The sequence below is a fragment of the Chiloscyllium punctatum genome, chromosome 26, assembly GCF_047496795.1.
Source record: "Chiloscyllium punctatum isolate Juve2018m chromosome 26, sChiPun1.3, whole genome shotgun sequence".
Lineage (NCBI taxonomy): Eukaryota > Metazoa > Chordata > Chondrichthyes > Orectolobiformes > Hemiscylliidae > Chiloscyllium > Chiloscyllium punctatum.
In genome coordinates this window covers 19,973,008-20,117,186 of record NC_092764.1, presented here as the reverse complement: position 1 = coordinate 20,117,186, position 144,179 = coordinate 19,973,008, and the positions used below count along the sequence as shown (strand labels likewise).

The 144,179-nt window shown below is 40.7% G+C and overlaps 3 protein-coding genes across 5 annotated transcripts in view; 1 reads left to right on the top strand and 2 right to left on the bottom strand.

The window, feature by feature from the left end:
• Positions 1–2,803: 2,803 nt before the first annotated feature.
• Positions 2,804–5,311, bottom strand: LOC140496316 (forkhead box protein C2-like). The gene has a single exon (XM_072595917.1). The coding sequence runs from the start codon at positions 5,081–5,083 to the stop codon at positions 3,674–3,676; it is 1,410 nt and encodes a 469-aa protein (XP_072452018.1). The 5' UTR covers positions 5,084–5,311; the 3' UTR covers positions 2,804–3,673.
• Positions 5,312–43,198: 37,887 nt separating this feature from the next.
• On the top strand, positions 43,199–108,963 carry mthfsd (methenyltetrahydrofolate synthetase domain containing). 3 transcript variants are annotated; one of them, XM_072595915.1, is made up of 8 exons: positions 43,199–43,455; positions 48,326–48,429; positions 61,605–61,718; positions 72,453–72,566; positions 80,341–80,431; positions 85,303–85,415; positions 102,549–102,674; positions 104,321–108,963. In XM_072595915.1, exons 1-8 carry the CDS (start codon positions 43,428–43,430, stop codon positions 104,864–104,866), a joined length of 1,236 nt encoding a protein of 411 aa, XP_072452016.1. In that variant the 5' UTR covers positions 43,199–43,427; the 3' UTR covers positions 104,867–108,963. The 3 variants fall into 3 exon arrangements, with proteins under 3 accessions (XP_072452016.1, XP_072452017.1, XP_072452015.1); XM_072595914.1 differs by lacking the exon at positions 61,605–61,718 and adding an exon at positions 61,749–61,862 and having other exon boundaries at positions 43,201–43,455; XM_072595916.1 differs by lacking the exons at positions 61,605–61,718; positions 72,453–72,566 and adding an exon at positions 61,749–61,862 and having other exon boundaries at positions 43,200–43,455.
• Positions 108,964–143,213: 34,250 nt separating this feature from the next.
• foxf1 (forkhead box F1) overlaps positions 143,214–144,179 on the bottom strand; it is a 5,799-nt gene continuing 4,833 nt past the window's right edge. The window contains exon 2 of the mRNA XM_072595913.1: positions 143,214–144,179. This exon is cut by the window's right edge and continues 880 nt beyond it. The gene's annotated coding sequence lies outside the window, so the exon portion shown is untranslated.

The following is a 144,179-nucleotide window of genomic DNA, read 5'->3' as shown; positions in this document are numbered from 1 at the left end:
ATAAATATAAGTATTGTATTTATAAACAAATGCAGGGTGCGACTCTCAATGATGACTTATTTTTGTTTAAAAGAAAAACAACTTTACTCTTGAATGTCCCAGTCTGGTTTTGGTTTATTGCGAACCTGAGGATTTAGAGGGTATCCCATTACATTACCATGTGTTCTCCCCCCCCCCCCCCCCCCCCGAAACACACCCCCAACCCACTTTGAAAGAATACGGTCCAATATATACAATTACAGTGCCTCTTGTATTCTGCTGTTGTCTCGGTCATGAACTACACCGGCCCTTTCGGCAGGTGACCGGCCAATCAACGTCAGCAATCTGTAGAAAACCCGAACTGTGACAGGGCTTTTCTTGAACCTTGTTTGTCCCGTGCCTGCGGGAATAACCTTCAATCAATGGCCCTATTATCACTGCCATTTACTTCACTGACTCACACCACACCAGTCAGTTCACTTCTTTGCAAACTAGACCAAGTCATTATTCCGATTCTTCAAGGCTGGAACTGGTTAACAAATCGGCTTTTTAAAAATCTAAATACAAAAGGTAGCTTACATGAATGTGTTTGAATTACAGGTAGATGTGAATTGTGTCAATTTTACAGGGCGGTATCCAATGTCTAATTTTATCAGTAAACCGTTTGGCTTACGGTTTGTATATTAGATTTGAAAAAAGGAAGTCGGCTCCTGTCCCTACATCATATTTGGCCACGAACGATCCTGTGACAGAGTTTTTATTTTTTAAACACGAAGGGACGTTTACTGTTTAATCAAGGAAATAATGTAAGGAGTAAATTCAATCCTGGAAAACAGGCAGCAGATGCGGGGCCAAATATTCTGTTCACGATTTACTGTAGGATTATAGGCAGTCGTTTGTTCCATTCAGGGGATTTATATGACAGGACCACCTTTAGATGGTACGTAGACAGTGTACTAATTCAGCTTCTGTACTCATTGTTACTTGGAACAGAACCTACGCGACTTATAGGCCTATAACACTCCGAAGTTTGATCTATCTGTACTTCAAATCCCTATTCCACTTGTACTGAGCACTGAGTCAAAGTTCACCCTGCAGTGATTTTTCTCTTTTAAAAAATCGCTCCTTTTAAACTTTTCCAGGTTGCTTAATATATTCAACGTAGTCACGCTGGGTTCAATGTGGTAGCGTGCGAAATTTGAAAAAATTATATTAAAAATAATAACGCCAGTACAAAATTGATCTCAGATTGTCGAAAAAATGCACGCGATTTCCATGCCTGGTTCTTGGCATGAAACCGCATACACAGTTTTTTTTTAACAGAAACAGAGGAATCATTTATTCCAAATTTGCACTGGACATTTTAGTTTATTTGAATCATGCAAATCAATGGGATCCCAAAGCGCCAGACAGACTTCCGTTCTGATTACCCAACGCCAGATGTTTGCGCATTCTATTCGCAGCTGACTTTCAACTAGATATTGTTAATGACAGGTGCAACTATATACCGAGGCCAAGAGGCTGTGCTTGAGAAGATAGAACGACCCGATTTGAGACAGAGCCCGCATGTATGCTTAGAAACGCGTGCATACCTTTATTCACACAGCTTGCCTCTTGGTCAATTATAATACAACTCGGGCTCGCTTGGTGCACTTTCCAATAACTTTTATCACGTCCCAACCTGCCAAGGCTTAACTTACAATGGAGTCTGCCGGATGAATATTTGGCCACGGGCCTTGATATTTGTTACATGACAGCAGTTCAATACACCACAGACCAGTAACTGTCATTATGAAACGCCACGATAAATAAATATTGAATCAGAGACTATGTTCAGAAAATACTGTGCGTGTAATTGACACTAAACTTCACAGAACAATCAGAATTCTGTAAATTTCGCTTGTCAAAATAAGTTTCATTCTTTTCACCTAAATCCAATACTTCAGGTGGAGTTACTGCTCCGGGGGAACGGTTTGAGGCCTATTCAGGAAGCATATCTGTAAAATAAAATTATACCGGCCTGGCTTCAGCTTTGTTGTGAGTTTCTGTCAACCGTAATTGGGTTTTAGCATTTAAACGGAGATGAGCTTTTCTGCTTCAAGCCCCGTTCTTTCAGTCAACTGAAACCGGTGTTTGGTTGGTTTTGAACATCTGATGAATGAATTTAAAATTGATGGCTAAGTCTGTCAGTGAATGGACTTGCGCCGTCTCAAATTTCTAAGTTCTAAGTCTTTTGGAACGTAAATATACTGCAGCAGTTTTAACATTACAAATCAAATGCTTTGAGATCAATAAATGTTGAAAGAGGGGACAGCACATCCGAGGCAGGAGCAACGAGGAATCGGCATGTTTATTAAAGTTGCAAAGGGTTATTTTATCGAAGCAAAATAAAACTAATTATGTGGATCAAATGGTAACCAAAAGTGCATTTCACAGGGGCATGACATTGTCCTGTAAATTATGGGCTCAGACATTACATAGAGTTCACATGGTCACCTCAGATCCTTGACATGTCTATTATAAACTTGTTCTCAATTACTTTCATGGATCTTACTAAACCTAAAAACAAAATCGCGTTCAATCCTGGGCACCTATTTGACAGCCTCGAAACTTTATGTAGTTTTCAGTAAAAGAGTGGTGTGGTGTGGTCAACTCTATGAACCGTGCAATCTGTTACTGCTCTGGCAAGCAAATCGGCAGGCAATATCACAGACTGAGTAGAAGTCAGCACGGATATAATCAGAATCCTGCATAAACCAGACAAAAGGCCAATGACAAGCCAGTATGCAATAAACCAAAAAAAAGTCCACTACGCCACATTAACTTAAGGCAAAAAAAATCGATACTGATTTATTTTGGGTTTTTTTTCAGATAAATACAGAAATTAAGATCAACTGAACTCAGAAAGGAAATGATCTTAAAAGGATCAATTACAGACCGGAGGAGTCAGGGCCTGGATCGGCAATACAGAATTGTCATTTTAAAAAAAAAAGAGATTTCGTGTTTTAGAAAAATATTATGCATCCAATAAATTAGTTCTTTGGTTTTAAACGGAGCAAATATATCGATGATAAGAACGTAATAAAAATTACACTGTACAAGGCACATGGCTATAAAACTGAGGTTGAATAACAGTTACGCTTTGGCACTTAACAATGGCTGGGGAACATTTTTAAAAAATCCAGTGAACTGAACTTTAAAATATATTAAATGGCTCTGTAACGTAGCCTCCATAGAAAATCGTACAATTTACATCAAATATAACGTCGCATCAACACCGGACAAAACGTCAGGAGAGAGAAAAAAAATCTTTTGCTGTCGAAAATGGAACGTGACTGGATTAAACAAACAACTGCAGAAACAGAACATACAAAGGCATCACTAGAATCTTGGTCCATTAAGCAGTTTAGACCCTACATTTGGCAGTTGTCACTTTCCTAAACTTTAGTTATTCAAGTAGGTATCCCTAATGTTAAGAATGTTAAACAAAATGCGTGTCTTAAGTTTTCAAACTCCTTGTACACACTTTCTAACAACAACTGGTCAACAAGTTTGGCCACACAATGTAGACTGGACTGTCACAGTCAGTAATTTTATGTGCAGTCTCAAGTTGTTTTTTTTTGCAGTTTTGTTTTCATCTCCCAATATACATTTTAAAAAAAACAATGAGAAGATAGAGAGGTTGGTTGTTAAATCAATACTTATTGCAGTCGTAGGCGTATGGTCCTGAATGCCGGTATACTGACGGTGTTGATCGGTAAGGCATTTGACAGCTCGTATTCCCGCTCACCTGATGGTCATTGAGAGCTGAGCTCTCAATGCCGAGTCGGTGGGAGTTAAACATCTCCCGCACATTGGGGAAAGTCTGCTGCTGGCTGCCGAACGTGTGGCCCGGGAGGTGGTTGAGCTCTGCGCCGTGGTTGAGGTACCAGGAAGCGGCTTGTCCCGCCGGCGCCCCCGCCTGCTGAGGGTGACTCGGGCTGAGGACACCTTCCGGCGCTGTGCTCAGATTCATGGCGTTCAGGGAGGAGCCGCCGGAATGGTCTGTGATAGCATCCTCCAGGCTGGTGGGTACCAACATGTGGCTGCTCCTGTCCCCCGCGTACAGGCTCATGGTTCTCATACTGCAATGGTAACTTCCACTCGAGTCCATGTTATGGGTGCAGCCTGGGCTGTACACGGCTTGCTGCGTTGGAGGGTAGTTCACGGGCAGCGAGGAGCCCATTCCAGTCCTCCCAGAGCTCACAGCCACGGGGCTGAGGTCCCCTGGAGGAGATGTCCTCAGTGTCATGATATTTTCCACGCTGAAGCCGGACAGGCTGCTGTTAGTGGTGTTGTGATCCGGGATGGAGTTCTCTGTCGACGCGGACGGCGTGGAGGCCACACTCCTTGGGCTGTCCTGGATCAAGCTGCCGTTGTCCGGGCTCTCCAAGCTCTCCACCTTGGTGATGACAGGCATGCCGGGCGAGCCCGCTTCGTTCTTGACCACCACCTTCTTCTCGGGGCAGGTGTCGGTCTGCGAGGCGACGTGCTGGCCCCCTTTCGCCGCTTCCTTCTGCTGCCGGTCGCGTTCCTCCTTGTCCCTGACCGCGTCCTTCTTCTTGAACCTCCGCCTCCTCCGCAAGAAGCTGCCGTTCTCGAACATGTTGTACGAGTCCGGGTCCAGCGTCCAGTAGCTGCCCTTGCCCGGCTTTTTGTCATCGCGGGGCACTTTGACGAAGCACTCGTTCAGCGACAAGTTGTGGCGGATGCTGTTCTGCCAGCCCTGTTTATTCTCGCGGTAGAATGGAAACCGGTCCATGATAAACTGATAGATCCCATTGAGAGTGATTTTCTTATCAGGCGCGTTTTGGATGGCCATGGTGATCAGGGCGATGTAGCTGTAAGGAGGCTTGACCAGGTCTTTAGGTGCCGGCTGTTGGTGATGGTGAAAAGGTCCATACGATCTCGCCATGCCTGTTGCATACTGCTCGTGGCCCGGGTACATACTCATCGGGGTGGGCATAGTGCCATAAGTGCCGGCAGCTCGGTAATAGTTTTGATCGCTGAGGTAAGGCACGACTCCAAGAGCATTGGGGTCTGACACTGGGTAACGCGCCTGCATCGCCGGGGAAGTGAGACTGATTTTTTTGGGGGGTTTTGCTTTTCGGCACAGAATGCAGCCGTGCACCGAATATTTGAGAAATTATCTTTATTGGTTGAAGGGTTGGATCCGTTTTCTCTCTCTCCCTCTCTTTCTCTTATTTTTTTGGGAAAAAAAATAAAGTCCCCTTGATTAAGAGCGCGCCCGGAGACAGTCCTAAAAGCTTTTGGGGGAAGTTTCAACAACTTTCAGAAGAGAGAGGCTTTTACGGCAGGCATGCTCCGCCCCTTCCCCAAACTTTTGGCCAATCAGAACGCGAGCTGTGGGGCGTTATTGCATATCGACACACGTAGGTGGCGTATTGTAAAAGTGAAACAGGTTTCACTGATGTTGGGGTGGGGAGGGGAGGGGGCTACCAAGATTCAGTATTGTCAATAGTTTTCTGTATTATACAGTGCTGGTAAATCAATCATATAAAGACTCCTGAGTTTTTATTTTGCGACAAAGCGCGTTTCAGCTATTGCTCTGGATCTCACGTAACCTGCACGTGAAATTGCCCTCCTTGTAGCGAAAATTTAAGAAAACACGTTTTCTCGCATGAAACACAGCCCATTGTGTGTGTTTGTCTGTTGTGTGTGTGTGTTTTATTCTTCGTAAAAAAATGTCATTTCTGGCAGATTATCGAATATTTTTTCACCGCTAAATAACTAATTTCGGGTGAGAGTTTAATTAACTCCAACTCCCCGCCCCACCCCTGACACCTTCCTCTTGCCCATTTAACGGTCCTGTTCGGAATTAACCCGGCTGCGTTAGTTCACGAAGGAAATCTTCTGACAAGGTGCTGCTACTGAACTTGCCTCCTCACGTAGCGAAGTCAAAAGGTTTCCTTTTGTTCTGCTTTTAGTGTAGTAAGACGCAATTCATTCTGAGATTTACGGAATTAAATACACGATTGAGAAAACATCCAAACTGAATTAAAACAATAGTCAGGAAGGGGAAAAGTACATTTTGTGTGAAAGTTATCTTCAAATACCCTTTCGTGGTATTGAGAGCAGCGTGTGATTGCAGTGTAACTGGTATTTCAACCCCAAATGCATACACCTCACTAAATGAGTGAAAACTATATTCTGTTGTGTTTAAAATTAAATCATTAACATAAGAAATTTTGCTCGAATGATATATTGCATTACGAACAAGGCAAATAGATTCTACTTTATAACGAACTGGGCAATTCTTAATGTAGTGGAAATAAGGTGTCTTCTCGACTAATTAGTTTGTTTTATTAAAAATCTCCAGACTGTTGCTAAACACGTTTCATATTTACTCTCGGGTCCACGCGGACTGTGCGTGGAATTCGATTATATCCTTTATCCAAAAACTTCTGAAAGGGAAACTAACTTGGTTTCCCTTCGAGTGCGTTCAAAATCAAACCAAAAGGGAATACCCGCTAGGAATGATCAACCCCCGTTTATTTTCATGTATTTGATGCTGATTTTTCTGTGTCTGCCACATTGATTATTTTATTTAACACTTCAAACCGACATAAATCAGATTATGCATCGGGGGTAATAATTACACCGATAAGTGACAAACGTCATGTGGTTCCCCTGAAGTCTGGCGGACTTTGATAACAGTTTTTTTACACAGTCTGTCGGGTTATTTTTATTGCTGTTATCTACAACTTCCCCCTCCCACTCTCCACCACCACCACCCCCCCCCCCCCCCCCCCAACCCATGAGACACAAAACTGATTTTCAGGATTGTTTGCTGTAATACTTTTCAGCAAGTTTCAAAAATAATTTGTTTTTAAAGAGTGACTACGGTCGGCGACTGTCACTTGCAATGAAGTAAAAACAGACAAGCATATTCATTCTAAATGAATTACGTTTTGAAACAATGTTTGGAATAAAATTATATGTGTACGGGCAATCGGCTTGGCACCAGATAGTCAGCAAGTGCTCTTTCAGATTGCTAGTTACTATCTGGTTACTAGTTCATTTCAAAAGTTATTTCATACACACGACACGTCTCCAATTCTTCTGCCTGTGCCGGTTCCATCGGTATCGCCGTTCACATTGGTTACAGATGTTAGAGGCTGTGTCGCCGAGGCAATTGCAGCCTGCTGGACCGTCGATGTATTAAAGATTGTTTAAAATCAGGCGTAGGCCATGCGAGTGAGAGACGAGAATGATTACGGGAGATGGAGATGTTATGGATTCATCTTTATTCAGTGTGGGATGATAGTCTAAAGTTCCCCAGTCGTACCGATTACAACCAGTTACCTTGAAAGAGATGTGCACATTTATTTTATAATAAACAGGCGTGGTATTTTATCTTGCCTGTTCAAATCGTGAGAATGAACCGTACATAACTGGGACACAGTAAGACACAAAGTGGAATCTTGTTTATCCAGTGCATGGATGTGGATGTGATTTTATTTTTTGTTTCTGTCGTGGTCAAGCATCGTGATTTTCCTTATTCTTTGATTGAGGTTTCTGCAGAGAATCGCTTAAACCATTTCAAAATCCCAGCCACAGTAGTAGACGGAGATCTCTTTAAATTTTTTTTTGAACTGTCACAGCAGTCTGACACATTGAAATGGACGAACAAATATTATGTCTCCGCGTTTTATTGTGTCTGTGTTAATCCTAATGTCAATACCAACTGAAAGCAGCATGGTTCAGTGGCAGCAAAAACAACTTGTTGCAAACGCCAGGGCAAGAAAAAGCCTTCAGTAGCAGAGAACTATGTGCGGATAAGGTCAGAATTTCCCTCGACTTGGACCCTGGCTCCTTCTACAATGCCTCTTCCCTTTGCCAAGCTAAGAATAGCTGTGATACATTTTCCCCTCATAAAATAGTTTTTTTAAAAAAGTATTAACGTTACTACATATTTATAGATAACGTTATTTCCCCATTGCGGCTTATAACAGTTATAAATGTTTCTTTGACAAATCCAATTCGCGTGCCTATTGTGTAGAAAAAAAACCTAAACGCTTGATTATTTAAAAAACGTAGTATTCTTCACTAGGATTCCTTACTTTCAATGAAAAAAAGTCTTCACTGTTAGGGGAAAAGCGGCGCTGATAGCCAAAATTTGAACGAAACGCAGTAGCAATAACGTTATGAATCTGTACAGTATTCTTCGGGTGATTGAACTGATTTTTTTTCAAGAATGCATTATTTCATGAGTTTGTCACAAAACTTAAATCTTTCATCTAACATGGTGCGAGCCCATGCATTTAGATCAGCATTATGACTGATGTTTGTCCGCGTCTGTGCAAATGGGGCGAACGTTTTAACGATAATCCAATGGTTACCCACACTTGTTTGAAACAATCTTTTCATTCTCTATTTACTCCTGCCCTCTACTGACGTTATTTATGTTTGCAGGATTTCCCGAAGTTAAATTTGTCAATTTTTTTCTACCTTTACCTGAGCTGGCCAATATGAAGATAATCACTACTTTTTCCCCTACTTTGTGAATAGTCTTCGTTGTTTACTCTCAACATCGAATTTCACTCCAAGCCTTTAGATTCGGACAGTACAAAAGTATATCCATTTCCCAGTAGCCCTTAAGATCTGAATTTGACTGGACGAATGGATTGCCTGAAGAGTACATATTTTAAACATCCCGGTATAAAGGTTATTATATAGATTTACAATACATTGCAAAAATCCACGCGGAAAATTTACGTGCTCGAGAGATAATGTAGAGAATGTTGCAACGCAGTTTTATAGATACTAATGATATTACTGAATTATAATTAAACACAATTGATCCGTTTATCGAATAAAGAAAATGATAGTTTTATTCCAATTGCAGGTTACAATAAAAACGTGGTCTGGCCAGCTCATTGGTTTGGTTTCAATAATGTCAGCTCCGACCGACTGAACAAGACCGGGTCAGCCTCTTGGCATTTTTAAAAGTGGACTTCCACAAAGACTCGCTCGATTTGTCTGGGACTTCGTTGCCAATATCACTTATTCAAAGACTAGCAGTTCACATTGAGTACTGAAGCTTAAAACGAGAGCGGTATCCCAAAGACATATCAACGGATTGCTAAAATATTACACGAAAAAACATGCAAACTCCTGTCTCTGTCCGATTCAGTATAATGAATGCTTTAAATCATTATTTCTATTGCCCCCGTTTTGCATTTCCGGAAAGTTGTCTTCTCTAAGAATCGAAATGCTGAACGCTTGCATTTTACTGTAAGGTTAAGTTTGACCAAGTACTTAATTTGGTCCATTTTGGCACGGAATTTCCCTCGCACAAGCCGAGGTACAAAGTGAACCAGATCGATGCGGACGCGAAAGAAGCTCTTAGTATTGAGGAAGATCACAGGAAACAACTGCATCCAGTCTCTCGCCGTTAGATTTCTTCTCGTTTCAGTTTCCCATCACATAAATGTATCTCCTTAGTTTTCTGAACATCGGCGACAAAGCCTTTTTATATTTGCAGGTTATTGTTCCATTAAAAAAAACATAAACGCAGATAGTCGCAGGATTCAATAACTTAAATGGGCGGTCGGCGCTGAGAATATATCTTTGTGCATCTCTGGTAGCGATAAAATGAAACGCAATGAAGGAAAACATATTAAGTGTTATCCTATTTACCTTCAATGTTTCGTTCCTGACAACGTGGTAGCAATTTCAAACAAACTAATATGACAAGACCCTTCGGAAATCACAACAAAAATAATCAGATTGAATGAATGATGCACTTTACTGTATGAGGAGAACGCTAGCAACAAAATCAGACTTTTCCCCCTGCAGCTAGTTTTGCATCGCCACAAGGCTAAATGGACTGAGACTACACACAGGTTCGGCAGCAGGGCAGCGAATTGGGATGAAGAGGGAAGAAAATAAGAGGGAGAGAAGGAGAACGATCGATGCAGCCAGCAAGGGTCGTCTGGAAACTCAGCAAGCGGTGCATTTTAAATGTTACTGCATACTCTATAACATAACATGGAAACAAAATGAAACATTTTTCCGGAGCGTTTGGAGCATTCGTTACTTTTGCTAGAAATTTTAGCATTAAACTCCCCTTTCGGAGAAGCAAAGCTTTTTTAAAAATCGGTTATTTAACCTGGGCTTGTTTGTATAATTATCGCAGTTTAAAGCTGGCCAGTTCTGTGTCTATTATATTAAGACATCACTCAACATGTAGGTACGTATTTTAATATTTTCCTAACAAGATCTACCAGTTAGTTTATAAGAGACGGTCCTACTTCATACTTTGAAAGGAAATGAGAACATCCATCGTTCGATTTCACAATAATAATTCCTAATTGCAGAATCTGTTGTGAAGAGAATTTATGACTGCACAGCAGGAAGGAGAGCAAAGATTTACTGCACGAAGGTGGAAAGGATTTCTGAAATAGCCTAATCATTAATAAGAAAAGGATGGAGCCCCTGATTAGGAGACAGTGATTGGAGGTGGGGGTGGGGGGAGGAAGATGGAGTTCTACCGGAAGTTTCCCACTTGCTCAAAGTCGCCTTTCACCTTCAGCTATACAGTTATTATTCTGTGCATTTTCGTCTCTACTGACATTGGAAGGGGAGAGCTTGCGATCTGGAATTTGCTTGTAACATTTTATTGCTCTTGATTCCCCGTCCACAGGATTGCTTTTCAAAACAACAGAGTTGTCAACAACTTCTGATGTGGTCGGAAAGGTATGAATGATATTCAATAATTCCAAAAGATTAATTTTTGCAATGCCTTTTCGTCCAGAGATCCTGTCTGACTGTTGTCATCCAGAGTTCACGCCAGACAATTAAACAGTGCGAACAGTATTACCCCATGACAATAGTGGCAACACTTCCAAAATGTTTAATTGAAACCCTGTGGTCGTCGAAGACACACTATAGATTTGAGTCATTAATCCCTGTGCAAAATACATTTGACTATATAAAACAGTGTTTAAACATTAATCAGTAAATTGCTGGTTACAGAATATGTTGGAATATTCCAAGGATTTCAGTTACTACAGAAATGTAAATCCTCTCTTTATGAATTCAAGTCCAACTAGGCACAACATTCTCTGAACAATCAAATTTAGAATCATTCAATCAATTTCTCTCTAACAAATTACGTTGACCTACAATAATGACTTTAAACACAGATTATTTATAATAAAGCTATATACCACATTATAACTTCTGTCTCTTTCTCGAATTTATTTCTGTGAAATTATACAAAGAATGGCTAGTAAAAAAATTCTATTGTTAAAATATTTTCTTCAGTTATTTGAATAACCATAATGTTAATGTCAACTAAGCAACAGAATGAGTTTGCATTTATAGATTGGTTTCAGTGAAACCCTTGGTACCTCTCAGACCCAACTGTCCCTTTACAGCCAATGAAACACCAATTTGCGAACAGGAAGATCTCACAAACAGCAATGTGATGAAGACCATATGGTCTGTTTATTTAGAAATATTGATTGACAAGAAATATTATCAATGGGTAGCAGACAGATGAGGGAAAAACTACTTTTTACCTCTTTGCTAAGTGGAGGGCAGACCCAACGAGTAACGGATTTCAGCAGATTACTGAAGCTCCTCAAATTTTGGAAATAAAGTACAACCCAACTTGTCAGTCCAATAAGAAAAATGTATAGAATGCAAGTAACAAAAGAGTAGTTTTGCTTTTTTTTTAGTCATAGAGATGTACAGCACAGAAACAGACCCATCAGTCCAAAATAAAATTCCCCATTAAAATATTGAAAACCAGAAAACTAATCAATTGAAGTGCAGCTATTAAATGCTCCAGTGTAGTAGATAAAGTATTGTAAAATTAATTTGAAGTATTCTACCTCATTCAACCGATTACTATGCTATAATGACTGTTATAAAATAAAGCAATTTGTCAAAGTGGAATGTTATTTGTTGAGTATGTGCTGTTTGTTAAATGGACATTCTAACCTAATGTGGGTCAATGTGACTTGAACATCACATAACCAATTATGAAATTGGGCTATGAAATGCAATATATTTTCATTATGTCTCCCATGATAGGCTATCTGGGATGTTGTGGGTGACAAAAAAAAATTAATGTGTTGAATTTATGTGTTTGACTTGGTGAGTTTCTGCTGCATGAAGAGATGCAGGAAATCAATATTATGAGAAAGATTAGATATTTATGCACTTAATACAAAGGAGATTGAATTCTGCTTCCCAACACGGAAATTGATTTTCCTCTAGCATAGGATTTCTTACTTTTCTTGAAGGGAAATAGAAGGGAAAGAATTTTACAGGGATGAAAATTCATATTAACAAATAGAATCAGTTATCCTGATACATTGTTGAAGTTTTGTTTACATTTTCTCAGATAAGCAGGAGTATTTTGGGTTACATTTACATGATATATTTTTCAAGCTCCCATCCATCATCTTATTCAAAGACTAAGAAGTGCTTATAGCTTCTCTTTTACAGAGCTTCAAGGCTCCAGTTTTTCAGTTTCCACATAGTGATGTCAGCAATTTCCATGGAAAACACTGCAGCTGTCAGTAGCATGCCTGGATCATAAGTGTTTTCCACTCATCACAGTTTCCAATTATAATATACTGTGTATATTTTTTAATAATTATTTACTTTGTCAAATAGCCTCTTTAGAGATTATGACTGTTCCAATATATGTCTAAATTTCAACAAACAAGTAACAAGAAGAAGAACAGCTGATTCCAGTCAGCCCAAACTGCAATGTCTTCTTACAAAACCGCTGTCCATATCTATGCCATTGCATTGTGTGGAAATTTTGAACTATTTCTATAGTGTACATTGTTAGTGCTTAGCATTGCCATAACTATAAATCAACTCTGGTTGGCAAACATTAGAAACACAAAAGTTTAGCAGTGAATTTTCTTCTGATTTTATTAAAATAGGGAGCCTGGAAGAGATTTAGTATCAATTAAGAAGGCTAATAGTTAAAAAAAAAAGTCTGTCATGGACAACAAAGTGGACAATTCTGATTTCTATACACTGGAGTTGGAGACTTTCTGACTCTTTTGCAAAGCAATTTTTAGTACAAATGGTTTTAGAAAGTTATGGGGTAATTTGTGTATCAGTTCTCAATCTAGAAAAACTTTGACCACTAAATAAATTAAGTGCATGCACTCCATACTGTAAACCAAAGCTAGGCTGTAAATCTGGATTTGAAACTACTCAAGCAATTTCTTGGACTACCTGGAAACTTTCACAATATGAAATGGATTTTTTGAAGATATACGAGGAAAAAGCAAGTGTTCTCAAAACATTTCTTAACATAAAAATTAGACTTGGAACATTGCATAACATATGGCCTATACAGCACATATTGTCACAGGCATATATTGTTGAGCAGACGGGGTTAGAAAGCACATTATCAAGGGTTTACATTGAAGAGTTGTACATTGAAGCCAGATGATGAGTCTCAGGTTGTTAGCTATAGGAAATTGCATCAAAGTTTCTTCATTTTGGCACAAACCTCAATCAGAAGATAAGGATCAGTCGTGATTTAGAAACTACATTCAAACGTGAGTAATGTATCACACACTTTCCAGCAGAGACATTTTTATTGTATCTTCGAAATAAACCATTTTTGTGGAGACAGGCACATTGGAGGAATATACAGCATCAAGCATTAGCAGAATAGTTATTCTTGTTTTCACATTATTCATAGAAAATATTGACCAATAATTCCACAGCTGTAATTTTGAATGGATTTTGTACTTTACTCATTACATACCAAAACAATGGCATCTGTCATGTGAAGAAGTGTTTGCATTACATTTGCATTGCATAGCCATTATCCTATGAATATCTGGTTGCACACTTGCAGGTCTTTGCACAGGTTGCTTTGATTTGAATATTTCATTCCATTTAGCTAGGACTACATCTCAGAAAGGGAACCATTTCATACAACAAGCTGTATGTGTTGATTCAATTGATTTTCAAATCTGATTTCAAGAATGTTCATCCTATCATAATAGTGTCAAAGGAAAAGAAAGTCTCCAGTAAACAAATAGCACATTCCATTATTTTTCTTCATATGAGAAGGATGGAATAGCATGGGGGCAGCTCTATCAAGCTGAATAAAAATATTTTCTCCTCAGTTGATTTTCCTCAACTGCTCCAGACTGCTTATTTCAGACAAACAGACCTAGCCGCCATCAAAGCAAAATACTTTGACTGTTGAATATTTGAAATAAAAACTGAAAATGCTCAAAATATTCAACAAATCTCGCAAATCTGTGGACAAAGAAAGGAAATTACCACTTCATGTCAACTCATTTTTCATCAGAATTGCAATTGTGGCCTGCAGTCAAGAGTAGGATACAGTCAGGAGGCTTTGGTCATGTTTTGAATTTGAATCCAAGTTTTTGAAAATGTAATACTCAAGCATTATAATGATTCAGATAACTTTGACAACTTGAATGTAAGAGTTAGGTATTGCCTCACAAGAAGATAGTGAGTCATTCTAACCACCAATATTATCATATCTCATTGTGACAATCTGCTCACGATCTACTTTGATAGAGGACATGCCCATTTTCCTTGTCACTTCACCATTTAAATATTTTCATACAGCCATGCTATTTAAGCTTTTGCAGCTGGGACCCATCCCATCAAATACAGAAATATGTCTCATCATAAAGCAATTGAGCATAATTCAGAACCAATATAAAGAGAATTATTGTCAAGACTGGGGTAGGTAGATAGTTTTCTTCAAATTAAGGACAAGAAGGAATTCAAGGATAATGCAGGAAAATGTTGGAGTAACAGATCACTATGATCTCATTGAATGATGAGATGGTCATGAAAGGCTGCATGGTCCACTCTGACTCCTATTCCTTATGTTTTTAGTGTAAACAATAACAAATGTCTAAAAAAAACACTGTTGAAGAATTTTTAAAAAGCTTCCAAAGAACTGGATATATTTGAGTCATTGCAACTATCCTTTCATTTGGTTTTTAATTCCATTATTTATACATTGTGCGATTTGCTGAAAATAATTATCCGGACCGCAGATTCCAAAATTCTAAGCACAAATCTGATCACAAATTGAGAGTCTCACTTAGTTTTCAAAATGGTTGGTTATAAGAAGTAAAGCTCTAGTGGAATAAACATAATTGTTTGAATTTAGAATTAGTCCCTTGTTTGGGATAGAGTATTGTATGTTTCACTATACACTTAATCTGGAATATGCATGTGAAAGTGATTGCAATTGTGGAACCAATGGCATTCTCTGATGATAACTTTCCCCATCATCTTGAAGTAATTTCTCTGCTACTTGGTCCGCTGAGTGGGCTGCCAGTATCAAGAACCTAACCACCACCCATCACGTAGATGGCCAATTATGAAACCGACTCCCAAAAGATTGTTGAGTCAACCTCATTGCTATTTGGTCCCAATTCTGGGTTTTTGAAGCACATGGTAAATCCAGCACCATTTTCAGACAGACATGCAAATCACAGAGCATTGTGTTTATTACACAGTTACTTACATTTAAAACTTAGTTTTTACATTATTTTCTTGATCTAAATTTTTCACTTTATCTGAGAGAAACTTAATTTTGATACAATGCCTTTAAATCCTTAACAGTTATCAGCTGTCATCTTACCCTGTTTAAAACATTGGATCTTGCTTTAATTGAATGTAAGTTGCTTTCAGAATTGATAAACCAATTGTCTTCTTCAGCCATCTTATTGCTTGGAACCTGTCATCCATCAAACCAGACAACTGTGATAACGTTGAGTCCTCCTGAATATTTTATCCTGGGTGCGTTAGTTCTAGCTGATAGCATTTCTTTTGTTGCAGTAGGGAGTTCAAATAATTACAGATTACATAATTTCAAATTTTATTCGATTTGGCTCTTGAGAATCAAGGTTAAGTTTTATTATAATAGCAAAGTAATTGAACGCATAATCTTAGTGCTATGATGCAGCATTTAGTTAACAATAGACTGTTAATTGATGCTCAGTTTGTGTTCTGCCAGGCCCACTCAACCCTGATCTCACTGCAGCCTTGATCCAAAAATGGAGTTGAACTCAAGAGGGGAAGTGAAGGTTACTGGTGAAGACAGCATTGAATGAGTGCAGCATCAAGAGGTCCTAGCAAATTCTGGGTTGGTGGGAGTCAGGGAGAAAACGTAACATTTAATGATGATATTGAGGGGTAAGTGCTGGGTGGGACATCATGAGAACTAGAATGCCTTCTTCGACATTGCCATGGGCTCTTTATTATCTAAATGACAGGTCATGCCAGTAGTTGGGAATCATACTTAGAAGATGATTGTGGTTCTTGGAAATCAATCATTTCAGCTGAATGATATGAGTGCAGGTGTTCCTTAGGGTATTGTCCTTGACTCAACCATCTTTAACTGCTTCATCAATGACCTCTTCATCAATCATCTCTTTCATAAGCTCAGAAGTGTGCATTTTAGTTGAAACATCATTCTTGACTCCTGTAATATTGAAGTGATTAACATTCATGTTATACAAGTGCTGTGCAATGACTATTGCCAACAAAATGGTATCCAACCATTAGTCCTTGACTCTCAATGGCTGAATTACCCCACTACCAACATCCTGGGGGTTATCACTGAATGAACTGGACTCGCCATTTAAATACTATGGCTACAAGAGCTGGGAATGAATAATGTATCTCCTGACTTTACAAAGCCTACAAGGTACAAATCAGGAGAGTGATGTAATATTTTCCATTTGTGTAGATGAGTGCAGTTCCAACACAATTCAGAAAGCTCAATAACATATAATACAGCTAACTTATTGGCACCCTGTATAGCACAGTCAGAGTAGTGTGCATCATTTGCAACATGCACTATATAATGACTCATCAATGCTTCTTAGACATCACCCTCCAAATCCACATGTTCTACCATGCAGAAGGGGAAGCAGATACCTGGGAATACCACCACCAGCACATTTGTCTCAAAGTTACACACAAGCTGATTCCAAACTCTTGCTGTTCCTTTCCTTGAATGCTAGATCTTAGAATGCCCTTCCCAACAGTCACGTAGGATGTCCCTACACATAGATTGCAGTAATTGCAGAATGCAGCACACTCAAAGGGAAAGGTCTGAGGAAGGGTCACTTGACCCAAAATGTTAACTTTGGTTTCCCTGCACAGATGGTGCCAGACCTGCTGAGCTTTTCCAGTAATTTCTGCTTTTGTTTATAAGCAAATAATATATTGTATTGAAATGCATTATTTCTAGAGTTGGAAATGCCATCTTTTGGAATAGGCGTTAAGCCAAAAGGCATGACCTATCTGTCATTTAGATAATAAAGAGCCCATGGCAATGTCGAAGAAGGCATTCTAGTTCTCACGGTGTCATGCCCAGCACTTAGCCCTCAATATCATCATAAAATGGACTATTTGGTGATGATGGTACTTCTGTTCATGGAACCTTGTGGTTAGCAAACCGACTGTTGTGCTTCCCATTGTACAGTAGTGATGGTACTTCAAGAAAGTATTTAATTGGTGATGAAGCACTTTGCAGCATCCTGAGATGATTAAAGGCATTGATTTTTCTTTCTATTTATGAATTAAGGTCAGAGCAGGAAAACAACACAGTCAAAATATCATACCTCACAGCTTTGAATGTAATTATTTTTGAGTAAATTAATAGGTCATTTAAGTGATACAGAGTGGCAAGTCCACAATCCTTGTACTATTGTGATCTACTTCATGAGGTATTTGTACAGAGATAAAGTTGTATGCTAGGTGTTCTTTTGTTAGATGTAAATAGGTCTGCCAAAAAGCAGACAAAGTTTTGCACATAATAGTTATGACAAATGTTTAATGTTTTGATTTTCATTAACTTTAAGAAACAAAACTAAGAATTGAAAACAAAGATGCTTGAAAATGTATTGATGTTTCATGAAGTTGCTTATTTTAATTAAATAAAAGTACTGAGCTGAAGATGAACAGGTAATTATTTTACATATAAGTTAACACAGCAAACACAACAGGGAAGGATACTCTAAATCTTGAAAAATATTCAAGCAGTTAGTTTATTTACTTCTTTTAAAAAAAATCTCTTGAGAGGAACTGGGTAGCACAGTGAGTTAGCACAACTGTCCTTTCGCCTGGTTTTGAATGCAGCCCAAGTTAATGGAATGAAAGGTTCTTCTCTGTAAAAGCTGTAAGAGGCTTCAGTGAAGTGAATATGAACAGTCTCAGTCCGTTTCTTAGCCCAGAGTCCTAAGCACAAAACTGACCACAAATTGGCAATCTCACTTAGGCCATGAGGACAATCAGAGTAGGAAATGGAAAGTATGTGCTTGGCAGCAAAGGGAATGGTTCAGGGGTGAGGATTAGGTACCTTATTGGAATTGAGTACAAAACCTATACTGTGCTACATCCAATGTGATTCACTGGCAATGATCAAGTTTATCTTTGCAGATATGTCTGCTGTAAATGTAATTCTATCTTTTGTTAAAGTTAAACTAAAAATAACTCTATCATACACTAGGGCAGAAACATGTTTGGAACTCATTGTAATAAATAGTTGTACATTTTCTGTAGGTAAAGTTATAGAAATTTGAAGGTTCAACACAATCACACTAGTAAGAACGCAACATCAAATAGCTCAGTAATTCTTTTTTCCTCAGTTGTTTCAGCATCACAAGGGCCAAGTGATGCAAATGATAATGCATAATGCCTCACTTTATTACAATCCTTCCACTTAATTTTGGAGAAAGTGAGGACTGCAGATGCTGGAGACCAGAGTTGAAAAATGTGATGCTGGAAAAACACAGCAGGCCAGGCAGCATCCGAGGAGCAGGAAAATCGACATTTCGGGCATAAGCCCTTCTTCAGGAATTTCTGAACCAGAGCTTATGCCCGAAACGTCGATTCTCCTACTCCTCGGATGCTGCCTGGCCTGCTGTGTTTCCCCAGCATCACATTTTACCACTTCATTTTGTTTGGCTCATGCATTACTTTACTTTGTTACTTTGCTGCTGAAAATTGAAGTGCAAGAGTGATAAACAAAAAAATGTTTGACAATTGGTACCATTTTTCATGAAACATAAATATTGCTTTCGGCTCAAATTTTCCCATCAGACGATTTATAAACAGAGCACTTGTACAAAGCCCATATTGGCTGTTTGCATTTTATTCAAAACGGACACTGGTTTCTCAAACAAAACTGGGAATGTTGATTAGCAATATGTAGAATGAAAGCAGAAACTAAAGAATTTTAATAAAACAGCATAAATGTCTGATTGTACAGGTGCATATAGTATTCTAACTGCTAATTCCCCACTCTTACATGGGCACTGAGAATGCTCAATAATTTTGAACACTTTTACAAGTTCAAAAATATTCCTATTGTGGATACTTCCATATTCAGAAGTTATATTAAAAGTCTGCATTAATATAATTTAAAATACAATATGATTAGTATCAATAATTCTACCCGCAATACAATTATCCATCCTTTAAAAGACAGAAAAACAGTCACTTCTAATATAGCATATAAAGACATAACTGTTAATTTTCTTTGGAATATGTTGTGATCGGGGTAATTCTGCCTCTCGGGCAATTTAGAGAGAAAACAATTGATCTGAAAGTTGTCTGAGTCAGTATGACAAGACTTCGTAAAGGTCAGGTAAACCCTGACCTTCCTGGGACTTAGGACTCTTGAATTTATCCCATTAAACTCTTATCTTTTTGTAACTTCCCTAAAAAAACGAGTAGAAAGATATTTAAATTTTAGTTCATAATGTATTCTCTTCAAAGCCTCCTGTAGACTATCGGGTTTGTAAAATTGTAGAATCATAGTATGATACAGCACAGGAAGAGTCCATCAGGTCCATCATGCCTTTCAAAGGAAGGTCTGCTCAGTCTCATTCTTTGTTCTCCCTACTGCTATATAAACCTTCCCCCTTCATATATTCCTCTGACTGACTCTGCTTCAAATATTCTTTCAGGCAGTAGATTCCATTTGGAACACCCTGAGCAAGGCCTGGACTCATCTCAGAGTCTGCCTTTGTTTTTGTGTGCTGGGAGCCCCTGAGCGAAGGTTAAACCCCTTGACTTACTGAGGCCTACTGATAAATATGACGAGCTTCCTGGCTGTGTGCCTGTGTTGAACAGCTTGGCAAGCAGCAGTAACATTGGTCTGGGATCTCTGTCTAAAGGGGCAAAGTACAAATAGACAAGGCAAGACAGAACATGAATGCTGTGAGTGAGTAAATGAAGAGCCTGAAGGTGCAGCTTGGTCCAGTCCATGAGCTAGGTGCATGCCCCTGAACACACAGTGCCCTTGCTGCAGCATTACAAATGATAATCCAAGGTGCACCACTGAAGTGCAGAAGTGGTTTAATTCCAAGTGTTCTTAGAGGCTGGAATATGTTGAATGACAATGTCCATGGAGTGAGCTAGAAGTGGCCAGGCAATATCAGGATCAGGGTGAGGAGCTGAATGATGGGCAGCACATGCCTGTCTTGGCTCTTGGTGCCTTATTGCAGGCTATTTTCATCTTGGAATGAGAGAGAAGCAGGCATTATTGGAGATGAGAGTAGGTAGCACAGCTATTACTGTAAGTGCAGGTGGGGAAGTGTCCCAGTGAGGATCAGGAAGTGCAGACTCAGTAGTGTCGGGCGTTGAGGTGGGCAACAATTGATGGAGAAGATATTGCAAGCAATAGTGAGAATTGTGGAGCATGAGCCTTGGTGGGAGGTGGGTGCAGTAGCAGAGACAGAGTAAGTAAGTGGTATCTGAATGAAGATGGTGGAACTTCTCCTTCACCCGATATTGCTGAGCATTCCTTCAGATAGCTGAGACTGCTCAAAGCACGGCGTTGACCTTGGACCTGGCTGGCATGGTCTGGTACCATGACCTCTACTGCTTGTGTTGGAGGGGGGGAGGAGGAAGCCCAACATTAGCATTACAATGTCCAGGAGAGCTTCAAGGTGCCTGCCCACAAAGTGGGGCATGGATTTCCCCTGTCTATCATTTCCAGGGGAAATGTCAGCAACTGTGCAGGGCAGCTATGGCCTGGCAGTGCTTATCCAGGTGCACAACAGACTGAAAGATGGTGCAGATGCCAGGGTGTCAATGGTTTCTGGGATATCCATTGAGTAGGAAGTTGTTCAGGGAATGGCATGAGGTAAGATGAGTGATAATCGGATGGGAAGGACACTTTTGGAGCATGGTGGGTAAGTAATGAGGCAAATTTGATATGAAAGGATGAGAGAACTCATTTGGCCTCATGGTGATTAGCCTTCCAAAAAATTCAATACAACTGTAGGCTGAGCCAAAACTTCTACAATTTAGCCCAATAACTTTAGACAACAAACGTAAATTTAGGAAGTACAGATAGCTATGATATGGCCATTTCGATATATAGTAATCTTGATTAATTTCTTGTATTTCTGGGGTTCTCATTTCTTGTATATCCAGTACAATGCTTTTGTCTAATAGCACATGCAGATGGCTCAGCACTGTGGCTCATTGGTTAGCACTGCTGCCTCATAGCACCAGGGACCTGGGTTCGATTCCAGCCTCAGGCAACTGTCTGTGTGGAGTTTGCACATTCTTCCCATGTCTGCATGGGGTTCCTCCGGGTGCTCCAGTTTCCTCTCACAATCCAAAGATGTGCAGGTTAGGTGAATTGGCCATAGTGTTCAGGAATATGTAGGTTAGATATATTAGTCAGGGGTAAATGTAGAGTAGTAGGGGAATGGGTGGGTTACTCATCGGAGGATCAGTGTGGACTTGTTGGGCCAAATAGCCTACTTCTGCACTGTAGCCATTCTAGGATGATCCATGAGATGGTTCCACAGTCAGAGAAAATTGCATTGACTTTCAATGGCATCATCACTGTCAACATCCTCATGATTACCACCGACCAGAAACTGAATGGAGTAGCCATAGAATACTATGGTTACAATAGCAGGGCAGAGTCTGTAATACTGAAGAACCTCAGATGACCAACTAGGATTAAGGAGTCTATTTGTTTGGCACCCCACCAATCACATTCAGCATTCACTCCCTTCACCACAATAGTTGTGATGTATACCACTTACAAGATGTACTACAGTCACTCAGCAAGACTTCTCCGATGACACCTTCCAAACTTCTACTGCTGACCTCTATCACATAGGGACACTAGAGTAGCAAATCTAAGGAGGCACCATATAGCCTGTAGCAGTACAAGATGCTGGTTCACCACCACCTTCTTAAGGGCAATTAGGGATGAGCAGTAAATGCTTGCCTAGTCAGTGATTCCCACATTCCATGAATGTGAACAAATAGTCAGTTTTGACCTTTCCCTGGTCCCCTTTAAAAGTTATGAAGCTTACACATAGTCTTTTATGACATTTCTGTGGACAACATCTGCCATATAATATTTTAATCCACTGAACAAATCTCTGCTAAAGATCAGATTTGTTCAAAGACCTAAATGAAAAGCTCCATTCAATCTAATCAAATGTCGGTTCAGCATGCAGAAGACCACCAGCACTGAGCAATGAACCTTCACTTTAATATTTTTAAGATCAAGTACCTTATGGATGTTATTAAAGGCATGTTGATGTTATATAAAATGCAGTTGGCTCCAGTGTACATATTTCAAAATTATTTTCTGTCATCCTGATGCCAATGTCTTGGCTAAAATTTTGCAACCTACCCAGAGTTGGCTGGTCTTTCATGCAGTCCACAACAGCTTTTTTATGCACTTCATTTTTTTTTTAAGTCTCCGATGACACAAGGTTTGACCACATGACAGAAGGATGAATATTGATTTGAAAGGAGTAATTTAAAGTATTTATCAAAAAATGAGATGTAGCATCAATTGGGATAAACTCTGTATAGCCAAATATCTGCTATCAAACATATTAAATAGTATTATTCAGTTCTAATACTGCAACATTCTCTCATTTGCCATCTGTCAGCAAGGCAGAGTATATACAAATACAAATATTCTCTGTATTTTATGAGTTGAGTATCAATTATAGGTAAACCTACAGCTTTTTAAATATGGAATTCTAAACTATTCAACTGTGTTCAAATTATTCCAATTGCTGATCCAAGTACAATATAAAAACACATAAACCTTTTCAAAGTGTAACATATTTCCCCAGTTATCAGATTGCTGATCTGTTCCTTTCCCATATATTTATATACTTATAAGGATTTAGTTTCTAAAAACATTTAACCTGTATGATTCATAATGAAAGTAGCAGATAAATTTAGTTTTAATTAATTATCTTGTGGATCTCCCAGTATATTGCACTCTTATTTAAAACAAAAGAACAGTGGCATTGAACAGGCATGTAGATAAAAGGAGAAACAATATCCTGCACTTATTATATGAGTTACAATAATTGTGAGTGTAATATAAACAGTCAATTAAATAAATGTTTTCTAGTGCATCTGAGTCAGAAATATGTAGAGTCACTTATTAATTACTAATCTAGGCTAACACATCTGTACAGTACTTGGGGAGTGCTGCATTGTTAGTAGTGAACACTGAAGATCTGATGACGAGTAGTGGGATTCACCACAGTTTCATCACTAATATTCATTTATCAATCATCATGACTAAAAACAAATCACATTTACCTACATTTACCCAATTTCTATCAGTGGGAAATTGCTTATAAGCATTGCATTTCTAAGAGGAAATTCCAATCAGAACTCTTTTAGAAATGCAGAACTGCACTTCCATTCTACCAGGTTTTTTTTCTCTCATGCATAACTCTAGGGAGAAGGTGGGTGGTGGTGGGAGGAGGGGACTGTGGGTTTAGCATGTCAGATAAGTAGGATGCCAAATCGAAAGGAGGAAGGGGGTAGAGTGCAAGGGTGCAAAGTGGTAAAGGGAAGTCAGGTCAGCGATGCAGTGTTTTGGGTAGTTTGGGTGAATGGATAAATTTGGACCTGGTGGAGGATGAGGAAGCTGGGTGTTCTAGTCTGGCAATGGGAATACAGAGGAGTTGGGATGGGGGTAATGAATCCAATAGCAGTTAGTGTCAGGGTGGGTGTTTCCAGTCCAGGTTTGATGAGGGAGGGTATCGAGTCTGGTCTAATGGTCTATGGTAGGGGCAGGGGAGAGGGGGTGGGGAGGGTGATGGGTATTTGAGGGTGAACTGGGGATCTGGTCAGGCCTGCTCTGATGGTGGGGGGTAGGGCAAGGTAAGCAGATCAGGGGTAAGGGGTTTGGGGCCAAGTTTGGGGGGAAGGGAAGGTCAGAACAAGATGTGATAGGTATCAGATCAGAGTCGTAAGGGGTCTGGGTGAGATTGGTTAGACATGAAGCAAGAAGGACATCTGTCAAATAGTCACTCAGGAGTTCACCTAAGTTCGTCTAACTTTTCTTGAGTAATGATTTTATTTAATTAATCATAACTAACTAAATTCTCTAAGTTAAATTAAGACTTTTGAAGTGTTCCCAGCAAAGAGGAATTGCCCAACAGAGTCTTCAATTCCCCAGGCAATTCTTTAGGAATGTGTTCTAATGGGGATTCTGCAGGGTTCCCAATTGGAACTTCGGCCTACCCTGGGTAACAGCTATCTGGCCTTTGGATAATCTAGGTCATTATGTTTCATCTGCCTCTTTTCCTCATCACCTACCCCTACCTTCACCAGATTCCAGAATGAAATCTGGCTTGATAGATCATATTTTGTTTGTTTTTTTTCTTTAATTTAAAAACGGTGGTCTTTCACTGAAACATAAATATACAAAACAAAACCAAACTATCTGAGCATAACACAATTTAAAGACTTCAAACACTGCAAAACAAATTCCCATCTACTCCATAACACTATCACTTTGCAGTTAACCAAAAGCCAGAGAAAATTCCCGAACAAAACTGTTTCTTTTTACTTTTGGTTGTGTGAGCTGTTAAATCCTCATTATTTGACTTGCACAACTGTGAGCTCTTCACACTGAAGTAATGTATTTTCTTAACTGAGGCCAAACAAGCTCCTTTTCCAAGGATAAGATATTCTTACATCTGACTTCAGCAGGTGTCCATCATACTGAATTCAGAAGCTGTTACATTTAAAGAAACTTGCTTATCTAAGCTTCTGCTAAACGAATGGTTTAATGACTTTTCCTTCTGCTGTTCTGAAACCTCACAACATAAACATTCTAAAATAATTTTCCAGAAAGTCTTCAGTCATCTGTTCCCTGACATTATCTTGTTTAAAATCATGCTTCAGAAAAGGCTGACGTAGTTAATTAATAAACCCGTTGAATTGAAAACAAATTCATGTACCACTATATTAAAATTTAAACTCTTTAAGATTATAAAATCATACACCTTTCATCATCCAATTTCCACATTTCTTTTAGGCAGCCACTGTGCAGTTCTACTGTTTACCTGCACTGTCCTGGATAACAGTTATCCTTCAGTCATTATCACCAACATAACTTAACTATTATTTGTCTTATTGCTGTTGTGCAGTCTTGTTGTGAGCAAACTGACTGTTGCATTTGGCAGTGAAGCACTTCAGTACATCCTGAAACTGCATATGATCTTGTTTATAATTTTATATTTTTTACCATTTATCTCTCACAACACACAAAACAGTATTAAATCTATTGTTAGCTCCAAGACAAGGTGGTGATGTAGTAATGATGTCACTGAACTAATAATCCAAATACCCATGCTGAACTTTTGAAGACATGGATTTGAATCTCATAGCAGATGGTGAAATCAGAATTAAATTAAAAGAAAATCTTGCCTAATGGCAGCCAGGTAACCACTGTTGATTGTCATAAAAACCCATTTGGTTCACTAATGTCTTTTAGGGAAGGGATGCTATCATCCTTTCTTGGTCTGGTCTACATGGGTCTCCAGACCCACAGCAATGGGGTCAACTCTGAAGTTCCCCCTGCACAATTCGGGATGGATAATAAATGCTGACCTAGACAACAATGCCCAATATTGTGAATGAATAAAAAAAAATCCAGTTCCATTCAAAGATCCCACTTTGAATTATGCCATTGCACTTCCAAGTGAGGTAAATCTGCAAAAATTAAGCTCTTTAAAAATTTCTTTCACTGAAATATATTGATTTAAATCAGAAAAAAATGCTGCTTCTTTCTTGCATGTGACTAATAATCACATTCAATTGAATATGAAAGTGAAGCATAGCAAAGTTCAAGATGTTCAGAGACCTGCAATTCAGTTTTATGATCTTTATGTATGATGTGAAGTTGTTAGAAAGTCATGAAACTTAATGTGAAAACTTTTATTTTTAAAGGCACGTTGTGGGCTGCATCAAGAATTAAGATACCAGCTGTGTTTTTTAACATTTCTTTTGATGGATTGTAACTGGGGAGCAAAAACTTTGCTTAATTTGATTGGCAAATAACCGAGAACATACTAAAAATGGAAAATCACAAGGAACACAGGGACATAAATGCTATAACCGATGAATAAAAAGAAAACTGACAGTTGCTTCAATAGATTCTAGAATAGCCAAAGTTAGTTAATGTCACACCATGTTTCAGGAAAGACAGAAAGAAAATAGGAAAGAACAAAAGATTGATAGCAAATGTCAGAAAAATGCGATTGTCTTACAACAGAAAAAAATTATAAGGCAAATCTATAAGCTTTTTTTGATAGCATAGACAAAGAGGAACTAGTAAATGCAATATATTTGGAGCTCCAAAAGGCATTTGATAAAACATTACACAAGGTTCATATGCAAGGTAAAGATTCATTAGCAGAGATAGGAAGTGAAGAAAAGGAATAAGTACAATATTTTCAGGTAGTCTACTGAATGAAGTGCTACAGTAATCTATGCTGCTTCTTTCTTGCATGTGACTAATAATCACATTCAATTGAATATGAAAGTGAAGTGTAGTAAAGTTCAAGATGTTCAGAGACCTGCAATACAGTTTTATGATCTTTATATATGATGCAAAGTTGTTAGAAAGTCATGAAACTTTATGTGAAAACTTTTATTTTTAAAGGCACGTTGTGGGCTGCATCAAGAAATGTTTTATCTTTCTGTTGTCTACATTAATGACTTAGTTAAAGAGACACAAAATAATATATTTAAGTTTGACCATAATATAAAGCTAAGTTGGCATGTAAACTATGAAGTGAAGACAAAGTCGTCAAAAAGAGATACATTGTCTGCGCGGGAGACAGATGACAGATAAAATACAATAACATGGAAAAGAATAAAGTAACTCACTTTGGCAGCAACAACTGACAGCAAAATATTGTTTTACAAATATGCAGTGAAGCAGACTTCTCAGTTCTATTTTGAAAACTAAGGAGACATGCATTTTGCAATGCATTGTCACTATTTGCATGCTGAAATGATCGTAACAGTGCAAGCCTTTTCGTCTTTTACAGGTTGTTTTATATTTAAACATGTTATAAATTATGATTAGTTATTTATCAACATTGTCATCATATCTTAACACCAGCCAGAGTCATGATTTTTCGATAAATCAATTATCTATCTGATACATAATTATAGAACATGAGGAGGCACAGTCTTAAGAATCAGGAGCATATCATTTGAGGCTGAGATAAGGAAAAATAGCTTCACTTGAATGCTTGTGAATCTTTTGATTTCTCTACCCCAGGGCTTGTAGATGCTCCATCTTTGATTAAATTTAACAGTGAGATAAACAGAATCATGACCTCTCAAGCATTAAATGGATATGGGAAGCAGGTGCGAAACTGGAGTTGAAACAAAAGCTCAGCTATGATCATACTGAATGACATACCATAAGATGTAGCAGCATATATAGGCCATTTACCCCCACACATCTGTGCGCTATTCAATGAGATCACTGCTGATCTTATAATTAGATCACCTTCCTGCCTTAACTCCGTAACACTTGATTTCTTTTAAAAATCTGCTTGTTCCAGCCTGGAAAAAAATTAACAATCCAGCCTTACAACCCTCTGAAAGAATCAATAAATTTACTACCCTCTAAGAGAAGGAAAACTTTCTCATCTCTGTCTTAACTGTATGCCCTTTATTCTGAGATTACGCCCTCTGGTCTTAGACTTTCCCACAAAGGGAAACAACCTCTCTGCACCTACCTTGTCCAGCCTGAAAGAAGTTGTGTTTCAGTAAGATCTCTTATTCTTCTGAACTCTAATAGGTACAAGCTCAACTCACTGAATGTATCCTCATATACAGGATTAATGTAATGAGTAGGCATTGGACTGCCTCCAGTGCTCATATATCTTTCCTTAGATAAGGGAACCAAAGCCATTACTGGCATTCCAGGTGTCATCTAACTAGTTCTGAAAAAGGGTCATGGAACTTGAAATGCTAACTGTTTTCTCTTCACCGATGCTGCCAGACCTGCTGAGTTTCTTTTGCAATTTCTGTTTTTGTGGTCTGGCTCGTGCCATGTATACTTTCAGTAACACTTCCTTACTTTTATACTCCATTCCCTTTGAAATAAATGCAAACAGTCCACTTGCCTTCCCTCTTACCTGCTGGGTTTGCATGCTAGCTTCTTTCATGCACAAGGACCCCAAATCCCTCTTTGATGCAACTCTTTACAGTGTTTTCTCTTTTATATAAGATTTAGCTCCTCTATTCTTCCTTCCAAAGTGCACAAGTTCATATTTTCCTGCTGACAAGTCTATCGGACAAACTTTTTCCCACTCACTCAACATGTCTGTATCTCTCTGCATACTCTTTGTGTCATACTCACTATTTGCTTCCCCACCTGCTTTTATTTCATCTGCAAACTTGGTGACAGCACATTGTTGAAAAGATAGATTCAGGTCTGAGGAGTTTTAGACTAGATTACTTACAGTGTGGAAACAGGCCCTTCGGCCCAACAAGTCCACACCGACCCAACGAAGCGCAACCCACCCATTCCCCTACGTTTACCCCTTTACCTAACACTACGGGCAATTTAGCATGGCCAATTCACCTAACCTGCACGTTTTTGGACTGTGGGAGGAAACCGGAGCACCCGGAGGAAACCCAAGCAGACACAGGGAGAACGTGCAAACTCCATACAGTCAGTCACCTGAGTCGGGAATTGAACCCGGGTCCCTGGCGCTGTGAGGCAGCAGTGCTAACCACTGTGCCACTGTGCCACCGTGCCGCCCTATTCTGGGACAACCACATGTGATGCCACATACAAGAAAAAGGGCTTCTCAAACCTCAACACGAACTTCCTCATTCCCTATCCAAAATTTAATACATGTATGCAACCCAGATTAAATACATCTCCATATTCAGACCAATATGACAACATTTGACAAGCTTCTGCTTTAATGATGAACATAAGCATGTTCATTTCAATAGACATGAAGTACACTAACTGTCTATTGAATAGTCTATCCCTGCTCCTGTTTCTTATGCTATCACACTATTCCGTCAAGATGTAAGAGTTCTTACTTAAAAATATGTGACAATGTCTTATTGCAAAATATGTTCTTTCATATATAAAATTGATGTAAGTACTATTCGCTGTCTAAAAACAGCATTGGGAAGCATTAACATGAATGTCAAATCAATTTAATAAATAAACAATGCTTTTACAAGCGATCACATTTATTTCTTCATTTTAGAAATCAGATAATCCTTACTAAATCTCGTCATTATAAACAACTTGACATTGACTTTATCAACTTTCTTTGTGTGTCATTTGAAAGTCTGCCATAGATAGATGCTGAATGTTCAACATCAATTATGGTAACCAGCAGCCAAGTATAACACACAGCTATTTGAAACAATTTAGATACCCTCGGACTCATTAGTAGTCTTGCTTCCAAATTTAGTTTTGACATGGAACAGACGTTTTTCATTTAGAACTGCAACATACTGGAACCAAAAAAGGTTTAGGTCCATGACTTTCCTAGTTACATAATACTTTTTGAAAGCAGGCTTTTAGGTCCATCATTAGATTATGTCGCAATCGAATTTAGAGAAGCAGCAAGGGGACGCCTGCTACGATGATAAAGCTGAAGATCCCATGACATAATCAGCAGCATCCTGCTTCTGTATCAAAAAGTCAGGTGAATCCCACTCATGATTGGACAACCAACAACATTAAAGATGCAGTCTAACAGATTAAATATCAACTTGAAAACCCTTCCACCATGCAACAATGGCAGGTTCTTAGATTAGATTAGATTACAGTGTGGAAACAGGCCCTTCGGCCCAACAAGTCCACACCGACCCAACGAAGCGCAACCCACCCATACCCCTACATTTACCCCTTACCTAACACTACAGGCAATTTAGCATGGCCAATTCACCTGACCTGCACATCTTTGGACTGTGGGAGGAAACCGGAGCACCCGGAGGAAACCCACGCAGACACGGGGAGAATGTGCAAACTCCACACAGTCAGTCGCCTGAGGCAGGAATTGAACCGGGGTCTCTGGCGCTGTGAGGCAGCAGTGCTTACCACTGTGGCACCGTGCCACCCTTAGATTAGATTAGATTAGATTAGATTAAGGTTGTTAAGGTTCAGGTCAGTTAGCATTAAAACATCTCTAAAGTTTGTTTAATGTCTTAAGCCATTTGAAAACAGTTTCTCTGCATTTTTTTTTACATTTGTTGCTCAGGGTCCATTGAGACAGCTTCGGGAAACCTGTGCAACACAAGTCAATGTTTGGCCATCATTGTCTTTTATGTCATTGCAGCCCATTTCTTTGCCTTACATGCTTTGGTATGTCAATAATGTGGCAGAGACAATGGGTCAAACAGTTTGAATGCTGATTTCTGAGGTCCAGGATCTCCTCAAACACCCACAGCACCGTGAGGTCATTCAAAGTGCATACCCTCACTGGTGGATTACGCAAGAAAAGTGCCAGCAGTTTGAGACACCACAATGAGTATTCCACATGTTAATTCTTCAGATGCAGGATGCATTGACCCTCCTTTTATTTGTTCCTCCCACAATGTCTCAAGAAAGAAACCATAACCAAGAGTGGTAATTGGAAGACAATGGTCCCTTTTTGCCCACTGAGAATCCAACAATCGAAAATGGAACTAGAATCATAGCACAGTGAGGAATATTCCTGTGGTGTTGACATAACCATCAAGGATATTGAAAGTATTCTTTCACTATCCAGACTGGTCATGTAGGTATTTGCCAAAGATATTTTCCAATCAATATCAGAATTTGCTGGATAAACTTAGCAAGTCTGGCAGAATCTGTGGAGAGAAGGCAGAGAGAAGGTAATGTTTTAATAGCTTTGCAGAACACTTACATTATATCTGCAAAAATTACGCTGATCTCCTGTTGCCTGCCATTTCAACACACCACAGTGTTCCCTGGCTAGCATCTCTATCTTCAGCTTGCTGTAGTGCTCCAGCAAAGCTCAGTGCAAGGTAGAAGAATAGCACCTCATTTACCACTTAGGAACCCTGCAAACTTCTGGACTCAATATTGAGTTTCATAATCTTCAGGCCTGAGCACCTAGTCCCATGTCCTTACCCCAACTTCCCACATCAGGCCTTGTCATCACATGGAATGCTACCATAAACAGCTCATGGTCTGTCCCCAGTAGCAGCTACTCATTCCCTCATGCTGACCTTTACCCATTCCTCTGTTTGCCTAACTGTCTTTCACTCTCTCTCTCTCTTGACTCCATCTCCACCTATCACTTACTCTGACCTCCCTCCCCACTCCCCCTTTCTGGCATATACACCAACCTATTCCTTGCTACAATCGGTTCTGAAGAAGGATCACTGGACCCAAAACACTAACTCTGCCTTCTCTCCACAGATGCTACCAGACCTGCTGAGTTTGTCCAGCAATTTCTGATTTTGATTCTAATTTCCCAGCATCTGATATTAATATTTTCTGAACAACTTGTGCAGAAATATTACTTCAGATCTCTGCAGCAGATGGGTCATGAATCCAGTCCGCCCTGCTCACAGGTAGGGGCATCATCCCAGCAGTACAAGAGCCCTTAAGTATTTGCCAGACAAAATTTCCAGAATTATAAACACCTGCTGTGCCCCTCACAAATTTGCCATCAAGGAAGAGCTGCCAGTCTGATATGACGAAAGAGGAGTTATTGGTTAACAAAAAGTTTGAACATCATAGAGTACAACAGCTGCATGGCATACACCTTGTATGAGTTGCGAATGACAGCAAAGGTCAGAAACTTGCAGAAATCTTCTCTTTGCACTTTAGTGAAACTTCGCTATCACAACTTAACCTCTTTCAATTTTATCTTCTGTCTCTGACCTTGGTTTTGCAACACCAGTAGTAACAGATATTCAGCTTTTAAAAACATTTGCACCACATACTAGGGGACCTAGAGAGGGTTTCAACATGTGGAATGCTTGCACCTTTGCCAAATATTCATTGCATGAATAACTTATTTAGGTTGACATTCTTATACAAGTAAAAAAAAACCTTTAAGAGCACATCATTTTTTTTATATCAGTGTGAGAACTTGGTCCTTGGCTTTGCCCACGTTGTGCAAATTGCAGCGGGTAGCAATTAAATTTGGTAAATAATACCATATTCAATTGCTTTGTTTAATTGTTTCCATCTTTCCTTCAATCTTTAAATGTGTTTCCAACTATTATCTTTGCAAGAATTAACTTCATTAGACATGGTATGAGTAGGTAAGTAAAATCACCCTTTAATGTTGCCTTTTATATTATTGTATCATTGTTTTTTCTCATTTGGTAATCTCACTCAATGCTGAACATTTGCATCATGGCCACTCCAGGATCAACCAGTTTAATCATTCCTCATTCATACTGATCAACAACAGCTTGAAGTAAAGCTCTGAAATCATCTATCTTACTTCTGTGGTACAAATGTATTACATTTTTTGGTTTTGGAATGCTATTCTTGCGTGACTCATCAACTGTATCCACACAAACAAGAGAATGGGTCTGCTTCTCAGATGTTTGAAAAGTGGGTTCTGCTGTTCACTGTCTGGTGACATTTACTCTATTTACAAAATATTTGCCTCGAAATGTAGATTAGATTACTTACAGTGTGGAAACAGGCCCTTCGGCCCAACAAGTCCACACCGACCCGCCAAAGCGCAACCCATCCATACCCCTACACTTACCCCTTTTAACCTAACACTACGGACAATTTAGCATGGCCAATTCACCTGACCTGCACATCTTTGGACTGTGGGAGGAAACCTGAGCACCCGGAGGAAACCCACGCAGACATGGGGAGAATGTGCAAACTCCACACAGTCAGTTGCCTGAGTCGGGAATTGAACCCGGGTCTCTGGCACTGTGAGGCAGCAGTGCTAACCACTGTGCCACCGTGCCGCCCACAGCTTTATAGAACAGCTTTAATCAGAAATTCTAATTAAAACACTCGTAAGGGTAGATATTCAGCAAGGTTGAAATTCCACCTGCCAGCACCTGTTAATGTTAGTATAAGCAGGATAAGTACCCAACCTATATAACAGCAAAGTGGTGCAGATGCTGGATATCTGCAATAAAAAACAAAAAGTGCTGGGAAAACTTAGCAGGTCTGGGAGTGTCAGTGGAGAGAGAAGAAAAGTTAACAGTTTTAGTCTAATATGGCCCTTCTTAATAAAACTCTTCTTTGGAAGAAGAATCTGGACTTGAAACATTTACTGTCTTTTCCCTCTCAACAGATGCTGCCAAACCTGCTAAATTTCCCCAGCACACTGTTTGATTTAAGTACCCTATTTATACTGGGCTGGATTTTTATTAGTCCTGAAGTAACAGGCGGTGAGAGAAGGGGAACAGGAGGAAGTAGGGTGCCCATTGTCTTCCTGTTGACATTCTGTCCATGGAGGGAAAGGTGGAGGATAGACCTCCCGCGAAGAAGAAATCTGAGCCACTTAAGTGGCCAAATAGGAGCCACTTCCCATTACTTATAGCATTGTACCAATGGCAGGTGAACACTCTACTATGTGGGAAAACTGACTGGTGTACCCAGTGGCATTTCTGTGGTCTTGAGTGGGGGCACTTCCTATTTGTTTCTCTAACAACTCAGAAGGATCCCACAGCAATGCCTATCCTTGTGCCAAACCCTCTCCTGTCCCGTCACTGGTGGTGGATTGACATTATGATTGAAAATGTTTATTTTTCATGAGATGTCAATCGCCAGTAACAAGTTGCTACCTTAAAGTATAATCTGGGATGTTTTAACAGTGAACATTTTATACTGTCAATTCCACTCTTTGATAATAGAGTTTGCAATTGTCAACATTCAAATACGGTTTGAGAAGAAATTGAGGATAATATCAACTCTTCTGGAAATGGCTACAATTTTGGGCAGATTTGGAATTGTTGCACCCAAAATGGAAAGTCTGAGATGGATCTTAAGGTCCTTAGCTGCAGATGCATTGTAAGGCCAAGAGAGCTTACAAAATGAAGCAGACAGCTGTCCTGACCACCCCCACCCCGTGGACCCCACCCCATTCCCATTTACAGGGGCAGAGCAGGTTTTAAATAACTAACTGACCTTTACTAACTGGCCATTAAGGGTCTCATTTCACCTCTACTTCTCTTTATGCGTGCAGGGGAAGGCAGACCTGGGTAATCTGCCATGGTGGGTTTGGGCATTGCATAGAGTATTTGTAGCTTCCACAGCTATGTTTTTCTTAGTTCCTGTAACACAAGAATTAGTGTGAGATACCTGGTTTTAAAAAATTCAGCAGACATTGTTCACAGTTCCTGGTTTATGCATATATCATAGTCAATGGCATTTCAGTATCTGTTACAAACAGTTGCAGGCTTCCATTCAGTGTGTCATGCTCAAGTGGCCCAGTTAGAATGGAATCTGATTTGTTCATTTCATCAAGTCACATGCCATGACACGGTGAACATATTTCTTGAAGGTATACTAGCTGTGAGATATAACCCAACAGTGGGATGCCTGCAACTTTCAATATACAGGCTACTCTTGGCAGGATGGAGGGTTGACCACTTCAGGGGATGCCCTATCTGCACCGAAGGCAGCCACACCCTCCCTCCGACATCCTTATGTAAGATTGCAACCTCCGCCCCACCCCACTCCCTCCCCCTGCTTCTAGCTTTCCCTTCAAATATCTCAAACTTGCTCCCCAATGTTCACCCTTCTCTCTCGCCCTGGCCCCTCCAGGTTGTCCCTTCAGTCTGGGCTCCATCAGTCTTCTTCTCCTGGAACCTTGAAGCAGTCACCTCTTGATCTCGACATTGCTGTGGCTACTGGGCTACTGGCAAATCAGATCAGCGAGTCCCAGATGCAAGTGCAAGTGTTACCCTGAAACAATTAAGGCTGCTTCCAGTGTAATATCACTGCTGGTTAGCTGGGGTCCAGATGGACGGGTTGATGCTTGACTTATCAATCAGTGGTTGGGGGACACTGTAAAATACAGTGCTCTTTCTCATTATCATCATCAATCATCAGGATTTCTCAGTAACAAAATGACCATGAGACTATTAAAAAGAAACTCCTGAAAAAGTTATTACAATGAGATCTTAAACAGACCGTTGGCATTTTGTTGAGAATATTGATTGAAATGTTATGGCAGATGTGGAAGATGAAAAGAGACCCATTGTATTAAAGGGTCACTGGACCTGAAATATTAGCTCTGATTTCTCTCCACAGATGCTGCCACACCTATTCAGCTTTTTCCAGCCATTTCTGTTTTTGTATTTGCCGTTGGACCTCCACATGCTTTTTGGTGGAGTTGGGTCCCATTCTCCTGTCCATTCCCCATATGTTTCCACACTTGACCTTTTCATATTTTTACCCACTCTCTTCTTAAATGTTGCTATTGATTGTTGTCATGATGATCATCTGCCAAAACATTTTTCCTTCCTCTTTTGGAAGGGTCACTCGATGAATTCCATGCTGAATCTATGTCCAATAGTCTGAACAATGAAATGGTGAAGTGAATTGTCACAAGCAACGGCTGGTTGAAAATGAGGGAGTCATAGAACATGGAAAAAAAGTCCTTTCAGTCCAACCAGTCCACGCTGACCATAATCCAAAACTAAACTAGTCCTACCTCCCTGTGCTTGGCCCAAACCCTCCAAGCCTTTCTGATTCATGTAATTAGCAAAATGTCTTTTAAATGTTGTAACTGTACCCACATCCATCACTTCCTCTGAAATTTCATTCCACACATGAACTATTTTCCATGTAAAAAAAGTTGCTTTCATGTCCTTTTTAAACCTTTCTCCTGTCACCTTAAACATATGGAGCAGCATGGTGGTTAGCATAGAACATAGAACAATACAGGACAGAACAGGCCCTTCGGCCCTCGATGTTGCGCCGACCTGTGAACTATTCTCCGCTTGTCGCCCTACACTATCCCAAAATCATCCATGTGCTTATCTAAGGATTGTTTAAATCTCCCTAATGTGGCTGAGTTGACTACATTAGCAGGTAGGGCATTCCACGCCCTTACCACTCTCTGCGTAAAGAACTTACCTCTGACATCTGTCTTAAATCTATCACCCCTCAATTTGTAGTTATGCCCTCTCGTACAAGCTGATGTCATCATCCTAGAAAAAAGTCTTTCTCTGTCTACCCTATCTAATCCTCTGATCATCTTGTATGCCTCTGTCAAATCACCCCCTAGCCTGCTTCTTTCCAATGAGAAAAGACCCAAGTCTATCAGCCCTTCCTCATAAGACATTCCCTGCAGACCAGGCAACATCCTGGTAAATCTCCTCTGCACCTTTTCCAATGCTTCCACATCCTTTCTGTAATGGGGTGACCAGAACTGTACACAACATTCCAAGTGTGGCCGCACCAGCGTTTTGTATAGTTGCAGCATGATATTGCAATTCCGGAACTCAATCCCTCTACTAATGAAACCTAACACACTGTATGCCTTCTTAACAGCACAATCCACCTGGGTGGCAATTTTCAGGGATCTATGCCCCCTGCAACATTCTTCCAAACTGTCCACTACTCCACCAACTTTAATGTTGTCTGCAAATTTACTAATCCATCCATCTATGCCTGCATCTAAGTCATTTATAAAAATGACAAACAGCAATGGTCCCAAAACAGATCCTTGTGACACACCACTCGTAACTGGACTCCAGACTGAATATTTTCCATCAACCAGCACTCGCTGCCTTCTTCCAGAAAGCCAGTTTCTAATCCAAACTGCTAAATTACCCTCAATTCCATGCCTCTGCATTTTCTCCATCACCCTACCATGTGGAACCTTATCAAAGGCTTTAATGAAGTCCAAGTATACCATGTCAACTGCCCTACATCTTGGCCACCTTCTCAAAAAACTTAATGAGGTTTGTGAGACACAACCTGCCCTTGACGAAACCATGCTGACTATCTGAAATCAAATTGTTACTTGCTAATTATAAATCTTGTCTCTCATAATCCTTTCCAAAACCTTTCCTACAACAGAAGTAAGGCTCACTGGTCTATAATTACCTTGGTTATCTTTGCTGCCCTTCTTGAACAAGGGCACAACATTTGCAATCCTCCAGTCCTCAGGTACTAAACCCGGAGACAATGACAACTCAAATATCAAAGCCAAAGGCTCTGCTATCTCCTCCCTAGCTATCCAGAGAATCCTCGTATAAATCCCACCGCCAGGGACCTGGGTTCAATTCCCACCTCAGGCAACTATCCTCCAGATGCTCTGGTTTCCTCCCTCAGTCCAAAGATGTGCAGTTTAGGTGAATTGGCCATGCTAACTTGTCTGTAGTGTTAGATGCATTAGTCAGAGGGGAATGGGTCTGGGTTGGTTGCTCTTTGGAGGGTCTCTTTCCACACTGTATGGAATTTAATATGTCCCCTACCATAGGGAAAACAGACCATCCATTCACCTTATCCATGCCTCTCATGATTTTAAAAGCCTCTATCAGGTCACCCCTCAACCTTCTACCTTCCAGTGAAAAAAGTCCCAGCCTTTCAGCCTCTCCCCATAACTCAAGACTTTCCATTCCCACCAACATCCTAGTAAATCTTTTCTGAATCCTCTCCAGCTTGCTAATATCCTTCCTAGAACAGCACACCCACAACTGGAATCAGTACACCAGAAACTCACCAATGTCCTGTACATACTCAACATGACTTTCCAAAAGTCAGGTGGCGAAGAGTAGTCAGAGTGTGTGGGGGAAGGATTGGATAATGTCAGCATGTTCAACTGTATGATTACCTTCGTATTAGAGCAGGATTAGGAATGGGCAATGAATACTGGCCTAGTCAGGGAGTGCTACATCCTACAAACAAATAAAAAAAAATCTGGCCAGTTGCTACGTAATGTATTGACTGAAGTGCAGCAATGAACTGTGACATCCCATGATATGTGTATTGTAATTAGTTCCTAGTTTTCAAAGAATAATGCAACAAAATAAGTCTCACTTCAAAAACAAAACCCCCCCAGGAATCATTACATCTTGTTAAATGTGGTGTAACTAAATTTTTAAATAGTTTACTAACTTCACAATTACTATTGAAAATCCTCACCAGACATGAGAAAGGAATGCCAAATTCCTCTGTAATGATAAAATAATCGACATGTTTTTGAAGACATGTATTTTTAAAGACAAGTTTCTTTGCTTTTATTTTGGCTTCAATATTAGCCCAACTGTGATAATTTCTTTTACCACATAAAAATTTAAATGTGAAGGATATTTAGGCCCAGGTATTCTGAGAAGCATAATTACAGATTGTCACTCTGTTCCTGTTCTCTTCCATTAGTACCGAGCTATATTTTCGTAGCGTAGAATTCCAATTGCGACACCTTCATAAATGTAAAGCATATCCAAATTCTAGCAGATCCCTCATACTGCAGGATAATGGGTGAAGTCAAACTGTTCCCCCAAACCATGCAGCATTGTAGTAAAACTTAGAACTGTGGATGCTGGAGATCTGAAACAAACAAACAAAAATTCCGGGAGAAATTCAGCACGTCTGTCAGATATCACCATTATAAATTACTGGTTCTGTTGAAGAGACACTGGACTTGAAACATTAACTCTGTCTTCTCTCCACATATTTTGCCAGACGCGGAGCAATTATCACAGTATCTGCTGCTTCTGGAATTCCGAGTGGTCCCATCACAACTCCATTTTGCTCTATTCCAATGACTATATAGCTACTGGAATATCTGGGCCTCAGTATTTGCAAATTGTTGGCTTGCTCTGTATGTGAATGCTGCAGGCTAATGGAGCATGCAATTTGAACATGGATGGTCCAAAGATTACTAAGAAGGGATTCTTTATTCCACTGGCATAATTTCCTTTCATGTTTGCAATGATTTAAGATTAAACAAGGTTTACATGGAATGATGTCTATGATTTACATTGGGTTGACGAATCCTTCATCTATCTGCACTTCCTTTACAATGGCCCTCCCCTCCCAAGAGGGGATCTTGCTCATTACTCCTGCTGTCCTCCCTCATAGTCACCATCTGCTGCTAGAGGTTCCATGACACACTTCCCTACCGAAAACTTGCTGTGTCAGCAACCATGCATATTAGATTACATTACTTACAGTGTGGAAACAGGCCTTTTGACCCAACAAGTCCACACTGCCCCGCCGAAGCGCAACCCACCCATACATGTACCCCTCACCTAACACTACGGGCAATTTAGCATGGCCAATTCACCTAATCTGCACATCGTTGGACTGTGGGAGGAAACCGGAGCACCCGGAGGAAACCCACGCAGACACGGGGAGAATGTGCAAACTCCACACAGTCAGTCACCCGAGGCGGGAATTGAACCCGGGTCTCTGGCGCTGTGAGGCAGCAGTGCTAACCACTGTGCCACCGTGCATTATCCAGTACCTGTCCAAGAAGCAGATGCGCAATTAGGTTCAATTGTGCCACGATGGCTAGGATGTTTGAGTCCATATTAACAACAATGTTCTCTTCTTCCATTAGCAATCTGGGCAAGTGGTAAGGGTTGGGACGTTATCTAGCATTTGCTTGTTGTCATCTTATCTGTACTGGTACCTTGAATAAATCTAGGCACTGTGGTGTGTCACCCCATGTTGAGGTCCATGTTGGTCAGTTTTCCAGGTGTCATTATGGTACTTGTTGCTTCAGTTGTTGCCTCTCAGTGTGTTTCCCCTTGCACTGTTTTCAAGGGCAGCAGTAAGCCTCATACTGGATGCACCCCCTGGACTCACAGTGCACAGTTCACCCCAGAATTCCACATCGCCACCAGACTCTTTCACTCAAGCTGTCACACACTGACACTTCATTGTGTGAGCTGTGTACTTCCACATCATCCGACAGACTCTGACATCAAGCAATTCCCCTTCCTCTAAACCACTTTGAGGCTGCCTGCAGCTATTGGTTCAATAACATAAATGTAAGCACCTATGACGAGCTGCTTGATGACTCGGTATGCTTCAGGGTCCTTTATCTTATTTTGACCTCTGATATTCTGATTTTGAAAGAATATATATTGATTAGAACGTCAGTCTTGTCAGCCTTGTGATCATTCAATGATTTTTTTCTCAGCACTTCTGATTCAATCCTGTTGGCGGGAGGTCCAGTAGTTTTAGCATCTATTGAGAAAGGAAGCATTTGTATTGCACTGAATCTCTCTGCTTGATGACATGGTGGCTGTAACTGTTGAGGGTAATCTTGACAGAAGTGCCCAGCTCTGTCACAATACCAACATGACTTTGGAACCTCCCTTGAGTGGAATTCGCTGCAAAGTATACAGTGAAGATAGGGATCTGTATGATAATCTATTTCATCTTCTGGATTAGTGGTGCTGGAAGAGCACAGCAGTTCAGGCAGCATCCAAAGAGCTTCGAAATCGACGTTTCGGGCAAAAGCCCTTCATCAGGAATCGATTTCGAAGCTCTTTGGATGCTGCCTGAACTGCTGTGCTCTTCTAGCACCACTAATCCAGAATCTGGTTTCCAGCATCTGTAGTCATTGTTTTTACCTCTCTAATCTATCTCATCTGCCTCTTCAACCTCAGGCCTACATCGCCATCCATATTGACAGTCATCTTTATGGTGGCAGCATTGTTCCTGGTCTTATGCGTTCATATGTATCGTATGTATCTTTCCCCATGGTCTGGATGATATGATCTTATGCTTCAAAGAAAGATAATTGAAGTCTGTCACTATTAAGTATTCTTAACTCCATCTGGATGTTCCTATCCTCACAGCTTCTACTGAATGGCCCTTCAGAATTATGTCCCTGGTCAATTTGAAGGAGGGATCTAGGACAATGCATTCAACCATCGCCACTAACTCCAGGAATATAGAGACCAGGTCCTCCCCTTCCACTTGCCTGTACTTATAAACTCTGTCTTGTAGCTTTGACCAGCTACCGCTATCCTCTAAAATCCTTGTCAGTAGCTCAAAGATCTGTTGCAGGCTTCTTTGAACATCTGTATCTATTTCTGGCTTTCCCTCACAGATGTGCCACCATGATTGCCACCTGCTCACTTGCATTGAGGCCCCTTCATCTGGACACCTTCATCTAGATCACTGAGTGTTTCTGGTCTTGTTCCAAATCTGTCCAGCTTGTTACTTATTGGTGAGTAGAATATCTGAACAAGATTAACAATTCCTTCCTCCATAGAGCTAAACAAAGCACTTGAGTATTTTATACCAGGGTTTGGCCTAAAGTTCTGATTCCTCCTGCCAATACCTGAATCGCCAATGATGCCAGAACATCTTCAGCCTTCCTCATAGACATAGCCAGTTTCAACTCCTACACCATCCACTACATCTCAGCTGATGGGCATGTTTTGGCATCATCCATCATGACTAGGGTATGTACTGTAGACTCCTGCCGACCATGTCAGAAATGTAACATAAGATTTGTACACACATATACCTGAAAAATCATGAAACAGGAATTAGTTATTCTACTACCATCAGGTCATTACAAACCTGAGAAGAAATTAAGGTCAAATTCTCGTCTCCCTCCTAGCAGAAGATTGTTGTGAAACTCGAAAGGGTTCAGAAAAGATCTACAAGAATGTTGCCAGGGTTGGAGGATTTGAGCTACAGGGAGAGGCTGAACAGGCTGGGGCTGTTTTCCCTGCAGCGTCGGAGGCTGAGGGGTGACCTTATCGAGGTTTATAAAATCATGAGGGGCATGGAAAGGGTAAATAGACAAAGTCCTTTCCCTGGGGTGGGGGAGTCCAGAACTAGAGGGCATAGGTTTAGGGTGAGAGGGGAAAGATACAAAAGGACCTAAGGGACAACTTTTTCACACAGACGGTGGTACATGTATGGAGTGACTTGCCAGAGGAAGTGGTGGAGGCTGGTACAATTGCAACATTTAACAGGCATCAGGATGGGTATATGAATAGGAAGGGTTTAGAGGGATTTGGGCCAAGTACTGGCAAATGGAGCTAGATTACTTTAGGATATCTGGTCATCATGGGTGAGTTGGACCAAAGGGTCTGTTTCCGTGCTGTATGTCTCTATGACCCTAAAGAAGAGTTCACATAGAATTAAGTCTGTGGATCGAGGTCTCACTTGTCTATGCCTTCCTTCTCCAAAGACATCCTCTCTCAGTATCACCACCTTCTATTTGGGTATCCATGCAACTACTCGAGCACCCCTAAACAGCACCCTCCTTCACCATCGCCACCTGCTGCTGGAGGACCCCATACAACTGTCGAAGCACCCCCAGTCAGCAGTCTCCCCCACCATCGACTGCTGGAGGTCCCCACACAATAGCTCGAGCATCGCCACCTTCTGATGGTGGCTTTAATACATTAAATTGACTGACAACACAGGTGCTGCATGCCAGGAGATTCCATTGATTTGTGGCAGATTTAAATTGGCATGGGGGAACGGGTCAGCATACAGCGCTACAAGGATCAGTGAACATTTGTGGGCAGCCTTCTTTGAGCTCAACCGTGAATGCTTTGTCATCGCCTGTTAAATCCAGCCTGTGGTACAAACTTCCAAAAACACAGAAAGCTGAGTTGGCAAACTAAATGTCCCGATCTGCCCACATTCTCTAGCTTGCCAGCATTGCTGGGGTGGCCAAATACTTTTTTTTTCATTACTATTTGTAAACAGCTCTTGCTAGTTTGCCATGGATTGTCGTCTCACTGGTTCGTGAAGCATAAAAGGCACATGTGAGGCGACCTGCAGTTGTTTGCAGATGTCAGCAGCTTTGCAAAGCCCAGAAGCAGTCGAGGGAATTTGCGTGCGAGTGTGGATCCAGCATTCTGAAAGCGATTCGCAGTTTCGGCTCCCCTTGCCTGGCAATGAAAGTGCGGAAACTGCTGCTACTTTTGCTTGCAGTCTGGAAAGTCGGTGCGGAAACACGTGTCGGTCGGGGAGGGGCGGGCAGAGTGGAACTAACAATTGCTACACTTACCCGTGACGTCGCCCATTGTGACGCTCATCGGATACTTTGTACATTCGCCTTCTTCAGTCGGAAACAATGTCAGTTTAAAGGCACAGGCACCGCATTACTTCTGTTGGCAAATGGTTAACCTGAACTAGTTCAGGGAATAAAAACATGGAGCCTGCAATCAAATTGAAGCCTGGTAGGGTTTGGACTTCAATATTTTAAGTTAATGCTGACACGTGTTGCTCCTAAATAATACCCCTTTGAAAGTATGTTGTGATATACTTGACTGATATAATCCCAAGCAGATCTCTGCAAATCCTGGCCTTCAAAACAGGAGTTTAATCTCACCACTGGTGTGGTTTGGTGCTGGGGGCATTTAATGAGATGGGAGGGTGTGGGTTAGGGTAGGTCAAAAAGGTAAAAACAATGACTGCAGATGCTGGAAACCAGATTCTGGATTAGTGGTGCTGGAAGAGCACAACAGTTCAGGCAGGATGGTGCTCTTCCACCACCACTAATCCAGAAATCAGGGTAGGTCAGTTTATGGGTGCACATGGTGAGTCTGCCTAGATGAGGCTCTTCCATGACCACTTCAGGAAATACAATTCCATTGTACAGCTATTAACCCAGCTCAGGGGGGAAGGGAAGGAGGGGAGTGGAGAGACGGGGAGGAGGGGAAAATGGAGGGGAAGAAGGAGATGAGGAAGGCGGTTTATCAGGATGTTGCCTCGTGTGAATGATTTTAGTTGTTAGGAGAGGTTAGATAAACTCAGCTTGTTTTCGCTGGAAGCAAGCAGGCTGAGGGGTGACCTGATGGAGGTATACAACATAATGAGAGGCATAGATCAGGTGGATAGTCAGAGGCTTTTTCATCAGAGTGCCAAGGTCAACTACAAGAGGACACAGGTTCAAGGTAACAGGGGAGAAGCGTGGGGAAAATTTCTTACAAATCCAGGTGGATACCTGGAATGTTCTACCAATGGAGGTGATAGAAGCAAGCACGTTAGCAATGTTTTAAGGTGATTCTAGATAGACATGCAAACAGAGGGATAGAACCTGCACATAGGAAAGAAGTAATGGGTCGAAATAAGGATTAGAATCGCTCCTGGCCTGGTGAGGCAAAGAACCTGTTCCTGTGCTATATTGTATTGATCAGTTATAGCATCATAAATTGCATCAATGTCATGACACCAAAGTTATTTGCAGAGTCAAGAAAGATTAAACTGTGGACCTGGGAAGATGAAGGGAAAAATTGATGAAGGTTTTAAAAATTATGATGGCTTTTTGATGATGTAAATGAGGAAAACCTATTTCTAGAGGCAGCAGGGTCAGTGACGTTAGGACAGGGATTGAAGCAATTAGCAAAAGAACCAGAGGAGAAGTAATAATGTTTTTACTGTACTGAACTGTTGTGACCAGGAAATCCAATGGCTATAAGGATGATGTAAGCATTTCAATAATAACGGTCATTGTACTAGCCTCCACCACTTTCTCTGGCAGCTCATTCCATACATGTACCACCCTCAGAGTGAAAATGTTGTCCATTAGGTCTCTTTTATATCTTTCCTCTCTCTCACCCAAAACCTATGCCCTCTAGTTCTGGACTTCCCCAGCTCAGGGAAAAGACCATGTCTATTTATTCTATCCATACCCGTCATGATTTTATAAACCTCTATAAAGTCACCCCTCAGCCTCTGACCCTCCAGGAAAAACAGTCCCAGCCTATTCAACCTCTCCATATAGCTCAAATCCTCCAACCCTGGCAACATCCTTGTATATTTTTTCTGAACTCTTTCAAGTTTCACAACATCCTTCTGATAGGAAGGAGACCAGAATTGCATGCAATATTCCAACAGTGGCCTAACTAATGTCCTGTACAGCTGCAACATGACCTCCCAACTCCTATACTCAATATTCTGACCAATAAAGGAAAGCATACCAAATGCCTTCTTCACTATTCTATCTACCTGCGACTCCACTTTCAAGGAGTTGTGAACCTGCACTCCATGGTCTCTTTGTTCAGCAACACTGCTTAGGACCTTATAAGTGTATAAGTCCTGCTAAGACTTGCTTTTCCAAAATGCAGCACCTCACATTTATCTAAATTAAACTCCATCTGCCACTCCTTGGCCCATGGCCCATCTGATCAAGATCCCATTGCATGTGATCCTTCAGTCACCTCTCTCCCTAATGAGAGTGCAGCCTACTGATCTCTGGGACAATGGCAAGTTTACTTTTTTATAACTTTGAGTCTCACTCCTCTTCTTTCTCACAAAGTTGTAGCATCAAATTGCCTTTAATAGAGATCAAAATTACAAATAAAATGACATATTTTAATATTTTCAGTTAGAAAGGTTTTCTTCCTGTTGTAAAGTTCCTGATGTCAAAGTACTTGTTTCTGCCGAAGATGTTGGGTGAAGCAACTCCTGCCGTGTGGCCCTGGGTAACTGGTAAAGAGTATTTATTGGGGTGCAATATTGAGCTCCCCCTGCAAGTCACAGATTCTCACTCCGCATCTCTGCCAGAAAGCCTTGAAAAGATGGTAGATTCAGCTGGTGAGAGAAATACAATCTGAGAAGGTGTATTAGCACACTAACTTGTTGTCTTAGTAGAAATGCTTTGCTGGCTGTCTGACTTAGAGATATTTTAAAAAGTGAGATGAAAATTCGCAGACATCAGCCTTGACAAATTTTACTCAGCAGCACAATATTGGAAATCCATGCCAGTAATAAAGGAAAGCTAATATCAAGTAGAATATTAGTCAGAATCTTTAAGAGCACTGCACATTTGGGGATTTTAAAAAATAATTAGAAAAGAATAAGTTAATATACTTATCAATGGATCATGTTTTAGAATTGGTTTTTGTTTTGTTAAGATTGTCATACTTTCATGAGTGTCCAAATCATGTGGAATTTTTAAAGTTACCCAATTCATTTGTTCTGTCATTCTTCTCTCATACACGAAAGCTCCATTGAGCAATATTTTATAATGTTTATGCAATAAAAGTATTGAATGTTGATGATTATTTAAAGCATTGGCTCAACAGAACATTATTCAAATTGAGGGTTTGTTGCAGCATGTTGCAGCTTGCATTCATAGTTCATACTTTTTACCTACTCAAAATCTATTTGACTAAATGCTGCAATAAATCTTGCTTAAACGAATTTGATCAGAACTGAAAGAGAGCAGGAAATGACTGAATTGTGTTAATTAAAATATATAGACAATCCAAGAATTCTTCACTCGACATATAGGTAGGACAGAATTATTGTACTCAAGCTTGCAAATTAAACAAGTGAAAAATCTGAACACTTCGATACAGTATTTGAAAGATGTGCAATAATTATGGAACAACATAATATAGTTAATTTATTTCTGATTTCAATAAAAACTAATCAAGAGTCATAGAGATATACAGCACGGAAACAGACCCTTCGGTCCAATGCCTCCATGCTGACCAGATATCCCAACCAAATCTAGTCCCACTTGCCAGCACTTGGCCCATATCCCTCCAACCCTTCCCATTCATATACCCATCCAGATGCCTTTTAAATGTTGCATTTGTACTAGCCTCCACCACTTCCTCTGCCAACTCATTCCATACACGTACCACCCTCTGCGTGAAAAAGTTGCACTTTGGGTCTCTTTTATATCTTTCCCCTTTCACCCTAAACCTATGCCCTCTCGTTCTGGGCTTCCCCACCCCAGGGAAAAAACTTTGTCTATTTATCCTATCCGTGCCCCTCATGATTTTATAAGGTCACCCCCTCTTCCTTTATGGGCGGCACGGTGGCACAGTGGTTAGCACTGTTGCCTCACAGAGCCAGAGACCCGGGTTCAATTCCCGCCTCAGGCGACTAACTGTGTGGAGTTTGCACGTTCTCCCCGTGTCTGCGTGGGTTTCCTCCGGGTGCTCCGGTTTCCTCCCACAGTCCAAAGATGTGCAGGTCAGGTGAATTGGCCATGCTAAAATTGCCCGTAAGGGGTAGATGTATGGGTGGGTTGCGCTTCGGTGGGGTGGTGTGGACTTGTTGGGCCGAAGGGCCTGTTTCCACACCATAAGTAATCTAAAGTAATCTAATCCTCCTAGGCTCCAGGGAAAATAGCCCCAGCCTATTCAATCTCTCCCCGTAGCTCAAATCCTCCAACCCTGGCAACATCCCTGTAAATCTTTTCTGAACCCTTTCATGTTTCACAACATCTTTCCGATAGGAAGGAGACCAGAACTGCTATTCTGCTTTCAAATTTCTTGCTTGCACATAATAATAATTAAAAAATGTGCGTTAGACATGTTGACTGATGATGCTATGTTGATCTGATATTACCTGGTGTGTTCCTTATGTTTGTCAATACAAGTAATAAAATATCAAGCTTTCTGCTGCTCATACCTCAGCAGAGCACAGCCTGGTCATTATGAATATAATGGACTTGCATTCAGTCATGGGATTTAGATCAAAATGTTGTGCGTGAGAATGAAGCTCCGAGAAATTGTTCTGGAATTAATTTGCAGCCTTTGACTCCCTTCACTAGACTTTTAGGTTCACATAAAATATGATGGAATAGAAAAATGGTTTAAACTTGGAAGCAGACAGGGTGAAATGATGCTGGGGGAAGACTTCAGTGAGCACAAAATTATATAAATAAATGATTATCATCTGCAGAGTAGAAATCTGTGATCGGAACTTAAACAAAAAGGTGTTTTATTTTGATTTTAATTGAATTTATACATTGAAAGATTGTGATAAGCAGAAAATACTTTAGAAAGCCATCCTGGTCAATACCTAATTTCCTTTTTAATCATTGAATGAAAAATGAATTTTTCAAAAATAAGTGAAAATTATCAAAATTCCATCTCCTAATGTATAGCAGATTATGAAGCAGTTTAAATTATATTATCTACTTACAGCACGTATTTACATTCTACCTCCTCCTTGAGTAATGCAATGCAAGTTCTTCATGTCACAATTGTGGACCACCTTGGCCCTAACGGTAACAAAGATAAGGCAATTATATTATATCTGAAATGATGTATTAGACCTGAGAACCTTCTAATTTTTTTTCCCTAGGTGTCTCCAAGTGGGACATTCGCCAGAAAGTTTGGGATTATATGGAAGAAAACAATTTGGCAAACTTCCCAAGACCGGTTCACCACAGAATTCCTAATTTCAAGGTAAAACCACTTTGAAGTCTTGCTAGCTTTACATTTAATAACCCTTATTTGCCTCTTAAGTTTCAAGTTCTCATGTCAGATTCATTCAAGGCAAATCATTACAAAACCTTGTTTGTTGTTGAAGCTAATTTTAGAAGACTGAACTCCTATCTCTCAGTGACTATTCTGTGAAAAAATGTGCAATTAGTAGATTAAAGTAAAAATTTTGAGAAGTCTCAAAATCGATATTGTTAATCCATTGAGTTGCATTCTTGGATTGATACAAGGTAATCTTTTGCAACTAAAAGAATTGTTGGTATAAATATTTTTAGTTGACTTTTATAATCTAAACAATGACTTATTTACGACTGTGACCAATTGAAGCTATCCAACCCTGCTCTATGCTTTATTTTTAACACTGTGCTCTCCATTCTACTGTTCTGTATAATAGTTATTTACAAAATCATTATAATGCTGTTTGGTTTAATTTTGATGTCAGGTCTTCTTAATGGCTTAGTGCCAGATGCTTGATGGAATAAAATTGATAAGGATTTGTTGAATAGGCTGTCTAGTTAAAGTTGATTTCTTAAAAAAAGGACTAGATGACATGTGTCAAGGATACTGAAGGAAGTGAGAGTGAAATTACAGGGATCTTCAAGAATGCTCACCATTGTCTTCTCAATGACCATTAGAGATGGGCAATTATTGCAGAGCTAGCTAATGATTCCCACAGCCAATGAATGAACAAACAGGAAACAGGGGCCCACAAGAGCTCTCCCCCAGGGCAAGCCTGCCACACTATTGTTAAATGCCAAACTGGCACTTAAGTATCTTGTGCCTTCCCTAAAAGAGGTGATGCTGGCTTCTCACATTCTCCAGCCCACAGTAAGATCGCAGTCCCCTCCATTGAATATTGAACGATAATTTGAGAAAACGTAAGTAGTCACTTGGCAAATTATGGGTCATTAAGCAATACCAGCACAGAGTTAAGTGATAATCATGTTTAATTAACCTGCTTGAGACATTGATGAGGGTATTAAGAGGCTTAATGAGATAATGCTTATAACATGATGAGATGACTTCTGAAAGACATTAATAATGTGTCACAAAACAGATTTGTGAGCTAAGTCAATGTTTGTGGAATACAATACAGAGTAGCAATATGGACACAAAATCAACAGGAAAACTTGCACTGTTGTTTTTCATAATGGAGGAAGGTTTGTTGTGGAGTTTCCCAGGTGTCAGTGTTAGGACTACTGTCCTTCCTTATATACACTCATGACTTAGGCCAGGGCACAGTTTCAAAACATGTGCATGATATGAAATTTGATAGTGTAAACTATGAGGAGTGTTGTGTAGAACTTCAGGTAAATCATAAACTGGTGGAATGGGTGAGCAAGTGGTGTAAAGTCATATAGCACAGAAATAGACCCTTTGGTCCACCTCCACGCCAGCCAAGTTTCCCAAAACTAAACTTGGTCCCATTTGCCTGCGTTTGGTAGATATCACTCTAAACCCTTCCTATTCATGTACCTGTCCAAATGTTTTTTAAAAGTTGTAACTGTACCTTCATTTACCATTTCAGCTTGCAGCTCATTCAACATACGAACCACGGTCTGTGTGAAAACATTGCCCCTCAGCTCCTTTTTAAATCTTTCTCCTCCCACCTTAAAAAAATGACCCCTAGTTTTGAACTCCACTTTATGGGAAAGTCCCTTGCTGTTCACATTATCTATGCCCCTCATGATTTTACAAACCTCTGTAATGTCACCCCTCAACCTCCTACATCCCAGGGAAAGAGGTCCCAGCCTAAATAGCCTCTCCATATATCTCAAACACTCCATTCCTGGCAACATCCTTGTAAATCATTTCTGAACCCTCTCCAATTAATAGTGTCCTTTCTGTAGCAGAGCGACCTGTCCATCTTCCTTCCTAGCTATGTGTTCCACCCACCCTGCTGACCTATCACAATTATCCCCCACCAGCATCCACCTATTGCTTTCCCACCTACATTCCCCCAGCCCCACCCCCACTCCCTATTTATCTCTCATCCCCCTTCACCCTCCATCTTCCTGATGAAGGGCTTATATCCAAAACATCGAATCTCCTGTTCCTCAGATAGACAATAGACAATAGACAATAGATGCAGGAGTAGGCCATTCTGCCCTTCGAGCCTGCACCGCCATTCAATATGATCATGGCTGATCATTCCTAATCAGTATCCTGTTCCAGCCTTATCTCCATACCCCTTGACTCCACTATCTTTAAGAGCTCTATCCAATTCTTTCTTAAATGAATCCAGAGACTGGGCCTCCACTGCCCTCTGGGGCAGAGCATTCCACACAGCCACCACTCTCTGGGTGAAGTAGTTTCTCCTCATCTCTGTCCTAAATGGTCTACCCCGTATTTTTAAGTTGTCTCCTCTGGTTCGGCACTCCCCCATCAACGGAAATATGTTCCCTCCTGCCAGAGTGTCCAGTCCTTTCATAATCCTATACGTTTCAATCAGATCCCCTCTCAGTCTTCTAAACTCAAGGGTATACAAGCCCAGTCGCTTCAATCTTTCCGTGTAAGGCAATCCTGCCATTCCAGGAATTGACCTCGTGAACCTACGCTGCACTCCCTTAATAGCCAGAATGTCTTTCCTCAAATTTGGAGACCAGAACTGTACACAGTACTCCAGGTGTGGTCTCACCAGGGCCCTGTACAGCTGCAGAAGCACCTCTTTGCTTCTATACTCAATCCCTCTTGTTATGAAGGCCAGCATGCTATTAGCCTTCTTCACGACCTGCTGTACCTGCATGCTTGCCTTCATTGACTGGTAGACAAGAGCACCCAGATCTCTCTGAACAGCCCCTTTATCTAATTTGATACCATTGAGGTAGTAATCTGCCTTCCTGTTCTTGCCACCAAAGTGGATAACCAGACATTTATCCACATTAAACTGCATCTGTCATGCATCTGCCCACTCACCTAACTTGTCCAGGTCACCCTGTAATCCCCTAACATCCTCATCACATTTCACCCTACCACCTAGCTTTGTGTCATCAGCAAATTTGCTAATGTTATTGCTGATACCATCTTCTATATCATTTACATATATTGTAAAAAGCTGCAGTCCCAGCACGGATCCCTGCGGTACCCCACTGGTCACTGCCTGCCATTTCGAAATGGAGCCGCTAATCACTACCCTTTGTTTCCTATTAGCCAACCAATTCTCTATCCAATCTAGTACTTTGCCCCCAATCCCGTGCGCCCTAATTTTACTCACTAACCTCTTGTGTGGGACTTTATCAAAAGCTTTCTGAAAGTCCAGGTACACTACATCCACTGGATCTCCCTCGTCCATCTTCCGAGTTACATCCTCAAAAAATTCCAGAAGATTAGTCAAGCATGATTTCCCCTTCATAAATCCATGCTGACTCTGTCCTATCCTGTTACTATTATCCAGATGTGCCGTAATTTCATCCTTTATAATAGACTCCAGCATCTTTCCCACCACTGAGGTCAGACTAACTGGTCTATAATTTCCTGCTTTCTCCCGCCCACCCTTCTTAAAAAGTGGCACAACATTAGCCGCCCTCCAATCCTCAGGAACCGACCCCGATTCTATTGAACTCTGGAAAATAATCACCAGCGCATCCACGATTTCCCGAGCCACCTCCTTCAGTACCCTGGGATGCAGGCCATCAGGTCCCGGAGACTTATCAACCTTCAGACCTAACAGTCTCTCCAACACCAAATCCTGGCAAATAGAAATTCCCTTCAGTTCAGGTCCTTCAGCCACTGTTACCTCAGGGAGATTGCTTGTGTCTTCCCCAGTGAACACAGATCTGAAGTACCCATTTAATTCCTCTGCCATTTCTTCGTTCCCAGTAATATATTCCCCTGCTTCTGTCTTCAAGGGCCCAATTTTTGTCCTAACCATTTTTTTTGCCTTGGACATACCTAAAAAAGCTTTTACTATCCTCCTTTATATTCTTGGCCAGTTTACCTTCGTACCTCATTTTTTCTCTGCATATTTCCTTCTTACTAATCCTCTGCTGTTCTTTAAAAGCTTCCCAGTCTTCCGTTTTCCCGCTTATCTTCGCTAAGTTATACTTTTTCTCTTTTAACCTTATATGTTTCTTTATTTCCCTCGTCAGCCACGGCCGCCCATGTCTCCTCCTGGGATCTTTCTTCCTTTTAGGAATGAACTGATCCTGCATCTTCTGCATTATACACAGAAATATCCGCCATTGTTCCTCCACGGTCTTCCCTGTTAAGGTATTGAACCATTGAACTTTGGCCAGTTGCTCCCTCAAAGCTCCATATTTCCCTTTATTCAACTGAAATATTGTCACTTCAGATTGTACCCACTCCCTCTCAAATTGCAGATTGAAGCTTATTGTATTATGGTCACTACTGCCCAATGGCTCCTTCACTTCGAGGTCACTGACAAATTCTGGTTCGTTACACAATACCAGAATCGCCTTATCCCTGGTCGGCTCCAGCACCAGCTGCTCTAAAAATCCATCTCTGAGGCACTCCACAAAGTCTCTTTCTTGAGGCCCGATACCATCCTGATTCTCCCAGTCTACCTGCATGTTAAAATCCCCCATAACAACTGTAGTAACATCTTTGCGACAGGCCAATTTCAACTCCTGATTCAACTTACCTCCAACATCCAGACTACTGTTTGGGGGCCTGTAGATGACTCCCATGAGGGTCTTTTTACCCTTAGTGTTTCGAAGCTCTATCCACACTGACTCTACATCCCCTGACTCTAGGTCCGCCCGCGCAAGGGACTGAATATCCTCCCTTACCAACAAGGCCACCCCACCCCCTCTGCCCGTCAGTCTATCCTTACGATAGCACGTGTAGCCTTGAATATTCATTTCCCAGGCCCTGTCCCCATGAAGCCACGTCTCAGTTATCCCCACAATATCGTATCTGCCAATTTCCAAAAGAGCCTCAAGCTCATCCATCTTGTGTCTAATGCTTCGTGCATTCATATATAGAATTTTTAATTTGTTACTGCTCTCACCCTTCCCCTCAACCCTTATTTCACTCAACTTTACAGCATGATGCCTTTTCCAGTTTTCTGCCTCCTTGATACAGTTGTCTTTCTTGACTTCTCTTGTTCTAACTACCCCTTCAATTTCCTTTTTAAACATCCAGCTTGTCCCCTCCCCCCCGCTACTTAGTTTAAATGTAGCGGTGTTGCAGCAGAAAACCTGCCTGCCAGAATGCCGATGCTGGCTGACCCAATGTGTTTTCCCTGTGCCATCCTTTTTGACCAGAACAGCACTCCAAAGGTAGCCTCACCAATGTCGTCAACATGATACCCCAACTCTTATACTCCACGGGTTGAACAATGAAGTCGTGTGCTTAACCACCCCGTTTTGATGCAGAGTTTAAAGAACTATGTACCTTTTCCCCCCATGTCTCTCTGTTCAACAATGTTACTCAGCACCCTACCATTAACTGTATAAGTCCTGCCCTTGTTCATTTTACCAAAATGCAATACCTTGTATTTATCTAAATTAATCCAAACCAGCCAGGTGAGTGAAGTTTCAGTGAGGGAGCATTTTGGGAGGAGTGACCATAATACCAAGAGTTTTAAGATACTCCTGGATAGGGATTACAGCAGTTATCAGGTGAATGTGTTAAGTTACGGCAGTTCAACAGTGTTAGGCAGGAACTGGAGGATGTTGATTTGGAGGTGGCTGTTTGAGGGTAAATCCACATAGGACATTTGGGAGTATTTCAAATGGCTGTTGATAAGTGTTCAGGAGTGGCATGTTCCTGTGAGAACGAAGGATAGGTATGGCCCATTACGTGAACCTTGGGTGACCAGGAATGATATGACCTTGGTCAAAACGAATTAGGAGGATGGGAACTGACAAAGCCCTTGAAGAGTTTAAGCAAAGTAGGAAAGAACTTAAACAAGGAATTAGAAGGGCTGAAAGGGGTCATGATAAGTCATTCACAAACAATATTAAGGAGAATTCCAAGGCTTTTTATACATCTATAAAAAGCAAGAGGGTAGCCAGGGAAAGGGTTGGCCCACTTAAGGACAAAGAAATCTATGTATGGAGCCAGAAGAGGTAGGTGAATACTTAGAGGTCCTAAGTGAATACTTTGTGTCAGTATACACCAAAACAGAAAGAATTGATGGAGGATGAGCTCAGGGCAGGAGTGTCAAGTTTCTAAGCCAAGTTGCTATAAAAAAGGAAGAGATGTTGTCCGTCATAAAAAGTTTAAGATAGATAGGTCCCTGGGTCCTGATGGGATCTATTCCAGAATATTGAGAGAGGCAAGACAACAAATTGCTGGAGCGTGGACAGACATTTTTGTATCCTCTTTAGCCACAGGTGAGGTCGAGAGGACTGGAGAATTGTTAATGTTCCATTGTTTAAGAAGGGTAACAAGGATAATTCTGGCAATTGCAGACTTGTGAGCCTCACATCAGTGGTAGGGAAATTATTAGAAAAGATTCTCAGGGACAAGACCTATATATATTTAGAAACAAATGGACTTATTAGTGATAGACAGCATGGTTTTGTGTGGGGCAAGGCCCTGTCTCACTTGATTGAGTTTTTTGAGGAGGTGACGAAGACGGTTGATGAGGGAAAAGTAGTTGACACTGTCTATATGGACTTCAGTAAAGCCTTTGACAAGGTCCCTCATGAGAGGCTGGTACAAAAGGTGAAGTCATATGGTATCAGGGTGAGTTGGCAAGTTGGATACAGAAATGGCTTAGTCATAGGAGACAGAGGGTAGTGGTGGAAGGATGCTTTTCAGAATGGAGGGTTGTGGGTAATGGTGTTCCACAGGGATCAGTGCTGGGACATCTACTCTTCATGTCTAGAATGTAGGCTGTATTCCTGATGAAGGGCTTTTGCCCAAAACGCCGATTTTATGCTCCTCGGAAGCTGCCTGAACTGCTGTGCTTTTCCAGCACCACTCTAATCTAGACTCTGGTTTCCAGCATCTGCAGTCATTGTTTTTACCTATCTACTCTTCGTGTCTATATAAATGGTTTGGAGGAAAATGTAGCTGGTCTATTTCGAAAGTATGCAGATGATACAAAGATTGATAAGAGTTGTGGATAATGAGGATGATGCCAAGAGGATACAGAAGGTTGTAGACCAGTGAAGGCATGGGTGGAAAAATAGTAGATGAGTTTAATCCAGATAAATGTGAAATGATGCATTTTGGAATTTCAAGTACTAATGGAAATTATACAGTGAATGGCACAACCCTTAGGAGTATTGATATGCAGAGAGATGTGTGTGTGCAGGTCCATAGATCACCAAAGGTGACAACACAGTTTGATATTAGTTAGTAAAAAGGGCCTATGGCATACTTGCCTTCATTGGAAGGGGCATTGAGTATAACGATAGACAAATTAATCTGCAGCTCTACAGAACTTTATTTAGGCCACACTTGGTATATTGCGTACTGTTTTGGTCAACATACTACAAGAAGGATGTGGATGCTTGGAGAGGGTACAGAAAAGGTTTACCAGTATATTGCATGGTATGGGGGATTTCAGCTATGAGGAAAGGTTGGGTAGACTAGATTTGTTTTCAGCAGAATGCAGAAGGTTGAGGGATGACCTGACAGAAGTTTAGAAAATTCTGATTGGCATTGATAGAGTGGAAAGTATGAGGCTTTTCCCAGGGCAGAGGGGTGAATAATTAGGGGACACAGGTTCAGGGTCGGGGGTTGGACTTTAAATAGATGTGCGAAGCAAGTTTTTCACACAAAGGGTGGTGGGTGTTTAGAACACGCTGCCAGAGGAGGTGGTAGAAGCATTTATAATAGCAGCTTTCAAATAACAACTGGACAATCCTGGAAGTGAAGACAGTTTTAGTACGGAAGGGCAAAATGTGTTAGCACAGTCTTGGAGTGCAGAAGGGCCTGTTCCTATGCTGTATTGTTCCATCTGCCGCCCCTCAGCCTAATGACTCGATTGATCAAGATTGCTGTGTAATCTTAGATTTTGGTGTCATCTGCAAACTTACTAACTATGCCTCCTAAATTCTCATCCAACTTGTTTACATAAATGACAAATGACCGTGGACCCAGTGCCGACCACTGTGGAACGTGGCTAGTCATGGGCCTCCAGTCTGAGAAACAAACCCTCACAACCACCCTCCGTCAAGTCAATTTGGTAGAAGAAATTAGATTACTTACAGTGTGGAAACAGGCCCTTCGGCCCAACAAGTCCACACCGCCCCGCCGAAGCGCAAACCACCCATACCCCTACATTTACCCCTTCACCTAACACTACGGGCAATTTAGCATGGCCAATTCACCTGACCTGCACATCTTTGGACTGTGGGAGGAAACCGGAGCACCCGGAGGAAACCCACGCAGACATGGGGAGGACGTGCAAACTCCACACAGTCGCCTGAGGCGGGTATTGAACCCGGGTCTCTGGCGCTGTGAGGCAGTAGTGCTAACCACTGTGCCACCGTGCCGCCCACATGTAAAGAAATGTAAAGTGGAGATATCTGAAGTGATTCACTTTGGTCTGTTGTTGTGTCACCATAGTCTTATCAGACCATAGGGGCTGCTCTCTCATGAGAAAGAGAGAAGCGACTGGTGGTGATTTAACAGACCTCAAGCGAGCGAAGAGTTTGAGAAGGAGAGTCCTTCATGTTAATGACAAACCGGTGATGGGAATTGAACCAGCGCTGTTAGCATCACACTGCTCTGCAAGCCAACAGTCCAGCCAACTGAGTTGGTCAGTAAGTCTATACAATTGCAATAAAATAAAGGGTACAATTCAAACAAGATGTTGGAGCAAATGGACTTTGGTGTACATGTGCATCAATCGTTGAAGGTAGCAGGACAAGTTGAGAGAGCAGTCAGTGAAGCATTCAGCATCCTGGACTTCATCAATAGGGAACTATGTTAAACCTGTATAAAACACTGGACTAGTCTCATCCGAAGCTCTGCATCCAGCTATGGGCACCTAATTTTAGGAATGATATGTAGAGGGTGCAGTAAAACATCCATGATGATGGTTTCAAAGATGATGACTTCAGTAGTGTCAAATCAAAGGCTTCTATGCAAAATAAGCACATGTGTAGTAGGAGGTGACAGATTAGCATGGATAAAGTATTGGTTGGCTAATAGGAAGTGGACATAAATTTCCTTTTGGGGTGTGACCTATGTTTTGCCTCAGGGATCACTGGTGAAATCCTGGTTATTTACAACTAATGTAAATGACTGATGAAGGGACTGAATAGAATTTACTGATCATAACAAGTTAGGTAGGAAAGTAAGTTGTGAAGAGAACAAAAGGAGTCAGCAACTGGAGATGGGCAGTAAATGTTGGCCTTACCAGTGAAGCACACATCCCATGAGTGAATTTAAAAATGTGGGAAATAATGAACTTGGTCACTTTGATAGTCATGTTAGAAAAGCAGCATATTATTTCAATGGAGAGAGATTGCAGAATTCTGAGATTACAGAGGGACCTGGGGATCCTGGTACATGAATCGCAAAGAGCTTAGTGTACAAGTAGAGCAAGGGATTAGGAAGAGAAATAAGATATTGATTATAGGCACGTTTTGCTGCAGTTGTACAAAATGTTGGCAACATCACATCTGGGAGACTGTGTACCATTTTGATCTCCTTATTTAAGAATGTAAATGTGTTAGTAGCCATGTAGAGAAGGTTCACATCGCTGATACCTGGGATAAGGAAAGGTGAGACTGATTAGGTCTGTGTCCTTGGGGATTTAGAAGTATGAGAGACAAGCATATTGATACAGATTCAATGTGGATTTGACAGGTAGCTTTAAGGGCTTCTCCCCATGTGGGAGAGATTAGAGAAATGGGATACAGCTTAAAAATAAGGAGTGTCCCTCTTCTCTAGAGAGTGGTGGAGGTGGGGGTCATTGAATACTTTTCAGGCAGATTCCTTCTTGACCAACTAGAGTCAAAAGTTATTGAGGATAGATGGGAATGTGGATTTGAGAATGCAATCAGATTAGCAATGATTTTATTGAGCAGGCTCGAAGGGCCAAATAGTCTACTATTACTGCTAATTTGTATGCTCAAAGTGTGATCGCAATATTGTTCGTAAGGATAGAGTGGATCCCGTTGAAAATTTTGCAATTTTAAAAGCTGGTATCAGTGAAGACCGAAGTGACAGTGAAGTTATTAGATAATTATAAATGTTCAGCTGGTTCACTAATGTCTTTTAGGGAAGGTAACCTGCTGTCATTAGCCGGTCTGACCTATCTGTCACTAAAGTTATGCACTAATGTAGTTGACTCTTAGCTGCCCTCCAAAATGGCCAAGTAAGCCACTTGATGTTATCAAGCTGCTGCAAAGAATAACAAAGCTTCAGCAGTTCAAGAAGGTGGCCCAGCTCCTCCCTCACTAGGGAAGTATGAATGGGCAATAAATGCCATCCCTCCCAGTGACACCCACATGCTGAGAATTAATTTCAAAGAAAATTTGTTCATGCTGTAGCTGTCAGAGCCTGACAAAAAAGGACATTGCAAAAGCTGAAGTAAGGGACTGAAGAAAATGCTGACACTTTTTCCTCACCAAAAGTTTAAAGGAAGTGCAGTCTGTATATATTACATGGCAGCAGTCTATCTTGTATGAAATGCTGGAAAGGAGATTCCATGATGTGAGCAAATTTATGTAAAGGCTTAAACATGAGTATTGAAGAAATTAAACTGTAGTCTATGTTTCCCTAAATTCAATAATCTTCATCAAAATTTTGTTTCTTCAGTCTCCTACAGTGGTTTTTGTTAATGTCGGTGAGACATTAGGACTAATGCAGCAAGCACCATTACAGACTCAGTGATGCGCAGATGAGGGAAGCGTGATTGTGAATCTACTCAGACAAAGTAGCCGTGTCAAACTCGACAGAAGTTAGCTTTGCATTATTTCCTCAAAAGAGGCCATGCCAAAGTTTACGCATGTGAATTTGAACTGCACCTCAGTTGGTGGCAATAAACTCTTCAAGTAAGTGTGGGAAAAACTTAACCAGATGAGTCAATGTTTTCCACCCATCTTCTCAATATTAGCAACCTACTTTAGAAAATTTTAGAGCCATTGAAGAGCAATTGAAATTAAATAATAATTAGTGGATAATCACAATAGATACTTTTATTGTTGGGCTGCATTTACAGAACTTTAATCATGATTACAATATTACATAAGATTAGAACAGAATTGTAAGGAATTCACATTCACAGTATTAAGAACATTATGTCAACATTTTGCCATAAGTTCAACACAAGCATAGCTGCTTGCATCATTGTTTTCATAACAGGGATTTTGGTTATCACTGAAGTTTGTTGTTCTTTACACAATCGGTTTGATACCAACCTGTGGGTGAAAGCAAAACAAGAAGTTAAGCTAACACCGCCTAACCAACCACAATCAAATCTGAGGGGCAGACATTTAAATATATCCCTCGCAGCTGGTTATAGAATATGGGAGAGTGCTGATAGACCTGCTGATCCCCTTGGCCTTTGTAGTCTGTCTTATGCCCATACAGAGCCAGGCTCTGTACATGTTGGCAGCCTCTTATTCTAGCCACACTGTTACCTTTGTTTTCATTTAATCAATTTTGGACTTGCAAGGGTATCAGTGCTTACGACTAGAAAGTTTTGTTCCCAGTGTGGTCATTTAGCACTGGGTCAGGGTCATTTGTCCTGCACAAAAGCAGCAAGAGAAAGAGGGAGGGAGACTCTTGCACAAACTGACTGAGCAATCACTAAACTCCATCAACTGTTTCACTTTCTTATGTATTTGTGTATTCCAGCACGTAGTAACATGTAGTCTATGAGAAAATTTAGATCAGTTTTGTTGTTTTTGTTATGAGTTATGCTTGCCCTCGTGATTTTAGTGTAACAAAAATGAAACCTTTGCTATCTCAGTTATCAAATGCCAGCGTCAAAAACTCACATACGTAACGTACCTCGGCCCAAAAAGCCAGATCTGCTTTGTCCGGACTAGGTGCTTCACAGCTGATACTTGTACAACACCAGTGTAGTGGTTTTTTGTTCCTCAAAACAGCTATTGATTTGTCCTTTTGATTGGAGACACTGCTTTGTGCTGAAGAGAACCATTTCCTTGTGCTTTCCATCAAGTCTAAATTGATATAATCTAAGTGGGTTCTTTCTGTGATGCTCTCCTTTCCAAAGGTTAGGCCACAGACATCCCGTTAACTTGGTCCATGGTAATGGGAAAAGTACAGGAGTAGTTTGCCATTGCCTTCTGCAGGATATTTAATCAGGAAAGTCACCCACTCTTCGTGCCTGCCATCAGAAATATTAGCAGGATTCATCATCAGCTGATAATCAACCAAAACAGAAAGTGCTGGAGAAACTCCGTAAGTCTGGCAGCGTCTGTGGAGCGAGAAACAGAGTCAATGTTTTAAATCCAGTGACCCTTCATCAGAACTGTTCACTGGACTTGAAATGTTAACTCTGTTTTCTGTCTCCACAGATGCTGCCAGATCTGCAGAGTTTCTCCAGCATTTTCTGTTTTTGTTTTAGATCTCCAGCATCTTCAGTTCGCTGTTTCATTTCTGATAGTTAATCAGTGTGGTCTCATTATAAATGCACCATACATGGTCCACAAGAGCTGGATTGGGTCTTGAACCAGGGGTTTCTGACCAAGGGGTAGAGATGCAACCTCTGCACTACAAGACCCTGTCCAGTGTGACCTTTACAGTCGACACAGTGGAGGCATTCCGCTCATTTGACTGGACTGGGGTAAACTGGTCTTGGACATAATCAATTTGAGTGTTACTAGCACTAATTGCGACATCCAGTCATCTCTGTTTTATTTTGTATGAAGGGAACATGTTCTTTTTACATTTTTCTTCAGATCCCTCAATGCAGTTTTCAAGAGTGCACAAAATGCTTTCTCAACTACTTTTGTTCTAAAAGTATTACTGACTGCAAGTTTAAAAAAAAAGAAGTGTGTGGGTGCTCCAGTTTTATTACTCTATTCTCAGTGTTCAAAATACCGCAGTGAAACCTAACCCCTTGTGTAATCTAGATTTTTTAGGATGTGCTTGGAAAGGAGATTTATGTGGGTAAAAAGGTTAATGCAATGCAAGGGAGGGCGAAGAGTTTAAAATGTGGGGGAAATAAAGATATAATAAACCGTGCATGTTTCCGGTGGTTGTTTTTAATTGTAATTCGTCACATCTTCTGGAAACAGGGAGCTGCCCAGGCTGCAAAAAATTTGCCAAATTTGCAAGAGTTCAAAAATGCAAGGATCATCAAAGTAAATCCCGACAAACCACAGGAAAATGTCCGTTTGCTCACACTGGAAGTAAGTCTTTGCTTCTTATTGTCATTGCAGGGTGCATATGATGCCTGTAATAGAATCAAGAACTTAGATAGTTTTATGAAGACCAGAGAGGTGAAGGTGGATCCTGACAAACCACTAGAAGGAGTCCGTTTAGCTACGCTCCAGGTAATAAGTCATTTGAAGCCAAGCACTTAAACACAGCAGTTTTAAATTAAACCTCCTGAATCAAGAAGCTTTGTTTAGTTCAGGCAGCCAGACAATTATTTATAAAGATTTTCATTCGTAATTGCTACCACGTGCATATTTTCACCGTGAATATCCATGGATGCTAAGCAGTTTCAATAAAATAATAGCAATAGTTGTGGATACCACTCTTCAATGCTATCTTCTTCTCGTACTTTTTCTGCAATGAGGTGAATTCTGAAAGACTTTCTTTTTTTTAACCTATTTTTTTCTAGGTTTAGAAATGGCTTTTAGTGGAACTGAAATGTCATTGTAAATTGATCTTTTGTCAAATAAATATAGTGTCATGAAAATGAAATGTGATGAACTGTGGATGAGTGATTTAAAAAGGGTTTAAAAAGGGTTTATTGATGATAAAGTTATTTTGCAAATTTAAGAATTTTTCATTGTTAAGCATTTAGCAAACATGGAGATTGATGATCATTATTTTATTAAGAAAGAATAACATTTGAGGGTGCATTTCCATTTCTGGCCCAGAACGTATCTTCAAGTTGCCTTGATGGATTGACCATCTGTTTGTTTTGTATTGATTCACAAAGCGCTCCTATTGACTGAAAATCTTTGCTGGGGCAGTTGCCCTCCGTGATTACCTGTCATTTGGGGGCAGATATTCATTATTCCCTGTGATGGCTTCTTTTGATCCAGATCCTGAGCAACAATCAACATCCTTTCGAGGTATGATATTGAGCTGGTTCATGAGATTGCATTGTGTACTCAGTCCACAACAACAATGACCAGCAAGTCATTGTCAGCTGAACCAAATATAACAGGCACAGAAGAGGGACCAGGAAAATCAGTGTGTCAAAGGCTAGCCATACGAAAAGGTCAACTGGTTGATCGTAAACATACTTTAAGAATTCATAGCATTTTACGACTAGGGGTGATTATGGATGTGAGACAAATACCTGGTCATTCCAGCTTCACTTCATAAAGACGGTCTGGAGAAATTGCACCGAGCCAGATTTTGGTCAGTGTTATAGTGGCCGGAGATGTCCAAGGATGTTGAAGACCCCACGGAGGACTGTGAAACCTGTGTTATTCATAGATTAAAGCAACATGTGTTAATATTTCCTGCATTCCACCATGGGAGGTTAAAAGCTTAATAGTAGCTACCAAGATAACCGGTATTTCTCCTTTTTCTATTTAGTGCAAAATCCATGAAATCAGAGACCCCTTTTACAGGGAGAACAAAGTGCAAAATGTTTCCAATATCATTTGCTCCACCCTGGGGGAATCCACTAGAGCAAAAGTCCAGTGTTAACCATCACCTTGATAGGTTTTGCAATACTGGCTTTGCCCTGCTCTGAGACTGTACGATGTGGCGTAGTCATGTGAAATACAGCTCACGAATGCATTTTTCCTGGTTTAGCAACAGTTGAAAGAAGTGCTGTCTGAAAACCCTGGTCAGGTAAGGCTTCCCACTTACAGCCTTCCTCCTCCTCCTGCTGTAAGTGACTTCTGTACTCTGTTTTTTCTCTCTCTGATATCTCTAACACAAGGGGGATCCCTGCACAAAGGGGATTGTGACAGTAGTTTCCATGACTGAGAGCAAGTAATGTATTTAGGGATTTTTCAGAAGTTTGGAACTCCTTCACATCATCCAGCACTACTGACAGCTAATATGATCAACTTTGCACAGATTTTTCAGGATTTTCAGAAATTGTGGAACAGCAACTAAGTAGTCACAAGCAACTCAGCTTTGGGTTGTGCGGCACAATTCCTTAAAATAGTGCTGACAGCAGGGGTCCTTCATGCATCTGGCACATGTTCAGCTCTGCACATTTAAAAGTGTCTCCTAACTAGAGGGGTGAGACAGATAATGACTGATGGGGCATCAACTTGGTGTTACAGGACAACTGACATCATGATCTGTACACACTTTATTTGGAACACCCACTCTGCCATTCTGAAAAAAAATGTTAGCTCTGTGCTGAAGTTCTTCCCTACCAGTTTCTCATAGTGCAGAAAGCACGGTGGAGACAAATTTTGTGGCCACTACTTACTAAAAGTCATTTATTGTATATAACACTTTTGAGGTCTTTTTGTGATATGTTGTCAATTGCAAATTTCCCTCTTCCTTTGAAATCCATCCAGCTGGCTCATTACCAAGCGAATAACATTTTATTTTCATGTTCAGGCATTTTAATAAAATATCAGGTGAAGCTTTTCCTCTCTAAAGTATATTAAACGCTTAATTGATGTGAAAAGATAGCAACTGGCTACTCTGTGCTTTCACAGTTGAAGAAGGACACATTGAAAGTCTTACAACTTGGGAGGTCATATACTGTAATTAATTGCAGTCAACAATTTGACTGCTGCCAGACTGGATACTTGGTTATTTGACCCCATAATAAAATGGGCTAAGGCAGGGGAAGTGTTTCAACGTGAACTTAAGGAGAACCCAAGCTAGCTGCTTTCAGCCCTGTTTTACTCCTCCACGTTGTTTGAGGAGTATTTTTACTTTGTCCTTGGGCACTCATCCAGGCTGTCCCAGTGCCAAGATCTCTCTGGAGTAAACATATGGGTATAATGCAGGGGACCACTTCTCAGTACACCAGTTGCAATAGGATAGTTGACCGTAGGTTGTCTGATACATGTCACACATACAGTATGTTGTATAAATTTATAGGCTTAGATGATTTTCCTGGGGAGGAGTTCCATTGGTATAAACTGAACATACTTAGTTAATCTTCCAAAGAATGTTGCGCTGTGCCTTTAATATATCAAAACTCATACCTTTTAGATGTTTAGACAAATATGATGTTGAATATGTTTAATTATTAAATCTAAGAGGAGTAACGCATGTGAACCAAAGAAGTGGAAGCAGTTCAGATGCAAAATTTATTGTGCTCAATTATAATGGGGAGTTTGTTAATATGCAGTCCGTATCTTCAATAAATATGGTGTTGGTATTACAGAAATTAATTAGAGCGTTTAAAGCTGCTAAGTAATTTTAAAGGTGAGTTACAAGTTGAGGAGCAAAATCTGTCCTCTTAACAATGGTATTGATAGGATATTGAATATTACTCTGGGGAACACAACACACACTGAATGCAAAATGCTTTATTTTTGTGTATTGTGGATAGTAAAGTGCACAGAATGGTGATGATCTGGAAATAATTCTGTACTAAAATTACTTATCAGTGTTGTGACATCTCCACCACTTATATAGTAGACCACTGATATCGCAACACTGGTGTTAATTGCCAGTTTACTGTGGATCAGTTTGATCGTGTTGATACTTTCTTTCTGTATGGTTTGGAAGGAAGAATTGTACAGGTGACCCAAAAATTCACCACTTTTGATATTCTCTGTTTTACTAATTGCAAACACCTATTATGTTGTTAAGACTACTGGGCAAGAAATACAGCAAACTCAGTCGATATATATTGATAAAAGAAAGACTTGCATTAATATTGTGCATTTTTAAAATGGTTTTAGGGTGTCCTAAAGCATTTTTTACAGCCAGTAACTTTTATTTTTAACATTTTTATTTTTAATCGCAGTGTAATATACAAAATGCAGCATCCACTTTCTGTACAATGAGCTCTCACAATGAGTAATTTGTTAAGAGCCAAATTTTAGGGATGATGATTGAGTGCAAGAACTGGGGAGATCTTCTGCTCTGTATGTTAAAGTAGTGCCATGGGATTGTTCACATCCAACTGATGGACAAGACAGATTGTTGACTTCATGTCTCGTCCAAAATACAGCATCATAAACTGTGCGCGCCCCCTTAGTTCTGCACTGGAGTATTAGCCTAGCTTTTTGTGCTCAAGTTTGTGTTCAAGGCAGAGATTGATAGATTCTTGTTGTCTCGAGGAATTAAGGGCTACGGGGAGAATGCGGGTTAGCGGAGTTGAAATGCCCATCAGCCATGATTGAATGGCGGAGTGGACTCGATGGGCCGAATGGCCTTACTTCCACTGCTATGTCTTATGGTCTTATGGTCTAAGTTGTTGGAGTGGAACTTGAACCCGCAACCTCCTTGCACAGAGCAGAGACTGCTGCCAACTGAATCGCAGCTGACACTGCACAATGGTGAGTTGCTTTCATCCCACATTGTCCTTTCCGAAGGGCATACCGATCCCAGTTGCTACTTCCTCATGGTTGCTTACCATTTGGTTCTACTTGTCAGAGTTGGCTACGCTAAAAGACCTGAGTTCATGATCACAGATTTGCTTCAGCGTAATGTAGTAACCACCTCATCTCTGAACTATCCATAGCACTCTGAAAATCTGTAAAATGCTAATAGAGCCAAAGTGGCCATGTTTCCGCTGATGGGTGAGTGCCGAACCAGAGGACACAGCTTAAAAATACGGGGTAGACCATTTAGGACAGAGATGAGGAGAAACTTCTTCACCCAGAGAGTGGAGGCTATGTGGAATGCTCTGCCCCAGAGGGCAGTGGAGGCCCAGTCTCTGGATTCACTTAAGAAAGAGTTGGATGGAGCTCTCAAGGATAGTGGAATCAAGGATTATGGAGATAAGGCAGGAACAGGATACTGATTAAGGATGATCAGCCATGATCATATTGAATGGTGGTGCAGGCTCGAAGGGCAGAATGGCCTACTCCTGCACCTATTGTCTATTGGCCATGAAAACAAAAACAAGGATTCTAGAATAGCAAAATGCACTCATAGAGCCATTGTGTTGTACAGCACGGAAACAGACCCTTCAGCCTAATTCGTCCATGCTGACTAGATATCCTAAGTTAATCTGGTCGCATTTGCCATCAGTTGGCACATATCCCTTTCAATATTTAATATTTATGTACCCATTCAGATGCCTTTTAAATGTTGCAATTGTACCAACATCCACCACTTTCTCTAGCAGTTAATTCCACCATCCTCTGCCTGAAAATGTTCCCCTTGGGTCCCTTGAAGTCTTTCCCCTCTCACCTTAAACCCATGCTCTCTAGTTTTGGACTTTCCTACCTTGGATAAAAGAATTTGGCTGTTCACCCTATCCATGCCCCTCATGATTTTACAAACATTTATAATGTCACCCCTCCAACACTCCAGGGAAAGCAGCCCCAGCCTATTCAGCCTCTCCTGATAGCTCAAACCCTCTAATCCTGGCAATATCCTTTAAAATCTTTTATGCACCATTTCAAGTTTCACAACATCTTCCCTATAGCAGGGACTTGAACAGCATTAAGTAGCGAATTAGAGTAATGGGTGGTAGGATTGTTTGTGAACTCAGTCCATAATCTACCAATTTCCAGAGCTCAGTGATATTACTACAATAGGAAATTGATGTCTGCCTAATTCCATGGTTATGATAAGGGAGATAAAGAAAGTTGCTGGCATTGCACTTGGCTGTATCATAACTTTGCCAACCAACTGGAGAGCTGCACTAGTAACTGAGGTGGATGACTCAGATGCCAGAGATAGCTGGCCCATTAAGAAACATGTAGTTAGGAAAGACTAGAATAATAGAGGAGTTTTCTTGTTTCCTCTGTCCTCAAAACTAGCTGTCCCTGGTGCTGACATGGATTCTATGAAATACACCAATCCTGGCACAACAGGAATGACTTGGGTTTTTGTGCTTGTTGCCAGTTACAAGACCACTTGATTGTTTACAATGGAATGATATGGCACTGAAAGAATTATACAAAACGTTTTCAAGCTAATCATTTTTCTTTATTTCTCATCTCCCTTTTCCCATAAATCACAGACCCAAAAGGGCAAAGTTTGGTTTAGAAACGTGTAACTGGGAACAAGTGGGGATCGTAACATACACCACGTCTAAAACAGTCACCCGACACTGATTTTTTGTGGATTTGCCAGTTGGTGGGCAGATGACATACTTGATGTCAAATTAAGGACAGCAGGCAGACTGTCAAAGCCAGGAGATCAAATAGAAGGCTCTCTAGCTCTGATAGAACGGCACCTTATGTTTGCAGGTTACTGATATGCTACCAGCAACTCGTAAGGTAAAAGGTAGCCAAAGTTTTCAGTCCACTCTTTAGGAACGGCCTGTGGCTGCAGCTCTAGTGAGGCAGGCAAGGAGGGAGTACTTCGAAGCCAGCCTAGAGCAATAGTTCTCTGGTCTACTGCCAAGTAGCCAGACTGCTTCCTGACTCCTTGGAATGCCTAGAGATGAATTGAAACTTCCAGGCAGTGTCTGACAACTGGCTTCAGTAGGTAGCCCTTACAACTCCAAGCACATTAGGGAAAATAATCCTGAGCTAGCAGAGTGTATTTTCCCCAGCTCCCTTCTCAACAGATGCCTTATGGTGGTGAAAATTCTGCCAAAAGATGAAAGTGTCAGTCTTCTGGGCAGCTGTAACATTGTCCCCTGCACACTGTTCTGTTACCCTGATGCACTTGTACATGATGATCTGTCTGTAAAGCACATAAGACCAAATTTTTCAATGTACCTCCATGCAAGTGACAGTAAAACATCTAATCAAAAGTGGCATTATCAAAGAGGCTTCTCCAGTAAATCAAAAAAGCCTGAGAATGTTATAAAGCCTTTGTTACCAAGTGCAATAATTTGAAATTTCTCCACTAAAGTAAAATCTGTGCATCATGTGTCTTAAACAACCTCGTTCCCTGTGATGCAGTAGTCATTCCAACCATGTAGTTCAATGGTGAAAGTGCAGTGGAGAGCATTTTCATGCATCATGGTAACACAGTGTTGTTGATTTATGTTGCCTGTAGCTTGTAAGACATTAAAGATTGTTGAAAATAATCTTGGTTGTGATGTTACCAGTCAGTACCAAACTTTGAACCCTCCTGAAGCTTCCTCTCCTTCAGAGTAATCATATGCGTGGTTTGATCTCAATGCTCATTGACTTGTAAACTAGAACATAGAACATAGAAAAGTACAGCACAGAACAGGCCCTTTGGCCCATGATGTTGTGCCAAGATTTAATCCTAATGTCAAATATAGTAACTTAACATAGGCACCCCTCAACTCACTGCTATCCGTGTGCATGTCCAGCAGTCGCTTAATGACCCCAATGACTCTGCTTCCACCACCACTGCTGGCAACGCATCCAAGCATCCACAACTCTCTGCATAAAGAACCTACCTCTGACAAATCCTTTATACCTTCCTCCTAATATCTTCAAACTATGACTTCTAGTATTAGTCAATCCTGCCCTGGGGAAAAATCTCTGGCTATTGACTTTATCTATTCCACTCATTATTTTATACACCTCGATCAGGTCTCCTCTCTTCCTCCTTCTCTCCAGAGAGAAAAGTCCAAGCTTATTCAACCTGATCTCTCCACCCTTCAGGCACTCTGTCTGTATTTCCTGATGAAGGGCTTTTGCCCGAAACATCGATTTCCCTGCTCCTCGGATGCTGCCTGAACTGCTGTGCATTTCCAGCACCACTCTAATCCCCCCTTTCTTCATAAGGCAGACCCTCCAGTCCAGGCAGCATCCTGGTAAACCTTCTTTGCACCCTCTCCAAAGCTTCTGTATCTTTCCTATAGTGGGGCGGCCAGAACTGGACACAGTATTCCAAGTGTGGTCTCACTAGGGACTTGTAGAGCTGTAGCAAAATCTCGCGGCTCTTAAACTCAATCCCCCTGTTAATGAAAGCCAAAACACCATATGCTTTCTTAACAACCCTATCCACTTGTGTGGCAACTTTGAAGGATCTATGTACTTACACACCTAGATCCCTCTGTTCCTCCACACTGCCAAGAATCCTGTCTTTAATCCTATATTCAGCGTTCAAGGTTGACCTTCCAAAAGGCATCACTTTGCATTTATCCAGGTTGAACTCCATCTGCAATTTCTCAGCCCAGCTCTAAATGTGTTAATGGTTTGCCAGTGATGTTTCCCGTTGCTTCTTGAAGAACAAGTCGCATATAGCGTGATGCATCTGAATCCTTTCAGTCTTGCTTCATCCCTTTTTAAATAAGTATGTACTTTTGTGTATTACTTAGTTTTCTAAACTTAAATTTTTCGTCCAAAGGTAGAGTGATGTCGCATTTTATTATTGAGGATGAACTCAGTGCCTCGTGCCAGCACTGCCTTCAGCTGTCTGATGAAGAAAGGCATAAAGGCCTTGGACTTCAAATCCTGCAGCAAGCTCATGGTCTGCAGTGTAGATGTATTACCAGCCCTTACTGCAGTAACCTGAGACATTAGCAATGTAGAGTGGATGCCTCAGATAGAGTTATTTGTGAGACATGATTTCCCACGCACAAAGCCTATCCCTAATCAGTCCTTGCCTTTCCAAATACACGTACATCCGGCCCCTCAGGATTCCCTCCAATAACTTGCCCTCCACCAACGTCAGGCTCACTGGTCTATAGTTCCCTGGCTTGTCTTTACCGCCCTTCTTAAACAGTGGCACCACGTTAGCCAACCTCCAGTCTTCCAGCACCTCACCTGTGACTATCGAAGATTCAGATATCTCAGTCAGAGGCCCAACAATCACTTCCCTAGCTCTCTTGAGAAATATTGCTAGTGTTGCCTTCACAAAATCCTGCAAGTCCACTAGCTACATAGGCATTCCAATTGCAGAGTCCTCTCTCAAGCCAGTATCCCCATTATTGAGGCACTGTTCATGGTCAATCAACTGAACTGGATGAGCTGTCTCATCCACGTTCCTAATGTGAGACTTCTAAAATGAGCTCTCTACCCTGAGCTTCATCGTAACAAGTGTTGACCAGAGATCAACCGAAATGTTTTTGGGGTGTTCTCACAGCTAACTCAAAAAATGTAACATCCCAACCTAACACTTGGAATCTCAGGCTTCAGACCCATCTAAACTGGTGAAAAAGCTTCCACAATGGTTTCAAGAGTCAGGAGAAGACCAAGCTTAAACAGTGGACGGACCATGTTGCAACCTGAGTATCTCACACACCTACCCTTTCTGTGACACACAGTGAGGATCCAGTACTGTACTGTTTAGTCGCTTCCGTATTTTGCCTTGTTTGGATTTGTATTTCCTCTTAATGGACTCTCAACTACAGTTGCTTCTGCACACACCAACACACTCAGTGACTCAGAATGCCACAGTTGCACAAGCATGCACACACACAGTCACACTCTCAGTAGTTTATCCACATACAGATCTACAATCCTAGGCACAAATGAACAAATATACAAACACATACTTAAAGAATATGGTTACCATTGTTTCTCCAAATCAGAGACACATGCACAGCTGGCTGCAATTTTCTGACAAGTAAAATAGTGGAGGTATGAGACTTGCATCCTTCAACCATGAGAAATAGTGGAATGAGAAGCTGATCGAAGGCTTCTCATAATCCCCAATTTATCTTGCTTTCTTTCTTAGGAAACCTGTCAGTTTTGCTGACGGTTTTCTGTTGGAAGAGATCTCTATGAGAGAAGCTTCAAATACAAACATGCGTTTCGAAGTAATGGCAAACTGACCCACAGCTGACTTGTAACCTGTTATTTCTGTCCATTGGAGCGACAAGCTTCAGGACATTGATGTCTAAATAAATAGTAACATTGAGGTAAACATTTGGATGTAATTTTGAGTGATTAACATGGATTATTCTTTGAGTTTAGTCCATATTCATAACTACTTTGTTTCTGCACTTTTTTAAAAAAACTGATAAGTAGCAGTTTCCTTTTTAACACAATATTAGACAGCTGAGCCTTTTAAAATGGGCAAATAAGACCTCTTGCATTCAGTTCTGCACATATTTCTTCTGATCACTGTCCAACGACCCTTTCTGGAAGGTAAATCTGAATCTTGGGCAAGGGGAAGTTCAGCGTACTCCATTGATGGTTAAATGACTCACTGACATATACTAATTAGGCCAATAAATTAGCAACTGCCATTTGATTAAATAAAGAAGGTTACTTAGAGCCCGGGTGTCTCTGGAAAAGGAGCATGTGGTGTCCACCAACACCCTGGAGTTGTTCAGGGAGAGGTGGGCGCCGCAGGGAGTGGAGCGCATTATTTCCCCCTCCAACTCTATTTTGATTTAATCCCTGCACTCCCCTTCACTGTTTGATCACACAACATTGCCCTTTGATGTGAAGGGCACTGCTTGTCACTGGCCAATCGGGTGTTTCCTTCCTGGTGGTGGAAATTTGAATAAAGATTTGTGCACCTTGTGCCTTTCACTCTGTCTCACACCTGCACACACACAACATGGGTGCTGGGAAAACAAAAATAAAGAAAGTTACTGGCAAATGGGACTAAGTTAGGTTAGGATATCTGGTCGGCATGGATGAGTTGGACTGAAAGGTCTGTTTACATGTTGTACATCTCTGGGGTACTGTACAGTACAAGTGCATGCATTCAGCAGGAGAAGTACAGTAATCAAAGCAAAAACTATTGTTATGCTCCCTTCAGTGAATATCTGTATAGAAAGGAGCCTCCAAAGTTGTTATGAAAGATATTTGCAAGATGAGTTAAACAGAGTAGTGGGATGTCCCGCGAATGCAGTCCGAGTTTACAGCATAGTGCCAAGGTACTTTGCACTTTGTGGGTGCAGTACTCTTCATACAGCGATGTAACAAGATGTCATCAGAATATAACTTATATACCATTTCCTACTTTAGGCCAGAAAGACATTGTTGGTTCCAACTCCTCGGCTCAGGACTGGACTGTTCAACAAAATCATCCCACCCCCTGAGGCCTCGAAGGAGGTGGTACGTGTGTGTTCTACTGCTCAGGTGGGTACATCAGCAGCAAATGCTGTATGTGCGGCTAAATGGAGGCTGCACCTCACCTCATCATATTGTAGGTTTGCTGCCACCATCTTCTTTCAGTGCAACCATCGACAGGGTCAGCTTGTGGTAGAAGGAAACCACTCACTGTTCTAATGAAAAAATGTTCTTGTATTGAATAGGAACTCCCTAATGGCTCATTGTCAAGTCGTTACAGGTTACATCAACATTGTTTCAAAAGACAGAAGGAGGACCTGGATGTTAGGTCTTACTCCTTCAAGTTCCAAAACTGTTCTCTCCACAAATCCATATGTGTTCGTAGAATCACAGTGGGTGGATTAATACTTCAGAGTCTTTCAATTTTATAAAACAACAACTGCTCCTTACCACGTTTTAAGCAACTCTCTGCTAGATTCTAAACAGGACAAGCGATTTCGTGTGCCATGGTATCCCCCAGGAACCCCCACAATATTTCTACATTCACCAACAACATCTCTACACACACATCTGTGATGGTGTATTGTCATGACTTGATGCTTAGGTGTCGCAATTTTACAGTAAAGATTTCAGGGACAATGAAAAGCCTTGTTTGCCCTGACTAAAAAATGTAGAGGCAGCAAGTAGCCCATTTAATCCCTAGATTAAGGAAGCGTTGATTGGGTTTCAAAACTAGCTGTTCAGATGAAGTCTACACAAGTTACTCAATTCAGTGAATAACTTAGTAATCGCACATGCTGGAAAATTGCAAAGTACATATATTTTCTTTGCCTAGAGGAAACCTACAAATAGCACTTACCTGAAGGATTCTAAACAAAATACAGTAACAAATGTATTGATTTTTGTCACAATATCTAAGGATGCGATCAACATTGTGAACTTTAGGTAAACATGACCAAATTGTTGCAAAAGCCAAGGCTTCCTGAAAACTCTGGTCAGCCTGTTCAGTTTTTTGAAACTTTTTATTTTTATTAGATGTCTTCATTTGATAAATGCATGCTATGTTATGATGACCCAATTCAAAAGACTTTTCATGGCCGGTAAACTCTGTAAAGGTTGCCTATTGGCTGCTGGAAATAATTCTCCTTGTCAGCCGCTGAGGAGAATGCTGGTAGTAGATCACCACCTTGTGTTCTTTCCAGTGTACTGATTACTGCAGCTTGGAAATGGCAATTAGTTCGGGCCTCCAAATATTAACAGCTAGTTAAACTTTGGCAGCTCAAGTGATCTGGAACAGGTCACAAACTGGAGCAACAGTTACATTGATTCAAGATCTGGTAGAGAATAAATGAGAGGACACAAAAGCCTTTAACAGAGGAAGAAGTTAAGAGGTAATGATAGGTCTGGCATTAACAGGGTCACCAGCCACTTAAAATTGCCACTGTGACAGGATGTGAACTGTAAATGAATTAACTGAGAAGGGGACATGGAAAAAACGTGCAGAGAATCCACAGCAAATGATTAGATTCAGTAACACGGTCACATGTTTTAGTATAATGATGCTGGTGACTGTATGACAAGGGTTCCATTAGAAAAGGTTAGCTCCTTGTGCTGGCTCAGTGTGCTCAATGAAACTGTGATCTTTTTGTTTAAAGCAAGCTGACAAGAAGTTAATATTTAAGTTCTTTTTTTTAATTTCCCTGATTGAGAGGACTGTTAATTTGAGGAACTTGTAAACAGGGGTAACTTTGTTGAAATGTTTGGACAAAGCATTTTACAAATATGAGGAAGGTTACTGAAATAGTTTTCATTCACTTCAGTTAAATGTTCAACCTTTGGCACATTTTTTTATTCGGTTACACATTTACATGCAAACAGGTGCACTGAGAATGTAGAGCAACTTTTGCACTTGAGCCATCTCCATCTTGATGTGCTGCTGTGAATGTCTATACATTCTAGAATGCTGGTGACCAGTTTTTTTTCCATTCCGCACTATCATGGTTAATAAAAAAGCAAATAAACAAAAGAAAGTTCAGTATGAAGCTGTTGGTATGGATGTTCCTGTCCAAGCTCTCATAATAAAGAACAAGGTACAAAATCTTGCATTTGTACAAAGGACATGAAACAGATGTTCTGTATTCATTATCTGTACAGCATCTTTCACTGATTTGGGATATCCCAAAACTCTTTAGATCCAACAAAGAACTTCTTTTTAATATAATGAATTACTGATGAAGGAGTCATTGAAAAACTCCACAACAAATGATTAGATTCAGTTATACAGTCTCATGTTTTGGTATAATAATGCCAGTGACTATATGCCTAGATTCCAGTAGAAAAGGTTAACTCTTTGTGAAAACATTTGTAATCTAGAACTCATGGGCATTAGCTACCTGTCAGTTCCTCTCTCTTTCCAAACCCCCTTCCTCCCACCCACCTTTCACAATTCATCATTAAAACTCAGCAATAAGTATCAACAATTGTGCCAACCCTGGTTCTGATTCTGTTTAAGTTTACTTGGTATCTTAATTAGAGTGCATTTTGAATACAATCCCGGTCCCCATATTTAAAATGCATATGGATAGAGGCATTGGGAAAGTGCAAAATGATTTACATGGACGATAGTAAAGCTGATGGATTATGACCCGTCAGGAAAGACTGGCTGAGATGAATGGGGCTGTTTCATCTCTCGAAAAGAGTCATCTGAGCAGTGAGTTAATAGATGTCTTGAAAATTTATGAAGTCGTTAGACAGGGTGGACAAAGAGAAAATGTTCCAACTTATTGCAGAGAACTCAAAACTTGAGCCAGCCTGTGGAAAGGTTTGGATCTGTTTTGGACAAAACAAAACCCAGACCTACTGATTAAAGGTGCTCTTGTGTTGGGCTGGTGTTGGTGTAGGAAGCCTCATGGGTCCTTCTTTCCCCCCACAAGCTGCCACAAGATGTTCCAGACAAATGCCAGACTTGACCCTGGGTGGGACTGTTACTGGGATGATTTCCCTGTAAACCAACAACTGTGCAGTTAAGTATGCAGATACACTACTGCACTACTGCTTCTGTTGGACAGGTGGTCTCTAACGGTGATACCCCAAGTTCGGAAAGATCACTGAGAGTCTCTCGTGGAACCATGAAAATTTCACTTAAAATCCTGACTAATTTCCTCCAGAGTAACACAGGATTGCAGAGGCCACTTGTAGTAACTCTACTCTCTGAGTCTCGACCAATACTCATTGTAGAAACTTCCTGTCCAGTATGAGGTAAAATGAGAGCACTGCATTCATTCAACCTGTCGGACTTCTCCAAGATTATGAATGTTTCATGCACATTCCACCAACCTCCAGCAGGAGGAAAAGTAGGCTCTTGCAGGCTGGAATATTGTGTGTAAGAATATTTGTGTCAATGCTGTTTTCAAACAGAAACTAAATTATGGAGAAAATGTCCTGGTCTTTAACCATCTAATCAATGGAAGACTTCTCTTTCAGAATACTGCAAGAAGTTAATTAAAATTTAGTTCACTGTATGGAGACTACAAACACTATAAAACTTTTAGATGTGTTCTTTTGGGGTTGTGGTTGTGGGACAATCATTAAAAAGGCCTTTTATTTGTAGTCATTGTCACTTTTTAAAAAAATTATCAGTGATGCATTAATTGAGCAAGTTGTTTTCAAAAGTTACAGCTAGATTTTTAAAAAATCCTTGTTCATTCCATTGGGTCTTAAAGGAAAGTTATCACAGGAATCAATCAACTAGCTCCTGATGAAGAGCTCATGCTCGAAACATCGACTCTCCTGCTCCTCGGATGCTGCCTGATTGGCTGTGCTTTTCCAGCACCACACGTTTTGACTCTGATCTCCAGCATCTGCAGTCATCATTTTCCCTAACTAGCTACTTAAGCCAATTCTGCCATTCTGTTAGTGTGTATCTGATCTGTATTGTAACTGCATCTACCTAGCTTTGATCTGTAAGCTGTAATGCTGTTAACCTAGCAAAGATCAATCAGTCTTAGTTTTGAAATTATTAATTAGCTTTCATTCTCAACAGCCTTTTGGAGGAGATAGTTGCAGATTTCCACTACACTGTGAAGAAATGCATCCTGATGCTACCCTTAGTTTACTTCCAACTTTAGAGTTAACATTCTTTGTTCTGATCTTCCCAGCAGGAAAGATAATTTCTGTCTGCCCTATCCATTTTTTAGTCATCTTAAACATCTCATGTAGGTCACCCCTTAATACTGAACAAAGCAAGATAACCTAATCATAGTTTACAAAGGCCAAATACTGCTAATTTGGAAGTCCAAAACAAGTAAAGGAAGTGGTGAAAATACCCAGCTGGTTATAGTCTTGATTCTAAGCTGCACTTAACCCAGGTGAATTTATTTTCCCTGAGGTGCTGTACCCCGAGCTAAGCTCTCTATTCCAAACAGGGTCTGAAAAGAAAAGCCAAAAGATCTGTCGATGCTGGAAATCCAAACCAAAAGCAGAAATTGCTGGAAAAGCTCAGCAGGTCTGTCAGCATCTGAGGAGAGAAATCAGAGTTGTTTCAGATCCAGTGATCCTTCCTCAGAACTGAAACGTTAATTTTGATTTCTCTCCATAGGTGTTGCCAGACTTGCTGAGCTTTGCCAGCAATTGCAGTTTTGGAGACTAAAATCAGCTTTATGTGACTGTAATATAAGTTTCAGCATCAATATATTTATTTCAGTGCATATTTTACATCTTTCCAATGCTAACTGCTTGCACTACCTGATTTATTAAGATCTTTAAAAAATGTTCACACATTAATTTCTCACATTAAATGCTGACTTTTCTTCCAGGGGCAAAATTAGATTGACCGTATAAGTTGGCAATAGGTGCATAGTATTTCAGCAGTGAGAGACTGAGTTCTCCATCTTCATTGGAGTCCAATGTATGTTTTATCCTGTCTCTGAAAGCTACCATATCAGGTTCATTGGAGAAACAATATAGACTGATGGCAAGTTGTTAATGTGTTAAGAGGAAAGCAAGATTTAGAATCATAGGTTTTTTTTAGTAAATCTGTTTTGGACACTTTATGTCCATGTGCAATTGAAATAAATAGACTTTTATAAACTTTATTTTGTAAGCTAAAAAAACCCAGAAAAATAGCTCAATAATTCTGCTGCTTCAGTACGAGGAAAGGTTTTTAATGATGTAGAGCCCAGCATTTCTGAGAGAATGAGATTCCTAGTCCAAATGTAAAAGAAAGAGGTGTGCCACAAACAGATGTTGTTCCACAGAAAGTGGATGAAATTCCAAAGTTTAATATAAGCACATTTATTATTAGCTGAGAAAAGGATAAACAGGACCCATAATGTAGAGGCTTAGAATATGAAATGGTAGAGATACAGTTATAAAATGTTGGATAAGATTATAGAAATCAGGTATTTAATTTTGTTTGCTAACATTTAAATATAAAATTAACAAACCTTAACCAGGAGACTTGAAAAATCTTGACTATGAAAAGCTGTTAATTTGGGGCTATTAGAATAGAGGCTAATGTGTTTTAAAGCTAATGTATTGCTGAAAACGGACTACATCTTGCTAAAGCTTGCACTCAACAGGACACTTTGCGAGAATATAAATTTGAGGGAAGAGGACAGTGGTGATTCACAGAAGCATTGCTATGGAGGATTTACCCAGTGATGTTTATTGATGGTTAAAACAGCCTTGTTTTGCAAATTATTAAACCAAGCAAGCTGACTTATTTATCAGGCCCTAGCAAAACGACCAGTGAATGGCTGCACCCTAATTTGTTGTGTTGAAACAGGAACAGTGCCCGGACATGACTATTCTGTCTGACATGACCCTTTTATTAATATATGTGGCTTTCAATCCACATACTGAGTCTGACTGATGATCCTAAATTGGTTGTCAATATAATTCTTGGCACGTTCAGGATTATCTAGCAAATGTTATCCAGTTGCAGATTCATACCTAATGTTAGACACCGTGTTACAATCCCAGACTAATTAGGTATGATCATTTCTTTGGTTATTGTGACAGCCAAAGGGGCATGTTTTTTGATATAATACACCAGTCTTTGGAGTCCACAGCCTACATACCTAGCATCACATCGACTTTAAATTCAGCTACCAATTACTCATTTGTGTGATGTGCAGATGTCTTTTGGCTTGAGGTCAGCATCCTGTCAGTGGAAAAGCACCACTTGCGTTGCTATTGCATGATAGTTTGAAGCAGTGGGCTTCAACTGTTGCTGATATTTACTGGGTAATCTAAGGTAGGCTTGGCATATTTCAGGACAAAAGTGTCTGCCGTAGGGACTTCCTTGATGTTCAGTGCCAACTCAGCAAAATAGGTGACAGCCAATCACTGCTTTATCTCTCAGGCTAATCATCTCCTTGACAAATGAAAATAAATCTAAAATTTGTTTTAATTTAAAATTTAACAAAACCAGGCTGTTTCATGTCAAACAGCATTAATGAGTGTATTCTCTAGGGCAATGCGTCTACCAATCACAGTTAACTGCCAACTAACTATCATTCTCCTCTTATACATAATAAATATTGGTTTTCAGCTTGAACTTGTATTCTTGGGAAATATCCTGATGAGTACAAGTTGAAAATCGTTAGAAAAAAATGGGTGGCTTTCTTTATCTTATGGTTTGACATCTTTGCAGGAATAGGAGTAAGCTATAATTACCTGCTTTTACTCTCACCTTTTTGAATAGGTGTGTTACATTGGCAGTTCTCCAATCCTTTGGAACTTTTCCAGAAACTAAGAATTCTTTGACGATGACTACCAATGCAGCCAGTATCTTTAGCATCTTAAGATGCACCCCATCAGGTCCCTGGAACATATCAAGTCATGATCCCCATTAGTTTTCCAGTATTTTTTCTCCATTGATAGTTAATTGCATTCGTTTTTTCTCCCCCTTTTTCCATTGATTATTTGGTATTTTTGAATGCTAACGTCTTCTACTGTGAAGACACTAATGCAAAGCACTTATTCAACCATTCTGCTATTTTCTTGTACTCCATAATAATTTCTCCAGCATCAATTTCTAAGTAGCTTATATTCATTTTGGCCTCTCTCTTCCTTTTCAATATGTTTAAAGTAGCCATTTCTGGCCATCTTGATTTTACTTACCAGGTTACCCTCAAAATTTCTTTTCTCCTTCATTGTTATTTTTGGTAATTTTTGTTGGCTTTTGAAACTTCCTTAATCCTCTGCCTTACCACCTATCTTTGCTGCATTGTATATTTTTTCTTTGTGTGATGTTTCACCGAAATGTTATCCTTATATTTTGGTTAACCATAATTGGCTTATTCCCTTTCTGGAATACTTCTTCCTCACTGAGATATCTGTGCTGTGAATCACGAATCATTTCTTAAATATCTGTCATTGTTTCCCGTTGTTTTTTTCCACTGAGGACCCTTTACAGTCCACTCCTGCCAACTCTTCCCTCATTCCTTTGTAATTACCTTTAGTTAAGTTTAGTACAGTTGTTTCTTACATAGGTTTCTCCCTTGCAGATCAAACACTAAATTCGATCATGTTATGATCACTGTTTTCTCAGAGATCTTTTACTCTGAGGCCGGTTCCATAAATTACATTATACATTACCTGATCCAAAATATCTTATCCCTGGTTGGAACCGCATTATATTATTCAAGAAAACTTTTGTAAATATGTTCTGAGTTCTTCTTTGGCTATCTCCAACAATTTGACTTTCCCAGTTCAGATGAAGATTAACGTTACCCATGATTAATGTATTGCCTTTTGCACATTTTATATTTGCATGCTTGGCAAGCAAACACCCCTCTCTTCTATGTGTGATATGAAACTTTGATCTCTTCTACCCCAGGGAGTGAAAGATTTCAGCGTACCGATTGGACTTGATGCAAACATTCATGTGGACCTGGTTGTTGTGGGATCTGTAGCTGTATCAGCGAAAGGTAACATTAAGAATGTAAATTCCAAAATATAGCGCCTTAGTATTGTAATATTTTTAATAAATGGAAATCTGACACTGTTCAAGTATTCTTGCAGAACCAACAACAGTTTTCATTGACATTGCACCAGTAGGCTAATAGTAATCCCAAGCTACTCCATAGGAGCCTTATTGAACAGAGTTTGGCACTGAATTATAAACCCAGGTTTGGGAAGGGAATTCCAGAACTTATGTCTGAATGTATGGCTGTCAATGATGGAGTAATTAAAATTAGAAATAGTCAAGAGGCCAGATTTGTAGGGGTGTGGTGATCCCAGATTTGTTGGTCAAGAGGAAGTTAGACACCATAAAAGGATTTGAAAACGAGGACAAATGTTTTAACACTGCACTTTTGTCAGATTGGAAGTCAATATAGGTAAATGAATACAGGAATGATAGATAAATGTAACATGGGTACAGGCAGTATAATTTCTGTTGAATACAGAATGAATAAATAAAACCTGAACCTTTCATGTGGTATCAGGTTTCTAAGCTTTCTGTACCCTTGATTTACATATCACCTTTGGCCTTCATCTTGCGCCAACCTGAGAAATTAATCTGATGCCCATCTAACCTACGCCATTCTATTGTTATCCAAATGTATGTCCAATGCCCACTTAAATGCCTTTAACATCTGTGAGTCCCCTACTGTTGCAGGCAGGCTGTTTCATGCCCCTACTACTCTCTGAGTAAAGAAACTACCCATGATATCTCTCCTAAATCTATCACCCCTCAATTTAAAGCTATGTCCCCTCATGTTAGCCTTCACCTTCTGAGGAAAAAGGCTCTCACTGTCCACCCTATCTAACCCTCTGATTATCTTATACGTCTTGATTAAGTCACCTCTCAACCTTCTTCTTTCCAATGAAAGCAGCCTCCGTTCCCTCAGCCTTTCCTCATAAGACCTTCCCTCTATACCAGGCAACAACCTAGCAAATGTCATCTGAACCCTTTCCTAAGCTTCCTCATCCTTCCTATAATGTGGTAATGCAATACTCCAGGTGTGGCCTTACCAGTGTCTTGTACAGTTGAAGCATGAGCTTGAAACTCAATTACCTACTAATAAACACCAACACACCATATGCCTCCTTAACACCCCTATCAACCTGGGTGACAACTTTCAGGGATTTATGTACCTGGATACCGAGATTTCTTGGTTCATCTACACTACCAAGAATTTTACTATCCCTCCACTATCACCTGATGAAGGAGCGTCGTTCCGAAAGTAAGTGTGCTTCCAATTAAACCTGTTGGACTATAACCTGGTGTTGTGTGATTTTTAACTTTGTACACCCCAGTCCAACACCGGCATCTCCAAATCAAGAATTTTACCATTAGCCCAGTATGCTCCATTCATGTTACTTCTTCCGAAGTACACTACCTCACACTTTTCTGTATTAAACTCCATTTGCCACTTCTCAGCCCAGCTCTGCATCTTATCTATGTCCCTCTGTAACCCACAACCTCCTTCGGCACAACACTGCTTACCTCAGTGTCATCCACAAATTTACTAACCCATCCTTCTATGCCTACATCCAGATCATTCATAAAAATGACAAACAGCAATGGCCCCAAAACAGATCCTTCTGACACACACTAGTAACTGAGCTCCAGGATGAATAATTCCCATTAACCACCACCCTCTGTCTTCTTCCAGCTAGACAATTTCTGAACAAAACCACTAAGGGTGGCACGGTGGCACAGTGGTTAGCACTGCTGCCTCACAGCACCAGAGACCCGGGTACAATTCCCATCTCAGGTGACTTTCTGTGTGGAGTTTGCACATTCTCCCTGTGTCTGGGTGGGTTTCCTCCAGGCGCTCTGGTTTTCTCCCACAATCCAAAAATGTGTGGGCTAGGTGAATTGGCCATGCTAAATTGCCCATAGTGTTAGGTGAAGGGGTAAGTGTAGGGGAATGGGTCTGGTGGGTTGCGCTTCGGCGCGTCGATGTGGACTTGTTGGGCCGAAGGGCCTGTTTCCACACTAAGTAATCTCATCTAATCTAATCTAAATCACCTTCAATCCCGAAACTCTGTATTTTGTGCAATAGCCTACCATGTGGAACCTTATCAAACACCTTACTGAAGTTCATATACACCACATCTACCTGCTTTACCTTCATCTACCTGTTTTATCACCTTCTTGATGAACTCAATAAGGTTAGTTAGGCACGACCTACCCTTCACAAAACCATGTTGACTATCCCTAATCAAATTATTCCTTTCCAGATGACTATAAATCCTATCTCTTATAACCTTTTCCAACACCTTACCCACAACCGAAGTAAGGCTCACTGGCCTATAATTAGCAGAGTTGTCCCGACTCCCCTTCTTAAACAAGGGGACAACATTTGCTCTCCTCCAGTCTTGTGGCACTACTCCTGTCAACAATGATGACATAAAGATCTAAGCCAAAGGTTCTGCAATCTCCTTCATGGCTTCCCAGAGAATCTGAGGATAAATCCCATCCGGCCCAGGGATCTTATTTATTTTCACAATTGATTTCAGAATTTATTTTCTTCTAAAATTGCTACAACCTCCTCTTTGTGAACCACAAGTCCCATCTAATCTAGTAGCTTGTATCTCCATATTCTCACTAACATTTCCCTTTATCCATATGAATACTGACAAAAAGTATTCATTAAGCGCTTCCCCTATGTCCTCAGATTCCACACACAACTTCTGATTGCTGTCTTTGATTGGCCGTAATCTTACTCTAGTCATTCTTTTATTATTGATATATCAATAGAAGACCTTAGGGTTTTCCTTGATCCTATCCATCAACAACTTCTCATGTCCCCTCCTGGCTCTTCTTAGCACTTTCTTTAGATCTTTTCTGGCTAACTTCTAACTCTCAAGCCCCTAACTGAGTCTTCATGCCTTATCCTCACATAAGCCTTCACCTTCCCCTTGACTTCAACTTTTTTAGTAAAGCATGGCTCCCTCTCTTGACAACTACCTCCGTGCCTGATATACTTATCAAGGACCCGCAAGTTCTTTGGTTAGAGCCTTTACGTGCTTTTGGTTGAGTGTCAGTGAAGCAGTTTTGATTTTCTACAGAGGCAAGGAAAATGCAAACAAACTCAAATTACACAAGTATTCAGCTCAGAAATACAGAATATTTCAGAAGAGCTAAGCATTTACATACATTAACTCCATACATTGACTACATCTGGACAAATGTTTGAAATATTTTAGTATTTTTATGCTCAAGAACAGAAAGCAATATGTGGAAAATCTCATTAGTCTTGGTGATTGATTTTAAGAAGCATGGTGTGACTTTTGAAAATTGTGTTTTATTACCTAGAGCAATTGACTGAGAATATTATTGACCCAAAGGCTTTTTTAAAAATTGGGAATGTAGGAGCATAGAAATTTACAGCGTAGAAGGAAGTTATTTGGCCCATTATGTTTGTATCAGCTCTCAAAAGAGCTACCCAGCTAATCCTGCTGTACAGCCCTATCTCTGTAGCTCTCTACATTCATCCCTTTGGAATATATATTCTGCTGTCTTTTGAAACCTCCCATGGAATCCACTTCCACCACTCTTCCATGCAGCACATTCCAAATCCCACCAATTCTCTGAGTAAAGAAGGTTATCCTTATCTCAATCCTAGTTCTCTCACTGACAGTCTTGAAATTATGACTGTTAGTTATGGACATACCAACTATTGGAAACAGAATATCCTTCTTAGGCCTATCAAAATTGTTCATTACTTTGAGCACCTCAATAAGGTCATCTCTTAATTTTCTCTGCTCCAAGGAGAAAAAGCCAATTTCTCTCACCTCTCCTTGTATTGAAATTCCACATTTATGTTATCATTCAAGTAGATCTCCTTTGAACTCTGTCCAGGGCTTTAACGTTCATCCTTCAAAAAGGTGCCCAGAACTGAACACACTACTCTAGATATGGTCTGATGGATGATTTGTAGAGGAATAGCATAATTGCCTTGCCTTTACACTCAAACTCTGTTTATAAACCCAAGGATTCTACAAGCCTTCATAACAATTGTTTCAACTTGTCTGGCCACCTTCGGAGAATTATGCACGTGAACCCTGAGGTTCCTCTGCCACTGCACCCCCTCAATGTGTACCATTGAGCCCGTGTTGACTCTCAATGCTTCTTCGATAAAAATGCATTGCCTCACATTTCTCTGCATTGAAATTCATCTACTGGATGTCTGTCCATTTGGCTAACTTGTCCACAACTCTCTGAAGTTGCTCAGAGTCATCCTCACAATTTACTATTCTCCTCAGCTTAGTAACTTGCTGTGCCCTTGGACACATTCCCTGGAAAAATGTAGGGTGACACTCAGAACATTGGTTGGTTAGCAAAGGTCACATCCATTAAATACATTTCATTCCTTGCAAATTGGTGTATGACTATATATGTAAAGCAACTGATGTCTACATCTATAACTAAACTCAAGTACCTGATACAGCAACCGAGCTTCAGAATACTGAGCCATACCTCAAATAGGTATTCAACATTTTTTAATATAAAGAATGAATTACCAAATACATCTTGGAGCCTGAAAGACATATGCAAGCCACAATTCTCTTTTTAGTTTATTTTCCCATTATGAAACAGTACATCTTCTCACTGTGTCAGAACATCAAAATACATTTTTTCATAATATTGTAAGTATGCAATAAGCAAGAATTTGGAAAAAAAAAGCATTTTTTTCATACAACTAATTGTGTTAATTTTTATATGAAAATGAGTTTTTAGAACTATTAAAATAAATTGCAAAACTTTCTTTTCACTATTGGCCATTTTTACCCCTTGTCCAAAAGGCAGTTTTTAAAAAATATTTGAATTGTGTTTTCTGTAAAGGATGGAGAATTGGAAAAGGCGAGGGATTTGCTGACCTGGAATATGCGATGATGGTATCAATGGGAGCAGTTGATGAGAACACAGTTGTTGTCACCACAGTGCATGACTGTCAGGTTTGTTGAACAAAAGGTAAAGAATTGAGGAATTTAGAAACAAAAATTAACATTGGGTACTTATCACTCCACAAGTATTGTTCATTACTGACCTCTCCATATGAAAAATGAGCCTTGATCTAATAGAATGGGCAGAGTTACTGTGTGGATCCTAAGCGTAGGGATCGCAGATATTTGACATAGACATTTAAAAATTATTGGACAGGTCATATTGGTCTATCAAGCCTGTTTCAAATTGTGGCATGGTGGCTCAGTGATTAACACTACTACCTCACAGCGCCAGAGTCCCAGGTTCGATTCCAGCCTCAAGCGACTGTCTGTGTGGAATTTGCCATTCTCCCTGTATCTGCATGAGTTTGTTCTGGTTTCCTTCCACAGTTCAGAGATGTGCAGGTCAGGTGAATTGGCCAAGTTTAATTGTCTATAGTGTCAGGGGTAAATGCAGGGAAATGAGTCTGGGTCGGTTACTTTTCGGAGCATTGGATGTGGATTTGTTGGGCTGAAGGGCCTGTTTCCACACTGCAGGGAATCTAATCTAAAACCTATGATGCCTAATACATTGCAACTAGAACGCTCCTAAGCCAACTCTTATGTCCTGTCCTATAGTGTGTAATCTGGAAATAACAATTTCCAGGCAATAAAACCAAGGCTAAGAAGGGCATAAACATCTGAAAAAGAATTCTGATTTTCTGCTCATGGCTGAAAGATTATAGAGAGCTGACCTGGAATATGGTATCGATAGAGTGGCAAGGGTCTAATAACATCTCATTATTATATGATCTCATAAGAACATAGAACTCAGAGTAGGAGTAGGCATTTCAGCCTCTCGAGCCTGCTCTGCCATGGTCTCATCTTGGCTTCAACTCCACTTGCTTGACTGCTCTCTGTAGCCCTTCCCCCCATTATTAATTAAAATCTGTCTACCTCTTCCTTAAATTTACTCAACGTTCTGGAATCCTTAGCATTTTGGGATAAATAACTACACAGATTCACAGCCCTTTGATTCACAACCCTTTCTCCTCAACTCTGTGTGAAATCTGCTACCCCTTAGTCTAAAGCTATCACTTCTCATTCTGGATTGCCATATATGAGGAAACATCCTTTTCATGTATGCTTTGTCACATGTATAAGCATGTTGCTATTTTTCCAAATGTCAGAGAGAAACTAGCGGCTTCAATTCCTACTTGAAAGTCAAAGGAGTTATAGTTCTTCAGCATTTTCTCTGGGCGTCCATAGTATCAAATAGAGTCAAATTGAAAGAAAAAGCTGAGGTTCACCAAGAGAGGTGCTCTCGAGTTTACTACCGGTGCCACAAGGTAGCGAGGCGAGGAACAGGGAGCGGGCGCAGCTGGTGTAGGAGGGAGGGCTTCAGATATGTAGATAATTGGGATGCCTTCTGGGGAAGGTGGGACCGGTACAAGAAGGACGGGTTGCATCTGAACTTGATGGGGGCCAATGCCCTGGATGGAAGGTTTGCTCGAGTAGTTCGAGAGGGTTTAATCTAGTATGGCAGGGGGTGGGAACCTGAGCTGTAAACCAGAGGTGAGAGTTAATGCAGGTGAGGCAATAGCAAGAGGTAGACCAGCTAGTGGGAAGGATTTTCCTGGGAAGGAACCAAGGGATCAGTTAAAGTGTGTTTGCTTTAACGCAAGGAGTATCAGGAATAAAAGTGATGAACTTAGAGCATGGATCAGTACCTGGTGCTATGATGTTGTGGCCATAACAGAGACATGGGTTTCTCAGGGGCAGGAATGGTTGCTGGATGTTCCAGGGTTTAGAGCATTTAAAAAGAATAGGGAGGGGGGAAAAGAGGAGGGGGTGTAGCACTACTAATCAGAGAAGGTATCACAGCTACAGAAGCTTCCATTGTCGAGGAAGATCTGCCTACCGAGTCAGTATGGGTGGAAATTAGGAACAGCAAGGGAGCAGTCACATCGTTAGGCGTTTACTACAGGCCGCCCAGTAGCAGCAGGGAGATGGAAGAAAACATAGGTCGGCAGATTTTGGAAAAGTGTGGACGTAGTAGGGCTGTTGTAATGGGTGACTTTAACTTTCCCAATATTGATTGGAACCTCCTTCGAGCAGATGATTTGAATGGAGCTGTTTTTGTAAGGTGTGTTCAGGAGGGTTTCCTAACTCAGTACGTTGACAGGCCGACGAGGGGAGAGGCCATTCTAGACTTGGTGATCGGAAACAAGCCGGGGCAGGTATCAGATCTTGTGGTGGGAGAGCATTTTGGTGATAGTGACCATAACTACCTCACATTCTACATAGCTATGGAGAAGGAGAGGATTAGACAAAATGGGAGGATATTTAATTGGGGAAGAGGAAACTATGATGCGTTTAGACATGAGTTAGGAAGCATGGACTGGGAGCAATTGTTTCATGGTAAAGGCACTATAGACATGTGGAGACTGTTTAAGGAACAGTTGTTGCGAGTGATGAATAAATATGTCCCCCTGAGACAGGCAAGAAGGGGTAAGATAAAGGAACCTTGGATGACGAGAGCGGTGGAGCTTCTTGTCAAAAGGAAGAAGGTAGCTTACATAAGGTGGAGGAAGCTAGGGTCAAGCTCAGCTCTAGAGGATTACAGGCAGGCGAGGAAGGAGCTCAAAAATGGTCTGAGGAGAGCCAGGAGGGGGCACGAGAAAGGCTTGGCAGAACGGATCAGGGAGAACACAAAGGCATTTTACACTTATGTGAGGAATAAGAGAATGGTCAAAGAAAGAGTAGGGCCGATCAGGGATAGCATAGGGAACTTGTGTGTGGAGTCGGAGGAGGTAGGGGAAGCCCTAAATGAGTTTTTTGCTTCTGTCTTTATGAAAGAAACAAACTTTGTAGTGAATGAAACCTTTGAAGAGCAGGTGTGCATGCTGGAATGGATAGAGATAGAGGAAGCTGATGTGCTGAAAATTTTGTCAAACATTAAGATTGACAAGTCGCCAGGCCCAGACCAGATTTGTCCTCGGCTGCTTTGGGGAATGAGAAATGCAATTGCTTCGCCACTTGCAAAGATCTTTGCATCCTCGCTCTCCACTGGAGTCGTACCTGAGGACTGGAGAGAGGCAAATGTAATTCCTCTCTTCAGGAAAGGAAATAGGGAAATCCCTGGCAATTACAGACCAGTAAGTCTCACGTCTGTCGTCTGCAAGGTGTTAGAAAGGATTCTGAGGATAGGATTTATGACCATCTGGAAGAGCATGGCTTGATTAAATGCAGTCAACACGGCTTTGTGAGGGGCAGGTCATGCCTCACAAAACTTATCGAGTTCTTTGAGGATGTGACTAGAAACGTTGATGAGGTTTGAGCTGTGGATGTGGTGTATATGGACTTCACCAAGGCATTTGATAAGGTTCCCCATGGTAGGCTCATTCAGAAGGTCAGGAGGAATGGGATACAGGGGAACTTAGCTGTCTGGATACAGAATTGGCTGGCCAACAGGAGACAGTGAGTGGTAGTAGAAGGAAAATATTCTGCCTGGAAGTCAGTGGTGAGGTGTGTTCCACAGGGTTCTGTCCTTGGGCCTCTACTGTTTGTAATTTTTATTAATGACTTGCATGAGGGGATTGAAGGATGGGTCAGCAAGTTTGCAGATGCCACAAAGGTTGGAGGTGTCATTGACAGTATAGAGGGCTGTTGTAGGCTGCAGCGGGACATTGACAGGATGCAGAGATGGGCTGAGAGGTGGCAGATGGAGTTCAACCTGGATAAATGCGAGGTGATGCATTTTGGAAGGTCAAATTTGAAAGCTGAGTACAGGATTAAGGATAGGATTCTTGGCAGTGTGGAGGAACGGAGGGATCTTGGTGTGCAGGTACATAGATCCCTTAAAATGGCCACCCAAGTGGGCAGGGTTGTTAAGAAAGCATATGCTGTTTTGGCTTTCATTAACAGGGGGATTGAGTTTAAGAGCTGTGAGATCTTGTTACAGCTCTATAAAACTTTGGTTATAAAACTTGGAATACTGCGTCCAGTTCTAGTCGCCCTATTATAGGAAAGATGTGGATGCTTTGGAGAGGGTTCAGAGGAGGTTTACCAGGATGCTGCCTGGGCTGGAGGGCTTATCATATGAAGAGAGGTTGACTGAGCTCAGACTTTTATTATTGGAGAAAAGGAGGAGGAGAGGGGACCTAATTGAGGTATACAAGACAATGAGAGGCATAGATAAGAGTCGATAGCCAGAGACTATTTCCCAGGGCAGAAACGATTAACTCGAGGGGTCATACTTTTAAGCTGGTTGGAGGAAAGTACAGAGAGGATGTCAGAGGCGGGTTCTTTACACAGAGAGTTGTGAGAGCATGGAATGCATTGCCAGCAGCAGTTATGGAGGCAGGGTCAGTGGGGGCATTTAAGAGACTTCTGGACATGCATATGGTCACAGAAATTTGAGGGTGCATACATGAGGATCAATGGTCGGCACAACATCGTGGGCTGAAGGGCCTGTTCTGTGCTGTACTGTTCTATGTTCTATTACTGCATGTAAGGCTATTTAGTAAGACAGGAGCCAGTGATTTTTGGAGCGACATGCTCTCTTATCTATGCAGGTATGGTTGTAAAGCTCAGCATGTCAGTCAGCATCTCATGAGTGATTTCTGCTTCCAGAGCTGCTACTATGCACTTACCTTGAAACCTAGCAGAGCAATTAAAAAAAAATATGGGGCTTGTTGGTCAGGGGTAGAATATTATGGGGTTGGTTTCGCTAACTTGGCTGGATGGCTGGTTTCTGATGCCAACAGTTTGGATTAAATTCCTGCACTGGCTGAGATTGTCATGAAGGATTCTCCTTCTCAACTTCTCCCTTCACCTGAGGCGTGGTGACCATCAGGTTAAGCCACCACCAGTCATCTTCCTCTCATGACAAAGCAGCCGTATAGTCTGGTAGAGAGGCAGATGTTGGACTGGGGTGTACAAAGTTAAAAATCACACAACACCAGGTTATAGTACAACAGATTTAATTGGAAGCACCAGCTTTCAGAGCACCTGTGAAGGAGCGGCGCTCTGAAAGCTAGTGTGCTTCCAATTAAACCTGTTGGACTATAACCTGGTGTTGTGTGATTTTTAATCTTTACCTTTTGTTAGTACATTAACATTGGCAGAAGGTTGGCTGACTAAAAGAAGACAGATAATTGAGATAGGGACATTTTTGATTTGGTACTCTAACTACCGTCATGCCACAGGGATAAATGCTGAGGTCACAATTATTTACAATATGTATTAGAGACATGAATGTTGGACATTATATCACCCATGTTGCAAAAAGAGGTGTGATGGCAAGAGCTGAGGATAACAACTGGAATACGGACAACAACTTTGATCTCTTTATCCAAGGAGAAACATTCTGGCAATGTTAGCAATCCTGAGAACGTTTTGTAGATTGATTTCAAGAATGGTAAGATTTTTTTTTGAGGAGCAGTTGAGTTGATTAAAGTATAGAAAACAAGAGGAGACCTTATTGAAACATACAGGACTCTTAAGGAGGCTGTGGAGAGGTTGTACCCCTTTGTGGGAGAGTATAGGACCTGAGAGCATAATCCCAGATTAAGGGATCATTTGTTTCAAAGAGGAGGAATTTTTTCTGTCAAATGGTAGTGAATCTCTGTAGTTCTTTATCATGAAGAGCTTTGTCATTAAGTCCCAGACTCTATATGGACTGTATCTTTTTATTTTTCTCTATTATTGATTGTGGACTAAAACTGAAAAAAAACTCTTAAAGACTGAAGATTGTGTAAAAGATAGCTACATTTGATAGAAGCGTATTAGGTGACATTTATTGCGACTGTTTGTTTTTACTGCTACTTGTTCAAGTAGTATTGGATGTCTGGATACTGCTGTACTGAAGTCAGGTAGCTGTATATTGACAAAGCATTAGCTGGCTGCAAGTAGCTGTTTGGTTTGTATACTAATGACCAATTATTAACACTAAAGTAGTCCTGTCTGACAGCAGGTAATAGACCAGCTGTCAGATGGCTGAACAGCTTTGGGGTTTGAATGTTTTGGGAGAAGCCATCAAATCTCTGCCAGCACAGGAGCTGTCTCTTTTCTCTGCAGTAAAAAAAAACACCTTAAGTCTGAAGAAAGCCAGTTTCTTTTGCCCCTAACAGTTCTGGAAGCTGTGAATCTTAACCAATAAGCAACCTGATAAATGTCAATCAGCCACCTTGTACCTTCTGTAAACAAGTGCAAGTACCTGGAGGAGAAATAAGGTGCAGCATGTCCTGACTAGCCAGAAAGACCATCTCAATGAGTCATGTGGATAGGGGCCATTAAACTGCTTTCCCCATCTTTCCTTCTGTCACCACACCCATGTTTTCTTTCCAGTCTGATGGATGTGTATGTAGCGGGCAGGTTTATAAAGGGATTAAAGTTTTAATGAGTGGGGTTACTGGTCGACAGTTCATAATTGTTTAGCTGTGGTTAGGGTCTATTAATATGTAAATAATAATCGTGATTAAACAAAGAAACCTAGTTTGTGCATTCTGTCAACCTGGGTCTAAAAGACATGTAAATTTTGGAATTCAGCATACTTTATAAATGTTTAACGTTTGTGATGACTTCGGGGATAGCAAGTCTTGATTTTCAGCAGACTACCACAGTGAAGTGTAACAGCTGAGGGAGACTAACAGAGTTTTAATCGAGGATTATGGGGATAAGGTAGGAAAGTGAAGATGAGGATTACTTTTCAGCCATGATAGTGTCATGGAGTCATAGAATCTTGTACAGCATGGAAACAGACCCTTTGGTCCAACCTGTCCACGCCGACCAGATATCCCAACCCAATCTCGTCTCACCTGCCAGCACCCGGCCCATATCCCCCTAAACCCTTCCTATTCATATACCCATCCAAATGCCTCTTAGGCAAAGCTAACCAGATGGGCCAAATGGCCTGCTTCTGCTGCTATGGTTTATGGTCATCCACCTTGTCCAGAACTCCCAAACACACTTCATGGACTGCAACTGTCTACCTGTTTGAGGAATTTGGTATCACCAGTGCACCACATCACGGCATCATTATGGCATGTCTCAGCTTAATTTGTAATACAGTTCAGCATGTCAGCACTGCACCCTGTGCTCCCCAACACCTCACATTGCTATGCTGCTTCTAGTGCTGCAAACAGTGATAATCATCCATCTCAAAGTGCTTCTTTGGGCGGTTAACTTGCTTTCTTGGTTCTCACTCACTTTGTGCCTTTTTAAATGTTTACAGCATCTCTTCCTTGCCTTACCTTGCCTTTTTAATGCAGACCAAGTAATAACTGTTCAAGAGGGCAGATTTCTTAATATCACACCTACAATATGTGGCAGCAGCTTTTGCAGAAAACACACTGCTTCAACCAGGTACTCATGTCTCAAAATTTAAGGGAGTAATCCTTAGTCTAATTAAGGTGGACAATGGTCAGTCAATGCATTTGTCTGAACCTAGGGCACCTCACAACCTATCCTGATGCAGTGAGTAAGGAGTGCAGAATGAAGGCAGGGTTTGTAGTTTGCGAGATGGAGTATGTGAAAGCCATTGAGAAAAGATGCTGTGTGCAAAACTGAGAATGGTGGTCTATGTGCCTTGTTGGGAGATGCGTGCTGTTATACAGTTGGAATGAGTGTGAAGTAGCAGAGAGAGGTTGGTGGCATTTGCCCTTGTCATTAATCTTCTTACAGTATTGCTGCACATTCCTAGATGCCACACTGACTTGGGGCTACTTTGGAACAGGTTGGCAACATTTGAAATATGGCACCTGTGGTGTGAATGCTGTAAGATCCTGGCGCTGATCAGTACCTTTAGGACTGCTCAGTACAAGGCTGGACACAAGCAGTGCTGCAGAGGCGTGATGCTTACTTAATTCAGTGAGCAGCATCAAATTGCGTGAGAAAAGTCACTAGGGCTGATGGAGGGAAAGCCTTCATGAAACTTCCTGAAATTGACATTTGGCCAAACCTAAGGAAGATTCAGCCCATTTTTACTAAGAATTTGAAATATAGACCTTGATGGTAAGTCCACCTCCTTTAAGATCAAGACTCGATTCCCCCCAACCAAACCCCGACAACGTTGTATGAGGACATACTGAACTGAGCTTTATGCACTCCTCAGCATTAACCAGTTCAGACTCTTACACAACAAGAATAAAGAGGGGGTGTGGGACTGACTGTATTGAGACAAAGTGAGTATGGACTAGATGGGCTGAATGGCCTCCTTCTCTTCCATTCTGACTGACCTGCTGATACGTTCCCAATCCCAGCTCCGTCTTTAAAGCGTTTAGAGTCAGCAACTGTCACACATCAGGGGAAAGCAACATCACCTTACCTCTGAACCTATTCCTGCTTGTGCATTATTTAAAAGCACAGACCTTGGTTTTCCCCTGTCAGTCAGTTGACACGCGATTGAGTTTGGACCAGAGCATGAACCAACCTTTGCACATGCTGAAAACCATGTTGTGACTGGGGCCATCAGTCAAATGTTTTCTTTCCAACTAGAAAAATAAATTGGGATCTAGAGGAGAGGAAAAAGGAAACCACAAATGCTGAAATCCAGAGTAAAAACTGAAAGTATTGCAAGTGGACAGCAGGACATTTTGTTCTATTGAAGGGTTCCATGAGAACATTAACTTGTCTGTTTAAGGTGTTTATCAACCTGCTGCACATTTCTCTCATTTTTAGTTTTTATTTTGAAGAAGGAAAGTATTTGGCTGGAGCCAATCTGTAACTGAATACCTCTGAGTACGTGTTTCTTGTGGAAATCCTAACGATGTCAGTGCTCAGAGACGGCTAAGGGTAATGTATTTCATTCCAAAATTTTGTATGAATTGAATGTTGTGATTTTTCTATTCATGTGATTGAGAAAGGAGGGGGTAAAAGGAAACCTATGTTGCAAGAGCAGAGTGACTTTCTTGTCTAATAGAATTGAGCAACAAAAGTCTTCAGTTGTGTAGAGAGATGGTAGAAATTGAGATTATTCTTCTAAGAGCAGAAAAGTTAAAGGGACAAAGATAGTGAGATGTTTAAAATCTTGGTAGGTTTGGATTGAGTAAAGAAGGAGGATCTATTTGAACTGGATGGATGATCAGTCACCAGACAGCAGATCAAATTATCATAGAATCCCTATGGTAGCAGGCCATTCAGTCCAGCAAGTCCACACTAAACCTCTGAAGAGCATCCCACCCAGATACATTCCCCAATCCTATCCCTACAACCCTGCATTTCTCATGGATAGTCTCCCTAGCCTGCACATCCCTGGACACTCTGGACATTTTAGCACAGCCAATCCATCTAACCTGCACATCTTTGGACTGTGGGAGGAAATCGGAGCACCTGGAGGAAACTCATGCCGACACTGGGAGAATGTGCAAACTCCACATAGTCACCCAAGGCTGGAATCAAACCCAGGTCCCTGGTGCTGTGAGGTAGCAGTGCTAATCCCTGAGCCACCATGCCATCCCAAATCATTGGTAAAATGTTGGCCAGAGAGGAGGTGAGAACAGGAGGCATTTATTTATGCAACAAGCTCAGACCTGAAGTACACTTCCCGAAGGGTGATTGTAGCAGATGAATTAAAAAAAAATCAAAATGGATTTTTTACTAACATTTACTGAAAGAAATGTGTGCAGCATTATGGGAATGAGCAATGGGAGAGGGACCAGTTTTAAATGCTTTCAGAGAGCTAGAACAGGATTGTTAGAATTAATAGCCTCTTTCAGTGTAGTATGATTCTAACCACAATGATTTCAACTTTAAGAAAACACACCTATTATTTTGATATTCTGGTCCATTTCTTCTGACTGACTCCTTCCTGTCTGTTAGAACAGTAGCTCCCAAACTTGCTTTTTGTACACCTTCTTTTCAACCATTGTTCAATCCTCGCCCTGTTCAATCACCATATGGTCTTTGTGTCTTTATATGTTATGATCTGCTGTACTTCTTGCAAAACAAAACTGTTTACTGTACTTAGATACATAACAATAATAAATCAAATTGAGGTTCCATGATTAATAACACAATTGAAACGGATTTTTCAACCAAAGGAGTTTGAGGAGCTGAAGATGGATACAAGATACAGGAGAGTAACTGAATAAGCAATCTCATTCTTTACAAATGGCAATCCTGTTAACATTACATGACCTATTTCAAATGATATTAAAACAATCAACTTGGTTGTTAAAAATCACACAACACCAGGTTATAGTCCAACGGGTTTAATTTGGAAGCAGTAGGTTTCAGAACGACGCTTCTTCATCAAGTGGTTGTGATGAAGGAGCGGTACTCTGAAAACGAGTGCTTCTAATTAAACCTGTTGGACAATAACCTGATGTTGTGTGATTTTTAACTTTGTACATCCCAGTCCAACACCGGCATCTCCAAATTAATTTGGTTGTGGTATTATTTTGACTTGTGGTTAAAGTCATGCTTATGTTTTTGAGCTCTTTGCTTAGATTGACACTACTACATCATTGAAAATGTTTTTCTTTTTGAGTATGATGTTAAGCTAAGGCCCTGTCAGTGTAGTTGATCATTTAAGATCTCAGGGTATGGTTTGTAAGGGGTGTCTTCACTGACATTGCTCCTTCAACCAATGCCACCAAATTAATTTAGTTCGGAATTAATTGAGTTAGAAACAGAAAATGCTGAATACTCAGTTGGTCAGACAATACCTTGGGAGAGACAGAAACAAGTTTCATTGGCAGAATTTTCCCACCCATGAACGACATAGCCATTGGTGAGAAACTTGAGAACATTGTGTGATAGCCAGCGAGGAACTTCTCAACATTGAAAGCAAAAGTGCTATCTTCCATGTAAATGTTGAATATTGAGACATGATTCTCACTCGTGAATGATGAAAGATATTAGCATCTCATTAACACCTAATTTCACCTCATTGCTATGCAGTCTCCTAGCTACCTGTTAGAAACTAGGTGGTGACAATACCGACATGAAAGCCAGAGTAGTAACCAGTGACTGTAACATGCACCTTGGTCCTCAGGCTTCCATATTGGAAATGAAACACCAAAATCTCAGGCACTCTTCATGTTCAGTGGCTGCAGACCATTGCATCTGAAACATACCTGACGGAACCCTTTTGGCACATCTCTGATCCACTTACAAGACAGTTCTTCACTTTGTTGTTGCATTTTGAATCGTAATGGCATCTTTCATTGTGATGTGCTCACCAGCAGGTGTTTCTGGTTCTAATCTAGCAAAACTACCCACTAGAGTGCCAGTATCTGAGCCTTGAAGTGTCCTTTCAGAGAGATCCGTGGCTTCTTCCTCAGAGTTGGAGATGCAGGGCAGGCTACTTAGAGGCTGGCATTGTGCTGATACCATTGGTACCCTCTAGGGACATGAGTAAGTGAAGCGACCTAAGGATAGACCGGTGTTCAAGCATGTTAAGAGTTCATTCTTAGTGATGATAATGGGAGAGTAATGGACGGTGCTTCCTATCTGATAGTCAGGGCATGATGTCACAGCATGGACAGGCTCCACGCTTAGAGTCATAGAGATGTACAGCACGGAAACAAGCCCTTCGGTCTAACCTGTCCACGCCAACCAGATATCCCAACCCAATATAGTCCCACCTGCCAGCACCCGGCCCATATCCCTCCAAACCCTTCCTATTCATATACCCATCCAAATGCCTCTTAAATGTTGCAATTGTACCAGCCTCCACCACTTCCTCTGGCAGCTCATTCCATACACGTACCACCTTCTGCGTGAAAATGTTGCCCCTTAAGTCTCTTTTATATGTTTCCCCTCTCACCCTAAACCTATGCCCTCTAGTTCTGGACTCCCCGACCCCAGGGAAAAGATTTTGTCTACTTATCCTATCCATGCCCCTCATAATTTTGTAAACCTCTATAAGGTCACCCCTCAGCCTCCGACGCTCCAGGGAAAACAGCCCCAGCCTGTTCAGCCTCTCCCTGTAGCTCAGCTCCTCCAACGCTGGCAACATCCTTGTAAATCTTTTCTGAACCCTTTCAAGTTTCACAACATCTTTCCAATAGGAAGGAGACCAGAATTGCACGTAATATTCCAACAGTGGCCTAACCAATGTCCTGTACAGCCACAACATGACCTCCCAACTCCTGTACTCAATACTCTGACCAATAAAGGAAACCATACCAAACGCCTTCTTCACTATCCTATCTACCTGCGACTCCACTTTCAAGGAGCTATGAACCTGCACTCTTTGTTCAGCAAACTCCCTAGGACCTTACCATTAAGGGTATAAGTCCTGCTAAGATTTACTTTCCCAAAATGCTGCACCTCGCATTTATCTGAATTAAACTCTGCCACTTCTCAGCCCATTGGCCCATCTGGTCCAGATCCTGTTGTAATCTGAGGTAATCCTCTTCACTGTCCACTACACCTCCAATTTTGGTGTCATCTGCAAACTTATAAACTGTACCTCTTATGTTCGCATCTAAATCATTTATGTAAATGACAAACAGTAGAGGGCCCAGCACCAATCCTTGTGGCACTCCACTAGTCACAGGCCTCCAGTTTGAGAAACAAACCTCCACCACCACCTTGTACCATTGAGCCATTTCTGTATCCAAATGGCGAGTTCTCCCTGTATTCCATGAGATCTAACCTTGCTAATCAGTCTCCCATGGGGAACCTTGTCGAATGCCTTACTGAAGTTCATATAGATCACACCTACTGCTCTGTCCTCAATCTTCTTTGTTACTTCAAAAAACTCAATCAAGTTTGTGAGACATGATTTCCCACGCACAAAGCCATGTTGACTATCCCGAATCAGTCCTTGCCTTTCCAAATACATATACATCCTGTCCCTCAGGATTCCCTCCAGCAACTTGCCCACCACTGAGGTCAGGCTCACTGGTCTATAGTTCCCTGGCTTGCTTTACCGTCCTTCTTAAACAGTGGTACCACGTTTGCCAATCTCCTGTCTTCCGGCACCTCACCTGTGACTATCGATGATACAAATATCTCAGCAAGAGGCCCAGCAATCACTTCTGTAGCTTCCCACAGAGTTCTCGGGTATACCTGATCAGGTTCTGGGGATTTATCCACCTTTAACCGTTTCAAAACATCCAACATTCCCTCCTCTGTAATCTGGACATTTTGCAAGATGTCACCATCTATTTCCATACAGTCTGTATCTTCCATATCCTTTTCCACAGTAAATACTGATGCAAAATATTCATTTAGTATCTCCCCCATTTTCTGTGGCTTCACACAAAGGCCGCCTTGCTGATCTTTGAGGGGCCCTATTCTCTCCCCAGTTACCCTTTTGTCCTTAATATATTTGTAAAAACCCTTTGGATTCTCCTTAATTCAATTTGCCAAAACTATCTCATGTCCCCGTTTTGCCCTCCTGATTTCCCTCTTAAGTCTCCTTATAGTGCGGGCGAGCTGAATGTCAAATCACTCCACTACCTATCCCAGTTGATTCTATCCTATTGTGGACCCTTTTCTCCTGGAGTGAGAGAAGGGAGGGATTGATTGAGGTGGCTGCATAGGTTTTACTGCAGGCACCGTTGGGACATGTGATGAGATGTGAATGAGTCGGCAGAGTACAAGATGCGTGAGGGTGGTAGAGTTTGGGAGGATGGAGTTGTGGTAAGGGAAGTTGTTGCATGTGACATTGAGAGGAGTAGACCATAAGCCTTGGCGAGAGGGATTTATGGTAGTAGAGAGAGAGAGAGCGCGAGCGAGAGAGAGAGAGTGCATTGGAAGCAGCGATATGTTGGCACTTACCCTAGCGCATTGGGAAAATTCAATGCTGCACATTTTGGAAGACAGTCGACACTGCACTGACTCGGGTGGCAATCTTGGACCAGCCTGATGAGGTCTGGCACTGTGGCCTACTTTGCCAGTCTTGACAAAAGAGCATGGTCTGGCTCGGCACAATTCCTGTCCTGCAGGGCTTCCAGGTCCCTGCCCAGAAAGCAGGACACCAACTTCCCCTTGCCTACTGTGTCTGGAGTCATGAAAACAAACCATGAAGGGCTGCTGAAGGCTGCCAGTACTTGACCTGGTGCAGGACTGCCTTTTACATCGGAGTCAGGGATCCCAGGATGTCTTGGCAGTGCCAAGTCCTCATACTCACAGTGAGTGGATGAATAAGAAGAGTGGGGCACACTAGGGAGTAGTGCAGAAGTAAAGAGGTGAGTTTGGGACCATAGTGAGAGAAATAGGTAGACCTTGCATAATGGAACTCTCCACAAAACAATTAAATCAATTCTGTTAAAATGGAACCCTATGATTCAAGTCAAAGACCTTCCATCTGAACCAAAAAAGTTAGACAAATGTAACAGCTTTTAAGTAAGTCCAGAAGCAGGGAAAGATAGTTGGGGGGACTCAGAAATAACCAAAGGGAAGATCTGTGATAGTACAAAAGCATGAGTAAATGTCAAAGAGATGATGATAATGCAAACAAAAGAAAGTGGTGATGACACAGTCTTCAGATGAGTGGTAATCTGGGTGGCACAGTGGCTCAGTGGTGAGCACTACTGCCTCACAGTCCCAGGCACCTAGGTTCAATTCCAGTCTTGGCTGGCTGACTGTATGGAGTTTGTACATTCTCCCTCTGTCTGCGTGGGTTTCTTCTGGGTGATCCAGTTTCCTCCCACAGTTCAAAGATGTGCAGGTTAATGTATTAGCCATAGTAAATGCGGGGTTATGGGGATAGGGTAGGAGGTCTGGGTGGGATCAATTCCATGTGTCAGTGCAGACTTGATGGGCCGACTGGCCTCTTTCTACACTGTTGGGATTCTATGACAAAAAAAAATCAAAAACTGGAGTTGGAAATGACTACAGTTCCATCATTGCCATCAACTCTATGGGAAAGGTAGTTAGGTGGTATTTTGCTTCTCAACTTTCACTTCACAAGAAGAGGCAATCACACCTGCTCCTTCAACAAACCATATATAGTCTGTCCCCAAGATCTTCAAGCTCGATCACATATGAGTCCCCATTTTGAACCTTGGAGACCTAGTTCCAAAAACTCAGAGAACCCATATCCAAATAGTGCTTGAATTTTTTATTGAATGGTTTGACATAGGATCATACAACATGAAAACAGACCCTTCAGTCCAACCAGTCCATTCTGATCTTGTTCCCAAACTAAATTAGTCCCACCAACCTGCATTTGGCATATATCCCTCCAAGCCACATATCCTTTTCCTATTCGTGCACTTATAGATTAGATTAGATTAGATTACTTACAGTGTGGAAACAGGCCCTTCAGCCCAACAAGTCCACACCGACCCGCCAAAGCGCAACCCACCCATTCCCCTACATTTACCCCCCCCGCTACCAAACACTATGGGCAATTTAGCATGGCCAATTCACCTGACCTGCACATCTTTGGACTGTGGGAGGAAACCGGAGCACCCGGAGGAAACCCACGCAGACACGGGGAGAACGTGCAAACTCCACACAGTCAGTCGCCTGAGTCAGGAATTGAACCCGGGTCTCTGGCGCTGTGAGGCAGCAGTGCTAACCACTGTGCCACCGTGCCGCCCTAAATAGTTCAGCAATAATACCATTTGGTCGTCAATTCCAATAAATCATTGTCAATTGCAATTCCTCCTTCAATTCACCTCTGGCCACTTCTTTCTAACGAAACTGTTCCTGCATTATTACCACTCACAGTGAGAAAATCTTTTATAAAACGAAGTCCACCCAAGTATTAAAATGGTTGCCGTTGATGTTTTGTACCCACTGAACAAATACAAGGCCTTTTCTGATCACGGTGGTTGTTGTGCTTAGCAAGGAAGCATTGTTGCACTGATTCATTAAATGCCTTGCCTTTGTTTGTAGTTATTTGCTCAGTTTTCTTCCAGTGCTGAATGCATTTGATCTTTGTTCAAAATTGTTATTATGATTTTTATTAGCCCAAATTTGCAAGGTTCAACTCATCTGCAGCTTCCCCCATCTGTAATCTTAATAATCCTTTGGCTGATATACTCCACCAATTAACAATATTGAAAGTTGGGTAAGCTTTCTGAGGCAAACAGATTCTTCATGCTCAGTTTGTGTCCAGAGTGTTCAGCAATCCTTTATTTCCTAAAATTTCATCTTTAGAATTATTTCACTTTTCTAGTTGCTTAATCACCAGCAGTGCATAGTGATCCCAGCACAGATGAAGCATTAAAGGGAAATAAATACAGCTTACAACAGCATCAACAAAATTTGCACAATACAATTCATCCATTTGCTCTCCAAAACTGTTCTCTTTGCTTTTCTAAGCAAGGACAGATGGTACAGTTCGCATTTCTCACCCAGGCAAAGATCCAAGCTTTTCTTGCTCATAAAGGGTACTCGCTTCTAAACAGCTGCTCAAACCTGGCAAAACATATCCAGTTGAACACAGATTACACTTTCCTACAGAACAAGTTACCCATTCAAGAGAAATCATGCCAACCTTGGGCAAGGAGAAGAAAGGTATGGCATTAGCCCGAGTGCCCCTAGACAGATCACTGAGGCGAAGAGGCAAAGGTGTCACTGTCTTATATAAGTATTGCTGTTCAAAAAAAAAATCATTTTGGAACTGCTGTTCAGATGGGAAAAGACTTTACAAGTAGCTACTGGAAGGACCATCTGGTTTATTAACATGAGACGTTAAAGTGTTTGTAAGTATATAAAAGTAGCTGTGAAAGGTGTTGATCTGTGAACATCTCCGTGGCTTGGGGTGAATTAAACACAGTGGGACCTGAAGACTGAAGTCTCATACCTCACTGCTTAACATCGGAAGATGGTGCAAAATCTCCAACTCCAATCAGGAAGCCAGTTGTGACAAGGTAAACATTTAAACATGGTTTAAAGTTCTAAATAAATTGGAAAAAAAAATAAACGCCTGCATGTATGTTTGCTATAGGAGCCTGATACTTCAATTTTTCCTTTAATTCAGTCACTGCCAAAGGTGCCAAATAGCATGCCTCTCAGTACAGTTCAGTGGCTCAGAGAGGATGCCAGAGGGTGCTGTCTCAGCAGTGATCCAGAGTGAATGCCAGCTGTAGTAAATGATGTCAGATTGGCAGGGTATTATTAGTGAGTTAATTTGTTTCGTACCTGGTAACACTTAGGGGCTATTGGAAATCTTTGTGAATTCTGGGACAAAATCAATGAAACCAGTTACATGACTTATAATCGATTTCTGTGTTTTTCATGTCATTTTTCTAGTTGCTTGATATCCCAGAAGAGTTGATGGACAGCCATGATCTCACTGTAGACTACATCCTTACACCTAGCCAAGTGATAAAAACAAACTGCAGCTGTTCCAAGCCTCAAGGAATTATTTGGTCAAAGGTTTACAATCCTTTTTTATTCTTTGAATTCCTGAAAGAATTATTCTTTACTTTTGTCAAAGTACTGGTCTCGTTGTTCTTTTTCAGGACAACATGCAACACAATTGACACAGAAAGGAACCGTTCAGCCATCATTCCTGCATCAACTCTCCAAAAGAGCATTACTGCCTAGTGCTAATCTGCTTTTACCCCATACCCTTGCATGTTATTTTTATCTAAATAATCATCCAATGCCCTCAGTTAAACCTGCTTCCACCACATTCCCAGGCAGTGCATTCCATGCTGTAACTACTCGCTGAGTGAAAGCATCTTTCCTCACTTCACCCTTTCTTCTTTTGCAGATCACTTTAAATCCATGGCCTTCTTGTTCTTGTAAATTGGGAACAATTTCTCAGCATTTGCTCTATTCAGTCTGCTCATGATTTTGAAAACGTCCATCAGGTCTCCTCTTAGTCTCCTTCCCTCAAAGGAAAGCAGTTCCATTTTGCTCAATCATATTTTCATAACTGAAATTCTTCATGCTTGGAATCATTCTTGTAAAACACTTCTGCACTCCCTCCAATACATTCACATTCTTGCTATAATGTGTCACCCAGGACTGTATGCACTATTCCAGCTGAGGTCTGAAGTGTCTTATACAGCGATCCTTATGTTCGATCCCCCTCTTATCATCCATGTTTCTCAGTCTCTTTCCAGTGGGGAAGTGCCTGTATCCCACTTTGCATTCTATGAAAGCAGAGCTGTAATTGAGAATTGCACATACATTAGTGAACCACATTATTGCAACATAATTACAAATATAACCTCTTAAAAACCGTATTTTTTAATGGACGTTGTGTGCCATTATGATGTCTGTAAGAACATCTAAGTTGCTGGCAGGATTCTGGGTTTTGAGTCAGGGCCCTGACTGGGTTTAAATGACTCTACAATATGTGGGAAACACTCAACCGGCAGTTTATTTCCTGAATTGGTCAATTAACAGCCTTGGGATGTAATTCTTGTGGTTTGGGATGGGGGGGTGGGGGGGTGGGGGGGAGCTTGCCAAGCCACAAAGCCAACAAAGGTCCTCCAGTATGGAAGGAACTACATCTGGAGGTGTCCTTACAGAAACTTTTAAACTCAGAAATGGTCATAGCTGCATCATTGTGGAGGGATACTCCTGCATTGGGCAATATGAAACTGTAATGAGGTCAGTGAGGCAGGACAGGCCTTGAAGATTATACTGGCTCCCTAGTCTGCTATTGGGATATTGCCTTGAGGTAATTGTCTGTTCCTCAAGCTACAGGAGGTCCTCAGGCTAATTTGAAAATTCCCATTTACCTTGAAGAAGTGACCTTAAAATCATAGTCATGCAGCATGGAAACAGACCCTTCAGTCCAACTCTCCTTCCTACAGCAGGGTGACCAGAATTGTGCACAGTACTCCAAAAGCAGCCTCACCAATGTCCTGTCCAACCACAAAATGACGTCCCAATTGCTATGCTCAGTGGTTTGAGCAAATGAAGGCCAGCATGCTAATCCCTTCTTTACCACTCTGTCTAACTGTGACACAGCTTTCAAGGATATGAACTCACCTCAATCTGTTCCTTCTCACATGTGCATAGTTCTTCTGATCTTGCTGTTTGTGTTTTCCTTTCTTGGTGCTCAGGTGGATTCAAATATGATGGAAAAAATTCCAATCCTTAAAAGCCTTCAGTTCAGGGAACGAAAAGCAGGAAAGGATGTTGCTCTGAAGGAGGAAAGGCACGCAGAGAAGAAAGAACTCCAGAGGCTATTAGACAAAAGGATATCGTCCGGGAAAGGTGGAGGTGCAACCAAAGTTAAAACTAATGCAATGGAAATGGCCAGAAATACTGAAGCTAGTGAAGAACATAAAGAACCTAGCTGGAAAAACCAGCTTAATGCTCCAACCAGAGTTACTACAATTTATATGGGTAACCTACCTCATAGTCTGAGGGTCAGTGAATTAAAGAATACCTTAAGAGAGCACAATGCAGTTCCATTGCGTCTGAGTTGGCAGGGGGCCCAACACAGGGCTTTTCTTGATTACAAGGATGAGGTCACTGCAGAAGAAGCTCTAACCTCCCTTACTGGGCTAAGTATATGTGGGAGTGTGATTAGAGTTGAACTTGCCAAGAGTCAAAGAGGCAATAGATCTAAAATTCAAACCACTGAAAAACCAAGCAGCCAGTAATCTGATTGAGTACCAAAAATGTCAGCAGCAAATTTCACACATGTAAATATGTTTTAAAAGAATTGATCATGTTGAGAAGTGCAGAGTGCAACAAAGGCAGCTTATTTGTAATTTGATTTTACATGTCGTGCCTCATTTGGACATGAAAGACTAGTTGAACAATATGAAAGAATACACATTCATGAACAGCCAATGAAATTAGATGCATTTGAGCATAGAAAGCGTCTATTCTGTTGTGATACAGGTATTATTGACCAGATACTACTATCTGGATGTGATATCTGACATAAAATGATTACCTCTGTAAATATTAGAAAGCACATGAAATACTGCAGAGGGCTGTTATGATAGTGTCCCCCCACCTCTGGGCCAGGAGACCAGGTTCAAGTCACACCTGCTCCAAATGTGGGATATAACATTCCCGAACAGATTGATTGATTGAAAATCTGTTTGAAATATTGCAACAGACATTGCATTTAGTTTCTTTTCAGCCTAATAGAAAACATCGAATGCAAATTAATGGCTTTGCACTTGCAAGATTAATTGATTATCAAGAGAACATAAATCATTTTTTTTATTATTGATACTATTTAAGTTTACTCCCTACAGATTATAAGATTCAATACTTTTCTGTTGTCCACCTGTTTACGTTAAGATTTTATGGAATCCAGTAGCTTTGCTGTTAACATTAGAAATATGGTCTGTTAGAACTTGACTACAATAGGATTTGTTTTATGCACCTTAAGTGGCCAGAATGCTCTTAACAAAAATAGTTGATACAGACCATTCAGGAAGCATTTTCTCAAAGGAAGTGAATCTCATGGGAGACTTTGTAAAAGCTATTTCACAAGCAGGGCCATGGTACAGCCCATTGATGTGGACTTGGAGTGGAAAAGGGTTTCACTGGCTTACTCTTGGTAGCAGTCATATAGGTCAGATGTCAACATGTCAGACAAGAAATCACACTGGAGGAGTTGCATTGAGTCCATTGTCGCTAGTTTTGGGCAGAAGTCAAAAAAGTGCTTCACAACTGAAAAAGCAAAGGTGTAAAGTGAGTGAAAAGGCATCCAATAAATCCATGTCCAAAGTAAGACCATATGTGAAATTCTTTATTCTGGAAGGATGCTGTTACCATGGTATGTGACTGATGGAATAAAATACAAATGCATCAATGTTGATTTAGAAGTGAATGGTCAAGATTGATTTCCTATGGGGAGAGGAATGTGCTGCTTTTTTCACTTTACTCAGGAGATGTGGGCCTTGCTGTCATTTATTAGGCGAAAGTGAGGATTGCAGATGCTGGAGATCAGAGTAAAAATTAGAGTGGTGCTGGAAAAGCACGACATGGAAGGCAGCATCCAATGAGCAGGAAAATCGACATTTCGGGCAAAAACCCTTCAGCTTTTGCCTGAAACATCGATTTTCCTGCTCCTTGGATGTTGCCTGACCTGCTGTGCTTTTCTAGCACCACTCTAATCTTGACCTTGAGGCCGTCATTTATTGCCCATCCCTAGTTGCCCTTGAGAAGGTGGTGGTGAGCTGCTGAAATCTATTTGGCATCAGCACACCTGCCATGTTGTTAGGAAGGGAGTTCCAGGGCTTTGATCCAGGGACACTAAAAGAATCATAGAATCCCTGCAGTAAAGAAAAACGCCATTCAGCCTATCAAGTTTGTACCAGCCCTACAATGAGTATCCCTCCCAAACCCAGCTCTCCTATCCTCCACATCCCCACACATCTTTGGATTGTAGGAGGAAACCAGAGCATCTGGCAGAAAACATGCCGACATGGGGGGAATACGCAACCTCCACATAGGCAGTCACCCAAGTCTGTTGTCTTACCTGGATCCCTCGTGCTGTGAGGCAGCACTGCTAACCACTGAGCCACCCATAGCCTCTGAGCCACCAAGTCTGAATGCGCAATGGCTTGGAGGGGGACCTCTACCTGGTCTGGCATTTGATGTATACTTGACTCAATCTACATAGCACAGTTTGCCTTGATGATAACTAGAGAGCGGCAACAATTGCTTATGGAGAGCATTTCCCACATATGAAAAATTAGAAAATCGGATCTTCTGAATGGGCTTGCATTGCATAAAGAAAGGGACTGATTGGCAGAGACAAATTACCTTCTACCTTTGGAAATGTACTCCATAGCTGCGGAATTCTTTGCCATATATATTTTCACAGACTGTTTGTTATCTCCATCATATTAAATGAGTGGTCAATATTTGTTAAGCTTCAATGGCTTTAAAGGGATACAGCTAAATTTCAGCTTCAAACTAATTCTTTTTTTGAGAATATTTTAATTTTCACCAAATGGGATGACAATCAGGCAGGTTAACAGAGCTGCAGTTTTTGTCTCCTGGTCGTGACAAGTGGTTCTCATGACCCACTCTAGCAAGTTGCCCAATTGGTCAATAAATGTTACCAATTCAATCAGCCTAGTGACTGTAACACTTTACAAGAAGACAGTTTCCATTGAGCACAGGAGGGTAGGCCAGGTGCTAGCCACACAAACACTATGTGGTCTCTTTAATGAGCACTAGTAGACTACGTGAGTAGCAACTAGCTGCAACACTAGCATCCCAGTGCCTGTTGCTGGAATACACTTCAACTCCCTTGTCTTTCAGTAAACCCAGCCTAAAACAATATTGCAGCTCAAGACTCCAACTTAGTCACCTAGAACATAGAACAATACAGCGCAGAACAGGCCCTTCAGCCCTCGATGTTGTGCCAACCTGTGAACTAATCTGAGCCCATCCCCCTCATCATCCATGTGCTTATCCAAGGGCTGTTTAGATGCCCTTAATGTGGCTGAGTTAACTGCATTGGCAGGCAGGGCATTCCACGCCCTTACCACTCTAAGTAAAGAGCCTGCTTCTGACATCTGTCTTAAACCTATCACCCCTCAATTCGTAGCTATACCCCTTCGTACAAGCTGACTTCATCATCCTAGGACAAAGACTTTCACTGTCTACCCTATCTAATCCTCTGATCATCTTGTATGTCTCTATCCAGTCCCCTCTTAACCTTCTCTCCAATGAAAACAGACCCGAGTCTCTCAGCCTTTCCTCATAAGACCTTCCCTCCAGACCAGGCAACATCCTGGTAAATCTCCTCTACACGTTTCTCAATGTTTCCACATCCTTCCTGTAATGGGGTGACCAGAACTGTATACAATATGCCAAGTGCGGCCGCACTAGCGTTTTGTATAGTTGCAGCATGACATTACTGCTCCGGAACTCAATCCCTCTACCAGTAAAACCTAACACACTGTATGCCTTCTTAACAGCACTATCAACCTGGGTGGCAACTTCCAGAGATCTATGTACATGGACTCCAAGATCTCTCTGCACATCCACACTACCAAGAATCTTTCCGTTGACCCAGTATTCTGCATTCCAGTTATTCTTCCCAAAGTGAATCACCTCACATTTATCTGCATTGAACTCCATTTGCCACCTCTCAGCCCAATTCTGCAGTTTATCCAAGCCTCCCTGCAACCTGCAACATTCTTCCACACTGTCCACTACTCCACCGATTTTAATGTAATCTGAAAACTTACTAACCCATTCACCTACGCCTGTGCCCAAGTCATTTATAAAAAAAAGTGGTCCCAAAACAGATTCTTGTTGCACACCACTAGTAACCGGACTCCAGGCTGAATGTTTTCCATCAACCACCACACGCTGCCTTCTTACAGAAAGCCAGTTTCTAATCCAAACTGCTAAATCACCTTCAATCCCATGCTTTACATTTTCTCCAACAGCCTACCATGTGGAATCTTATCAAAGGCTTTACTGAAGTCCATGTACTCCACGTCAACTGCCACACCCTCATCCACATGCTTGGTCACCTTGTCAAAAGATTCAATGAGGTTTAGGAGACATGGCCTGCCCTTGATGAAACCATATTGACTATCTGCAATCACATTGTTGCTTGCTAGATGATTATAAATCCTATCTCTTATAATCCTTTCCAAAACTTTTCCTACAACAGGGTCCCAGGTTCAATTCCAGCCTTGGGTGACTGACTGTGTGGAGTTTGCACGTTCTCCCTGTGTCTGCGTGGGTTTCCTTCGGGTACTCTGGTTTCCTCCCACAATCCAAAGATGTGCGGGTTAGGTGAATTGGCCATGCTAAATTGCCCATAGTGTTAGGTGCATTCGTCAGAGGGAAATGGGTCTGGGTGGGTTGCTCTTTGGAGGGTCGGTTGGACTGGTTGGGCCAAAGGGCCTGTTTCCACACTGTAGGGAATCTAGTCTAATATCTCATTCTTCTCCTTTAAGATATTCTCCTCTTCCTGAATGAAAACAGATGAGAAATATTCATTTAGCACCTCTCCGATCTCCACAGGGTCCACATACAACTTCCCACTTCCGTCTTTGACTGGCCCTATTCCTACCCTAGTCATCCTTTTATTCCTCACAATCCTATAGAAAGCTTTAGGGTTCTCCTTTGCTCTACCTGCTAAAGACTGCTCATGTACTTTTTTTTAGATTAGATTAGCTAACTTACAGTGTGGAAACAGGCCCTTCGGCCCAACAAGTCCAAGCCGACCCGCTGAAGCACAACCCACCCAGACCCATTCCCCTATATTTACCCCTTCACCTAACACTGCTGGCAATTTAGCACGGCCAATTCACCTAACCTGCACATTTTTGGACTGTGGGAGGAAACCAGAGCACCCAGAGGAAACCCACGCAGACATGGGGAGATGGTGCAAACTCCACACAGTCAATCGCCTGAGGATCAGGACAGGAGCAGCACAGGATAAAATACAGAGTAAATCTCCCTCTCCACTGTTCTCCCCATCAACACTGGTTCAACCTTGGAAGTTGTTTAGCACCTGATGTATCAGCTCCCTGACTTTAATGATTCCTAAAAAGGGTTGTGAGTCTGGTCAAATATAGTTTTGATTCAAACTACATTAAAAGCATATTTCTACAATTTCAGTTGTAAAGGAGGGAGGTTAGATATAACAGGTTGGGGGGAGGGGGTGAGGTGAGAATGTTCAAGGAAGTGTGATTGATTAAAATGGCAAAGCACCATTTAATTATTCTCTCTGGTAATTGGAATAATAGTGGCATTAAGTAAATGGGAATAATGAAATATAATGTGCAAAAATATGTTTTCTATATAAACAAAGGCAGAAGTACTGCAGGTGCTGGAGAATTGAAATAAAAACAAAGTTTTGGAGAAACCTGGCAGCTCTGGCAACATCTTTGGCGACTTTTCAATTTTTTTTTGTAGAAATATAAGTGACGACAATGAATTCAATGTGACTATTCCTTGGAGCTGAAGATGGCTGGAAAAATGACTCATGTTTTTCTTATGAAAAGGAGCAGGAGATCGAGTGGAACAGATGCTAAGAATGCCTAGAGCAAAAGACAAATGGTAATAGAAAAGTGATATGGGTGGAGAGTAGATGTTGATGGGAGGTGATTATAGCAGAAAATAAATCAGCTCTGCTGACTATGCAGGCAAGACTGAAGAAGGGAATAGATATAATCAAAATAGAGGACAGTATTCGTGATTTTAATTTGTTGAACTCGGTGATAGGTTCTGAATGTTGTTAAGTGATGAAGAAGAGAAGAGACGCTGTTCCCCAAGCTTACACGAGGCTTAATGGAACACTACAGAAGGCCTAGGACAGAAATGTTAGCATGAGAGCAAGATGTATTGAACTGGCAAGCAACTGGAAAGGTCAGAGTCAGTTTTGCTGAATAGCGGTGACCCACAAAGCAGTCACTCCCTTTGTGCTTGGTCTCATCAATGTAGAGGAGAACACATTGTTAACTGTGAATTCAGTATTTGAGATTGAAAGAAATGCAACCAAATTGCTGCTTCACCTGGAAGGTGTCTTTGGAGATTGGACAGTGACAATAGAAGAGCTACAAGGGCATGTGTTACCCCTTTCACCATTCACAGGAAAATGCCATGAAGGTTTAAGGAGTGATTGCATGTATCAGGGGAGGGGTCAAGGTCTTGGGGAAGGAATAGAACCAGTGAGATGCTGACAGTGGAGGGAAAGGGAAGTGGTGTTTGGTCATGCTATCCTGCTGATGGAAATGCTGAAGAGAGATTCTTTGAACGCAGTGTCTGGTGGAATGGAAAATGAAGTCAAGGGCACCGTATTGTTGTTTTTGGAGGGAGGGGAGGTATGAGGACAGGAGTGGGTGCAAGAAATGGAATCAATTTATTACAAGAAGTAGTACATGAGAAAGTGTCGTCAAGCTAACTGTAGAAGTCAGTAGGTTTGTAGTGGACTGCCTTTTCCAGAAATGGAAACAGAGAAGTCAAAGGAGAGAAAGGAAGAATCAGAGATGGGCAGCTGATGGTGAGGAAAGGAAAATAATTGGAAGCAAAACTGATAAACGTTTTCAATTCTGGATGAAACAAAAGGATGTTCCACATGTCCCACAAAGAGACAAGATGTGTACTCTGTGCCTTTTATAAATTACTTATTTATAAATTACTTCTGTACTTAAAATATCAATGAGTGTATTTACCAATTTTGGAATTGTGAGATAAGTGCCATAATCTAGCGATATTTTGTAAGAGCTCTATTCAAAACATCAAACTTCAGCATTAGATTTTCTCCACTGTTATAATTGTCTGTATATCACCACTAGAGGGAAGCAAGCTACAAGGAAGAGAATGAGCTATTTGAGATTATTCAAGATCTTAGTCATTGTGGAATTCTGTTTCTTTCACAAAAATAAAGATACATTTATTGCATTTTGAAATTAACAAAACAAACAATATCGACATGAAAAGTTTAATTTGTCAGTCTATTAATTCTGGTAGCATTTGCAGGAAATATACAGATTTTCAGAAACTGTGTTAACATTATTACTGCAGAGTTAGCTGGTAAAGTCCCTGGACAAGAGATGCATCTTACAGAAACAAATAGGGCCAAGATCATTTTTTGTTGCACAAACTAGAATCCAATAAGATTCAAAAATGGTTGGTCCACTGACTGCTTAACTTAAGCTGCAGGATCCAAAGCTTGCTGAGTATTGCCAGACAGAGAGTCCTGATCCCGGTACTAACAACCCTTCTTGACGTTTTGAATTGGAAAGGATATTATCACACAGCCATGAAAACCCTTTCTACTCAAAATATAGTAATCTGTATCATAGGCTTGAATTTTCTCAGAGGTTTTCCTGATCTGCTGTTGTACTGTTCTCAGATACACTAGCAAAACAGCTTTAAAATGATAGCACTTAAGCTTAATGCTAAAAACTACATAGGTGCTGTTTGTTTTGGTCTTCTGTTGAAGTTACAGCAACAAATCATGAGAACCCCATGTCGAAATTCTCTGTATTTCTGAACAAATAGGTGAAAGCAATTTAATATTGACAAATGAAATGTTGCATATGAGAAGAAATAGTATTGGTTTCAACCAACAAAGCCACAGGAAATTTCTCACCTCCTGTGCTGGTAAGCTTGGTGATTTTAACTGGCGTAACATCACCATGTATAGAATCTGGCTCCATGTCAGGCAAACAGAACTCTACCTGTGTGGGTTGATGAGTGCTTACTGTCAGTGGACACACAAATCTAATGATGGATCTTTACACACTTCATCTTACAAGTGTCACAAAATAAAAACGAATGACTTAGGAATGCAATCAAAGGAATAGATTTACACAGAGAATATTTGAAAGTATTATTCTTTGCTTATCATTACAATGTGTAGGAGAACTTAAGAACATCAGAATGGATTGGTACAGTTGAGTTTTTGTTATAAGTTATGTTTTACTATCATATGGTTAGACAATCTTTGTAATATTGGAATGAACTTCTAATCATTGGAGAGGTCTAGAGAATGATTTAAAATATAAAATCATGTGCTATCAGTTAAGATTAGAGAACCTTAAGTTCCAGAAAAAATGATAATGTCATTTGAGACTTACAAAATATTGAATGACACAGAAATAGGATGAGTGTGATATTAGTTATGCCATCAGAAGAAGAGAACATGAAGTGTTTGAAGAGTAATGCAAAAGGAAAAAGAGTGTTTACTCAAAGTACAAGCCATTGACTGGATAGAGCAGTCAATCCACTAAAGCAGTGACATCTAAGGTAACCATGGAGTTTACAATGAACTTGGATACTGAGCAAGATGAGTTAAAATACCAAGGGACAACTCAATGTACAAGCAATTTCTTTTTAGTCATGGGCTGTGGATGTTGCTGGCTGGCCAACACTTATTGCCCATCCTAGTTGCCCTTTAGAAGGTGGTGGTGAGCTGCATATTTGAACCGCTGCAGTTTGTTTTTCTTGCATTCAAATTAATGTGACCTTCAGTCCAGTACTTATTTATAGAACAGCTTAATGATAATTGTTTGTGGTGACTCCCGAAGCTTTAGTCCTTGAGCTGAGCACTAATCTGCTCTCTATTTAGTCACCTCCTCAGATTCCTCCTGGTTTCAAAACTGCTACATCTTTCTATGTTTTCTTCAATGCCTCTTTATCATTCATACTGCTCAGCAGTCTTGGCTTCCACATTTCTCGTCACTTTGATCTAATTCCAAATTCACTGTCACTTAACTGTCAGAATACAGTACTTCCAGTTACTAACAGCCTGCCCAGTCTGAAAGGAGAAGGTTTATAGAATATTGTTAGTAAAGCTTAAAGTTTCAGTCAATACCATTTTTAATGTACATATAGTGAAAGTGAATAGGTTACTATTTTGAAACAGTGCATTTGGAAGCACTTTGGACATTGCTTGAATACAAGCAATTTATTATGTTACTTCCACAAATCATTGCAGGTTTTAAGGCCTGTGTCAAAAAGAAGCATTAAGTATTGAAAACTACTAATTTACTACAACTAAATATTGAAAATTAGACATATCAAGGAAAATATTAGAAATGAATAGCAGGCCTCTCAGCTTCTGAAAAGAAAAAGTCAATTTAAAGATCTAGGGGAGACTGCAGTTCAGAAGACGATTTTGAATGAGAACGTTAAGCTGATCTTTACACCTCCTGTTTGGAATAGAGGTTACCTCATCCTGAAGATCAGTGCTGTATGACATTAATTAGATTTTCTTTTCCCCATTTGACTGGTTTTGTCACCTCTTTCAAGAGATCACTTGGCTTTTGGATGTGCAAGGCATGACAGTTGTGTAGGACAGAATGATTGTGTCAGTTTGTCAATGTTTGCATATTTTTGTTTCTTTTAAGATGTAAAGTAATTCATTGTGAATTTTCCATAAGACATCCATTTAAGTAATATAACAATTAGTAAGGATTTCATAGGATTGGCAGAGTGCAGACAGAGGCCATTTGGCCCATTGAGTCTGCACCAACCCTCCAAAGACCAACCCACACAATCCCCATAATCCTGCATCTACCATGGCTAGTCCACTAACCTGCATATCTTTGGTCTGTGGGATGACATGGAAGAATATGCAAACTCCACACAGATAGAGTGCCGAGACTGAGAATCAAACCCCGGTCCCTTGTACTGTGAGGGGGTAGTGCTAACCTCTGTCCACCTCTGCTGCCTGAAATTTCAATTGACTTGCAAGAAACAAATGTTCATTGCATCACATTGTCTGTCATCTTCTCCCAAAAAATAAGGGCCATGAAATTTGCACTGGTTAGACCCGTATTTTGTGTGGTGCAGATCACTTGGAGCTCAGAAGAGATGACCATGGCTTAAGGCTTGAATCTCAAAGTTGAAGCTATTATCCTTTCTTAGCCCTACAAGTTGAACACATGCTCAGCAGCAGCAAGAACTCAATCAGCGGCACTATATTGTGAATGAGCTCCTGATTAGTTGCTAGGTAAATTTTTCTGCATGCAGTTTCATTTCTACAAGTGTTTGGTGCTGTGTATAATTTTAAATATAAGGGAGAGGAGTAGCAGATGCTGAGATTTTGCTAACTTTAAGTCTTCTGCACAAACTAATCCCAGTCATCTGCACATTGGTAGCCATTGCCCCTAGAAATCAGCATGATATGGTGAATTAGCAGAGGTCATGCAGAGCAGGACAATCAGCTGGAAGAGGGAGGAGGAGGGGAACAGGACTCCCAGCAGAAGAGTCAGTGTGTTATTTTTATACCTGAACCTCAGTCAGGAACAATGCATAACATTTATACCTCACTCAGGATTTTTTTAATTTCAAAAATATATTCATAAAATTATTTTGATATCTATACAATTCATGATGCCATACATACGTATACGTTCCATTTCTTTACATGCCGAGATCGGAATTAGTCATTCATATATACAAGTCTGTACATTGACTATCCAGTTATTCTGCTGAGGCGTCAGCGGAGCCCAATTACTGAGTGGGCTTCACTTTAAACTGCCACATGTTCATCCATTGCAGCTTCAGAAAACAGCTATGAATACCTCTAGCCACAATGCACTTCCCTTTTAAGTCAGCACAATGATGTTTTAAGCAGTGAAGGCTGATATTGCTCACATTATTGGACACTTGTTGATTCATCCAGTCATTGAACAAGTATGGCTTGTACTGGGTAGACACTGAAGTAATTTAAACAAGTGTGTAATGTGATTTTTGCATGCATTTTGCATTGCAATCAGTGAACATGAGAAAATTACATGTCACAATCATCACACTCATTTTGAGGTGCTAACAAAATTGAAGAGAGTGTTATTCCTCCAGTTTTGGCAGTTCCAGTTGCCCTCCTTGCACTTTGGTGCCTAGTATAAGGGTGGCCCTTAACTATAATCTTCATGGAAAGCATTAAGTTAAATTGGCTTTCTTTAGACATTCATTTTAAAATCCAAACATTTGCACAAGTGAAAGGTATGTGATGGTCTATCAGTAACTTACCTTGTAAGATTAATTTATCTTGGAGTCTTGACAAGTTTTTTGTACAGCAATATAGAGTGTGCATGCAGTCATTCTGGAAGGGTATAGTTTAATTAGCGTGGAGCAAGTGGAAGTGGTTTGCAAGTCTTATTCCATTAATTTAATGTGTGAACCTGACACTTTCTGCTGCCACTTCCTTTCCAAATGGAACAATTGTAATTATTTTCAATAACTAAGTTTGCAGAGAAGCACATTTAAAATATTCCATTCTGATTTTTTTCTTGCTTTCAAGGGTGCATCACAGGCAATACGCAAATCTCTGCTCTGAACAAACTTTCTCATTTTTATTTGTTTGTCTTTTATCTTTTTATCCACTCTAAGCATTGATTCAGTAGATTCTATACACTTCTGTGTGAACGTAACAGTTAAGAACCATTAAAATTTTTATTTTCTTTGCATTACTAGAGATAATCTTAATGGATAACTTGAAAGTACATCAGCAAAAATATGAAGCTGGAAAATCTGAATATCATTTTGTTTGAAACTGGTGTCTTGAATGGTTTTTTATCTGTACATAGGAAGTGTAAGTCCATGCTAGACCATTTTTTTTATTCAGTCATGGGACATGGGCATTGCTGTCTGGCCAGCATTCATTGACCCATGCCTAGCTACTCTTGAGAAAGTGGTGGTGAGCTGCTTTCCTTTTCCTGAACCACTGCAGTCCAGTGCTATGAGTTGACCCACAATGCCATTAAGGAGGGAATTCCAGGATATTGACCCAGTGACAATGATGGAACGGTGAGATATTTCCAAATCAGAATGGTGAGTGGCTTGAAGGGGAACTTGCAGGTGGTGGTGTTCCCATATTTCTGCTGCCCTTCTCCTTCTGGATGGGAAGTAATTGTGGGTTTGGAAGATGCTGTCTAAGTGTCTTTGGTGAATTTCTGCAGTACATCTTATAGATAATACACACTGCTGCTACTGAGCATAGGTAGTAGAGGGAATGGATGTTTGTTGATGTGATGCATTTAAGCTGCTTTGTCCGAGATGGTGTCAACCTTCTTGACTGTTGTTGGATTGCACCTATCCATTTATTGTCTATCTGTAAATACCCTTGAGAAAGGTGGTGGTGAGTTACCACTTGAACGTGGTACACTAAAGACTATATAATGTAAATACATCAACAGGACAATTAAGAAGTGAGTTGCAGAATTTTGACCCAGCAACAGTGAAGGAACAGTAATATAGTTGCAAGTCAGGAATGATGTGTGGCTTGCAGAGAAACCTCTGGGTGATGGTGGCCTCGTGCACCTGCTTCCATTATCCTTTGAGGTGGCAGATGTTGTGAATTTGGAAAGAGCCTTTCAAAAATCATTGGTGATTTCCTACAATACATCTTGTAAATTCTACGCACTGTTGCCACTGTGCATCAGTGACAGAGGAAATGAATGTTGGAGATGGAGGGTAGGTTTTCAGTTACTTGGGCTGCTTTGTCCTGGTTGGTAGTGAACTTTTTGATGGTTGTTGGAAATGTACTTTCCAGGCAAGTGTAAAATATCACACTCCTGGCTGATGTCTTGTAGAAGTGGCCAGGCTTTTGAGGAGTCAAAAGGTGAGTTGGTTGCCTCAGAGTTCCTAGACTCTGATCAACTCTTGTTCCCACAGTATTATTTGGCTAGCCCAGTTCATTTTCTAGTCATTAGGAGATTCAATGATGGTAAAATCATTGAACGTCGAGGAAAGTTGGTTACTTGATGGAGATGGTCATTGTTTGCTATCTTTGCAGGGTGAATGTTTCTTGCCACTTAAGATCCCAAGCCTGGATGCTGTCTATGTCTTGTTGAATGTAGACATTGAATGCTTCAGTATCTGAGAAGTTGCAAACAGTTTGAACATTCTGCAATCATCAACAAACTCCACACATTTAAGTTTAAGGTGGAAATAATGTGAATGAATGAATAAAACCATAATCAATTTAAAATGTAATATGCTGGAACAAGGAAGTCCAGTCATGGTCATTTGGAGTACTGTGTGCAGTTCTGGTCGCCTCACTTTAGGAAAGATGTGGAAGCTTTGGAGAGGGTGCAGAGAAGATTTACCAGGATGTTGCCTGGAATGGAGAGTAGGTCGTACGAGGATAGGTTGAGAGTTCTCGGCCTTTTCTCGTTGGAACGGCGAAGGATGAGGGGTGACTTGATCGAGGTTTATAAGATGATCAGAGGAATAGATAGAGTAGACAGTCAGAAACTTTTTCCCCGGGTACAACAGAGTGTTACAAGGGGACATAAATTTAAGGTGAAGGGTGGAAGGTATAGGGGAGATGTCAGGGGTGGGTTCTTTACCCAGAGAGTGGTGGGGGCATGGAATGCGCTGCCCGAGGGGGTGGTAGAGTCAGATTCATTGGCGACCTTTAAGCGGCATTTGGATAGGTACATGGATGGGTGCTTAATCTAGGATAGAAGTTCGGCACAACATCGTGGGCCGAAGGGCCTGTTCTGTGCTGTATTGTTCTATGTTCTATGTTCTATGGCCAAGGCTAGACCAAGCCCACAAGATCAGAAAAATGGAACGACATGTGGAAGCAAGCAGAGAAGGTTGAATGTCAGTCCAGACCATATTCGAGGTCCTGTACTACATAGCCAAGGGGTGGAACCAACTGGCATCTGCCTTGCAACTAATGATCCAAATAAGCATGTATTCACTAACACAGAGAGTTGTACCAGATGTGTGGCTTACATGGATCCATCAAATGTGTGTGGAAACTGACTATGAGCAGAGGACAAAAGGGTTTTATTTTTAGACTCAGAATTTCACCCAACTTAATTGAAAGGAATAATTGCAACATGATCATGCCTCATTGTCCTTGCTTCTCAGAGAAAATATATGATTGTCACAGACTGTACTTTTGTTAATGATTGTTAAGATTGTTGTAAATTGTTTTTATTTGCTTTTCAGTAAACTGGATTTTGGGTAATTGTTTTTCATATTTTGGCTAAGTGTCAGTTTCAGGGAATTTTACAAGAGGTTTCCCTCTGTCAGCCCTGATGACTATTCTCATGTGTTTCTCCACCGTTCACTTGATTAAGTACGCATCCTGCCTACATGATATCAATCTTGCACTCAGCGATAATAGAAATCACATCCTGGTTGCCATATTGGAATCCCGGTTGCGCATCATTTCAAACACTACAAGACAGGAACGACTGGCCGTGCAATTCCAAATAGCATGGCTGAGGATGGAAAGTGGGCAGCCAGCTTTGCATACAGGAACCTGGATGTCCTTGTGGACAGGGTTTTGGGAAGGAGGGCTGTCCTCTCAGATGATCACGCCTGGTCTGAAGTTGCCACCTAGGTCAGTGTGGTGTGATCATGATCTGGAGGAAAGTGTGACAATACTGCGAGAAAGTTCATGATCTTTTGCACTTTGCAAGGACAAGTGCCACCATTTTCTCTCTGCTACCTCAGACTTACTGTCATTCTGCCACTGCACAAATATCTCTCACCAAGCTCATGATCTACCACTCTCACTTCATAATGCATGCAGCATCTTTTCTCATTGGTTCTCATTCACCTCATTTCCCCAAACTACTAAGCCTTGGTTCTGAAGCGAAAAATGAGGTGCTGTTTCTTCCAGTTTGTGCTCAGCCTCCACCATCACCAGACAGACATTTTCCTTGCCTTCCCTGTCAGCCCTCCGGGACAGTCTGATCCACTCGTCCTTTGCTCACAACACCAACCCACACTCCCCATAGCCCCAGAGCACCTTCCCTTACAATCGCAGAAAATGGAACATCTGCCAATTTACTTTGTCTTTCCTCACCATCCGAGGTCCCAAACACAATTTCCATGTGAAGCAGCGCTTCTCTCAACCTAGTCTACTGCAATTGCTGCTCACAATGTGGCCTCCTCTCCTGAAGCACAGACAGGTGACCACTTTGCAGAATACCTACGTTGTGTCCACAAAAAAGATCTTGAGCTTCCAGTTACTTGCCACTTCAACACAACACCATGTTCCCTGGCAAACATCTTTGTCTCAAACTTGCTGTAGTGCCCCAGAGAAACTCAGCATTTGATTGTCGGAGATGTTCTGAAAATGTAATTTCAGATATTTTTCAAGTATTATTTTCTGGGCAGCTAGATATTTGTCTTTGATGTTTGTAGTAATATATAAGATTGTTTAAGAATAGATTGTGAAATGTTCCTGTCTAATCTGAATGTTCTACATGTAATTGCTAAACATTTCCTGGGAACATACTAGAAATTTAATTTTAAGCCATATGTGCAATTTCTGGTGAAAGTTCAAAATTTAAGATTCTTCATTTGTTGTATCATATCTTTGAACAACAAGTCCATGCAAATGCATCTCTATTTCAAATTAGCAAAGCAAAGAGCTCACATACCTTTCAGGTTTCCTTGTTGCATATTTCTATTGTTTTCGGGGTAAAGATTAACATATTGGCATAGATCCTATGTCAGAACTGGAAGCGTGAAGGTAAATGAACTCCTTTGATATGTCTAAGCAAAGATGGAGAAGAAGGACAACAAGCAAAAATAAAAAATTGTGTATGCTCACTACTATTATAAGAGGGCAGTTGGAGAGCTTAATGACCTGTGAATTAGTTTTTGCAAAGGCTTCAAAGTAGTGAAAAAGTGTTGGATGACATATAAAGTTCATCTCAGTCAAGCAGCCAAAAGGCATGTGAAAACCAAATGGATAGTAAAACAGTTGAGTCACGTAGTGATGTTTAATTACTCCAGTGTCAATGTATACCAGAGGAATTTTTGATCTACCCTTGGAACCTCAGTTGCCATTTTGACCTTCATAGATTTCACAGCCTTTTGCCTGTTTGAACTGCAATGGCAGCTATTTCTGTTGCTGTAAGAGAAGTCAAGCACTGCAAGGTTGGAATTTCCTGGCATTGTACAAAGAGGAATTGGAAAATGCCCCCCCCCCACCCCCACAGCACTGACCCAGTCCAAGCTGTGGGAACAGACAGGCACAGGTAAAAGGGAGCAGAAAATACTTGAATATAGTAGTGCAAAATACTACAAATAAAAACAAGGTGTTGCAAATTCATGACAAGTCATTTACATCTGTAAAGGAATAAAAATGTACAATATTCCAGGAGTCGAGTGTTCATCGTAAACTCATGTAGCTAGCTAACTGGAAAAATAACTAACAGAGATTGAAAAGGAGCTCAACTTTGCCTCTATTAATTTTTAACCAAAGGTACAGTTCAGCTTACTGTTGACATTGTTATATTAAATAATAATTCTGAAGAGATTAATATTCATGTTACATTGACTCCACCCATTGTATCAATGTCACAAATGCCAATCTGAGACTGGAGATAATGAGTTCAATTCCAACTTTCAGAGAGATCAGATACAACTGTACTAGCTTCCTAAGATCCTAGTAATTATACCAAATGTATTTGTACTTATTGCTGTCATGCAATAATTCTTTGTATGGTTTTGAATCAGTACCTGTTCAGTAGACACTCTGCAATGGAGTACCCTTGGTCAATAATCACTAAATAGGCCCAAGACAAAGAATAGATGGTGAACTATTTCAAACAACCCTTTACACGATGGTTAGTTTCCATCAGCTTCCTTCGCAATACAGTATCTTTCTCCTCACTGCACAGTTTTGGATTTTTAAAATCAAAATATTGCAAAGTTTCAAAGACCACAACTACTCAAAGACATGTCAAGTTTTGAAAATTCTAAAATTTCAGCCACAATGTAGGAGGTCGACTTCTACACAAGTAATTGTTTTGCTGGGTTGAAATCCAGCCTCTCTGTTTTGACTTACTATCACAAAATTGCCAGATTGGAGGCAATGCCCATCAATCCCACCCCTAAAGTATCAGAGAAGCAGCCTTAAACTGTGCAGACATAACTAAATGAATTACCACCCTTACTAGTGTGCTATGTGTGTGTTTACATCAAAGGTGTGAATATTTCAGCAAATAAGCATCTGGTAAAAGTAAGAAGAGTGGCTTTTTTGCTGAAGGTCAAGGACAGACTTATGAACGAGATACATGAAAAATTAAGTATTTTTGGGCCAAATGTTAGGAGTTGAATTTTCCTTGAGATCAACTATTATTCGAGTATATGCAATGGATTCTTTATAAAACTAAAATATTTATTTAAAGAACAACTATTGTAGTAATTAAGTGCAACGTGGGAAATAGAATGTGATAAAGTCATTGAGGGGAACCATGCAGGATGTTCAATAGAAAAAAAGTCTTTAAACATAAAACTTCTGTCAAAATGTAATCTGTGTTGCTGGTTCCATCATCTAAGAAAAGTTACTTTTTATAGACTTCAAATTACAAATAAATTAACTTGGGGAGCTATTCATTGTAGGTCAAGTTGAAAAACCTGCATTGTTATTGCATTTTTTTTAATGGTTTTCAGAAACATGACAAATTAAATGTAATGGCATCATGGTCCTACTGGACCAGAGAGTTGCTCTCTCATTGGAGGCAGATGATTCTAATGATTTAACATGAGGGTCACCACACCTCAGGTGAGAGGAAAGGTTGAGAAGGAGAGTCTTTCATGTTGTTTCAAATGCAGTGTTACTTTTGGACTATTACTAAGCAAAATTGCAAAATATCCATATTACAGAGGAGGAAGTGCTGGATGTCTTGAAATGCATAAAGGTGGATAAATCCCCAGGACCTGATCAGGTGTACCCTAGAACTCTGTGGGAAGCTAGAGAAGTGACTGCTGGGCTTATTGCTGAGATATTTGTATCATCGATAGTTACAGGTAAGGTGCCAGAAGACTGGAGGTCGGCTAATGTGCCACTGTTTAAGAACAGTGGTCAGGACAAGCCAGGGAACTATAGACCAGCGAGGCTGACGTTGGTGGTGGGCAAGTTGTTGGAGGTGATCCTGAGGGACAGGATGTACATGTATTTGGAAAGGCAAGGACTGATTTGGAATAGTCAACATGGCTTTATGCATGGAAAATCACGTCTCACAAACTTGACTGAGTTTTTTGAGGAAGTAACAAAGAGACTTGATGAGGGCAGAGCGGTAGATGTGATCTATATGGACTTCAGTAAGGCGTTTGACAAGGTCCCCCATGGAAGACCGATTAGCAAGGTTAGATCTCATGGAATACAGGGAGAACTAGCCATTTGGAAACAGAACTGGCTCAAAGGTAGAAGATAGAGAGTGGTGGTGAAGGGTTGCTTTTCAGACTGGAGGCCTGTGACCAGTGGAGTGCCACAAGGATCGGTTGCTGTACTTTTCATCATTTGCATACATGATTTGGATGTGAGCATAAGAGGTACAGTTAGTAATTTTGCAGATGACACCAAAATTGGAGGTGTAGTGGGCAGCGAAGAGGATTACCTCAGATTATAACAGGATCTGGCCCAGATGGGCCAATGGGCTGAGAAGTGGCAGATGGAGTTCAATTCAGATAAATGCAAGGTGCTGCATTTTGGAACGCAAGTTTTAGCATAATTTATACACTTAATGGTAAGATCCTAGGGAGTGTTGCTGAACAAAGAAAACTTGGAGTGCAGGTTCATAGCTCCTTGAAAGTGGAGTCGCAGGTAGATAGGATAGTGAAGAAGGCGTTTGGTATGCTTTCCTTTATTGGTCAGAGTATTGAGTACAGGAGTTGGGAGGTCATGTTGTGGCTGTACAGGACATTGGTTATGCCACTGTTGGAATATTGCATGCAATTCTGGTCTCCTTCCTTTCGGTAAGATGTTGTGAAGCTTGAAAGGGTTCAGAAAAGATTTTTAAGGATGTTGCCAGAGTTGGAGGATTTGAGCTATAGGGAGAGGCTTAGCAGGCTGGGGCTATTTTCCCTGGAGTGTCGGAGGCTGAGGGGTGACCTTATAGAGGTTTACAAAATTATGAGGGGCATGGATAGGGTAAATAGACAAAGTCTTTTCCCTGGGATTGGGGAATCCAGAACTAGAGGGCATAGGTTTAGGATGAGAGGGGGAAGATATAAAAGAGACCAATGGGGCAACATTTTCACATGTGTATGGAATGAGCTGCCAGAGGAAGTGGTGGAGGCTGGTACAATTGCAACATTTAAGAGGCATTTGGATGGGTATATGAATAGGAAGAGTTTGGAGGGATATGGTCTGGGTGCTGGCAGATGAGATTAGATTGGGTTGGGATATCTGGTCAGCATAGATGGTTGGACCAAAGGGTCTGTTTCCATGCTGTACATCTCTATGGCTCAAATTTGGTAGACATCTTGTACATAGTGAGTCTCCACAAAATGCAAAGCCTGCATGGCTGACTGATTTTGCGACCTTGAAAAGAAGAATTATTAGTTTTTACAAAAGTATTGAAACCACTAAGAAAGCAGACATAGTATTCCACCCAAAGCATGATATCTCAGGCAAAGGCACTTTTACTCTGAAAATGCACTAGATTATCACTTAATTCTGAGATGAGCTCAGACTGATACTTTCCTGAGTTGGAGATGAGAAGGGTTACTGCTGAGGCAAGACACTATGACATAAAGCATTTTCAAGTGTCAAACTGTTGTGTTAAAAACCGTTCAGTCTTTATTATCATTTTTGTATGTGTCTGCTTTCGCTAGAAACTATTGATGGTTGTCAGTTTCATAAGGTTTAAGTATCCATTGTTCATGTAGATATCTTTAGCAAAATTAGCTTTCAATTTAAAAAAACCCGACAATTAGATTTGCTAATTAACAAAACTGGTTAAAAAATGGTTACAAAACATTCTAAATTTGTCTGAGTAGAAAGTGTGGACTGCAGATACTGGAGATCAGAGTTGAAGAGTGGGGTGCTGGAAAAACACAGTCGGTCAGGCAGCATCTGAGGAGCAGGAGAATCAATGTTTTGGGCATAAGGCCTTCATCAGGAATTTGTCCGAGGGCCTGTTTGGAAGAAGTCCAGTGAATTGCAGGTTCGAAATGATATGATTTTCTGAATTAATTCTGCCCAACACACACACAACTGTTGCCTTACAGGTATCATGAATGGGGAAGTTAAATAGGGCAGAGTAGACTGACGGAAACTTGGTAATGGCTAAAAGGAGAGGATTCTTTCCGGCTACATGTCAATGTAAACTTAGAAAGAAATTCATCCACAGCTTTTCCGGTGGCATCCATTGATCTCTGTGGAGACCAGAAAAACCATTCGACGGAATTTCTCAGATATGGACACAAGATATTCATTTCAGTATTGAAACACAGCCTGTGTTGGGCTGCCTGGTAATTGCCCTGACTAAATTAGCGATATTCCAAACCTACTTATAATTGGGCATCGGTCTGCTGGTCTGCTGAATCCATCATAATGGTGTCCATGTTACACCAACTAAACAAGTACAACAATGCTGAGTTTATGCTCCAATGTCTCATGAGCTTCCTGAGTGCCATCACTCTTTCAGATATTTATTTAACAAGTATGACCGCAAGAAATAAATTGAACTGAAAATATTAAACACTGCAGGAATTATGAAAAGAATTTGCTAGTAATTACAAAATTAGAGGTGGAGGTGGTTGTGGAGGTGGTGGGGATGGATGGGTATCAGGTCTAGGTTAAGGAGAAAAGAAATTTGAAGATCATTTGCACTGGCGCATTTATCCCTTTTGAAACAGAAAATGTTGATCTGTACCCAGTTTACAAATGATATTTGTTCTGATGCTTGGCTTGCAGTGCAATTAGATTTTGATTGACAGGTAGAAGTGTAAACAGCACAGTAATACTACTTTAAATTCATCTAAGAACTTTCCATTTGAGCCGCTCATAAACTAAATCTTTATTTGTTGGAATTACTGCATTTGGTGAAATTTACAGTGTCAATTTCAACAAACCAGAAGTGGAGGGAAGGACTTCTAATTCCTGTAAATACAGCATATAAATGTAGTGTTCTATCCTTCCTCCATTCATGGGGGATAGAGGCAACATGCCAGGACTGTTGGTTTAAACTGACTGAGTAGTTGACATTCCTTTTTTTTTGCAAAGAATCCCAATATTTCTTTTTACCAGTGTTTTGGGGAACACATCCCATAATATTGCCCATTTATTGCTTGTCATATAAAAATAAGTCAGTTTGGGCCGAATAAACTTTTGTGCCATTTGCAAAAAAATTTACTGGAACAGAATTAATTGAATTGCACAGAGAAAAGATGACCATTCAGCTCCTCATACCTGTGAAAGCTTTTTAATTTTTTCAGGTATTTTAAATCTATGATGTCTGGTTGTTGACCCATTTTCCAGATGAAGTAATATTACTTTTTCTGCTCATTAACAAGCTCATAATCTTGAGTGTCTCTAAATAATCTCCCTTCACCTTCTCTGCTTTAAAGAGAACAATTTCAACTTCGCCATTGTCTCCATATTACTTTTATCCCAACATCATCCTGATAATCTTCCCTGTAAGCTTTCCAGCATCTTAACTCCATTCTTAGAATATAGTGCCCTGAATTGTAGGCTGTATTTCAGTTGTGAACTAAACAGTGATTTGCAAAGATTCAACATGATATCCTTGCTTTTTTTGATTCACTGCCACTATCTACAAAGCCGGCATGCTTTATTTACCAGCTTGCGAATTGCCTTTCTACCTTCAAAATCGGTTATAAGCATCAGGAGGTTAATCTGTTCCTGCATCCCTCTCAAAATGGTAATCACTTGATCATACTGCTTGATCGTACTCTCTCTCAACGTTGTTATGAAGTGGAGGTCAACACCCCTGTGATAATTAAAATCAAAATCCCCGGAGAAGCTCACTTCACCTTGTGATCTGATAAAAGTGTGAAAAGTGGTAAAACCTACCTCTTACCCCTAATCCGTTATAAAGGAGTGGTTAAATGAAGTGGAATCCTTTCACCTACTTTATAATTAACAAGTAACTATTTATTTATCTAACCCCAGTGGTGAACAAATTAACAGGATTATTAACAAACCAAACTACTTATTCCTGAATAAATCAAGATTCTAATAGTATGCTGTTCCAATAACACATGTCCCTCTTATATAAATCCAAGTAATAAGAAAACAATAAATTTGGTAAAATGGAGCCACGCGGTGGCTCAGTGGTTAACACTGCTGCCTCACAGCACCAGGGACCCAGGTTCAATTCTGGCCTCGGGTGACTGTCTGTGTAGAGTTTGCACATTCTCCCCGTGTCTGTGTGGATTTGCTCTGGTTTCCTCTCTCAGTCCAAAGATGTGCAGGGCAGATGAATTGACTATGCTAAATTGTCCATAGTGTTAGGTGCATTAGTCAGAGGGGAATGGGTCTAGGTGGGTTACTCTTCGGAGGGTTGGTGTGGACTGGTTGGGTTGAAGGGCCTGTTTCCACACTGTAGGGAATCTAATCTACAATTAGTCTCTCAAAGATCAATCAGAATGTGTCTTCCTGAACTTTCTGTGTCATCTTCCTCTGTCCAAAATGCCTTCACTGTCGTTTTCTTCTGATTCTTTTTTCTGGAATATTATCTAAAAGTGCCGTGTACCTTTATGAATAGATGCTGCTTTTTTCATGGAGCTGAAAAGTTCTTATCTCTTCAAATGGCAGTTGGCTTTCCCCCGTGCCCATTTGCCCCTGTGCTAACATACACGTTTCTTTACAACTGGATTGGTTCAAGGTTCTCAACACCATCAGATTTAAACTTAATTGGCTTTCAATATCTAAGTGCTTGGGTTAAACTAATTGGTTAAATTTGAAAAGACTTGTCATGGTAAAAATGCTGCTTGCTGTTCGATACAAAATGTTTCAATCTGTGCACCTGCATTTTAACTGCTGTTCAGACAACCATTTTAACTCTAAGCAATGAAAAACATCATCTTTTAAAGGGATACTTGCCCCAATTTTACAGTTTTGCCATTTTTACACACCAACTTTGCAACAGTGTGCATTACCTCACATACATCTGCATTAAACTGCATCTGCCATTTTACCAAGCCTGTTAGCATCTTCCTAAAATCCACTACTACCATGTTCACTTCTTGCTGGAACAAAAACTAAACAATTTTGGCAAGTTGTGAATTATCTGGAAACTTTAAAATTGCACATCATATCCAAGTTGCAGAAGTTTGCATGTAACAAGGAATATAATTTTCCTAATCTTGAGTTCTGAGGAATTCATTGCACATTGGCAAGATTTTTCAAACTGTGGAGTTCCCCACTCTGTCATCCAAAGACTCAATGGGGAATGTATCCTCCACTCCTTGTCCTATCCTGCCAATCACATCTGTCCCACAGCTAATTAACACTCAGAAGAGCGTCATTTGACTGCAGTCAGAAATTCAACACGTCCCATCAGCCACAAGTGTCATCTCAGAGATGTACAGTTTTCAATTGATTGATTCATTCTTGGCACATGTACCAAGATGCAGTGAAAAGTTGTTTTGCCTGCTGTATAGGCAGATTGTGCCATACAACGTGCATTAAGGTAGCAAAACAAAGTGCACAATGCAGTGTTACAGATGCAGGGAAGCTGCAGAGAGAGAGGTCGGAGTTAATGTTTGACAGGTCCGTTCAAAGGTCTGATAACAGCAGAGAAGATGCTGTTCTTGAATCTATTCATATGTATAGTCAAGCATTTATATCTTCTGCCTAACAGAAGAGGATTGAGAAGAGTATAACTGGGGTGGGAAGGGTTACTTATTATGTTGGTTGCATTCCCAAGGCAGCGGGAAGTATAGATGGAGTCAATGGATTGCAAGATAGACTGGGCTGTGTTCATGACACGCTGTAGTTTCTTGTGGTCTTGAGAGGACCAGTTTCCAAATCACACTGTGATGAATTCAAATAGGATGCTTTCTATGGTGCATCTATAAAAAAATTTGTTAAGAGTAACGAGTTTTGAGAAGATTTGTAGCTCAGGTTGAGGTTTTGGATATAGGTTTGCTCGCTGAGCTGGAAGGTTCATTTCCAGATGTTTCGTCACCCTACTCGGTAACATCTTCAGTGGGCCTCAGGCAAAGCACTGCTGAAAATTCCTGATTTTTATTTATATGTTTGGATTTCTTTGGGTTGGTGATGTCATTTCCTGTGGTGGTGTTATTTCCTGTAGTGAAGTCACTTCCTGTTCCTTTTCTCAGGGAGTGGTAGATGGGGTCTAACTTGATGTGTTTGTTGATAGAGTTCCGGTTGGAATGCCATATTTCTAGCAATTCTTGTGCGTATCTTTGTTTGGCTTGTCCTGGGATGGATGTGTTGCCCCAGAAACCCAAACATATAAATAGAAAGCAGGAATTTTCAGCAGTGCTTCACCTGAGGCCCACTGAAGATGTTACCTAGTAGGGTGACAAAACATCTGGAAATGAACATTCCAGCTCAGCAAGCAAACCTACATCCATTGTTAAGATTCTTGTGAACCTGCTGAATTTCCTTAGCCTGCTAAGGACGTAGAGACTTGTTGTGCTTTCTTGACCATTGCATTGACGTGAGTGGACCAAGACAGATTGTTGGTGATCAGTAAGTCAATGTGATAAAATGATGCTTATATTCAGGCAAGATCCAACCATAAAGTAAGGCAGAAGGAAATAATATTTTTAAAAGAAACAAATATGCCTATCAAAACACTGATACAGATTCAGTTTTACAGATTCAATTGGGTGATCAAAGTATCTGAGACAATAAGACATAGGAACAGAAGTAGGCCATTCAGTTCATCAAGTTTTCTTTGCTAATAAATGAAATTATGGCACATCTGATAATCCTCAACTTTACTGCCTTGCATTTAACCATTTGTGCACATTGCCTCATTGAGCAGAACAATGACACTGTTTGTAATGCTTGTTTTATCCAAATTTGGGCAAACCCTTTCATTTCCCATACTCCTAACCCTTTCATTTCCCATGCTCCTGACATCCAATAGCAAAATGAACATTCCTGTCAATGCTCTCTGATTGGTCCCTTTAACACAAAACCTATAGCAGCACTTCAGAAAAGCTGGGCCTCCCTAACATTACATGAGCAATGGAGAAAATGGTGGGAAAACTAAGAAAAATGAAAATCAATCAGAATCTCCATGTCAAGAAAAATATTTACAATTTTTACCTCCAGCCTTTAATCATTTTAGAGTCTCACCATTGAGTGGGAACACCCTATTTTCCCATGCATTTACATCTCACAGAAGCCCCAATTCACCTCATTCATACGTCATTTTCAATCCTCTCCTTCCCTGAGAAGCTGGCTGGCTGGCAGGCACACAAATCTCAGCATGTAATTCAGAGCGGTCAACTGGTGGCTACAGCTCGCTGACTGCTTGACCTGTTCATTTGTCTAACTAGTTCACCACAACAAGGTTACTGTGTGCTTTATGTCACCTGTTCCCTTTAACCCTTCATTGTCACAAACCAGCAATCCACCAGCCTCATCACATCATCATGGCTGATCTTGGTCTGACCCTCATGCCATTTTAAAGGGAGGCAGTGGCATATTAGTAATTTCACTGGGCTAGTAATCCAGAACAAGTGTATGTTCTGGGGACGTTGATTCAATTTCCACCATGACACATGCTGAAATTTGAATTCAATGTCTAGAATACAAAAAAAGGTCTAATGGTGACCGTGTAACCAATATTGATTGTTGTAACCTCCCTTCTCATTCACTGATGTCCTTTAGGGAAGTAAATCTGCCATCTTGGTGGGCAGCATGGTGGCTCAGTGGTTAGCACTGCTGCCTCACAGTGCCAGGGGCCCAGGTTCAATTCCAGCCTTGGGTAACTGCTTATGTAGAGTTTACACATTCTCCCCAGGTCTGTGCGGGCTTCCTCCAGGTGCTCACAGTCCAAAGATGTGCAGTTTAAATGGATTGGCCATGCAAAATTGTCCTGTTATGTCCTGGAATTGTGCAGACTGTGTGGGTTAGCCATGGGAAATGTGAAGTTACGGTGATAGGGTCAGGACCTGGGTCTGTATCCAGTGCTCTTTGGTGGGGAATGGTGATTGGTGCTGATTGATGGGCCAGTGACCTCTTTACAAGCTGGAGGAATTCCATGATTCAACAGTGCTTTAGAGATCTGGGTTAGTTGGGATTTGCATGCTGCTTTGCGCACAGAGGCATAGTTACGATTCTTATGTCGTTTTCTTAATAATCACTAATTTTGCTCTTCCTCCAAGGACTCAAGCCTCTGTCTATTGTACTTCACATTGCTCTCTTAGTGCACATTCACTGAGCCTTTAGGGCAAGGGGTGCCTACTCCATGAGATTGGCTTTGTTTGCCTGGAAAACCTGGATGGTCATCCCACTAGTGCTTTGCTGCTTAAGGGGACCGAGCCAGCTGAGAATCTCCTGCTCAAATGTAGGCTCACCCTCCTTGGCTTGAAAGTCTACAGTCTTTAAGATCGCAGGAGGAGGAACAGTGTGCCTCTGGAGAGTTCTGAGAAGAAGCTTCTGGTGGTTGCTCCTTCCCATCACCCTGTCTCCATGAAAGGAATGCACAGTTGGAGCAGTGTCAAGGCCCTAGTTCCTGTTTCACTTTGCAATAGCAATGCACTGTAGGACTGTGTGCATTTCCAGCATCGACAGAATATTCTGGCACTGGCTGTCTGCACCTGTTACAAACCTATCAATGGAGACAGCCAGGCACACAATACTCGGGCCAGCATTGTACTGATACCATGTCAGTGGACTCTCCATTCATTAATCCAGATTACCTGATGCCTCTGATAAACTTGCCTGCATGCTTAATTATGCCACTGGCCTCTTGGATACCATTCCTGGGGTAATTGAAAAAACATGCTGTGGAGGGGTGTAAGTGCTCACCATTGCTAGGACACTCCAACATTTGTACTGCTGACACCATATTTAAAGGACAGCTGTGAACAATTCCAGATGCTGCAAACTGGGATCCACTCTTTACACTGTGGTTCCCCCATCGTAATGACCCTAAACAAAGGAAAGTATGGACAATACATGGTAAGTATCTCAGTGTTGTTTGCATGATCAATTCCCTGTCTAAATTATTTTTTGTATGCATCCTTTAATACCCCTCATCTGTAAAATCATGTGACTTAATTATTGGTAGTCTTATCATCCTTCCGGTATTGCAAAGTAACCTTTCACCCCCACATCTACAGAGCCCATTGGAGCACTCTTGTCTGTCAGTCATAAAACTATGACTGGGAAGCAGACTTACACTTGGATGCAATGCTCACCCAACTCCTCTGTCTCGCTATTACGTAAGAGCCATTCTGGCAGTTCCTGTAATGTTACATTTCATCTGTTGGAAGGTCAATTTTTGACTGCCTGACTCTGTCTTTGTACTCACTGCCAAGGCTTTGTTCTGCTTCTTTTGCGCTTTTCCTTAGACATTTTTTTAATGCATTTAACATTCAAATAAGCCTATGTATCATCATCACATAATTTGACCTGTCAAAAATATTAATTGCACAAATGAAGTGATTTTTCCAATGCTAAACCTCTAGAGTGATGTTGAGTCAAAATAGGAAATATTAAATTTTTTCATTGTTTCTAAAGTTCGACTAAAGTTTACAGGATTTCTCATGTCCTGAAACAATGGAAGATATTGCAAATTACTCATTGCCTGCTATTTGCAAATACATACATCGAGGGCAAACCGGTGACCAGCTAGACTTTTTCTAGCACCCTATGTTTGACCTCAACCCCTGGCAGGGATTAACCCTGGCAGTGTCAACTAGGAAATATTCAATCGATAAAACTTAGCATTTGCGCCAAAGTTTATGTTAGCATAATCCTAGCCAAGACTTCTACTGAGTATTTTTTCTTCTAAGGTACTGATTCTTTCCTTTCTAATTAAAATATATATTTTTCTGCCTTCAGCACTACACCAGAAGCTCTATTTCTGTTTGTTTTTTTTGGCATTATAACCTGTCGTTTAATTTTAATTTACAGCCAACACAAGCAAACAGGTAGCAATTCTTGGTCTGTGCAATGTAACTACTGCTGAAATAATTTTATGTGGGATTTTCCCTCTTGAACATAACATGAGATGTCCTTATATAAAGATCAAAACATACTACTGCCCATTGCTTTATTTAATACTTCTGAATTTCTCACTCCAACACGCTGTGTATATCTTCCTCAACCTTGATTTTTCCCTAAGTCTGCTTTGTGGGATTATTCTCCTAAAATTGCAAGTACACTTGAAAAGTTTAGAAATATTCATTCCCAAGGAGTATGAATAACAATGTTGGAAAATCCATGTGGCAGGTTCCATTTCTACCAGAAGATGGCAATATTGTTGCATGTTGAAAATTGCAACACAAAAGGCAAATCATAAATAATTCTATGTTGACGGAACGCTATAAGGATTTTATTTTTCAAATAGTAAGTTTGATTTTGACCTCCAAAATTTGAAAACCAAGCTTTATGTGAACTGCTAAATGGCAGAAATTCCCTTGGGCATTGTCCCAATCAACTGTTATAACGTTGGTGGAAACTCATTTTATTTGGCCTCTTCACTGAATAAGGATAATTTCTGAAGAAATCTCCAGCATAATATTACATTTCCTTATGGCAATTGCACCAAAATTAAGTCCAGAAGAAACCAGTTTTCCCAATTCATATTTATTTAATATTTTCTGTCATTTTATTCATACTTTACAAAATACAAACTAGCGCATTTTTGAATGCCACTTTCTATATCTGAGCCATTCAACACTGTAGATTTTGTTTAAGATATCCCTAGCATCAAATAAACACTTTCTGCTTGTATTTGAAGGAAAAGAAATGGAATAATTTGGATAAAATCTTTTTTTTTAATTGTCTTATTCGCAATAACCTCTTTGCATCCATTTTATCATGGACCAGTACTACAATAAATGGTATTAAGTGGAAAAAAACTTCAGTCTGTCTGTGTTTAGTCTGTAGTCAGTGGCTTGATATATAGAGAGAGTCATTTAGCTGCAGTTTGTGTGAATGCAGGTAAAATTTAATGGCACAAGGTTTCCTCTGCTAATGATATTAGTTATAATATGATCTGAATATTTTATTGGTACGTCATCTGCACTTTCATGGAGGGAGGAGTGTTCATGCAGTGTTTCTGAAAATGTGTGGATCTTAGGGGTTAGCTGGAAGCCAGACTTTGGAATAAACTCGAAAGTAGAATGAAAAGTAGAAAGAAAGTAGAAAAGCAGGAAATGCAGCAATGATACTAAGAAAGTTAGGTGCAAGGCCAAAGCCCATTGCGCAAGGCACCACCAAGTTTGAACAGTGTAGCCGTGAATAGGAAATAAATCAAGACATAGTGCTCGGTGACACCAAGCTTGGGATTGGAACTGCTGTAGATTGTGGGAAGGAAGAAAGATTTTGGGAGATAGGAAGTTCCACAGTTTTGAGGCATTAGTAAAGAATGAGCACAAGACAAGCAATCGTATACTGCAGATGGGAGGAAGGATATCCTGGATATCATACTATTTTGCAATTTGAAGGAAGAACACAGGAAAATTCAGAGGAGTAATGACAATAGTAATTTATAACATTTAAGGGATACACTGATAGGAATATATTGGAGATTAAAAATGAAAGGTTCCATAGTAAAACCCCTCAAGCAAGAGCTGAAGTGGTCCAGAAAACATGTGCGAGATATGGAATTGGTATTTGGGTTAGAAATTCATCAAAGTCTGGATGATGCTGTGCTGCCAGCAATGCAAGCCCCAAGGCAAACCTCAGCCAGCTAACACAACACTGGCCCACAGTTAGAGCTCAGGCCTCACGGCAAGGACTATCTGACCTCCACAGAGAATTTGCCCATTTTTAGTAAACACATTTCAAGCCAATTGCCTTGGAAAAGCAGTCCCAAGGTTGATCATGGAAGGGGAGATGGAGTGGTAATGATGAGGGAGGAGAGGGAAGAGAGCAGGAGATCTATTACAAGTAATGTGCAGTCAGTGAGGGGACAGGTGGGGGTGGCGAGGGGGTGGGGGTGTACACTTGCTCCTCAAGTTCATCTTTTTCACATACGTTTTGCTGACACTCAGTGTTCGGAATGCAGCAATCATAAGTAAATCTGAAGGACCAGACTGTATCAGAATGCAGCTTGTAGATTGAGGAACCTAAAACAGACATTATTCCTATTCATTTATCTTGGCGATTAATATCCTATTTTAGGTGGCCACACAATTTTAGAAATCTGGTGCCCAAAACTTGGGCCCTCCTCTGGATGTAACAAATTGGAATTTCCACTCTTTATGGACCTTGTGCCTATTTTAGTCTTGTGAAAATGAAAATCCTAATTTTAACTCTGGTATGGTTGCCAACTATCTAGGTTTGGCTTGGAGTCTCCAAACGTTGCCAAGCAAACTCCACAACACTGTTCACAATACCGGAGGAAATTCTTGGAAACATTAAAAAAAAGATTGACGACTTTGTCATGTCTTTGAACATTTCTCTTTACCAAGTATAAAAATAGTGCAATTGGTTGATTACAAGGCTTTTTGGCTGAAAGTCAAGTTTCGTCCAATGGATAATGAATCTTTCTGCTTTCTAATTGGCATCAAAATGCATTTTGTCACAAAGGTGGATGGGTTGGCAGACAACAGCTGGAGGAGAAGGCACAAATCATGGGACAAGACTGCCAGAAATAGATTTAATCGGTGTTGGCATCTGAAACAAGTTGGAAATCAAAGGGGCAAGTCTCAATGTGGGTGTTAAGCCATGGACATGTGTATCCTGGCAGAATTAAAGGCTAGGCTCTCATTTACCTGCCCAAACGTTCTTCCTTCTTTGCAACTTCTTCATACCACCACGGAGAATGATGCCACTGCTGTCGGACTGGATTCAGTATCTACAGTGGGGATGGAGATCCAGGCTGCTGTTGGGAACTCATGCAAACAATCTTTGGAAGGTATGTAAAGAATGGAAAGGAGCAAACATGGCCCAAGGAATCAAGAATTAAGAATAATAACATTTATCTGCATCTCTTCTGGCTAGACTTCTGGCAGCCACCAGTTTGCACTAACAGATTTGAGATTTTATGGGTATTAATTAAGTCCACAGGAAAGGGTGTGAATTTAACTCAATTTAATCATCTGTTCGTCTTGGGCAAGGGAGCTTCATTTGACTGAAACCAGACAAATTAAAATGGTAGGGGTGCAGCAGAGGGACAGGCACAGACAATGTCTTTAGCATACAAATACATCTCCACACAATTTTAACCTCTATTCACACAATTGTTGCAGGACTGGCTGGTTTAAATTGACCTTTAAGAGTCATTGTGAATGTGCCATTGTGAAAAATTGTATGTATCAGTTAAGGTTAACAAAGGGTTCACAGTCTATTATATAAGGTTAACAATCCAGTAAGCCAAGTTAATGGATTTGGGGTGTCCAAATGATTCACTGAAATTTACCACTGTTATTACAGACAATATCATCTAACTATTCCAAGTAATTTTAAAACTGGGAAGAATGACATAATGTCATTAATTTGGCCCACTCATTTCATTTAAAAATGTATATAATATCAATCCAGCCAATGGTTTTTCACAAATTTTCTCATATATTAAAAGAATTTATTGGTCATTCACACATAAGAAATAAGATCAAAAGTACATAATTTGCCCTCTTGAGCTTGCTCCACCATTAGTAAGACTTTGGTTGAGCTATGGGATGTTAAACATGTTGAGCTTAAACATCTGCTCCTGGTCCCTGTTCTAAATACTGAATTATTCATCCGGTAGCAACATCACTGCAATAAGTTTCCCTAAAATGTTCTGCCTCTTCACTTTTTTGTGAGACTTTCTTCAGAACTTATCTTTTTGATCATGGGAGCTCCCTCCTGAAGTCTTCTTTGGTTTGTCAGCAATATTCATAAACACAGAAGCATAGAATGTAGGAGCAGGAGTAGACCATTCAACCATTCAATGGCTGATCATTAAGCTTAATACCCTAATCTTACCCTAATCTGCCCTCCTCCCTTTTCCCTTAACCCCTTCAGTCACAAGAGCTATATCTCCCTCCCTGTTGAAAACACATAAAGTTTTGGCCTCAGCCACTTTCAGTGCTAGTGAAGTTCATAGGTTCACCACTGTCTGGGAGGAGAAATTTCTCTACATTTCAGTCCTAAAATATTTACTTGTTATTCTTCAGCTATCACCCCTGCTTCTGGATATCAAGAACATCCTTCCTGCATCTAACCAGCCTAATCCTGTTAGACGTTTCCAGGTCCCTATGTGTTCTGTAGTTCTGGAAAACACTTTTGGGCAATTTTTATACCAAAGGCAAGATACCATTTCTGTTGCAACAGAACTCCAAGGGTATTCTTTTCATACTATCCTCTTCAGGTCCCTGATACCCAAGAACTTTTTAAAGTCTTCATGTCCCCACTATCCATAGTGGAAAATACTTGGCTGATTGGCTTTGTGCCAATTCAAGCGATAGAAATCATGAAAAATATATCAAAAGAAGTATTTCACTGATATAAACCCAACCAGATATGCTAGCACATGTTGTTTTTAAAGAACAGATCAATGGGGTGCAGGTAAAACATTTCGCTATGTCAAATTCCAAACAGAGTTTCACGTGGATTTAGTACCCTTCTTTCGAATTCATAAGGCTGGGCTAACTATCGTTTTAGTCAAAATATACAGTTGGAATTGCTGTAGGAGATTACTTTCGATGAAAGTTTACTGATGTGCACATGAGTCTGATGCATTAATGACATTTATTTATTTTAAACTGATTTTAATACAAGTTCATTAAGCATTCACTGACAGTGCTCATTGCCAGCAGTAATTTTTCAGTTTACAGTTGGCTGGTAGCTTTGGACAAGAGCAATAAAAATGAAGTGTAATCATTTGTCCCTCTCCTGTGCAGCCAAATTCAATAGCAGACTTTGTTAAGGTCCAATATGAATAGTTATCAAAAATGATCAAAATGTGTAAGAGTGGCATGTTAATATCATTGCAATTGTTGATATTATGTTCCAGTTGCTGATTGGTGATGAATGATTTTTTAAAGAACATACTTTAGCTGGAAAATAAAATTTCTTCTGAAGGGTTTAGGGTAACCTCACTCTAGGGTAACCACATAGAGGTAGTGCTCCTGAACATGGGAATTATATTCTGTCAAAACAACGAATGAATTTTCTGTAACCATCCTGCTGAATCTTTTTTCGTACATAAACTGAATTTAATTTATTCAGAATGAACTCATTCCACTGTCTCTTCATGGAATTATTCAGTATTTCTTCTGAACATGTTGTTAAGCAAAGTGCAGCCTGAAAACATTGCTAGAATGAACATTCCACCCTTATTAACACATGACACTCTGACAATGATATTTATTCATTGCTGGTGGCATGCCAAGAGTATAGATGTTAACTCACAGTTTAACGCTGTGGTTAGCTTGCTTAGCTGTTCATCAAATCCTATCATTGGCAACTTAAACTGTTCCAGGTCAGGATAGTGTGTGATCTGAAGGAGAATTTGCAGGCAGCGGTGTTCACATGCATCTTCTGCCCTTGTCCTTTTAGATGGTAGATGCTGTGGGTTTGGAAGGTGCTGGCAAAGGAGCCTTGACAGTTTGCTGTAGTGCATTTTGTAAATGGTAAACACTGTCAAACGTGTTGGCTTTTTTTACGACAGTGGCCTGATAGAGCATCCAGGCTTGATTTCTCTCTGTTGGCAGCTTATCAACTGGAATTAAAACTCAACATGGTAAAAGTGCAGATTTAGTGTAAAAGGTTTCTATTAAATTGAATCTATGAGATTTTAAGAATTTTGGAGATTTTCACCTTTTGCTGCTCCTGATGCATCATTAAAAATCACACAACCACAGGCCTGTAATTTTCTGTCTATTATGCCAGAAAGTCAAAGAATGGGTGTGCAATTTTTTGATGTTCACTGCTGCTGTGTACCAGAAGAAGAGGCAACAGAAAATCTTCCAGTCACCACAATTACATCTGGCACAGTGTCACAAACATACAATTGAAGCAGTGCTTGCCATCTACATGACACATGACACGAAATTTCCTCTGACACATTTAGAAGGACAAGGCCAGCAGATGCAATGGGAGCACCACCACCTGCAACTTCTGCTCCAAGCCTCGCACCAACCTGACTTGGAAATGTGTCAGCATTTCTTCAAAATCATGAGGTCAAAATCTTGGAACTCCCTTTCAAACAGCACTGTGGGTGTATCTACCCTAAATGGGCAGCAGCACTTCACCATCACATTCTCAAGTGAAATGATGGATGGGCAATGATGCTGGCTGACCCACAACACACTCACATCCTATGAAAGAATAAAGTCTTTAAGAATAAAGAATAAAGTAATATAAAAGTATTAATATTTCAGCTTAATATAAAAACATTTACACCATGGATTCATAGCCAGTTTTTTAAACATTGTAAGTTTTTGAAAAATTGTTTTAGTTAAACCTCTTAAATATGTAAATATGTTAATTAAATAATTTCACAGCTAAAATTATAAAGGGCGGTGGTTATTCATAATTTCTAATGACATTGAGCACAATTTCTTTTACTGGTTTTGCTAATCTGATTTTAACCCAGTTATTAAGGCAAAAATTAAGCACAGGCATAGAATTGAGTCAAGGTAAAGAAAAGCTATGAACTGTTGAAGAGATTTAATTATGCTACATCAGCATTTCAGGGTCCTACAATCAGTGTAGGACTCCAATTTTCATAGTAAAGCAGGTAGGTCTGTTGCTTACCATTTATGAACTCACCTGTATATGGCCTTGGGCAGTACTGTGACAAAGGTGTCGTTGCCACAATTTTCAACTCCTATCTGTTCATTTACTGGGACACAGGGTGCCTGGTTATGTTTTAATATTTTACCTTCCAGTCTCTAATTGGTCTGAAGTAATGGAGTCCAAGGAGCATAACCACTCAAACTACAGAAATGTTTTCAAAATGGAACTATAACAAAGAGATTCCAGTTAAAGCTAATGTTTCTCTTGAATATGTAAAAGCTTATGAAATGAATCTTGTAGGCCAAGAGATTGTTTATAGCCTGTCATTCAAGCTCTTTGATCCATGCTCATATTTCTGGCATTTTGGTGTGATATTTACAGCAATGTGTTTCATCACTCGAAGTTTACTGCTACATAGGGATTTACCAACATTAGAATAGGCCTAAGTAGTGCAACGCTGTTTATTTGTGACAGGATTTCCAGCCAATATTGTCAATAGATTCTGTGGAAAGAACTTCCTGCTAGGCACAGCTCAGTGAATTTGCTTATGCTTTGGCTTACAAAGTTGTTGGCATGGCAGTCAATTGAAAGAGCCTTTGCAACTGTTATAGGTCTCTACCATGGCATGGAAATATAGAGATTTACTTTGAAGGTGCTAATTATATTGCTTTTAGAATTTGTAACTGTTGATTACCGACATGATTACTGATATTTATTATTGAAGGATTCATTCCATTCACTCACTGCGGTTTTTATGGCCCTACCCCTGACTTTTCTACCCATTTCCCTAGGCAACATTCAATACCTGGCAGTGTCTGGGCTGGAAAGATATATCTTATCATAGATGACTTTTTGGTAAATTGCATAAATTCGAACATGGAATATTATCTTTGTTGAAATAAGAAGTCGAAATTCTGGGAATACATAACAGGTCCTTCAATGTTTGGTATATATCTTGCGTATATGAGAAGGAGCAGGTGTGGGTCACTTGATACTTTGAGCCTGTGGATCTTTCAATAACCTCATGGGTGATCTGATTACTTCCGTAATTCTGTTTTCCAACTGGCTGCCACTGTGTACTCCCACCACCTCCCCTCCATACCCTACCAATTTCATTCCCTTCAATTTTGACCATAACAGACCAGAAGCATTCATGTGTTTCCTACCTCTCTTCAAGTATTAATAAATTTCATGATGTTAATTTCCAGCACTGCCAATACATTATGGGTGAATTCGCTACCACCAATCCTTCTGATTGATATTTGTTAAACTACTGATGCCTAGTGGGAAAAGATGCCCACATGACATATTTGGCAGAAGATGATTTTGGTGCTGATTACACAGGAAGGTTTATTATTAGCAACTTTGCATTATATCTAAAATGCATGATTGGCTCTTATGTCACATCAGGATACATTGAAAGGTAAATACATATTACTACCTTAGCTACATGCTGTTAACACTAAGAGCAACCACTAATGTATGAGTTAAGATATTCTCCACAAGACTGGTTGACACCTGACTGGCAGAACTTATTGCATGATATTGGTTAACCATTTCAAGTTCTTACTGTTTTATAAAACAGTTATCATGCAGTGTATTTCAATTTTAAATATTCAGATTTTCAGCATCTTTTGGTTTTTTCCTTTTGCTTTACAATTTTTAACTTTTCACCTGTTGATGAAAACATAGATAGCCAAAGTGTAGGCAACCAAAAAAATGTGGTGGAGGCAGGATCAAATGAGGCATTCAAGATGGCGTTGGATGATATTTGGATAGAAATGGTGTGCAGGGATATGGGTAAAAGGCAGGAGACTGGTAATGGGTAATAGTACCAGAAGAGGCATAATGGGCTGAATGACCTCCTTCAAAATTGTAACAATTTTGTGATTAAGTGAATTAGAATAACCAGCTAATCTGATTTTGCTTGCAGGCAGAATAGTGGTTTGGAAACCCGTGAGCCTTCTCCTCTGTTTCAAATATTGTATTGTGGTGGGTAACATTCAATTAGGCAGACACTCCGTCATCCAGGATATATCTTTGTCAATGTCCGTGAATACGAGAATATCAGCTTAAATTTTATACTGAAATCTTTAATTGAGACTTAAAGTTAGGACCTTCTTTTTCAGAATCAACAACCTAGCAACTCAGCAGGCCAACCCTCATGATAAAGTAAGATTTCAATCCCTATTGTGTATATGTGAGATGTGTATAAAATATTGTGGTTATAAGAAATCCACTTCCTACTATAGTTGTAGTTGGGTTACGATTTTCAATATAAGTTAAAGTCGGTACTTATCCAGCACTGCAAGATCTCAGAATCAATGTTAATAATTTATTCTAATTTTGGATACTGAAATATATATCTCTACATATATATTTCAGATTAAACGTAGCATTCATTACATCATCTGGACATTGTCTGGGAGGAATTACTGAAGTAAACAATGCAAGGATGTTAAAATGCTGTGTTGAATTTAAATAACTATGTTTCCAAATGCATCTTTGCTAATAGTGTATCTGCTCATATGTATCTCTTGCTCATTAAGTGTCATGAGCTCCGCTATCCAATTGGACTATAGTTAGGGCAACTGATTTGATACAGTGTAGTTGCAGCTGAATGGAAACTCTGTCAAATACCACTGTATTTTCTGTAAAGTCTTATGGAACTGTTTTGGACCTTTCTACTTATACTTAATTTATGAATAAAGTATATTTTTGCAAACAAAAATGATTTAACGCAGTGTAGATAGACTGGAACAAATCTGACAAACCTCTATATTAACCTACAAGGATTTTCCACTCTTGCACAGGTCTTCCCCCGTCATTGTTCATTCATCTGCAAGGCTATGGAGAAATTTCGGGAGAGTGAATAATTGGATAATACATGCGAAAGAGAGGGTCGATGGGGCAAACAATTCCCATTTCCGTTGTATGATTCTATGATATAAATGGAGTTGGCAGAAATTGCAATTCGCCAACTCAGGGAGTTCTCATCCATCGGGCCCCTGTCTGGGCCTCAGGTATCACATTCTGCTTTAAATTTTAGTAAACAGACAGGAGGCTGGAAGAACACAGCAAGTCAGGAAGCATCAGGAGGTGCAGAAGTCGACGTTTCGGATGTATAACCCTTCTTCGGGACTCGAAATTTTAGTCAAACTTTGGAGTAGTCCATTAACCGCAAATCACATAAATCATCGCAGACCCCACAAAAAATAAAAGCAGACCTCTGAACAGCAGAGAAGCATTCAGAACCATTCTAATTCTCGTTGATTTTCCAACTGAGTACGTGTTACTATTTCGCAGTTCGAATCGCTTGACCCTCAATCCGCCCCACCTCTGATGGCTGTGTTTTCGGCCAATTAAACTCTGGATCACCGTCCCTGCACATCCCTCTCCCCTCTTCCATTAAAAGGCGCATCAAAACCCACCTCTTTGATCAAACTATTTGTCTTTCTTCTTTGATGCACTGTCGATTTTTATTTTCTGTTTGTTTGTCTGATGACCTTTTAAGAAATAAATTAGGCTCCGTTAGAACTTTAAAGGCGCTGCGTGTACGCAAATGTGTTGGGACGTGTTGAAATCGTGGCCGGCGCTATCATAATGCAAGTCTTAGCGTTATTTCTTCCGGCTGCGTGAAGCTTTGATTTTGGACAATGAATTGGGGGTTCTGGGCTCGGTTATTTAAAACCAGTAAAGAAGGACCGCGCGATGGCGCTACAAGAGAATATATGCTCCCTGATCCTCCCACAGGGTCTCCGGTTCCTCTATCACACGACCCTCCACAGCTCACTCTCAGCGCCCAAGTGTGCGCCCAAATCAACAGGGAGATTGACAAACTTTAATCATTTGCATTTTTTATGTGTTGTTGGCCAGGTTTGTGAACGTTCCATTCCCCCCCACCCCCAAAAATGTTGTCTCTCAGCTGTAAACCATTTTAGAGTTTTTAATGTCCACATATACAGATTACATGTCTGTTCACACGAGATACACAATTGCACGGACATAAATGTAGATTTATATATAGAGAGATTGGAATGTGATTTCAGCAACTTAGAACAAATGATGAGTTCACGTGTGAATTTGACGATCTATTTACATCAGCAAAACTGTCCATAGGTTTTTTTTAAAAAAAGTATTCAATACTTTAAAAAAAGATCAAGCTCCATAACAAAAAAAAGTTGCAATGGAATGTCTACGTGAAATCAGCGCTGTCAAGAAATAAGAGGAAATAATGTGCAGAAAGTTGGAGGAATAATAGAGAACTCGCATCGAAATGGAAGTGGGCATAATAAGTACAATAACTTTAATAGAATGACATCCACATCCTTTGGGAAAAATATACTTAAATGGCACGACACTCTTAAAAGTAAAACATATAAATTATACCTACGTGAACGTCTTGGTATGCACTTGCTATTAGTAGTTATAATTCTGTGATAACCTCGTTAATAATGCAACAATTGCATTCCACTGACCACAATTTTCACAAAAATAACACTGGGACATGCCTTTTGGGATGTGACTGTCAGCGGTATTCTGTCTCTATTTTGCATAAAAACAGAACTTCAGAAACAGGCTGAACCAGAGTTTTGTTCTGTCAGTTTATTTCCTTGTATTTGAAATAGTTCTTTTTTAAAAAAAAACTTTAATCCGGGTTTGTTTTCAAATTCGGATCTTTCTGTTTGTTAACGTCTGGGGTTTTGTTTGGTTAAAAATTGCATTTGGGGGTCGCTGTTTATTTGCACTACAATTACAGAATTAAATAACACTGATAATCCGAGAGGAACAGGCTTTCAAATAAATTACACCACAGGTCTGAAATGTCAACTTTGAAACTTCGCAGTTTCAGTTATCCAGAACCTCAGGAGTAATGCGACCTGCGGTGGGTCTGCACGATTAAA

Excerpts from the sequence above, each read along its gene's own strand:
- LOC140496316 (XM_072595917.1), bottom strand. The coding sequence starts at position 5,083 with ATGCAGGCGCGTTACCCAGTGTCAGACCCCAATGCTCTTGGAGTCGTG.
- mthfsd (XM_072595915.1), top strand. The coding sequence starts at position 43,428 with ATGGAGCCTGCAATCAAATTGAAGCCTG. Across the intron at positions 43,456-48,325 it reads TGCAATCAAATTGAAGCCTG|GTGTCTCCAAGTGGGACATT; the intron begins GTAGGGTTTGGA and ends TTTTTTCCCTAG. Across the intron at positions 85,416-102,548 it reads CCACAGTGCATGACTGTCAG|TTGCTTGATATCCCAGAAGA; the intron begins GTTTGTTGAACA and ends TCATTTTTCTAG.